We start from the raw sequence: 144179 nt of genomic DNA on the forward strand, positions 1-144179 counted from the left end.
AATGAGCATATGTACAAAATGATTTATTTATCCCTCTGGACTTTTAACATCAATTACTGCTTAAAGTTTTTGTATATAACAGGTTGACAGTGTATCCCCCAAAGGTGCAAAACTGAGGGGAAGAAAAAAAAACCCTTGGTGTCAGAACTTTGGGTCAAATAAAAAATGTGGGGGTCAAAAATATACTGACAAATTTTCATCCAACTCGTACTTTTTCAGCTTGAAAAAGGATACTGCAAATTGCACAACATACCATCTCTCTCTCTCTCTCTCTCTCTAAAAATACAAATAAACCAACATGCATAATTAACAAACAAATGCAATGTCCATTCAAAGAATAATTTTATTAGTTCATTTTTCTTTTAAAATCACTTTTAATAGTCTCCTTATAATCTTTCTGAAGCAATATTACAGACCAATATATTACATACAAGCTAATACAAAAAGCTCAATAAATCTTTTTAACTGAATGGTAGTCAATTTACTGCCTGTCATAAAATGTGTATTTATCATCGGTTTCACTGTACTTTGTCCAAGAATAAATTTATCCAAAAATCATGGAGGCTAATGATTCATCTTGTTTCTAATAAATTACACTTAACTTTTATTGCAGCAAAGTGAAAAACCAACAAAATCTGCAATGACCCCTAGTCCTACATGTAAGACATACCACATGTTGATTTTGTTTAGGTGCTATGTCTTACTATCCAAATAACGGCCTTGTATAGTGTGTTGCGATGTCGTTGACATCGGAATGAGTAATCAAAGTTTCAGGAACATCTCACACACTTAGCAGCCTTTATCGACATTTTCCCACTAATTTATGTACAATTAATATACTTACAGTGCTGTCTTTATCCTGGTGGAATGAAAATATGACACTAGCAAATGGATGCATTTTCACGTTCCGTTGACATACATTTGAATTTGTTGCAATGCGACGGTAGTCGAGGTATGCCGAAGTAAGGTTCAAGTAGGTTCATGTTGGGGATCTGTTTCTTGAATGAAATGAACTGTTGCTTACAGTTCCAATAGGCATAAGATATTTTTGATTCATTTCATTAAAAAATAGTATTTCAACTTAACCCGATTTCTGCATTCTTGGCTTTCATTGCTTTCCAGCCAATTGAAATGTAGGCCAAAGAAACTTGAAAACGGGTCCATTTCTTTTGTGAGAATTTGAATTTATTAGAAAAAGGCATCAGAGTAAGTAAAGTCTGACTAAAATATTATAACTTTACTTTGTAGAAAAGTGTTGTTATTTTAGTTGTCAGTTGTGTGAAATATTCCTGAAAATGTGACTTTCGTAACGATGTTAGTCGACATCAAAACACACTACACAGTGCCGTTAGTTAGGCTGTAAAACCCTGACGCCCAAAACATAAATACCAGCGTCAGGTCTTACATGTAGGACTGCAATGACCCCGAGTACTAATATTAGTATCCTTACTCCTACCTCGTGGACAGGGTACTAGCATGAGCATATACGTGTTAATAGAGCAAGCCTGGTATGATTCACACCCAGCGCTCTTTAAGCCTAATATCAACAATCTGAACATATTCCTTGCATATAATCCAATAAATTGAGTAGACCTCTTAGTTAATACCGGAAGTATCGAAAATCATTGTAGAAGTAGTTGTAAAATCTTGTTTCCCTTTTTCATCCAACATTTTCGTTTAGATCGCCTGCCATATTAGTTCAATTAATGATTACTTCCATTCTCAGCCTTGTTTGTTTGTGTGCCATATAAGGACATCGAGACCTTATTTGGAAATGTAAATAAAACATAGTAAAAATTTGGCATGGTTTGAGTGTGAAATTATGCGTATTGAAAGCAAATACAGTTTATCTGCAACTTTGAAATTCCACCAAGAAGCCATTATTTGCCACTTGTTTCATAATAACATAGCGTAGAAAATCCAAATATGGTCTGGCAAGAGTTACGTAGAAAAGGGGTCACGTCGAGAGTCTCACGTTATCTGTCATGGTGGACACGGTGAAGTTAGTGTAACCATGCCAGTTTATTTTATCGTGTAAGGGATTAATAAATTCAAAATAAGCCAAACATCTTTCACAACATGATTATACTTATCATTTTATGTAGTAGATTTCTACACTGTTTTTCTGACTTTAGTGATGATAGTTTTTGCTCCATTACATGATATGGGATCAGTTCGTAGCCTCAACCACAACAAATAAAGTTGAGGCTATGACATCATAGCTACAATGACCCCCTAGTCCTACATGTAAGACATAAGCACATTTTGATTTTGTTTAGGTGCTATGTCTTACTATCCAAATAAAGGCCTTGTATAGTGTGTTCCGATGTCTTTGACATCGGAATGAGTAATCAAAGTTTCAGGAACATCTCACACACTTAGCAGCCTATATTGACATTTTCCCACTAATTTATGTGTAATTAATATACTTACTGTGCTGTCTTTATCCTGGTGGAGTGAAAATATGACACTAGCAAATGGATGCATTTTCAAGTTCTGTTGACATACATTTGAATTTGTTGCAATGCGACAGTAGTCGAGGTATGCCTAAGTTCAAGTAGGTTCATATTGGGGATCTGTTTCTTGAATGAAACGAACCACTGCTTACAGTTCCAAGAGGCAAAATATATTTTTTATTCGTTCTGTTAAAAATGAATATTTCAACTTTATCAGATTTCGGCATTCTACGCTTTAATCGCTTTCCAACCAACTGAAATGTAGGCCAAAGAAACTTGAAAACGGGTCCATTTCTTTTGTGAGAATTTGAATTTATTCGAGAAAAGGCATCATAGTAAGTAAAGTCTGACTAAAACATTATAACTTTACTTTGCAGAAAAGCGTCGTTATTTTAGTTGTCAGTCGTGTGAAATATTCCTGAAAATGTGACTTTCGTGACGATGTTAGTCGACATCAAAACACACTACACAGAGCCGTTAATTAGGCTGTAAGACCGTGACGCCCAAAACAAATATCAGCGTCAGGTCTTAGAGGTAGGACTACAATGACCCCCTGACTGTGTAATCCAAATAAACGCATTTGTCTCGGCAAGTTTACTGATTTCTTTGTTATTAAAGAACGTATTCGGTTATAGTGTGTTCTCCAGATATCTTGTGGCGAACGAGGGCAGATTTGTTAAAATTCTTTAACCCTGTCACGAAAGGATTATTCACTTTTGCAGTCTTCGCAATCACGCTATCAGAATTCACACCGGTAATACTAATGGATGTGCTGTATTCCAGTCAAGGGAATTATTTTCTCCATTTTTCATTGAAGTTAGATCCACAGTTACTCTGTTGTGTTCTGCTTCTTTCACTTTCTTCGCTAGTGATTTTTAGTGCACGAGGTTTTATTCCGGAGATCACTTTCTACTGCAACAAGCATTGAGGTTAAACATCAAGATGACATATAGCTGAGCTCAATCGCGTGAGAGAGCTTGCGAGATTAGGGGAAGCTACTCCATCAGAACATTGCTAGTGTGGTTCCTTATTTCGTATGTTACCTGCATTCCACTCCCCTTACGAATAGAGGAGCCCGACACAGGAGTAAACAAAGCGGGGAACCAGTAAATACCTATGCTGAAGTATACACGCTGCCACCCTTCGTCCAACGCATTGCATATTAAATAAATCCTGATCGCATTATGCGAATCCTTTGCGTCAAAAAAACGCACGGCAACAAAATGTGTGCGTCAATTTTCTTCAGCGTGCGTCCCTGACGCACAAATGTGCGTAAAGGGAAACGCTCATATTGCATTTCAAAACACTTTGTACCAGCTGAGACTGTGAATGTTTTGCACAATAGAGCACTAAGTGCTTGGTTACTGAGCTTGGATCTGAATTCAGTTTTATTTGTATTAACAATACTGAACTATCTCTAAGTTATATTTATTCAAAGCATTATCAAGCAAATAAAAAATGTTTTCTCCAGTGGAATCTACTATTTATTCTGGTAATGAAAGATGAGCATTCTGACTTTGCCCTTTTCGTTGTCAAGTCTCTTACACAGACTCTAAAAAGAGCGTTGCTTTTTAGATCTTTGATACACATGTAGCAAAGTTACCCAGTGCTGTGCGCTATAAATAGAACACCTGTTACCTATTCGACTCCATACACAGGCCTGCTTGTTAACTGTTAAGCAGTGCAGTGTATGTTACGTTTAACCGTGATTATAACCATTTTACATTTTTGGTACACATCTATTATGCATGGACAAATTTAAGAGTAAAGCCCAATCGTTACAGCTGTGTAATTATTTTTCAAGGAAAATTTTGTATGTGCTTTAAAATCTGGAGAGAATTCGTTCACCGTCAAGTCAGTGAAGCTGCGTGACCAACCGTAACTGCCATTTCTCACACTCGAAAAGTTCTTTGCGTCTACATCACTAAGTCATCTGAATTTGATAATTTATATTTAGAAAAAGCCTAATTGCTGCCTACATAGATATCAGAGTCTTTACCTAAGTTATTGAAGCTTTCATAGTTGTGATTCTAATGTTGAAAACTCGAGTAAGTACTGAAAAAATCCGCGACCACCATTTTGGAGAATACAATCCAGTTTACTTTAAAAGCAGATTTTGACCAGAGCATAAACAGCGGCCACACGATCTGACGCAATGGTCATTCACAGCAATGAATGTAGTATCTAATAGGGGGTTTCCCCGAAAGGTGGCACTACAAAAACCCGTGGTTGATGTTTACAGCAGGCGTCAAAAGGCGCTTCCATGAGTATGCTGTAAAATTGTCCAAAGACGCTTGTATGATAAAACAAATTAATTATTTTGGGAGGGGGATATACCGAAAACGAGTAATCCGAATACAGACCCTGTAAGACGTAATTTAGTGAACAAAACGGAATGATTATGCCAAAAGCGCAATGGTTGGCATGTTGGTTGAATATTCCATGGTGAAGGAAAGTTTAAACAGTCTAAATTCTTTTCAGTAGGGTCTGTTCATAATTACTCACTTTTCTGCTGATTTTAAGTTCTGTAGGGAAGACTACACAGTGCAGTGTATTCTGAAGAGTGTAGATGCTACCTAAAATGTAAATATTCTTTAATTATGAATTAAAATTCTCAATAAACAAATTGAGTCAAGAAAAAAATAAAGCGGCTTCGTCCCATGCTTCTCTCAGCTCACGTTATCTTCCAGATTCCAGCCAGAACCATACATCCATTCACAAGTACTGGTCAAAATTCAGCATGTCTCGGACTGAATAAGTGAGTAAATGACATACTTTTGTGGATATTATAATTGTAAGAAATGCTAGATATACACTACCATAGAGTTCTATAGTACTTTAAATACCTTTACAATTTCAAATTTAGATTCAAATTTTGTGAGACAATAGTCATAATTTGTTGACAATAGATTAAAACCGTATTTGCCAAGCAATTTGCTAATTTAATTCCTTTTATTGCCCATCATCAGTTAGCAATCTCAAACCTTGACGTATCCAATAATATTCCTATGGTATTTTTTAAAGAGCTCATCCTTGAATGACCAACATGGAAAAACTAACCTAACTTGACTTTGTTTTTACATGAGGTATGAACAATCCACACTTACACTGTTGTTTATGTTTTTTTTTTTTTTTAATGCAGATTAAGCCCAAAAGAAGCTTTCCTTCTGACTTATGTGTATGAGTATATAAATTAAAAGAGTATTTAGCATGGTTTGTAGTTGCCACAATTGCTAAAAAGTATTTTGGACAGGAAAAAATGCCTTACTTATGTATCCCGCTGTAAATAGACAAAAAATCTATTTACAAGTTTTACTGAATATTGCATTTCTTGTACAATGACATGCTTAGTAACAGACCTGCCAACCATGACGAGTTCGTCTCAGTAAGGCAGTTGATTTGTATTTCGTAAAATTGACCAGTTTTCAGTAAGGTGTAACAAAATAACTGCTACTGTAAAACTGGAAAACGTAATTAAAAGTTTGTCGCATCGATGATAAAGATTATGTTCAACTGAAAAGTTTGTAAAGTATGCGTGGACTTTATTTACCACTAGTAGAGTGGCACAAACTCTAGTTCCAAACCCTGGTGCAGCTCAATGGCTTGTTGCTATCTCTCAGTTTGACATACCGCCATGTCGGCCTATTCTGCTCGTCGAGTAATTCTGCACAACGATACGTCATTTCTGCAAACATTTGATCACGCGCTATTTTGGGTCAAAAATCCATTTTATATCCAGAAAGAAGAATCATACATTAATTAAGAAAAGTTATATTCATAAAGTGTACAAAAACAACCCACATTTAGACTCGAAATGCACAAAAAAATGTGATTTCTAAATGTAAACGTGAAGACCCACTCCATGACCTTTTTGAACCTGTAACCCAGAAAATTCAATTTACTATGCATCTTTTAGAATCATACAAATCAATACATTATATAAAAGATGGAAATGCGTACCTTAAAACAAAACTGTATTTTAATCCATGTTTCCAATTTTGCAAGAAGTTGTCCCACACATACAAAATCGTCTGCTACCCAACATGTCTACTTGCCGCTATAACATAAATTCTCAACAAATTCCCCGGCGTATAGTCTGTATCTAAATTCTGTAGTAATTTTTCCCATCAACAAGACGTTGTAAACACATTCAGTGTTGTTTCTCTTCCACGTAATTGCTTGTTTTTCATAAAATGTTGAACTTCACTAACTTTTTTACAAGATCGGTTTAGTTTGCTTAATATTTCTTGCCATTTATTGGCATTTTACGTTTAATTTTGTAAAACTAGCTATAAACCTGACCTAATTACTCGGCTGTACTGCTGACAGAAACAGTCCAAAGTAATATATTTCATTTTTATAGCAAGATGGATAAACATTACATCTTTTGAAAGCTATGTGCAGAATAGTCCGACATATAATTAATATTATTTTGAACAGAATATTCTGGTGACAATTGCAACTTTTCAAATGGTAAGCATTGCTGTATTTTATTTTTGTCAAAGTGGGGCCCCGAGTGGCCGAGTGGTCTAACGCGTTCTCCGTTACGGATCACTGCCATCTCACCTCTGTCTGCGTGGGTACGAGTCTCAGATTGGGCCAATGTGGGTATGTGAAAAAGCTTACCAGTAGCTTCTCGTGGGTCGGTGGTTATTTCCGGGGTTTTACCCGGGTTCTTCCTCCATGGCCGCCATGTATAGCCTATCGTGTGCTGAAAAATGGCGCTAAACCCTACAACAACAACAATAACAATTTTTGTCAATCGCGCAGAAATGCCCGACAGCAGTGTAATTCTGGGAAATTGTGTTCCATTTCACGTGACGACAGCAATCATATATCCCGCCATGAGACAAACTCAAATAGGCACATTATGTCCAATAAACGTATTGTGTCCTTTCCAGCTTTTATTCACAAGAATTTGAATCCTCCTTTTTATTCTTCTATGTTGATTATTAACACTTTTTCTAGAAGCTTAATTTCCCGTTGGACTTAAAATGCATCACTTTTTTGGGGGGGGAGGGGGGTCTCTCTCCTTTTTTATCTTTCCAGACTAGTTAGGGAGGCCTCCTGCCCAGCATGTTTTGGATTGCTATTTTGTATGTTTTGCTATCGTTTTAATGTTTTTATGAATAATAGTTTTATTATTTAATTTTTTTTTTTAAATTTGTTTAATTTCATTCATATTTTTTTTCATTCTAAGTATTCATCTTTGTTAAACCAGCTTTCTACTTTCTGGACGCCATTTGTGAAAATTCTATAATCAAAAGTTTGATCATGCAGAGGCTTCGGATGAACAAACAGGTGCAGTTTAAAGCATCTGGTGGTGCTGCTGTAAAGTTAGTCTAATTTTACTAATTCTAAGATTAAAGCCGGATCCAAATAAAACACGGATGAACCAATTATCTGGATTTTTCGGCAATGATAATTTTTCTGTAGTTTTTGCTAGTATGCTGTAAATCCGTATTTTATGGGTAATTTTCGTAAGAACAACGGACATAGAACACAATTAATTTTACTATATGTTCTCTACATTTGTTTCTCAGTACTGACCTTTCCACTGTGTGACAATCATATGTCAATCTAAAATACCTTCAAAGATGACTTCATGGTGAAGTTCTTGTCAAAGGTCGACCTGCTCTTTTTTAAATGCTGGACTGTCAACATACACAGATTTCACTTCCGGATCATCACCAAGGCCTTATTATCACTGTGCACTGTTGCCAAAATACACACAGACAACAACACCCTGAACTCATAGCATCAAGAATAAACAGTTACCTTCAAACCCCTACCAAAAATGCGTAAATAAAACTATTCTATACCACCAAAATGAGAGAGGAAAAAATGTTCTAAAAATAGACTAGAACTACATTCGTGGGTATTGAACTGGAAGTATTAATTGTAACCCAATTCCTGACTGGCCCCATGTTTTATGCCAATTTTAGTCAAACTTTTATACTTGCATGCTATACCTATTTCAACCTTATAAATGAAGTCTTTTTGAATTTCCTTGCAAACAAAACATGTGACACCTGTCAGAAAGTATGCACTGCTGGTGTTCCACAGGGCGCAAATTCTGGTCCAAGTGCTCTTGAGAAATCCAAACTAAATTTGCTATATCTTCCTTAATTATAGGCATTTTTCAATGCAGTAAAAACCGAATTGTAAAACAAGATAAGCCCTGTCTGAAAATATGTTTGAATGTTACAAATATTGATAAATTCAATTTTAATGTCAAATTAAATAAACATTTAAATTTTAAAAACTAAATTTTATTGAAAACTTAAATTTTCATACAAGTTTCAAAACACAGTTTGACAAATTTTAGACAGAAAAGTTGACTAATGAATGGTATTTAAAACAAATGGTAGTTTGGGTCTGTGCAACTGATAACATTTTTCCCAGGGGTTGTGAAGCAACATAGCTCATAGTGATTTTTGCAGCAAACTGCAATATGCCTGTCCAGATGCATATAGGTTTGCACACTAAAGAAACGCTGACAGGTGCTATGTTCCACATTTATTGTGTCATGTACTTAGGCAGTTGTTTCCATAACTAATAGTACATTCAGATTTAAAGTTCTGATGGGACCACTACCATGTTTTATAGCAACAATGCATTCCATTTCAATGTCGATAACTACAAAAGGTGGCGATGGGATAGGAAAATAGTTTCTAGGGAGGCTCTACCTTACTGAACAATGGTGCTGATCTCTCTCATGAAGACCTAAGCCATGGCTTTGAGGTGCTATATATCAGTGTGGTAATATGAACTAATCTTGGTCACTTATGGCAGTACACTGCACATGCCCTTATGAAACCTTGCCATCACCACCTGACTACTGGAGAGCTTCCAAGCTGAATGATCCAACTCTAACACTTTGTTCCAGATACCAGGCTAGACCTGAAAGGATACAATATGTTTCACTTAATTCTAGAAAACAGTAAGATCTATGTAAATTAAGTTAAAATGTGTTAGATATGGTGATTTCAAAATAACATTAAGGTTGGTTCAAGCATGGAGGAAAATATTAAACTTGACAGATGACACTCAGAAATGTGAAGCAGTGGCCATGTATTAAAGTGATAAATTCATCCAAAAAATACATGAGGTTTCTAGAAGCATATTTGGCCATTTACAAGTTAAATAACTAATCAGGCAGATTATGCATCATAAAGTTTAAGGCAATGTTGGGGCGGTGCAGTTTGATCATTGGTGCAAACATTAGTACGTCAAGTGACAATGTACTAAATTAGAATGTATTACTATAAGCAATCTTATTCATGAGGGAAATAACAATTTTGGATATTGCAAGTGAATACAGCCAAATGTGGTCACACAGATCAGTTATAGGTACCAATAAATCCTATATCATCAACTAAATGTGATATTCTGATCTCGAAAACTTGTAAACAAGGATGGAAATTTGCATATGTTGGACATATACAATGTACTTGTTAAGATCAAACGTGCAAACATAATTAAAATGATCTGTTTGAACATTTATAGTGTATTTTTAAGAGTGTTGGTTACCAATTATTAAGCTCATTGATTCAATGGAATCAGATATCGGCTGATGCTTCAATACCGCACTCTGTCAAAGTACTAAATTGAAATATGTTACCATACGTAGGCATATTTATGATGAAAATAACATTTTGGGATATTTTCAGTGCACTAGGCCAGAAATGTGCCTTACAGATTCACTATAGGTACAATGTCAGCCTATATGATGTACTGAAAGTGAACTTTTGATCCCAAACATTCTAAAATGGATTGATATTTGTTCATGTGGGATATGTAACCATGTAAAGATCAGTTGTACAAAGTTAAATTCAAATAATCTGTTTGAATATTTCTTATGTAATCTTTAGAGTGTCAGTTAACAAATATTATTAGTAATTAATAATGCATAAAGCAAGATGGATCATTAGAATTCCCATAACATCATATAGGCCACAATGCTGCACTACACCAATCAATATCTTAACCAAACTGAACAATAAAACAGAATACATTTTGTGTTCAACTTACATTGTTTTGCTGTTTTCTTACATCCAAGGGTAAATATACCTGGGGAAAGCATATTTTAACCCTTTGACCTGTATTTTATTCTCAATGATTTAGTAGAGAAAGTGAATAGGTTCTAGTATAAAGGTATCATTTGTCCTCTCACTAAATATCTTATAACTATGTTTATAAACAATTACTGAAGGCTATACAAACAGATGTGTGTTACTCAGGAAGTGATCCCATCATAAACACATAAATGAATTGCTTGGACCCCTAATAAATAGTCTGGCCAAATACAAATTATAATTTTGTCTTCATGTATTTTAAATGAAGGTCTCATTTTGACTTACAAAGATATTTTCTGACAAAATGTGACAAATATCCAACATTGGAGCTTATATATGGTGTAGGAATATATACATGCTGGTAACATTAACTATCATTCCAAAAAATATTATATATGTGCATTTTAGGGGGAATTTGTTTTTAAAAATTTAAAAAAAATTAATAATTTTTTAAAAATAAAAATGAATTTTCATACTTTTAATTTCATTCGTATATTTTCAAAGTCAATATACATGACATATTCAAATTTCGTATGTCTATCATTAATAATAAAGATTTTATACCAATTTAAACTTTACTCCAATACTGCCCTGACAGGACATAGAACACAATTCATTTTACTATATGTTCTCTACATTTGTGTCTCAGTACTGACCTATCCACTGTGTGACAATCAATGCAAATCATATGTTAATCTAACATACCTTCAAAGATGACTTCACAGTGAAGTTCTCGTCAAAGGTTGACCTGCTCATTTTTGAGATGCTGAACTGTCAACATAGCAGCATGTGAACAGAACACAGATTTCACTTCCGGATCATCACCAAGGCCTTATTACTCACTGTGCACTGTTGCCGAAATACACACAGACAACAATACCCTGAGCTCATATTATCAAGAATAAACAGTTACCTTTAAATTCCTACCAAAAATGCATAAATAAAACTCTTCTATATCACCAAAATGAGAGAGGAAAAAAGTTCTAAAAATAGATGAGAATTACATTCGTGGGTTACTGAACTGGAAGTATTAATTGTGACCCGATTCCTGACAGGGTTAGACAATTTCACCTCCATGGACAAAACTTCCATCCATGATCAAATCAATGTCTCTTAAATACTGCAAAGTTTTAAGAAATTTCATCCATGAATACGATAGTTATAGGCTTTTAGCTGACACCACTGTAACACAAGCACAAGCCAATTCCAAATTTCCAAATTTAAAAAATGCACAAAACTTAAAGTTTAATTGTGATTTTGCTAATCAAGATAAACACTTCAAAATAAACTGTAATTAATTTTTAGTTCTAACACCAATCTGGAAATTGCTAGATATTAAACTTGACTGTTTAACGTTCTTAGAAAATTCAATTTAAACAAATGATACATATTTTGATATGAAAATTTAAATTTAACTTAAATTTTAATGAAAATTTAAAACCTGAAGTTGACAAATTTTGTTCTATAGCAAAGTCTCTCCATTCCTTTGTCATAAACATCAACTGTTTTCTTTATCAGGTGTGAAGCAATTAAACCAGAGCTTGTCAATTAAAGGTAACACCTGAAATCTGGTAGCATCTAAATACGCAAGCTAGGTCTAACCAAGTACATGACATCATTTCCACCCATGAAAGGGAGGAGTCTTCAGATGTTAGGCTTCCAGTAGTATTGAAGAATTGGTGAAGTTCTCTGAAACCAAGCTAGCATGCCTTCTCCTAGTTATACAAGTGAGAGAGAGAGAGAGAGAGGATAATTCTTGTATTTTACATGCAGTTATTGTAACTGAAACCATAAAAGGTACAAGAAGAGAAAGACACTTTTTTAAAACCTGGTTATATTCCACAAAACGAAGGAGTCACATATCTGACTGATGATACTCGACCAAGTTCCAGTGCTGCATCTGTTCAAGTGACCAGAAGAATTGATGCAGACAAGTTCTCTCTCATAGCAGTAACAACGCCTGGCATGGGGGTCTCAAGCCAGTTCAGGCACCAGGCTGTAATGGCAACCTCTGGGTCTGCAAAATTTTTACGACCATCATCCAAAGCAAAGCTGGACCTGAAAGAGACAAATTTGAATGAGCACGATGGGACACGTATGATCTGTATGAAATAAATGTTGAAATGTGGAATGATATCATTCGTCGCCATGGTAATCAAATCAACATATGTGGCAGACCAAAGTACCAAATTGCTTATGAAATAAAATGGGGACTTGCTTGGAAGCTTACTATGATGTGTAAAAACTGCAGCTTTAAGTCACCAGGGTATAAGTTGTATGATGAGATAAAAACAAATAAACCAGGGCCAAATCCTGCTGCTGTAAATATGACGTTTCAAGCTGGACTACAAGATAACCAATGGGCAACATCAGGGCTAGATACTTGCTTTCAGTCACTGGCATTTTCCCACCTAGCAGAACATCTATGCAAAGGGCCTCCAACCTTGTAGGCAAAGCAACTGTGGAGCTCAATGAAATGGACATAACAGAGAAGCTGAAACTAGCTAGACAAGTTAATGTTATGCGTGGTGTTCAGCATCCTGAGCAAATAAATGTTGCTTTTGATGCAAGATACAATGCCATTAGCTTTGGATATGAAAAGAAACCTGCTCAAAGTTCATCACAAGCTGTTGGAATTGCCTGCAAAACTGTTACAGAGAAGCAATACATTGTGGGGACTACAGTAGAAAACAAGCTGTGCTGGACTGGAGCATGGCTGAAGGGGAAAGGTATTGATGTGCAATGTCCAGGAGGCCATGTTGACTGCACAGCAAATCTGTCACTAGTTGCACTACATTCAGAGTATGAAATGGCAAGAGAAATGGGAAACAAGTTTGTGCTGCAAGAGATTCTCATTAGGCATGCAACAACAGATGGAGATGCACAGGCTGCTGTTGGCTTCCAAAATGCTTACACCATTCTGCATCCAATGTGGAAAGTAGAAAGACAGTTGGATCCCATTCATTTGGGTCATTTACAGTTCAAACGGCGTAATTCTGCAATATTTAGTGAAAACATATTTCCAGGAATAAGAACAAGAGAAGGGAAAATGCTCAAACAGTAAATTGTCAGCCAAGACATTAAAACACGTTGCGGTTTAATCTTCAAGAAAATTATGGAGGACAATAGTGGTGATGTTACAAAAATTAAATGTCAAATGTTCTTAAAATAAACTAGAACTACATTCATGGGTACTGAACTGGAAGTATTAATTGTGATCCGATTCCATACGGAATCAGGTAACAATAGTTCCGGTTCAGTACCCGAATGTACTTCAAGTCTATTTTTAAAACATTTTTTTTCTCATTTTGGTGGTAATAGAAGAGTTTTATTTATGCATTTTTTTTACGGATTTAAAGGTAACTCTTTATTCTTGATAACATGAGCTCAGGGTGTCGATGTCTGTGTGTATTTCGGCGACAGTGCACAGTGAGTAATAATCCACATGATCCGGAAGTGAAATCTGTGGTCTGTTTACATGCTGCTGTTAGCAGTCCAGCTCTCTCTCTCTCTCAAAAAAAAAAAAATAAAATAAAATAAAAAAAAAAAAAATAAAAAAAAAAAAAAAAAAAAAAAAAATAAGTCTGGTTCCCTGCTTACTATCTTGTGTCGTACTCCGCTATACCAAGTCAGGCGAACACCGACGTCATATTGACCCGTGATAAAAAAAACATGGCCTCACATGGAGAGATCTAGTTAATCTAACTGTGGCACATTTATTCCTTTAATATTCTCATTCTTAATGCCACAATATGAACTTTACTAATACTTTTTATTTGAATTATGGCAGTCATTATCTTGTGTTCAAGCTTAACCACCAATTCGTCATGTGATCATTTTCACAACTATTTTTACTAGTAGCCGCAGATGAAAGAAAAGGGTATACACAACGATATTTTGATAATATTGCACATTTTGCACTGAGTCATCTCAGAGATTCATTCTCCAATTGATTCATTGATAAAATTTACATCAAAATGGATGTGAGGTGATGTACAACAGCCTAAATATAGCCAAAGATTATGACGAATATATCACCCCTCTTTTACAAGTGGGGGAGGGTACTGATTGTTTTGCAAATATTCTACAGTTCACACCACGTCATCTACAATATTCTATTTGCAATAAATTCCTTGATCAATTTTATGTCGATATTGATATCTCATTGTATATGACACCTCAGACTTAGCCAAATATTAGGATCGAAATATCAACCCTATTCCGCGAGGGGGTGAATATGATGATCTTTGGTCCAATGTTGTACATTCCAACTGCATCACGTAATTTGTAAAAGATTCCATTTGCAATCAATCCCATGATACCTTTTGCATGAAGACTGATTTTAAGGTGACAGATGGCAGCTTTCATTTGCCAAAGATTAAGACCAAAATACTATCTGTTCTATGAAGGCGGGCGGTTGGGGGAAGAGGCCTGGAGTGGATTGTCTGGGCAAAACAATAAAGCAGGGAGCATACTAAGCAGGGAACCAGACTAAACAAATGCAGGTGAACCTTTGACAAGAACTTCACCGTGAAGTCATCTTTGAAGGTATTTTAGATTAACATATGATTTGGGTGGAGTAATGTTAGAATTTCTTGGCATGCCATTCCTTGAAATTTTTTACTTTTATACTGATATTTTGTTTTACATACATTATATTCATTGTGCATCATTAGGCAAGGCATATTACATGCCTCATCATGACTCAAAATTTAATGTGCTGCTGTAGTTTTTTTTTAAGATTCCCTAAAAGAACCAAACATATTATGGTTTAAAAACCTTCTGCATAATATATACAGGTCTATACTAGACATCTACCGTTCAGTCAGCATTAATGCAATCTCTCATAGTTTTATCAGGGCAAAAGAAACAGAATGATCAGTTAGATTTGACGTTTGTGTCAATTAGAAGCTGGGGCAATTAAATATTTTTTGAACAAGTTTTAAGGACTGTCCAGTAAAATGTAGTTACATGTCTCTTTCTTTCCCATGCAATGCATTCAGGTTTCATTGACATAATTCTTTTATTAAGATCTGTTCAACGATCACTTGCTGTATCACCATAACTGAAAGACAATGATATTATTTTTAATAATAAGCGCAGAACAATTTTTTTTCATGTTCTTATCTCTGATTTAATTTGCTTCCATAGTGAATGCTGTTTGCAATATCTGGTTCATAAAAATCCAGACCTTTGTATAAACTTAATATTTTTGTCAGTATCAGTATAATGTTGCAAGATTAATAAGGAAAAAAGTTGACAAGTTGAGAAAAATTGTACTTTCCATCATTACCAAAGTAGCTCATAGAATGGAACCCTATGTTGATTTCTTTCACTGTCACAATCATTCATCCAAGTATATGTCCTTAGTGTTTTCTTAATTTAACAAAATGTGTCGTTAAGTTTAAATACAATTACAAATAAAAAAAACAGTGAGAAGTAGATTAAAGCAATGACTGGACCTTATATAAATAAATGAATACAGACATCACTAGTTCTGAGTTTCTTTATTTAAGTGTTTATACACAAATATAACCCAAACTAACATGTGACTTGCTTACACTTGCCTTAAGGATATGCGAAATTATTTGTCTTTCAAGCATGAATCCAGTACTGGGATTTTATGTCTGCTTGTCTTTGCATTTTACATATATATGTGCTAGTCAAAGTGGCTTTAAATCCACGGATCATCAAGTAAGAAGCCATACATTGTATAAAATGTTCTATTTAGTATATTCCAAGTCAGGAGCCATGAACTATTTGGAGAATAAAGAAAATACGTTTTCACTTCAGAGTATTTTTAGAGATCGCTCAATCTGGGAATGGTGGCCTTTAAGCTTAACCTATTACATTTTAGAAAACAGTAACTTCTTAAGGAAATATTCGAGAAGGACATGAAAGGATATCTAACACTGGAGAGTGGTTGCAGAAATCAATGGTTGAATGATTATTGCAACAGTTCATATGTATGTATGTTGTATGTTGTGACCTTTGTCAGAATGATGCACCTAGAAAAATGCAATAGGTACAAAATTTGTAACAGGGCAAAATCAAATAGATACATCATGCACTTGAGTGAATATGTGAAAGCTGACGTATCTGGTAAAACTGCTTTTCACCTGACTGATGATTTAATTCAGCATGTAACAGAAGCATTTGATATCACACCTATCAACTCAGGTACATTGCTTATTCATTTAATGCTTTACTTGCCGTAAATAATATTACATTATTCAGATCAATCAAGTAAATGTCTCACCTGTCACCATGCTTGATACAAATCCATTTTAATTTTATACTGACTATGACCTTACCAACGAGGCAGAAAAAATCTGGAACCTGGCAAAACATGAACTTAATCCCCACTTGACCAAAATTTCACTTATGCGCATGTGAGGGAAATTAATATACAATTACTGTACAGTCTCCATTGATTAATAACTGTGCATGCACACTAGGGTAACTAGTACAAAATTTGTGACAGCAAAGTGGTTGGTCCATGATGTTTTTATCATCATATGATGACTATACATCACACATCAATAACTGCGATTAATGACGTACAGTTGTAATGGATTCTATTCAGCTTTAATTTAAAATTGGGGGGGGGGGGGATGCTACTGCTATGTATTTGCCCTCATCTAACATGCAGTTTTACTATGGCAGATACAAAAAAATCTCAAATGGGTAATGATTTCATGTTGAATTTATAAAACGGGTATATAATATCCAGCTTTTGTGAGTCTTAGCTGGATCTTACTCAACACGTATCATGATTTAATCTTGGATCATTATCCATCTGAGTTTCTGTTTATCACAGTTTTTATTTTCTTGGAAATAGTTAAGAGAGAAAGAAGAAAGAAAAACCTCTTTAATGCTGGCTCAGATGTTGCACCTTTTATTTGTTGCATGTAAAAATAGTCCCAGATACCAATTGAATGAATAATGTGCAGTTCTATAACCAGTAACATTTTAGAAGTAGACTTCTTGTTACAAATTAAAATTCAAAGAGCATCTGTACTTTTAAATCAATAGAACATTTGACACAGCATCAACAGACAGCGTGGAAATTCCGGTATGATGTGACGTAATTCGTTTAGGTTAGTCAAGCCATTTTCATCAATTTTGATCAGTTTGTTTAACAATGTTTCCACTGACGTGTGTCCATTTCACTACCAAGTATTCCAGTTGTTGGATATTCATGTGAGGGGATGATTACTGGATGCAGAAACTCCAGATTTATTGTAATGTATTTGTGACCAGTTATTTAGAACGGTACATTAAACATAAGCATATTTTATTTGAAGTCAGACTTGCATGAAATAATAAGAATCATTAGCTCCTTGGAGCTATTATACTATGTAAAATATCCTGTGTGGAGCGGTTCTACTGGTGGTACGGTATTATAAGGTTGTATCTTCTGACAAGGTGTCCGCTTTATTTGTTTGTCGTTATCTAGAGGGTGATTGCCCTTGGTATTGTTGCCCGAATCAAGTAAATTTTAAAATAAAATGTGAAATTATAGAATGACATGAGCCCCGTATATGGAAAACAAAAATATAATTAATTACAATAACAACTGGGATAATATATTACATTAGGAAGATACAATTCTTTTTTAAATAAATATTTCACTGAATTTCAAGCACAAATATATTGATATAAATAGCCGATCTGTTTTAAATGATAGAATTAGTTCATCATATAATCGAGTGAATGATCGAAGTCATTGCCTCATACAACTTCATAACCTGCTTATTCCAGTCCACTCCAACTTCACTATGGTGGTTCTTCTAGGTCTTTTTGCTTTTTCCCTTTTCCGATCTCCCTACTGTCCCACCTCTTTTCGGCCCTCAAACTTTGCATGGGTAGGTGGATATGTAAGTAGATACTTCAGCGGATACTTTCTTGGAGCTATATTCCCTTACAAAAAATCCAGAGACAACCTAAATATTATGTCAGTTGTCCTACTGGGAACAGATCATTACTCCCCTCTCGTTATATCAGATATTGCTCTATCGGAATTAGACAAAGGCTGTCTGGTCAAGCTAAACATGGCAGACCATAAACAAACCTATTTTCACAAGATTAATGTACTTCCTAATGGCTGTTTCATTACTGATTTCCATTAAGATTAAACGAGACATAACAGTTCCGTTTTTTCTTCCCAATTGCACAAATGAATGAAAGAAATTCATTATATGGATTAACTATGTTATTTTCAGAGAATACACACATTCAAATTTTTATCATACGTGAAATAATCTATGATCAGAAAATTCACAGGCATTCTCTTAACCTATGTCAACATAGGTAATTCTTGAAATTCTTCCTATAACAATCAAGACGACAAATTCAAACAATTTGTCAGATTTATATAAAGAAGATCATTGTACGAATTCTGATAGATGTGCTCAAACACAGTTACACTCATTTCAAGAGAATTGATCTACGGATTTAAACAAATGCATTTATGTAGATATGAACAATTAAATTCGAGCAAATTATTATATTGGCATCAACGAACTCCATGAAATTGATGCACATATCTTGTGCTTTCAAGCTTTGTTCGCTTCTACCGCCAAAATTGTGTCCGTTGACTTTCCAGACATCTGGTCGCTTGACCAATGTTTTACGAGAGAATTTCTTCCAAATTCGTTCTTGGAGTCCCTTATATTTTCACTCCTGCAGGAAAATCGGACTGTTTAGATTTTTTGATGGAGGCAATTTAAAACCCAGAAATTCGTGTGGGAAACACGTCCGTTATTTAGCATAGCCAATCAGGGTTAAATATAGTTACTGCCCTTTAAAAACTAGACACCAAAATTGTGGTCAGCATGACTTATAGAATTCCAAACAACAGATCTGGAAAATTTCAAATTTGACAGATTCTATTAAAATCGAATGTACTCTTCCCTTTTCAAGTTGTACTGTACACCACAACTATTCCTTTATTGGTTGTACAGCAAAATGACCTGTCAAACAAGCTGCAATTCTATGTTTCTTTACAGAGGAAAATGGACAAAGCAAGGAATTAAAATTTTCTATTTCGCTAAACAGCTACATGGATATACAAGACTGAGATTGGTTCTTAAGAAAAGTACCAAGAGAGGACACGAGAGTAATCGCATGTAACAAAGTTGTAACTGACGGTAATAATGCATCAAATGTGTGAAAAGGAAGGACTTTACTTTGTTTGTTGTATATAATATGTGTTGTATAGTTAATTTTGAGAGGTATTTGTGAACACAATTGTTTTTCTACCATGAATGTGTAAGGGGTGATTATTATTAGCCTTTTAATGTAAGTAATTAAATATTATGAATGTAACAATATTGGTTACCACTGATAAGTAAATTATTGTTTGTGATTATATATGTATACTAAGTTTTTCATTTCAGTTTTATTTCATTGCTGTGTTTCTAATGGAATATGCATACACTTACGAGGCCACGCAGGCAATATTTACGTATCCCTTCTGTAATTACATTTTTCATTTTATTTCTGTAAACCTTTCTCATATTTGGTAACGAATATAACACTTGTATTACCTGTTGCCAACAGTGTCATCATTTGATATGCAAACAAGTGTTTTGCGATGTATTTCAATGCAGGGATTCTATTACACGTTTGATACAGGACTTCAAAATAAATTGTAATTTAAACAATATTTTGTTCGTAGCTATGCTATAAACTAACATATAGGTACATTTAACCTAAAATGACGCAACAAATGAAGTCTATAAAATAAATGTAAATACAAAACTAATTAAAAGAAGCGAGAGAGAGAGAGAGAGAGAGAGAGAAAGAGAGAGAGAGAGAGAGAGCTCATTCATAGAAGAGGTGAACGATAACCGGTTCATTTGGGACTATTCGCGGCTCACCTTTAGTAGAGATAGATACCCCACGCCCCATAATATAGATTTATAAGGACACCTCTCACAACTTAGGACAAACATCTGAACTTAGACAACACAATAATATTATCTCAAAAAACCCTCCTCCATATAACATGACCAATAACCAATTACAAAACATCCCTGATTTAATCTCCACTGACCAAACAGTTTTAACCGATGCTAACCCACTATCAACTCATCTAAAACAACAAGAACACACACACACACACACACACACACACACACACACAAATAAAATTTTAAAAAAAATAAAAAAATAAAAAAATCTTACATTAGTATCAGGGAAATAATAAAATAAACGACCCAAATAAACTATCACTCTAGCAAACAGCTATAACATTTAGTGTGGTCTTAAGTTTAGACTATCAGAACCCGCTACACAAAGCGGCAAAAGACCCCAAAACCTCAATGATATAAGGTGGTCCAAGTCTATATCACAGCCCCGCCGCAAAAAATGGCAATATTAAATTGGTTAGAAAAGGAAATTACTGTAGGGTCCAATAATCAGACCCCAAAATAGCAAAATTATATGGTTAAAATCCCAAATCACCAGGTCCAACATCACAAGGCGATAACTTAATATAACACCACTAGATTTAATTAAGCAAGTGCCCCAGTTTATACAAATTACCAAGACTTCCATACAAATCGATGCCGTAAGGTGATTAAAAACCAAAACCATCAGGCCCAGCCACACAATATGACAATAACTGAATATGTTAGAGTGCCCCACCAGTTATATAGCGCATTTGTTTGGTTATCGTTATCTAGGAGGTGATCAACCACAGTGTTATTGCCCAGATCGAGCGAATATCAACATAATAAATGAAATTAATGGGTGCAATAACAGAAATGTGAGCAGAGATATAGAAGAGATCAACAGAGTGCCCCCTCCCCCGTGTAAAATATAACATTTTAATCAATTACATAAACATAATGAAATTTAATATGACATTTGAATGATACACTTTCTCTTAGAAATATAATTTCAGACAATATACGCAATGCAATTAGCTGGGCTTCTTTTTTTAAAACACCGATACGATAACGTTCATCATATAATTGAGTGAATGACCGAACTATTTGCTTAGAATGCCTGCATAACCAGGCTGCTTCCGGTTCTCTCAAACTCAATGTTCGTGACAGGTCAGAGTCACCGTAGTCCTTTTCTTCTTCTCCCTATCTCTTCAGCTTTTCCGAGCTATCAAATGTAACATGGTCGTCTAGTTTATTTTCCCACTGCGTTGTGCACGTATGGAGTTATTACCCCGGCATACATAAAAAACGCATTCAAAATATTTGTCAGGCTTTCTTTCTTCTTCCGTGATTGATCAATTATCCCTACACTTGTTACGTCAGATATTGTCATATCGTACTTAAACAGAAACAACGGCTAATATGGGTCAGTTAGCAACTGACTACTAATACACACGACCCTATTATCATAAGATTCAAGTCATTCCCTAGCGCTACGCGCATTCATAAATGGAATCATGACATGACTAGACAGCTTAGTAAATAGTACCATGCCCCTGTGGGCGTAAAGAACAAACTGAACTATGGTGGTTGGCATGCGCCGATTTCTCGATTTAAAGGACTCACAACTTAATTACACAAATTAATTAATAGCCTTCACGTCTTATCTTAACTACATTATTTGATAACTAGCAATTTGTTGACATTATAGTTCCAGACACTGAAAAATCAGTTCTTAGCATACGTGATACATATCATGTAAGACCGATACAGTCACATTTTCACACACTTTACATCAGAAGTAATACACGAATTTCTTAGAATGCATGATTCGTATTATTCATAAATGGAAACTCGAACAAATGCATTAAATATTGTATGACATTCTAAGAATACAAGACTCCTATAACATTCAAGACAAATTAATGCAACAATCAATTCCCGAACTCAAAGATAATAGAAGTTTGAATTTAAAGCTATAAAATGCAACAAATAATCACAAAATGGATCCAATGAATATATTGCAGGTGATTGAGACAAACCTTGTGCTTTCCAGGACTTGCTTTCGTTTATATGAAGCCGAAGCTATCTTTTCTGTGTCCCTGAACTTCCAGACACTCCTACCTTGGAAAATCTTTTGACCAGAAAAGATACTTGCTATATTTCCTCGGAGTCAGATTCCCATTCTACAGATAAACATGGACTGCCGACACTTTTGAGGAAGAATACTTAAACCATTCGTCTGAAAAGCACAACCCTTTATTTAGCTTAGAAAATCGGGATTAAATTTATCTAATATTCAAAATTTAAAAAGCCCATGGAAGTTATAATACTTATCTCTAGTCCGACTTTATTCATAATTATTCTGGAAAAAATGCCTCATTTTATGATACTTTCGCCAATGACCCAAAATTGTCTCAGGATTATTTCATATTTTGACAATTCCCGCTACTTAATCCCACATTTCTCTCCCTCTCTATCTCTCTGACCGTTATCCCAGCGGACTCCAATTGGATTCAATCATGTCCCCAAAACAGGAAGATTAACCATCTCAGGCTCGCGATTTATTGCGGGTATAGCCATACATCAATGATAATTATTACGTGTCACGCTTACCGCAAAACAATACTTCTCTCAGTTATGGCGCAATAATCATCTTCCGAAATTCATACCGTTACATAAATTACAATTCACATTAAAAAGTAAAATGTGCAACTGCAGACAATATAATTAAGGGGCAAGACCAGATACTAAATGTAAGATTGGTTCTCTTTCTAGTCCCATACTAAAAAAGCTGCCAAAAATACAAACCGTGTACATTAGAAACCAATGCAAGACAAAGCATTTCGAACAAACGATCGCTGCATTAATAGGGACCCGTCTACGGCGACGAGGCCATGCCTTTGACGATCCTTTTCCTATCCAACCTCTTCCAGACACGCAACAAAGAAGTATGCAGTGCATTCATTAAAGTGTTGGTGGGCGCTGGAAAGTCACCGACCGACGAGATTAAATAATGCGCCGTAAGTGCCTTAATCTTTTGCATATGGCCATATTGCCGCACGCAACTTTAATCGAAGACAAACAAATGTACAATTCTGCTGTCATGCTATTAATGAGTGTTCCATGTACAGCGTACAAAGACGCAAATTCCAAGAAATAAAAAAAATCTCAAAACATACACAGAATTCTTTCGAACAGGTAGGAGCTTAAAACATCGATTGGATACGTAATAATATCTTGGGTTACTTTGTGCAATAGGGAAAAGAGGCAAAATATAAATCTCTGCAGGATACCTACATTTAAAATTCCAAGAATATATATATATTAATAAGAATAGGCTATAATCTCAAAATTAAAATAAGCTAAACAAGCAACAAAAGGACCCTAATCTACCACCTTAACCAAGTCCCATAACTCATACAAATCGTACAATATCCACTACTAACCTCTAATAACCAAGCTCTGTCACACTTATTAACAATCACTGCATAATAGAAGAATTTCCTACTGATCTACGCGGGGTGAGAGGAGCTAATTCACTGGGGACTCAATTGGCAGCCATCGTATAAGCTCACCTCCTGTGGAGGTAGATACCCACACGTCCCATAAGATGTCCGATAAGAATGCGTCTCATAAGGAAAATCAAAGCTATTATACACATAGAACAAAAATCTCAAACTAAGCATCACTGAACTAAACTCCACTAACTAAACAGCTTTATTCTATACCAACAACATTATGTGATCCCCTCTCAAAGGGTATAAAGCTAGGGACGACTATAACCAATTACTCATTTCCCTAAAAATTCAACTAATATATAAGGTGGCTGCACGTCCAAAACATCAGGTCCAGCCACACAAGATGACATTGGATGATGTATACCAAATATCTTATATATAAGATTAGACAAACTGACCCATAAAGTAATTATGACTTTACGGTGGTCCAAAAACCCTAGACCACCAGGCCCTTGCCTCACAAAGCGGCAACGATTGATAATTATTACAGAAACTATATATAATATTTACTATCCTGACCCTCAAAACAATAGAAAAATATAAGGTGGTCCGAAACCAAAACCACCGTATAAAGCGGTAAATACCAATTCCAGCAACAATATATAAAAATACAAAAGAAATGTTGACTACCGTCAAAATTAGAAACACAAATTCCTGACCCAAATAACTTATAAGGTGGTCACAACCCAGAACCATCAGGCCCCAGCCACACAAGATGGGATTGATCGAAATTAAAACACAGCAACAGGATAAATGCTTCCTAGCTTTAAAATAATTTGCGCCAAACACCGTTTCGGAAAACAATTCCGTCTCCAACTCTACTCTCTAATAGGAAATGTCAACAGTACAGAGAACCTTCCATTCCTGCCCTTCTCTGTTTCCGTTTCTGGACATGCTAACTGAGATGTGCTGGACACACATTAAAGTGTGCGGTGCTGGCATTAACTAGTCGTACAAGGCATAAAGGCCAGACACGAATTAAATCAATGCTCAGTCTGTCAGTCAGTTTTGACATAAAAATCCTCTCGGAGAGAGACTGTAGTATGTGGGAAATACCGAATTTTATATTGACGGTTCTAAATACCCCGACACAGGTCGCATTAGAGCAGCAGTGGTGATTCCAGGCGATGGTATGATTCTATGGGCAAGACTATCCGATAACTGCTCCATTATACAGTCGAGTTCTTAAATGGATCCAAACACCCTGACAACGAAGGCAGTTCGAATTAGCTACTTCCTCAGCGTGCTACGCTCCCTGTAGTCCGGTAACTCTTCCAGTATAGACAATCTATTGCAAGAAGTAACCGTGTTACTTAATATCCTGGACGAGAATGCTAATTATATAGAATTTATATCGGTGCCATCCCATATAGACATACCTGGAAAAAATAGGACCGATGAAGAAGCCAGAAATAAGCTTAGGGAACCCAGTATCCAGAAACTCGACTACAGAATACAGGAAATTTACAGTATAAACATTGTGCAAAACCTTGATAACAAACGGCAAGTGAAATACGGTACCAGTCCAAATGGACGTATCAACTGCAAAAACAAGTACTCAAGAAATCTAAGCGCCATAACCCTTGTGAACCCACGTGACACTAAAGTCTTTACGAGATTAACAACTGGTAACCAAACAAAAGATCAGCGGGCATCAACTGCTTACTTTGCACCGTCCCAGAATCGCTCAAATATGTTGTCAGTGACTGTTCCAAATATAGTATAGAAAGACGCATATTCCAGTCAAGACAGAAAACTTTCAAAGCCCAGCCTACTTACCCAGAATTCATACAACCAGAAACTAAAAATATCGATTATATATATATATATATATATATATATATATATATATATATATATATATATATATATATATATATATATATATATAACCACTGCTACAACTCAACGCTACGAAAACAATAAAAGCATTAAATCCGCCTTAAGATAAAGGACACAGAATAAAATATGTAAAATGAGCAAATCTCACACGTCTATTCTGTGTGAGGAGGAGGTCCGCCCCGGGGGAGAAGACTGGGGATATTGTTCCCACTAGGTGGACGTCAAAGAGGAAGAATTCAACCTTCAGTGGCGGTAATGCCCCCCCCCCCCCCCAACTTAATTGACTTATATGGGTACGCCTCAACAGACTTTATACACGATGTCAGAACTAACCCCGCAACTAAATCAACATTAAACTGCACTGTAATCAACAGACTGGTACACTCCACAGACCAACAACAATACATCCACTCCATAATAATCTATATAACCCATGCTTTATTCCTCCGATAACTAAATATCTGTAGAAAACCAGCATTACCCTCGATAACCTTCGCTCTTTTTCTTCCACTAACAAAATAACTTTGATCTATACTAACAAAGCATGCAATCCCCTTCCTTCTCTACCTTCTTAAAACAATTTATTGGTGAAAGACCAGAGATTAATTCAAGCAGCAACTCAGATGTTAATGAAGACTTAATATAAGGTGGACCTAAGCCCAGACCATTTGTCACGTTGGCTACCCGCGATTACGTAAATCAAGAACAAAATGAGTTGGGTGTCAAAAATCACACGTGGACGTTGAAATCTTTGTTCAAGAACAAAGGACCCTTATTGGTGTCGTAAATCTCACCACGTTGACAGATGGCCGGAGCACTGTCTGCTAAGTTGAATAGAACAGGGTAGAATCGATATCCAGTCGGAATTGAGAGAGGGTGTGGTCAACGTTTTTTAACCCGAATTTAACGGAGTACTTTAGACTAGAAACCTCAGTCATTGTGAAACATTCACTCGTGAATTGGCGGGAAAATTCTAAGGAAAAACAAAGCTTCGTAAAGGACGCTTTTAGGGGACAGACTTCCGGTGTGGTTTAGTCCCGAGTCTCTAGGAGAGAGACGGATTAGAGACTAGTGGAGAAGTCGATTGTGAATCGAAGACTACTCGGACAGCAGAGTCAAAGAGGAGGAGGAAAAGGAGTCGATGAGGAAAAATAGGAGAAGGAGTAGTCAAGGGAAAGAAGTTAGGAGGGAAATCAGAAGGAGATGCGAAATTGGCGGTATAGGAGAGATACAGATGAGTAGAAAACAGGGACAGGTGGAAAAGCGATTTCACACTATAAATCACAGGATGCAATAGGCTATCACTTAGTCGAGATGAAAAAGAGTGATTGGTAAATTATTATCATTTGAATATTGAATTGTATTAAATTGTTATTCCTTAGAATTTCACCTTTAATTAACCGTCGGTATAACTGGCTGGGGGCTCAGAGCTTTACCTCTATCTATCACTAATTTCACTTCCTACAAAATCGAGCCTGGGTGTGAATTCTATAGTAATTTAAATACTCTATTGCGCAGCAATACATAAAAAAGGTGAGTTGATTCCTTCAGACTGAAAGTGAAACTTTACCTGCCAACAGATCTGGTGTAGTTAGATACATATTCGAGTTATTTATTGATAGAATATAACATATAAAGAAACAGACAAACAGTTTTATTTCCCGTTAAATATGTATAATTGATTAAACATACATGCGTCAATGAAGATTATCAATACTCAGATAATTTATAAATCTTCAGATATATCTGACAGACTGTAAACTGCGAATCTAAATGCTTCCGTTTCATAATTAATGTTGAATTATACCCCTTTGTGCACATTTTTAAAGATTGTAAATTATTTTAAAAATAAGAAAACAGATTTTAAAATTAGGAACATTGAATTCTTTGTCATTACTTTGATCAATTAGTTCTTAACCTCAGTTACAACTTTGTTGCATGCCTTTAGTCTTTTTTCCTCTCCTGGTATTTTTATAGCACCAATTTGCATCTTCTTTACTTGTAGTCTCAGAACTAAACAAGAGGACATAAACAGTCCGATACTGCTTTACTTTTCTATGATTTATGTTCCCTGCTGAGACAAATGCTTTGCGGGTCCGGTATCTTGTCTTACTAAGGAATTACCGGCAATGTTATGTTTACTGTTTGCTGACGATTTGAAACACATTGCTGAAAGTGAAAATAACCTTTACAATCAACTAAATGTTATAAAGGAACTTTGCAATAATGTCGGTATGAGTGAACAAAAAGAGAAAACAGAACTCATCGTTCTTTAAAGTGATGTACCTCATCAACAATACTTACAAAACACTTGCTACGATGTAAATATTAAATCGATTAAATTTTGTAAATGCCTGGTCTTCTAGTTATTAAAATATATAGCAAATGCAAGCTAAAATTGTAAAATGTAATGCTCCAGTCAGAAGCCAGAAAATCTTTAATCTTTAAATGCATTCCATAATTTTTGTATTAAAAAAACGGATTTTTTACAATACAGAACCCAGCATTAAGAGTACTTTGATTCTATGACAAATTTAGTCATCTGTTACGGGTCAGAAATATTAGCTTAGACTCGTATTGAAACATTGCACGCTGACATTTTAAATACTTCCTGGTGTTAACAGATCGGTCAGCGATAGTGTACTACTATCAGAACGTGGAAGACAGCCGCTTTGTGTTAAATATGTAATGTGTATGAAATATAAATGTAAACGATACCGAACAATTTTTCTCCAAAACAATGCTTTTTCCCTACTTCACTTGGCGAACATCGATACAGAACACAGTATCATATTTTTAAACACTGACTGCTTAAATATGCTTTGTTGATGCTTGCGTATTTCAAGAATTTATTGACTTCAAGATTATATTACTGTTGTTAACAAGGGTTATTTGCTAATATCAATGATTCTAGTAGATCTGAATACTAAATATGTTAAATCCTTCTTGAATATTGGAAGCTACTTCTTTGAGGGAAGTCACAAACTGTAGAAAAGAGACAGGCCGACATGAAGGGTTAGTTAGGGATGACCGAATTTGTTCTAATTGTTTTAATCACAAACAATTTCTTCCTATACGAAGACGAATAATACACATTAGTATTTCTCCAAAATATAAGAATACAAGGGAAGAATATTCTTATGCCTGGCATATTTCTCTGGAATCTGCAGTATATTTGTTCATGCTTATGGACAATGATTAACCAATAACCATCAAAGATCCCTAGGAACATCACAGATCCACGGGAAGCTACGGGTAAGCCTTTTCACATACCCACTTTGGTATAATTGAGCCTCATACCCACTCGGGCAGATGTATAATCCGGTATGAGAATTCCGTCTTCACAGATTGAAAGTGAATGAGTATGTTTGCTTAGAAAGACAACATGCACCCTAGTCAAATCAAATTACAAGGCAATAGACGACGACATTCCGTGACAAATGTTAACAGAAGTGCACGCTAGCGATTTTGCAGAAGATATGACTGATTCTGAGTCGGCACCATCTATGCCATTTTAAGAGTCATGATCAGCTGAGAACGAAGTCGGTGGTCATCTTATGAAGATTAATTTTACATCTGACCTACACGACAGGTGACTTAGATACAATTTTGGACGACGGCTTACACTTACACAGTAAACTTTATAGAATTCATGTCTCATGTTGCAGCAGAGAATGCAACTGACTTTTTGAGTTAATATTATATCATCTGAAACGACAATGTAAAGCCTAAGATATCAAGATCGTTTAAGATTATCCACCACTGACAACACTTTTAAAGACTTGTGTGGATCGAGTTTAGTACATCTGAAGAATTATCCCTCTAAATCTTAGATAAAATTCAACACATCCAAATACATAACGGCAAGTTTGATATGACCTATGAAATACAAATATTACCAATGTCGGGATACTTGGTAGATTCAAGTGGATTCTTTCAAAATCGTCGAAGATAAAGGAACATTAATTAAACACGTGGAGATCATACATGAGGATATGAATTTGGTAAAGGCATAAAGTCTGCATCACCAGACGAGCTTGGCAATGTCATCTTTGGTGCTTATGTGACAGCTTATGCCCATTTAAAATAAATTGTATTCTCTTTTGGATCATGTAGGACTTAAGTCCTATATGTTAACACTGATAGTTGCATGTACATCAATCGTCCCAAAAGCTATCACACACATCGAAGACGAATCGGTAAAAGCTTGGACTGATGAACTTCCTGAAGACATTATCCTTAGCTTTTGCCAGACGTTGATCTAAGCATTACGGCTAGCAGTAGCCAGGCTAACAAGGTCAGTTTCATAGCAAGTGTAAGGTAAGAGGACTGACACTGAATTATTGTTACAGTAAAGTAGTCGTCTTCAATGTCTTAAATGAAGCCTAAAGCCAGGTCAAGATAGAAACAGACTTTCATGTGAAAGATTGGGATCCTCACAAAAATGTACGTTTGTCAGATCACGAAATCGTCCGTCGACATTTGAAGAAAGTATATTTAATTGTCCGCTAGAAATGAATGTTACTTCCCGGTCTCAACACGTTACCTTTCGGACATGCCGATCTCCAGTATAAAAAGGGATAGGGTGTGAAGAAAGATGGATCATTGTGAGTACAAACGTGTATAAGAATGATACAGAAAGACTGTGATGTACCCACTACTGACTCCGATGAATCTAGTGCAATACGGTGCCTTGCGACCAGAGCGATGTTGTACCCTGCAACATTAGCAATGCATCACCACTTTGCCGTTCTACTACCGAAAGTGGTGCCATTAGTTTGCATATCTACTGATCTGGTCCCTGCTCTCAATAGTCACATCGTATATCATTAACTCATCATGATTTACAAATTGTAACTATTATGATGTTAAAGCCGATATAACACGTTCATGATTACATTAATGAAAACATTAGCTAGAACATGATTAATCCCCTTGAGGCGAGGTGATCATATCCAACGTTCATTTGTGGTGTGAATATCAACGAATGGGAATTTAAAGATTCAGCTTTCCTATAACACGCCGGATGGTCTACGTTCTGTTACTAGCTTCCCTTGGTGGGTCATGATCATTATTTTCATGGAAACGTTAGAAGAAAGAATTCGACGTTTACTGTTAGAGCAGTGAGAATGCATTTACAGAGATTTTGTGCAGATTCGAGTCAAACGCAAGGAGCGTTTGCATATTTTACAATATGGCCGTTCTGACTATTGATATCCACATGCTATAAGTGGGTTGATTACTTTGAAACTGTTAAATAATAGTCAGATATTAATCACTTACCACAGCTAAGAGTTTCGATGTCACGACTTCTGTTTACAAGACTGAAATGATACAAATAATTCAGAGGACAAAACGTACAGAGTTAACAAAAATTCAACAGTATGTAAAGTCCCAATAACACACTTCTTCAATACGTGCTATTTGATATAGCTGTAAAATTTGTTTGTCAAAAGTATGACTATATCCTCAAAAAATACATTCCTGTGAATGACAAATTTAGAAGAATACATTCAGATCTACCTGTAGAACTGCGTGAGCACACTTTACAGAGAGGTTGTCAATATTCACCTGAAACGCAAAGAACAATTGAATTGTGTCCGTAATGTCATAGAGACATTTTAATCATTAGTATCCGAATGCTGAAGACTGATACACTGATACATTACGAGCACATTATATGGCTTTATTATGCCACGACATATGTCATCTTTATTCCATTAAATTCTGTTGGATGGAGTCAGTGACCGTGTTCAAAACCTAATGGATTACCAACTACTTTTATAGAACTGATTCCACAAGAAGATATGATTAATTTGACATTTGGGGAGTGTGTCGTGTGTGTGTGTGAGTGCGCGTGTGTGTGTGTGTGTGTGTGTGTTTAAGTGGCAACATTTCTTGGACTTTGTTTAGCATCAGATTCTTGTGGCACATTTATGAATAATACACGCAAAGCCACGACAGCCAAAACTTTATATGTGCACGAAAATCTCATTGTGTTAAGCATGTGGAAAATAATGATGACTGAGACTTATGTACTCCAATGTGAAGAATATATTCGTCTTACTTTATAAACTTTTCTTACAGACTAAGACGTGTTGATACACCAACAGATTTATGACTGAAAGGATATATGTTACTGGAAACGTTTTGGAGTCTTTGAGTCAAGTGGTAGATGACTAAGCAAAGACTTCGTATGTGACTGATGAAAGAAAGACAAAGAAATCAAACCATGAATCTTCTGGGTTTTTAAAAATGTAAGTATTGTTCTTAATGTTGTTAGACCATGATATGTTAAATATATAACATTTATAAAATGTCTTGAGTTATTGCTGGAATTTCGGAATACCAAACACAGTTTGAAAGCTGCGGTTACATTCTCAGTTCTAAAAGTGATTGACAAAAAGTTAGATGGTCAAAGTTGAGAGACAGTGAATCTTAGTAATTCTTCTAACATGGTGATTGCTGGGTTTTGAGGTTCAATCAAAACTGATTTTTTTTTTAAAGCTTGAAATTGAACATAAATTAGAATTGTTAGGAACAACACTCCACATCGTATGGTATTGAAATGCGTTGCAATCGGCTTACAAGTTACCTCATGAAAATTTAAGAGAATCTTTGTTTGTAGAAAGAATTCCTCGGGAAGTCGATTGGATCGCGTCTTACTTTAATCGGTCTATGAAGAACACATTAATTTGGGCCAGAGAACAATACAGTAAATTTATGGGGACATGTGCTTGTTAAATCGCTAAACTGCAATGATTTCTAATGTATGTGTCGGGAGAGGAAGTGATTCTTAATTAAGCCTTTGTTTATTTAACCGTTAGACGACTTAAAAAGGGAAGGGTACCTTCTCTTTTATATCGGAACTGTCAGATATAAAATTTTCCAGATATGTTGTTTAGAGTTCTATAAGTCACGATGACCTCAATTTTGAGCCTAGTTATAAAAGACGGTAAAAGATATATAACTCTGACTGGTTACGCTAAACAAGGGGCGTGTTTCCCACACTAAATTCTTTGGGTTTTAAATATTGCCCCAATGGAACAATCTAATCAGTCCTCAATTTTCCTGAAAGGGTGAAAATATAAGGGACTCCGAGACTGAATTTGGAAGAAGGGACCGGATGTCTGGAAAGTCAACAGACACAATTTTGGCGGTAGAAGCGAAGAAAGCTTGAAAGCACAAGGTATATGCGTCAATTTCATGTAATTTGTTGATACCAATATAATGAGTTGCTTGAATTTAATTGTTTATATTTGGATAAATTTATTTGTTTAAATCCGTAGATTAATTCTCTTGAAATGATTGTAAAGGTGTTTGAGTTAATCTATCTGAATCCGTACAGTGATCTTCTTTTATATAAGTTGTCGAATTGTTTGAATTTGTCGTCTTGTTTGTATAGGAATTGGGTATTCCTAGATTTCATTGATTACTTTAGTTGATATGAGTTACAGTAATCCGTTGAAATCACCGAACATAGTTGATTTCACGTATGATAAAGACATGAATGTGTGTATTCGCTGAAAATAACGTAGCTAACGATTTAATGAATTTCACTCATTCATTTATTTAATTGAGACGAGAACGGAACGTTGTGTCTCGTGTAATGTTAATGGGAATCAGTAATGAAATAGCATTAATCTTGTGAACTAGGTTTGTTTATGGTCTGCCATGTTTAGATTGACCAGATAGCCTTTGGTCGGTTCGAGTTCTGATAGAACGTTTTCTGACATAACGAGAGGGGAGTAATGATCTGTTCCCAGCAGGACGGGTGACAGAAAATTTAGGTTACTTCTGTTTATTGTGAAAGGGGTAAATGTTCCACGGATGCATCCATGGAAGTATCCACTGAAGTATTTAAGTACTTACGTATCCATCTACCCACACAAAGTTTGAGGGCCGAAACGAGGCGAGACAGTAGGGAGGTCGGAAAAGGAAAAAGCGACAGGACCTGGAGAAACCACCATAGTGAAGTCGGAGCGGACCACAATAAGCAGGTTATGAAGTTGTACAAAACAATGACTTCGATCGTTCACTCGATTATATGATGAACTAATTCTATCATTTTAAAGAGATCGGCTATTTATATAAATATATTTGTGTCTGAAATTCGGTGAAAAATTTATTTTAAAAAGAAGAGTATATTCCTAATGTAATGTATTATCCCAGCTGTTTATGTAATTGATTAAGTTTTTGTTTTCCATACACGGGGGCTCGTGTCATTCTGTTCTATATATCTGCTTAGATTTCTATTTATTCCATCGATAAGTTTCACACTTTATTTTAAAATTTACTCTATCCGGGCAACAATACCGAGGGACATCACCCTCTAGATAACGATAGCCAAATAAAGCGGACACTTTGTAAGAAGATACAACCTCATAATACCACACCACCAGCAGCAACCGCTACATGTCTTGTCTTCCTCGACGACATGTTATGAGAAGACGCGGAAGATGTTTATAACCGTTTACACGACAATAATATCAGCGTAATGCACATGTTATTTACTTCGCTAGAAATTTATTCAGCACATTAAAGCTTGTCTTCATTTAAATGTCATCCTCCTACTAATTTGACTCGCGCCCTGTATACCACCAGTGGATCTTTATGTAATATGTTAGTGGGTATAGTGTGTATTAACGCTACATCCATTGTGTATAATAAATAGTTCGGTATAAGTGATAATAGGTTCATGTAAAAAAAAAGGATTGTTTGTTTTAGGTCCACGTGATTGCTTTTGACGTCCAGTTTCCTTAAGTACTGTAGGGATGTTTTCTTTCACGTCCATGTCTCTACCTTAGAAGCACGCTTTCATTCATGTCAGTGCTAAAATTTCACAAAGCGTTAAGTGCGCAATTCTTCACACCCTTTGGTAACTCGTCAACGTAGAGGAAAAATGAACTGCCTGAACACGAGTGGCAGGTTAAGTGAATCCTTAGTGCACTTTGAATTTATTCAGCATCTCCTAATCCAAGTGAAAGATATGTAATTATATCCCATTTTTGTTGTTGCCTTCATGGAGGAAAAAGTGGAGACAGAGAATAGAAAATTGGCAAAGGAGAAGATTCTGCAGGAAAGGTACAATTCGTTTCTTTAATGGCAAAGATAGCAACATCAGAAGAAGCATGAACCCCACTTCCACCAATAGAGGATTGGGAAAGTGAGGAAAACCATTCTTATAGTTTCATTCCCGTATCCATTACTTTTATAGGTGACATTGGAGTAGATGTACTGCTTGTGGAGCCCATCATAAGAGGTGTGGTTACTAATGAAAAGTGGTGGCAGCTAAAACATAAGTCTCCTTGCAGTATGAGTACTGGGGGTTCAAGTAGGGGTCTAGTATGAAATATATTTCATCCACCATCTTTCACATCTTACCCTTTTCGTTGGATAGTAGGTGTTGGGGTGTGGTCCCTTCTGCATATATTCGGAGGCCCTCTGGCTTATATTCGGAGACCCATTGGTTTCTGATACAGTATAATCGTATTGCTTAAGGCCTGGCACTATACAAAGTCTGGAACACAAAGATTCAATTCATATTTCATATTTACAACATATTAATGCGTTGAGCAAGATTTTATTTTCAGCAAAAATGTATGTAACCTCACTTTAGATAAAAGATTACATGGTTCTCGTAGAGACGTTGTTCATGTTAGTTGTAAGTGAGATCATATTAAGTAAATCATGTTAAGTTGCTTGTCATTACTCTCCCTTCCTCTCTTGGTAACTTTTTTTCTTCTTCTAAAGTACTAATCATATTATTATTTACTTGTAGTCTTGGAATGAAAGAAGGGGACATAAGCAGACCGATATTAATGTCCTTATTTATTTAAGATTTATGTACCATGCTCAGGAAAAACAAAACACGATGTGGGACGAGTATCCTTACTCACTATCGACTTACCGGCAATGCTATGTTATCTGTTTGTTGGCGATTTTGACAACTGTGCTGAAACTACAAATAAAAAAATTAAAATCAACTAAATGTTAGACAGTGCCGGCATGAAACTATGCAAGCAAAAAGACCCCCCCCCCCCAACAAATTAAATAAAAAAAAAATAAATAAAATAAATAAAGAAAACAAAAACTAACAAAAACGAAAACAAAACACACACACACAAAAAAAATAACTTGTTGTTCTTTGAACTGGTGGTCATCATCAAAATACGAACAAAGTACTTGATACAGTGTAATTATTAAAATGATTAAAACGTTTAAATACCCGGTCTTCTATTCACTGAAACGTGTAGCAAAAGAAAGCTAAACTTTTAAAGCTCAAGTCAGAAGCCAGAAAATCTATAAATGTAATCCAATATTTTAGTAGAAAAATAGATATTTTATAGAAAACGAAGCATACAAAAGTATTTGATTCTATGGTAAACTCCGTCATATGAAACAAGTCAGAAATCTGGGCTTACGAATTCTGTGTTCGTTTGTTCTTTGCGGATATTTTTGTGTGCCATAGAAGGACGTTATAATCTTATTTGGAAACGAACACAGAATTACTGTGAGAACCTCGTGTTATCGGGGCCCCAAGTGGCCTAGTGGTCTAAAGCGCTCTCCATTACGGATCACTGCCATTTCACCTCTGTCTGCGTGGGTTCGAGTCTCGGATTCAGCCAGTGTGGGTATGTGAGAAAGCTTGCCAGTAGCTTCTCGTGGGTCGGTGGTTCTTTCTGGGGTTTTCCCGGGTTCTTCCTCCACCATTAATACTGGCCGCCATGTAGAGCCTATCGTGTGCTGAAAAATGGCGTTAAACCCTACAACAACAACAGCAACAACCTCCTGTTATCTGTCATGGCAACAAAGTATTGTTAGTGTAAACATAGCAATATAATTAGATAATATAGGCGAAACAGCTTTATCATTAGCCAAACTTCTTTAAAATATAACTCTACTTAGCAGATATTAACTATAGTCATTTGATGTCTTTTATAATAGTTTTATTCGCTCCATTGTAAGTTATCTAATCAGGTCGTAGATTCAACTACGTTGAGGTTACGATATCGCAGGCGATTGAAACGTTGCATGATGACATCTGTAAATATTTCCTGGGCTTTAACAGATCGATCAGCAATAGTCCAGCATTAACAGAGAGTGGAAGACTGCCGCTTGGTGTTAATTTATGTAATTTATGTGAAATATGATTGTAAACGTTTGAATATACAAAATAATCCTTATCCAAAAACAACCATATTTCATTAAAACTAATCGTTATCCAAATCAATGCTATTTCACTTGATGAGTTTGGATGCAGAATATGTGCATCACATTTTTAAATATTTTATGTTTATGCTTGCGTATTTCAAGAATTTAATTGTATAAAGGTTTGTATTAACCAGTTTCGCGTGATAGTATCTTTAGTGATACCTAAGTATTGATGTGATTCTTTTAGGAAAATGACAAAGTGTAAAAAAGATACAAGATGACATGAGTGGGTAGATAGGGACGACGCGGTTTGTTATCTTTGCTTAACTCATTAACTCAGAAGATCTTTGCCATTTTCTCCTGAAGTAGGAGTAGGAAAGTCATTTAAGGGGTTTGCTTCTGCATACATACAAAAACATCTGCTTCCAAGAGAGTTTTGTTTACCCTAGTGGCTTTTAAGATATTGTTTGTGATTGGCTATTTCGCTCGCGTATGTGTAAAAGGGTAAAAGGGTTTAAAAAAATGGTGTTTTGATGTTTTTGTTTTGGTGTATAAAAAGGTCGGGTCTCTAAAAAATGTATCGCTGTATTTAGCAATGTAAGTAGAAAGTCCAGATCATTTGGTATCATTGTAGAACTATATCTATCTAATTTTTAGTACTTTGAATGACTCTGTAATTCTCAGAAGATGTGTGATCTGTTGTGACTCTTCCATCTTCACAGACTGAAAATAAATGAGTAGATTTACATTGAACACATTGTTCAAAATCAAATTTTGAATCACCATGAAACCATTATAGAGAGTTTTGTCATGACTAGGATGGAACGCAAACAACATCTGCATCCGAAATATCATAGACTTTTATCCATAGGTATCTGAATGCCATAATATGACTGAGCACTTTATGCCATAATAAGACTGAGTAATTTATGCCATAATAAGACCGAGTACTTTATGCCATAATAAGACAGAGCACTTTATGCCATAGTAAGACTGGGTAATTTGAAAATGTTGAAATAGTTAGACATTGATACATTATGAAGACATTATCACGCTTATCATGACACTACTTTTGTTATAATTGTTACATAAAATTCTGTGGGAAGAAGTCAGTGACCTTATTCAAAATGTAATGAATAAACAAATACATTTATAAAATTGACTCCACAAGAAGATACGATTCCTTTGAAATTTGGGCAACAATGTCCGGAGGGTGGGGTGTTAGTGGCTGCATGCAAGATGTAGCTGACTACGCCAAATTCGTTGTGACTGATGAAGGAACGACAGAAAATAAATACATGAACTATGTATTTTTTATATATAAAAAAATGTAAATACTGTTGTTGATGTTGTTACACCATAACATAATAAATACATAAAATTTATAAAATTTATAAAATATCTTGTGTCGTTCCTGGAATTTCAGAAAACTGCATCCCCAGTTCTCAATGTGATTGACGAAAGGTGATATCGTCAAAGTTGCGAGGCGCTGTATCTTAGTCATTCATTTAACATGTTGATTGCTGGTCCTTGAGGTTCAATCAAAACTGACTTTGTCAAGGGTGTGATTGAACATAAGTTGCAATTGTTCGACAATTCCTCCTCAATGTATCGTGTGGAGTTATAAAACTTGACATTCGGCTTACACGTTACTTCAAGAAAGTCAAGGAGAATATATCTGTTTGGTGAAGGAATTCCTCGCGATGTCGATGGGATTGTGTCGGAGTTCAGTCAAACACATCTTGTCATCTTCGATGACATATAAAGAAATTACGAGGAAGGACTTTAAATCCGTTTACATAATAATGACACCATCGTAATGCATGCATTATTTATATTATATAAAATTTATTTCAACAAAGTATAGCGCATAGCAGCAACAATCACAATTTATTCATCGATTTAAAACATACCACTCCAAATTATTTGAGACTTCGTACAAATTATTTTTTTTTACGACTGGTGTTGAGCAGGTCCAAACAATTGCATGCCATCTTCTTCTTTTTCGACTTTCTAAAATGATCAAACAATATTCACTACTTTTTTTCTTCTATCAATAACAAAGTAACGTCACGACTCCTGCACTGTACGCCATCAGTGGATATTTAGGACTTGTCATTATTTATCCCGTTTTAATATGTGATCCTAAGTCTTAAGCTAAAAAGCCAAACAACCTAAACGACATACCAAAATGAAGAGAGGTACAGAAAGTTCGCACTCTAGAAGAAGAAGAGGATGAATAAAAGAAGAAAACCCCAGGGGAAACATCTCCTTCAAGAAAGAAAAATGCACCTGCTTTGATACGCACATACCCAAGAATACGTGGTTTAGTGATCGTTTCTTCTTTTGCTTCATCTTCTCCATTATTGATGATGCCTCCAAGCCTGATATAAGACCAGCGTCTTCCAATCTGATGAGCAAATGGAAACACAATTTTTTAAAAAAATGTCTACTTCGTCGACATCTTATACTGGCGTCTCCTAAGAGAAAAGTAAAATACAGAACAGGTGTGTTACAAAGTTTACTAGAAATGTCCAAAAAAGAATTGACAAGAATTTTCAATTTGAGGACACCAGCATTTCCTGAAGGATAGTTGATGCGACATCCCCACGATCATTGAAGAGAATTTCACTATCATAGAGAAGAAGCGTTGGATAAGATTTATTTCAGAGTTCTATTTTCCTCCTGAGAAAAAGATGTCAAATAATTCAAACCATAGCCCAAAGAAACTTTCAAAATAAGGAAAAAAATTGACTCTCTCAACGTTAAGCTAAACATTATTGTGTCCAGTTAGTACTCATCTTTGTTCGCCAAGGTTCCGATATGATAACCCTATCTACACCTTGGCGAATCGAACCGAAATATAGGTGTTTTGACCTAGCGTCAGCTATTGGATTTTATGAGTTGCCTTCCTTAGTATGTAATGTCAACTATCCAACAATGTGGTGCATTGTACATCGGAAACAAATGTTGGGGGCAATTGACCTAAAAGGATACTTTGTAAGTTTAACATCGAAAGTGTGACTATGTACCAGACGGAAGCCGGTACAGGTGTATTTGAATGAAAGGTATTTGTGCATGCACAGACCGGCACTGGAAAATTGCTTATTTATCAGTCCATTCAAGGTGTGTGCTCCTCTTGTTTCAATCACGTAGGAACTCTGTTTAAATTTGAACAACTTAATTTTGGTTCGATGCGGTGGCTTGCCGCCGCATCCAATGATATTCACAGACCTGAAGCACATAAATATCAGCTCGACACGCTAAGTTGTAAATAAGGTTATCACATCAGAACCATGGCAGGTGAAGATGGTTAGCACTCATCAATGGATTGCCCCGATGCGTGAACAGAACATTCATTAAACAATTATCGATAATTTGTGTGAATTTTATTAGAATGTTTTGAAAGGATCGGTGCCTTTGACCAAGATACAGAAACAGCAGTTAGGACGACATCATGACGTTCTTCGCCAAATGGTAAATACGAGAGCGATCGTTAGTGTTGTGTGCTGAAGATGAATCAGAAATGAATCAGAAATGATAATTAATGATGCGAAAATACAAGGATAAGATTAAACTGTGTTGACAATATTGTGTGTATTTATTCATCAACTTTATCTTGGGTTTCCCATTAGAACACGCACTGACTTGTTTTGAACTAGAAACAATAACAAAATTGAATGGTGGTTTTGCGAATATTTTGACTATTTTAGTCATCGTAGGAAAGTAGTGTGCAAATGAATAGGAAGGGACAAGCTCTATTCCCCCCCATTTGTTTTCTTGATGCTTTAGTGTTATAGAGGTGATAGAGAAATGTTGATTTAAAAATGTGATGCTGACTTGATTTTAAACATGACAAAAATTTTTTAACATTTAGCACTTTAACATTCGATCTGTCAATATTTGAATAATAGGTTTGTTTGCTTTCATGTCTGCGTACCGAATCTGTGAGATGTTTAACAGTCATACCACCCATTGGTGGCTTGTCACTGCAGAAGAAAGTGATCAACCAGAACATGAGAGACAAGTTTAATGAAACCTTAGTGAACTTGGAGTATGTTCAGAAGCTCATAGATCGAATGGAAGATATATATCTACATCCCAATAGTTGAGTTATCAAGATGGGAATAAGCCATGTCAAAGCAGATGAAGGGTTAGTTGTCTCCTTGCTGGAGAAAGAAGTTGAGAAAGAGAAGATACGGCAGTAATATTACAATTTGTTTCTTTAATGTTAACAGCAACAACAGCAGGAGCAGGATCTCATTGTTCCACCAATGGAGGACTCGGGAAGTGTTTCCATCTCGTTTCACTTTTATTACTTATTTGGGTGGGAATTAGTGGAGCAGGATATGTGGTGTTTGTCAAGCTCGGCATAAGAGTCGCGTTTACAAATGGGGAGTGCTGGCTGAAAGCAAAACCACCGTTTCAAGACACCAGTTCAACAGAGAAGACAATCAATCATTGTTAATATGAATCTTATATGTGTATGTCTTTTATAGCTAAACCCTTAAGCCCACATGTCCATTATGGTTGTTTGGAGAGTGACGGAAGCGGGTACAGTGTGTGTATGTTTGAGCTGGATAGTAGTTTTGAGTGTTGGATAGTAATAAAAAAAGTTTGGTGTTGGATATTAATCAAAAGAGGGGTGTTGTACGGAAATCAAAACGTGGGTGTTAGGTAGGACTTTAAAGTTACTGAATAATGGGGTATAAAGTAAGCGTAGTTTTAACATTACCATTTCCATTTGGCTCCTATTGTTAAACCTATATTTACATACCAGGAACGTTATAGAGCTATGACCATTTTTTCAACAGTGGGGTTCCAGATTGAAACCTACGGCGTAATGTTAATTTCTGAAATGCTCTCAAGTACTGAGGTCAGCAGCTGATACCAATTTAAGAATGTATACTTTAATAACTTTATATCCTTAATGTTCAATTCCCGTACGGCTCTACAGCGCCCTCTATTATAAACCTAAAGCGTAATGTCAATAACCAGATAATACTACTCAAATAATAATAAAAATAATAATAATAATAATAATAATAATAATAATAATAATAATAATAATAATAATGTTAAGAAGAAGAAGAAGACGAAACATGTTTTGAAAATGCCATTATCCTGTTTGTAACAACTGGGACTTTATTTTTCAACGGCACTATCGTTATCATCCAATGATGGCGATTCCGTAGGTTTATCTCAAGCTGTTTGTTCCAGCGCGAAAGTATAACAAAATTTTTATAAGCAAATGATGAGATCAAACTTGAATGTATGCTCTTACATTCTTGGGAATAGAGCAACATGTCTCAAAAGTGTTACACATGTAATAGATTTTACCGTCTTAATCAGCATAAGAGGCGGTCAGAGTAAACTTCTGGAACTCGTTACCAACCGTCATATTTTGTTCTACTACGAAGTAGCGTTCACCTAAAACCGCTCCGGTGGCCTAATTGGTTAGAGCGTCCGCCTCGGATGCGGTAGATCCCAGGTTCGAACCCCGGCCGTGTCATATAAAAAAAGACTTATAAAAATGGTACTCACAGCTGACTCGCTTGGTGCTCAGCATTAAAGAGATTAGTGTTGGGATTGGTCGTCCTGGTGTCAAAATAATGTGACTAGGTGGAAAAATTGTCAAAGTTATCTTAAATATCCAAAACACACACACACACACACACACACACACACACACACACAAACACACACCTCTAAGCTTTCATTATGTACGCGTACATGTAAAATTCCCGTTAATATTTCTGCTACATTATGCGCATAATAGTTAATCCCTAACATTCTGAGTAACGAAAAAAACAAACAAACCATACCGGAGCAAGATTCTTGCTGAATGTTGTCTCTTTAGCTTTTTATTTCGTGAAACATAGCGGAACTGTCGGCAAGTATTTACGTGGTTTTAAATGGAGATTAAGTTATGGTTTGGGGATCAGACGAGGATATGCAAGGTTTTAAGATATCATTTTGTCTTAATAATAATATGTGAATGTATCTGCCAATGGAAATTTAGTTTGAGAGTTTAATCACACAGTAATAGTTGTTCACTTTCCAGTTTCTTTTATGACTTAACTGAGCTTATAATGAATTTTATACATAATTTCCAAGACTTGAAAGTACACACAGTTCTCAGCGAAATAATTATTAACTAGACACATTTTCCCAATCCATTGCTAGAGGAAATTAAACAAAACCCTGTCGTTTGCGCATTTTTAAATGAGTGAATTTTGCTAATGAGAGAGAGAGAGAGAGAGAGAGAGAGAGAGAGAGAGAGAGAGAGATATTGTTTGTACTGGTTTCTATAATGTTTTGTTTATATACAATTTTAGATATTCAAAATGCCTTTATTAAAATGTTTTCCATATTTCAGTTGCTTCAACTGATCAAGCCGCGTCGTTGCGCACGGTTAAGGTTGGATGGCTATAACTATGCCCTGGCAGGGCTTAAGAATGTAAAGCTTTGGGGCAGGTCAGTCCCCTCGCCTCGCCTTCTTATTTACGCTCCCGCAAATATTTGTTTTGGATCTAACCGTGAAAATCTGATCCTTTTATTATCTCCTTTAGTTATCAAACTGCACCCACCCCCACCTTGAAACGCGTGAAAATCCCTAAAACTAGCAATTTTAAAATAATTATGAATCTTTTCTTAGCAAAATACTTAACATTTGATGTATAATGCAGTGACAACTGTGTTCCAGATATTACTCAAATAAAGAAGAATATAGACTGACATGAACAGACACATTCACCAGCAACATCTCTCAATGTAAAAAGGTTGGTAATCTCATAGACAGAACTTGGAGAAAATAGACAGCTTTCATGCACATTTTAGGCTACAACTTTATATCTAACCCGGCGCGCTCAAAAATGTGTCTCTGTACAAGAATTGTTCCCGTGTGCATAAAACATGAAACGTCTTTCCAATAAAACTTTAACCTTATGGTCAGTCAGAATGCTAACCCGTAATAACACACCGCAATACTCTCGGTCTTTGAGAACGCGATATGGGATCAGATCACAATTATTAGTTCCGGTTCAGTACCCACGAATGTAGTTCCAGTCTATTTTTAAAGCAGTTTCTCCTGCTCCTTTTGGTGGTGATATCAGAGTTAGATTTTGGCATTCTTAATATGGATTTAAAAGTAATTATTTATTCTGTAGAATATGAGCTTATGGTGTGGTTGTCTGTGTGTGTGTTTCCGCGACAGTGCACAGTGAGTAAGAAGGCCTTGGTGAAATATGTGTTCCATTGCACGTTGCTTTGTTTACAGTCCAGTCTGTCAAAGAAATGTATATGAACCTAGGACAATAACTTCATTGTGAAGTCATTTCTGAAGGTATTTTAGATTAACACATGACCTGTATTGATTGTCACCCAGTGGAAAGTTCAGTACTGGTAAACAAATTTAGAGACTATATTGGAAAATTAATTGTGATCTCAGTCCACATTGCCACAGAACATAATTAATTTTACCATATCTTATCTATATTTGTTTCTCAGTACTGACCTTTCCACTGTGTGACAATCAATGCAAATCATATGTTAATATAAAATACCTTCAAAGATGACATCACGGTGAAGTTCTGTCAAAGGTTGACCTGCTCGTTTTTGAGATGATGGACTGTCAACAGAGCAGCATTTAAACAGAACACAGATTTCACTTCCGGATCATCACCAAGGCCGTATTACTCACTGTGCGCTGTCGCCGAAATACACACGGACAACCACACCATGAGCTCATATTTTCAAGAATAAACAATTACCTTTAAATCCCTACCAAACATGCATAAATAAAACTCTTCTATCACCACCAAAATGAGAGAGGAAAAAAAGTTCGTGGATACTGAACTGGAAGTCCTAATTGTGACCCGATTCCACATGCAACGTACAAAAACGACGTGTCTCTTCCTTGAGAAGAGTTTCCAAGGGAGGCAAATCGTGTTGTAGTACATTTGTAATGACTTTCTTTAAATTAAGAAATAAGGCGGTCGGGTGGCAGTGAGTAGTTTCATAAATAGGCCCAAGTACAAAATATTAATTTTGTTTGTGAATGTTTAATACTTAATTACATATGGTTGTGTATTAGATGGTTGGGACGTGTGCTGTTATTCAAAATTATATGCGCCACGTACAACCTACCACCCACTACCACCCTTTATTAATGAAAAGCATTCATACACTGTGATACCAAACTTAGGCTAGGAAGCAGAACTTGTCCCTGTAGCAAAAGACACGGCGAGTTCAAGGATGGCAACTATTTTAATAGTTCTGAGCAATTTGATTAAGCAAATTTTCAACTAAATTGTCAAATTTGCACTGTGTGTACCAATACTTTTTAAAATGTCCACTGACCAAGGAAAATGCATGTGCAAATTGGTGATTAGAGTGCATAGAGTCTTTAACAAGAAAACTACAAGAAGCCTATTCGGTCAAATTAGCTAAGCTGCCGTGTATTTCTGTCTCATTGCTCTATATAATTATTGCCACTCTGGATCAAATAGGGGTATTTTAAAAAACATCAAATTTTGACCCAAGCTTTGTAAAAAAGCATTTAGATTAGTTTAAATCACATGTTGTGACAAAGAAAACTTGTGTATTCATGCGCCTTTGGTGTGCTTTGGCAGTATTTGTAACTAATGGCCAAATCTATTCATGACATTAATTTATAGGAATTGAAGTTCATATTTACACAATTAATTTATAAAATCTGAAAAGCAATTTCATGCAAAACACGAACAACCTTCTCAAATACAATTCGTAAAAACTTTAAAACTTCAAGACTGAATGCAATGCCGTAAAATGTCAAGTTCATTTTTAAATAATTATGAATTCGACGGTGTTTTTCCTATCGTTTTCGGAAACAACCGAGCGTGTTCCGATTGACTAGACGTCTATTCGAGTTCAGCATTTTATTTTCTCGCAATTGCAAGATTTCTGATTCTTGCAACCAGTACACATATTAAAGTAAAACAAATTTATCATATTTCCATTCATGTATTATTCTTAAGAAAATCTTCCACATATAACGGCTTTGGAAATTCTTAGAATTTATTCTTTTCTTTTAATATTAACTGTAGTACACTAAATACACGCAAAGGAATATATAATGAACTATATACTCTGCACATTTGTTATAACAGTTAGAAGTCCGACTTTATGCCCGGGCACGAATTATTCAGTGTGTAAATAAGGATGCTTTAACGAGAAATAAATGTAATATTGTGTAACCTTTCGAAAGTGTGTAACCAATTAAAATTTATTCCATAATCGGACGGGTTCTAACTATATTTAACACAAACGATGTTTCTTTGACCCAAATATCTGAATTTCACGTGCTGATTGAACATGGGGCTTATTACTAGAAACACTTTTTTATTGTTGATATTTTTCATATGGCTTTTGCACCTTGTAATCGATTATGTAAAAAAAATACAGTGCACTAATTTCAGTATGCAAACATCTCTCCGAGTACTCCACAAAATTTGAACTCTCGGGCTCGAAATCAACCCTGGTGTCCTGGCAGATGTTTGTACACAGTAAACTATGCTGGATAACAAGTTTACTGTGATGAAAATAAACTTGCTTTCAGTACATTATTGGCTGGAATTCAAAATTAAAACAAGATGCGTAATTTTATTCAAGCTGTGCAATAATGCTTTGCAAACAACACTGTGAATCAGGCGCAGAAGTTATTGTCGCTGAAAACAAACTGCATGCGATAGGGGCGAATTAATTAGGATCATATTTGCTCTCTCTCTCTCTCTCTCTCTCTCTCTCTCTCGTACTTCCTTCTTTCCTTTTATTTCAGTACTATTTTATTTTGAACTATGACATCGATAACTGGACGCCACAGTTTGTCTTGTCGAAGCAATTAACTTTCAACTGCTGGCTTTTAGTGTATATCAGTTTGTTAAAATAAATTATGTGTAATGAAATGAAGTTTGGTTTAGATATCAGCGCGTAAAGGAGAGAAGAGGTTACGATTGAACAATATTTTAGTGCTTAGGGATTTTCATATCCGGTATCGAAGATCTGAAATGATAAAGTAAATTTCTAAAAATATAACATTGTGAAAACAATTGGCTTCTTTTGTTCGCAAATTAGCAGCCAGATAAGGTAATTTTTTAGAAAACGTATGCAGAACAAGACCAGCGGGCATGAACAGAAAAATGACCAGTCTAGATTGAGGTGTATGATTCCATAAATCATCCCTGTTGCGTCATGATTTAAAGTATTATATTGCGACAAGTGTTCTTCATCATAACATCAAATTAAAGCAAATATCTACTTGCATATCTTGATTTTAAATTCCGACCCTAGGCTGTTGGTGTAGGAGTTGAAGGAGCTCTACTTGGCGATTATAAAACTGTATTCATGTATACGTTCCTATATTGCCTCGTTATATCTCTGTCCATCCCGTGAAGTCCCTTCAAGTTATAATTTGTTATTTGTCTTGAAATTATGTTGTTGACCTTTTAGTTTACGTTTTTGACGCCATTACCTTTACTCTGGTAGATCATGCTTAAACATCTCTGTTAAAACACATAATCTAATGCATGTTTTATGTTTCACATATGCACTGAACAAAATAAAAAATAATCAGTTCAAGGTTTTAGACCTTCGTATTTAGAAACGTGTACTCAATTTTAGATCTGTAATAAATGTATCTAAATGTAAATGGAATTTCTCTCACTAAAATCTAAGCATGTTATTAAGACCATCAGTTATTACTATCTTGCCAAAAATATTTTAATTCTCGTAAATACTATAAGAGTTATTTGGTCTAAGACAGTCTCTGTTGAGCTAAACTAGCTTTCGTAAGTCTCCGTTCTGCAGACACTCGGAGGTCCTCTGGCTTATATTCGGAGACCCCTTGGTTTCTGATACAGTAGGATCGTATTTTTAAGGCCTGGCACTATACAAAGTCTGGAACACAAAAATTCAATTTATGCTTCATATTTACAACATATTAATGCGTTGAGCAAGATTTTATTGTCAGCAAGAGGTGTATGTAACCTCACTTTAGATAAAAGATTACGTGGTTCTCGTGTAGACGTTGTTTATATTAAATAAGTTGCAAGTGGGATCATATTAAGTAAATCTAAGAGAAAAAGACTAAAGTCAGCAAATTAATGGGTTTCACCATTGACACTATTATAACATGATCCTCCCAATGTGGCTTTGTATCGGCTTTAATTGACTCTTGCATTCGATAAAACTTTCTAGTAAGGTACAATTCATTTCTTATATCCAAATCTTTTAATGACTTTTTCTGGATCAAATAAGAGAATTTTGTTGTTTTTTTTTAGTGGGGGGGGGGGAGGGGGAAGCAAAGAATATTAAGGGTATCGTGCATATGATATACATTGTTTTGGTGAAGAGATGGTTTTGATGTAATGATAAATAATATTTATAAAGCTTACTGAGTTTACGGATATTTTCTTGTTCTTGTGGATAAAAGTTTGCCACACAATGATCCATTTCTGAAAGATATGGTTACTCACAAATTCTGACAAAGGGATGACGAATGAGAGGCTTTTATCATGCACATGTCGTTGGTCAGAATAGTTACTTAAAACATATTCTAGAAACAATAAAACCATAACTGACAATATCAAAACCATAATTGACAATATCAAATCTAATTAGGACTGCTAACATTATCTCTGATAAATCACAAAGATAATCACGTTTACTGGCAATGCACCTGTGGTTCTTAAGATTTACTAGATTCTGACAAATTAATTCCAAGAGCATAATATTTAGGTATTACACCGCCAACCGACAGTTATTAGACCCTGGAACTATCTTTTGGCCTCGAGCCGAGTTACATGAGAAATATATAAACAGCGGCAGTTTGGCATCTGTCACGGTGCGTTATAGCCACACATAAACTAGTACCACGAACCACAGACAATATTTTTTCTCTGTGCATTTAGTTGTTTAGATTATGTCTAATTATTACAGTGATGATTATATGACATTCTTATGAACCGAGAAATAAATGGAAGCTTTTATGGAATCGACGGATTGCTCTTTCCATAACTGATGATAGTCGATCATTACATACTATTGTCATACAAAGAGTTGTGAAAAAACCCACACACAGACAGATGTTATGAAGACATCTTGTGTTTTAATTGATCGAATTACTGTCTGGAAGTTATAAGGAATAAGAAACTAAATTTATCTTCATTTACATTCAAAGAGGATAGGGGAAATACATTATCTCAAATGTTAATCTGAGAAACATCTCGCCGTGGACAAGGAATTATTTAGCACTTTATTCGGTTAATGCTCTTTGATGTTCCCAATGTATCTTCATTGTTCACGATGAACTGGAACTGTATGTGCCGATGTTGACCATATTTTAGCAGCTATAAAGTTCACCTCTAGCAATGATGATTTGACATCAATCTCGTCGGAAACAAAGATAAAGCGTTCAGTATTCCGTTCCACCACAAAAGGAAAAAATAAAAGAAACATGTCTCAGCGGAAATTTACGAATGCCAAAATTGTCATCTTCGGTGGTCCTGGAGTTGGAAAAACAGGTCTGTATATTTCATTCGAAAAGAACGTTTGGAAAATTAAAATGTTGTTATATACTTCTGTAAATCATAAGGATTTCTTGCGTAAAGATGTTTTATAGGATGATAATTTATGCGATATAACAATATCGTTAGGTAAAAAAAGATCTTCTTTGATTAACCATATTCACTTTGAATAGTAGTCATAATCTTATACTTCTTGTCTGACTTGGAATAGTAGTCATAATCTTATACTTCTTGCCTGACCTGGAATAGTAGTCTTAACTTATGCTTCTTGTCTGACCTGGAATAGTAGTCTTAACCTTATGCTTCTTGCCTGACCTGGAATAATAGTCTTAACCTTACGCTTCTTGCCTGACCTGGAATAATAGTCTTAACCTTATGCTTCGTGCCTGACCTGGAATAGCAGTCTTAACCTTATGCTTCTTGCCTGACCTGGAATAGTAGTCTTAACTTATGCTTCTTGTCTGACCTGGAATAATAGTCTTAACCTTATGCTTCGCGCCTGACCTGGAATAGTAGTCTTAACCTTATGCTTCTTGACTGACTTGGAATAGTAGTCTTAACCTTATGCTTCGTGCCTGACCTGGAATAATAGTCTTAACCTTATGCTTCGTGCCTGACCTGGAATAGTAGTCTTAACCTTATGCTTCTTGCCTGACTTGGAATAGTAGTCTTAACCTTATGCTTCGTGCCTGACCTGGAATAATAGTCTTAACCTTATGCTTCGTGCCTGACCTGGAATAGTAGTCTTAACCTTATGCTTCTTGCCTGACTTGTAATAACAGTCTTAACCTTATGCTTCGTGCCTGACCTGGAATAATAGTCTTAACCTTATGCTTCGTGCCTGACATGGAATAGTAGTCTTAACCTTATGCTTCTTGCCTGACTTGTAATAATAGTCTTAACCTTATGCTTCTTGCCTGACTTGGAATAGTAGTCTTAACCTTATGCTTCCTTCGTGCCTGACTTGTAATAATAGTCTTAACCTTATGCTTCGTGCCTGACTTGGAATAGTAGTCTTAACTTATGCTTCTTGTCTGACTGCGATAACATATACTCTTAGAATCCACTCTGGTCTTTAATTTTCAAAAAGTCATTCTGAATATCGATGAGTATACGCCTTGTAAGACGTGGCTCGTTTTTTATAAATAAAATAACAGAAACTTCTAGTCTGACTTCTTAATTTTTTATGGATGGATGAAAACCAAATTTCAATGGTAATTATTATCCTTTATGTACTCTCGGAAATTTCTCTGAAATGGCAAATGACCGTCAACGAGTTTAGAACCAATTTGTTTGCAGTGTATTTGATTTTAGCTATAAAAAGACAATACCAACGCTGATGCATTTGCATATGTGCTCACTTCACCTTCTGTTATTATATGCGTCGGAACAGATGATTCGGTCCGTGTAAATATAGTGCAAAAGAATTGCATTATTTATTACACCAAAATGAAGATCTCACTTAAAAATTTGAACGATTTAATTAAACAAAATGTACAGTTCTAAATATATAAAATATTTTCTAGTGTATTGGACTTTACATATAAATTTCCCGTGAAAATTATCTTGTATATTGAAAACTACCATTTTAATGTACTATGGAATCATCAGCAAAGGTGTTGCAGAAGAAACTATTGCATACTATTTCTCGTACAAAGCCTGACCCCCACCCAAAAGAAAGAAGAAAAATAGTAATTAACCGCAGCACATCCAGAAATACATATGAAACATGAATTAATTATTCACTGCATAACTATATTATGCAATTATTACAGCTTACATTTAAGATGTGGTATATGATTCCATTCCTTCGTATAATTGTAATAATTTTTATTATTAACTGTACAATGTACAAATTATTTTATGTGTTATTTGGTATTTGATGTATTTATTTCAACACTGAAACGTATTTTAAGGTGGTACATATTCTACATTTTCTTTACATGTGACAATATCTTGGAATGTTCTTGTAATTTAAATCAATTAAAACAAATGCCGTACATACTGAATAATCCAGTAGCTAAATAATTTTTGAAAATATTTCAAGTATACTTTTTCATCTCTTTCGTATATGGACTTACAATAAATACAAGGAGATATCAAAAGAACCATCATTTTGCTAAACGTTGGGTAATGCACTTTTTGTCAGTCCAATAATTGGTCGATTCTTCCCTTTTATTGTTTTCTTCCTTCGTGTCTTCTTCCCCGGTCTCGAGTTTATCAGTATCATATTTGACGCTTGCTACTTTAGGTTTTAAGCTAATTACAGTTAGAAAGTATAGTCCTTCAATTATTTTGATAAATTCCGTGGGCGAATGTGTGAAAACTTTTAATAATATCCCATGCAATTAGCATTTCTACGAACTATGTAAATGCCTCTTATCTGGACAGTTATGTGGTGTCAAAATGACGTAGAGAAGTTTAGAAGAGAAAGATACCTACCGTCTTGATCCCAAACCAATTAATGTTGCCAATTCACGATAATAATGGATTAACACCTAACGTGTAAAATGCATTGCTATAGCAACAAATGTGTGAGAATATGTTGTTTTAACACTAGTCTTTGTTGCTAAAGTTTTACAAATTTGGCGTTATTCAAGAACAAATTCACTCATTTAAACATTTACATTTAGATATGTCCTCCTTTATGTACATATGTAAATAGACATATGTACGTGAGTATGTATTTCGTAAGTGATACTACGTACGTAAATAAATATAGTTACTATTCTAGAGAGTTGTATAGCCGTTTCCTGTTATATTCACAGTATCAGACAGATTTATGCTTCTATAAAATCAAGAAGAGGTGAGAGCGTGATACAAGATTAGATTTTGAGTGAGATATTGTTTTATTTCATTGCTCAACGTCATTATAGAATACCGAACGCTGACAGGCGCAAAAACATCAAAAAGAACAAATTTGATGTTGCGGCAATGCCTGTCCGAGTTAATGAGAAATGCATGATATTGTTCCCTCACGAACATTAAAATCATGACGCGTCAAAGTTTTATAGTCTTAAAAGTACGAAAGCTGAATCGACATCTACACCAACGGTTCAGTACGATTGCGATTTTCCATCTAAACAGCATTAAAATGAAAAGGTAAGCATCATCGTTAGGTTTCAGGTTGTGTTAGATAATTGTTTGTAAACCTGGTTCTGTATTCCTATATTAACCACAATTCTTTGATGAATGTTCTTTAAACAAGCGTCTACATTCAACATATGCTGTTGAGTTATAAACTTAAAGTAAAAGTCGATTACATTTGTACAACAACTGACCACGTAATATCAAAATTCATCTATCGTGCAGTTCCAGTTTCTATTATGTGACCTATCATGTTGTATTAGTCAAACACGAGCCATTTTGCACATTTTCCAGTCGTAGCTACAAAACTTGAGTGAAACATTTTTGGAAGTATGTTCATTCAAGAAGCGGATAGTTATATTACGATACCAATAATATAATTTCTTATATTTAAATACAGTCAAATATTAAGACGATTCTCATTGTACTTTTTTATGAAACAATGTTATGATATTTAAAAATGAATAAGAATGGCTTTCTACCCTACTTTTTCATAGTGACTCATTGGTTAGCGTGCCTCGCATACAGAAACGGTGCGGTTGCGAATCCTACAATCGAATCAGCTCGGATCGATTAACGTAGTTTTTCCTTGGGCAAGTAACTTCTCTCCAATTGTCCTAGTGCTAAATAATCAGTCTGTGCTCATGTGTCGTAACGCACTCAACTCTTACGTTACATTCAGCGCTAGAGTGAAACATGTATATGCTTAATGCTTACTTAGCATGGACGATGCTTGTATGCAAGTTCCATTTAACTACAAATATATAACGGATTTATTTATTTTCTTTTAATTAAAAAATGCTATTTTGGAAGAAACAAAAAGAATTGGTCCAGAACGAATTAAGCCGTTTCATAGATCTGTCAAACTGAAACAAAAATGTATTTATATTTAATGTGATAGAAACAACTAGTTAAATTTGTCTGCAACATTCATTCTCTTTCAAAAGGGTCAGTCGTATTTCTCAAAATTCAGGCGATATAGATACATGCATCAATGTAACTCAAAGTACATTAAACATGAATAATTGTATCTGTTCTTTGATAATTAGCGTTTGGGTTGTAGGAATGGATTATCTCATAAGTAGATTACTTTATAAGGTAAAAAAGGAGTGTTTCAGCAATGTAAATAACATTCATTGTCTAACGGACGAATATAAATGCGATTTATTGTATAAAGTTCATATACACTACTCCATACATAACCACAAACCTTTAGAAAAAGAAATAATACTATATTTACAACATAACAGACACGATCTCTGTTTTACATTGTCTCTGCGATTCGCCGGGACCATTGTTTGTGAAGGAAATCATTTAGCATGTCGAAGCCTACGACCAAATCAATAAAACCGACCGTTTTAATTTTCTTCAAAGGATTAGAGCCAAAGAGCATCATCTTTTCACGCACACTTAGACTTCATATCCATTTGATAAGTTCTCTCAGATTTATTCAAATTATCATTCTGCTTTTTTACAGCCTTTGCCGTGAGGTACATAACTAAACGGTTCATCTGTGACTATGACAGCGACAAAGGTAAGTTCTGAGTATTTCTTTCATGGTTCTCCAATATTGTAATGCAGTTTTTAACATTTAGGTCAATACAGTTCTGCATTTTCTACAAACTTTCACAGTGGCTGTCTTCACGGCCTCCAGCACATAAACGTTATGTTGCCTGGCGAAACCAATATCTTGCCTTGTCTTTTAAGTGTTAGCGAACGTTGTTATAATTGCAAAGAAATGTCTAATCTTCCTTAAAGCCTAACCTCGACATAACTAATGGTGTAAATGTTTACAATTGTGCAAAGACAGAATTGCTTTATTTGTCAAGCACTGGGGATGATGGTTATCTGAAATTGAATGAAACGCTTGATTCAGAAACATCACTAAAAGCCTCCATCAACTTCGTATAAAGTTGAACTCGTTTACTTTTGTCACTAAGTGTAGCGAACCCCTATCATTGAAACCACAAAATGTAGTCCACCATAGCATCTCTATAATGGATTGATCTTGTTCAACCAGACTCTCGCGTGGTTCCACGAAATCCCTACTAAGGATTTCATCGTTTCTCATAATTATGGATAAACCTGCTTAACCAGTAGTACGAATAAATATTTCTCATGTTTACCTTTCAAGTACTCTGAAGTAGCCAATCAAAACTGTTAATGATTCATTTTTCTTTATGTGAAGTCATGAAAAACAAGAAAATCTTAGCACAGATAGCTACGAGTGATAGAGGAGAGTTATTGGCGCATTATCACCCGTGTCTTGAGCAGACGTGAATGTGCAGGCTTTTATTGACGCTGAATGTACACAATAAACTGTCCAGTGTAACATGTATGCTCATATATAGTTTATTGAAAATGTCGTGAACCCGACCAAACCGTTTTAAGCATCTATCAGACATAAAATGTTTTAGTATAAAATAATGCACAATTGGGGCACATATTAAATGTAAGGCTGCAAAAGAAAAAAGAATTACACCAAAAAGAAAGCAATAGCAAAAATTGCAATAGTACTGATATATAGTAAAAATGACAACAACAAGATTGATACTCATCATAATTGCTTCATAATCACCACAACTCTAAACTACTATTAATACCACCGTAACGGTGTTTACTACAATTGCCTTCACAAATGACAAAACCACTACTTCTCTACTACTACCGCTCCGGTGGCCTAGCGATTAGAGCGTCCGCCTCGGATGCGGGAGGTCGTTGGTTCGATCCCCGACTGAGTCAAACCAAAGACTTACAAAAATGGTACTTACAGCATTAAGATGTTAGTGTTAGGACTGGTTGGCCTTGTGTCAGAATAATGGGACTGGGTGGGATATCATGCCACATGTCTGCGGCATGATGCCCCAGTGCTAGATGTCACTATAAACTGCCACACTGCAGACATCGTAGCAATATGACTGACAAATTGTTTAAGCTACGTTAAAAATACAAATCACATCACATTACACTTCTCCACTATTATCTGTCGTAGTAAAGTAGATAACATCACTGTCTATCTATAACGATATGTCTATCTATAACGCTATCTTTAATTCGGAAGGAGAGAGAGAGAGAGAGAGATTCTAAAATCAACCGTTTGTGAACAGAACTGTACGTCACTGGTCAGGTTCTCTGTGACCATGTGAATTTTCAAAACCACTACACACTACTTCTATTCTATAGTGTGTGAAATAAAAGGGTTTACGTGCTGTCCATCTTAGTTATGTATTATCCTGTTAACTACATCTCTTCCATACTTATTGTCTCATGATATCACTTTAATATTCATCTGGTAAATATGTCGTTCTATTGGCTAACATCTACTCGCATTGTTTCTTCTGAACAAATCCACATGCCTTTTATTTTGCTGTCTGTCCATCACTTTATTTCAATAATGAACAGCCATCATATGTGAATTCTATATTAATAAGCAAGTAGACAGATTTAACGTTGAATTTCTCACTTGCAAAAAACAAAACAAAATGGCCGCCAACGTTTCTGAGTGCTGTATGTAGTATTCATTGATCAAAAGTCGTTACGTTAGCTACTATTAAGACTGCCTTCTAATAGCCACTATTGCCACTGACCCATAAGGTGAACTTTACGGCCTTTTCTTTTGCTTTTCGTTGTCCTCAAGCGAGGAAACGAGCAGCCTTATTACTCTTTTACACCCATTCCTGTATCTTAACTTAGAAATTGTATAACATTGAAATTAATGCACAAAATTAGATACTAACAACATCCATGGTCACTTCCATAATCATCGTAACTGGGTGCTATATATATATATATATATATATATATATATATATATATATATATATATATATATATATATATATATATATATATTTGAAAAAACAGGACGAAATCTACACGCAAAAGTTAAAACACTAATAAAGAAAGAAGAACAATATATCGAATAATGGCTTTTAAACGGGTAAATTATGCATCTATTTTTGCTGCTATCAGCCGAACAAAGATGTAAAACCAATATTAATGTAAGGGTTATCGTTCCAATCGCACAGAAAAACGAGTGTTTTGATCCAATTCCAGGCTTGATAAAAAGGCTGGAAACCACGTGACATATGCAAAATTTGTAATAAAAATTATATTCCGGAAAGATTATGCACAGGGGTATTAAAGGAAACGTGTCACGAGAATGGTGTAAAGGGATAATCTACAAGACTACTACTACCACTACCATTTTCTTGGATAATATCATCGCAAATATTTCGTATGCGTACGTCTGACAAGCTTATGCCTGGATGCAGTTTTGATAAGATTGCACTGGGAAGGTTTAAATCATTTAAGCCGAACTCACCATGAGTTTTCAATTTTATTATCCAGTATCGTTCCTTACGTGTGTAAGATTGAACCGGTAGGATCTGGAGGGGCTCGACTAAATACCTAGCCAAGCTGCATTGATTGGAGAGCTTCGCATTATGTAATGTTTCTAATATAGTTTTTCACATCAGTCAATTTTATTGCGTCTTTGTAGTGTACAAAATACATTTTTTTAAAGTCCCGAGAATATCTTTGGAGTCTAGTAATAGCATCTGGGTTATCGTCTCCGCTCAGTGAGTCTGTATTACAAACACGTTTATATAGTAATTTTGAAATGCAAGATCACTTCAATATTTCCAGCCAGGGTCTTCTTATCTTCGAAACAGCGTATATAATCAGTTGGTAATCTTTTAACATTACAACATTATTCCATTATACAATCATAACGTATCTTTTTATCTCTTCCTCTTTTGCCATATGGCTATTAATGTTTCGAGTCTCAGCTTTATTTCAAAGTATTTGTGGCCTTTAAATGAAATATTTAATTCTAAATGAAGCAGGTATTTATATATAATTCGAATCTAAATAATATATTTTGACTGGACCTGTCCATTTCTTACCAGATGCCCCAAACCCATATCAACTTTCTTGTTCTCTCGTTAAAGTCAAGTGGCTGTGGATAACACTCAGACGGAGAACACAGTGAGAGTTGCTGTGTCTCGATTGGCGTTCAATTATTGTTGGTGGGGGGACTATTTAATATTAGCTGTTTGGGCCGATTGTACAAACAGCAACCAAACCTTGCACAAGCTTGTATCCATCCATATGCACACTAAGAGTTCTGTCAAGGAAAGTCAAAATTAATCCCTACCAGCATGCCAATCTGAGAAAACAGCTAACAGTTTGCCAACTTAGATATAAATCAATGCACAGGAGAAACAACGCACTAACAACATTTTATTATCAGTGGTTACAACGTTAGGTAATAGCCGATACAACATGAAATTGTGGATGATGTTTTTGGCTCTCTAAATTATTTTGTCAGAAATACTGCGGACGCATAGGAAACATAATCTATTAAAATCGTTAGAATTTTAAGCATTCCGAAGCCGGCATCAAACAACGTCTTTCATACTGGTTATTGTGCCTATAAAACAATATCGGTGTATCGTTTATAATGCTAAATGATATTTACATAAGCAAAGAATCTGTTTAAGTATATATTATGGATATTGGTATTTTGATAGCACACATATACAAAAATAGCCCAGATCAAATAACTTAACTAGTCCAAGATCAGTTCCATGCGCTTTGGGTCACACACACACACACACACACACACACACACACACACTTTGCAAATCATAAATAAAGTTCGGAAAAAGATGGCTTATACATGTACTGCACGCAGTCAAAAAGTATAATCTCAGCATGGTCCGATTTCTGATACTACCCGCTGAGCAGACCCCATGACATTTATGGAAATTTTTTGTGTTTTCTGATGCGCACACGAAGTCATTTTCAACACCCACTCCCAAAACAATGATGTAAGAATCAATTCTTAATTCTTTCCTTCCAAGAACGTCTGAATTATTTGTCTTAAATATTATTTTAACCTGTGTTTTGTTTTGAAACCCTAATATATATTCGCAAGCAACAGCTTTCATTGTTACATATATGAACATTTTAATTCTTAATGACTGATTTCAATCTGTTGGTTGATGTCTTAATGGATGGTCCCTCAATGGACCCGATGCACCCTCCTGCGTAAAATACGAGGACAGTAGCAGAGGTACCTTTAGTACGGTGCAATGCGTCATTTAATGATATTCTAGCTGTAGTTTTGCAAGTTTTGAAAGATTGCAAAACAAGGACTTTCTCATTCAAGGATTTAAACTTTCTATGCGCTATGGGAGTGCTTGCAACGTCTTTTGTTTTCATTTTATGTCTCAAGATGCGGAACTAATTCTAATGGATTTTGGCAAGGAGGTTGCATTTTCCATTTTTGCTACCTAGCTTGTGATGGTCACGATGTAGTCAGGATTGGTGAACTGGGCTGATGGGCCGTTAAACCTTTTCATACATACATACATACATACATACATACATACATACATACATACTTACACACACACACACACACACACACACACACACACACACACACATACATGCACATACATGAACATACATACATACATACATACGTCCGTACGTACGTCCGTACATCCGTCCTTCCGTGCGTGAGTGCGTGCGTACGTACGTACGTACATATACATACATACATACATACGTACATACATACATACATACATACATATTTACACACAATACATACACGCATGCATGCATATACATACGTACATACATACATACATATATACATGCAAGCATATACATATATACATACATACATACATGCATGCATGTATACATACATACATACATACATACATACATACATACATACATACAGGCAGGCAGGCAGGCAGACAGACAGACAGACAGACATATATATATACATACATACATACATACACATACATACATACATACAGGCAGGCAGGCAGGCAGACAGACAGACAGACAGACAGACATACATATATACATACATACATACATATTTACACGCAATACATACACGCATGCATGCATATATATATACATACATGCAAACATACATACATACATACAGACATACATACATACATACAGGCAGGCAGGCAGACATACATACATACATACATACATACATATTTACACGCAATACATACAGGCATGCATGCATAACATACATACATACATACATACATACATACATACATCCATGCAGGCAGGCAGGCATGCATGCATACATACATACATACATACATACATACATACATACAACCAATTCCAGTGCATATTGCTGACAGCATATTTAGACTTTGAGAGTTACCTCCCGCAGCCCAAACTGTGAGAGACTTACATTTGCAATACAAAGAGTTGATGGAGTTTTCATGTACTCGTTAATCTATTCTCTATTGTGAAAGATACTTATAATTTTCATAATTTTTTTAATTAAAAAGTTCTACTTTCTATTAGCATAAGTATAAAAGCCTTCCCTGACTCCTAGTTTTGATCAATCTGGAAACAAACTCATTTTAAAATTTGAAATATATTTTTGAACATCAACATGGAGACATTGGATGGTATTAGGGACCAACTGCTTAACATGTAACAATTATTCTTTTTGTTTTTACATTCTATTACAAGTATGTTTCAAAATGGCAAGTTAATGAAAATAAAGAATTCAGATACTATCGGAATGCTTGGCTCTTCCCTGCACAACCTTGCTTGCAAAGGATTAAATGATCGTTGAAAACTCAGTTTTTAATTTTACTACATTAATATAAACTACTTGCAGAAAATTAGCGCGAGTAAGGATTGTTCAAATGGCTTTTTTCAATGGTTTTTAAAAAATGCGAACTAGTACGGATTGTTCAGTAGGTCTTTTTCAAGCGCTAGCAGATTACGCGTACGAGTAAGCTTCGCACATTCGACAGTTTTGAAACATTTGTTTATTACGAAAGTAAAATGTTCAGTAAAACAAATATATTCATGCATGTTTATGTATTTTCACAGAAACAAATATAAGATCCGTGCATTTGTTGAAAGTCATACCTTGTCCAAACAGAACAAATGATCAACTTCCGATGCAATATGACGGCTTAATGGTAAAATTTAACAAGTAACACTAGATGTTTTAAGATTTTAAAGCTGCGATTATTTTGCATGCCCTAGATGTTATAGAAACACAACTTCCAGACATGTTGCAATTTCCAGTTACTTAAATCATTCTACCGAAGGTCCCCCACCCCCTCTACAAACATTTTGGCTACATTGCCGCTGGCAACCTCTTTTGCCAAGACAATATTAGATTGATTGCTTGGATGCAAACTAGTATCTCAGATTTCCATTTCTTATTGCCAATCAATCCTTTGGCAATACGACAAGATGGTTTCAGATAAATACACATTATTCTTGTGGAGTAGCATAATACCAGCCTTACTTCATGTATATTTTCTTGTTTTAATATTTAAGTTTTTAAAATCTATTTGTTCACATATTGTTTAAAAAGGCAAAACCGTTATAAGAATTCACAAATATAAAACTTCCCGTCCGTGGAGGGGTAAGGAAGGAACCCTTCTGTCCCACATTGTTTGGTCAGACATGTTTGCGATACAATTTACCGTAAGTACCTGTCCCAGCGGACACCTCGTTTATACGGCAGCTACTCTTAGAAAACATATTTTAGTAATAGATATGTATCATTTTATGTTTGTTTAATTTTGATTGAGCGGAAACATGTTTGTTAAGAAAAGGTTAAGTTAGTTCCGAAGGTGTCCGCTAATAATAAAGATTATTTTTATATGACATTTTGATTGACAGATACGTTCGCGTGTTATGTTGCTGGCGTGTGTAAATATGTATAGATTATGAACGTGCTATGACGGGTTTTACAGCCTTAAGTCCTCAAGACACTAAATCAATAATGTTTTTTTTTTTTTTAAATGACTTTGTATATGCTTGTAGGGGACCCAGGTGGCCCAGTGGTCTAAGGTGCTTACTTTTACGGATCATTAACTTCTCATCTCTGTATGCATGGGTTCAAGTCTCGACTCGGCCAACGCGGGTATGTTAGAAAGTTTGCCAGCAGCTTCTCGTTGGTCTGTTGTTCTTTCCGCGGTCTTTCTCAGAAAACCGAACAAATCCACTTGATATGCTTGTATTTAATGTGATTGTAAAGAGAAGTCCTGTGTTCCTTCATTCCAGATAGCACCAGATTATACACATTAAATGTTTTAAGGCAGTGAGCGGAGGTGAAAAAATAAAGTGTTCCCTTGGTACTAAAATATATGCCGTTTTCATAAATATATCGTTTCTTGTTCAGTGTTTCTGGGATACGCCAGGGACACCATTGCATATAGATTTAAGTCTTCTGCATTTAAATTAGGACTGAAATTCATCAAATACCCTAATTTTGATGATAGTTCTGCTAAAGAGGTCTATAATACAAAGAAATCTTTTTTTTTATGCGGAAGAAATAAAAAAAAACAACATATAATGCAATCGCTTTCTGATTCAGAGATGAAGGTAAAACAAAATTCTATCAAACGTTAAGAAATTGCTTTACATAATATTTAATACAAACGTAAACTGTAATCAGAGCAGTCAGGGTGATCAAACTGTTTTCGAGATAGGTGTACCAATAGTTTTCAAAACGTAATTCTACCCATACTGTTGCCAAGTAAATCACCAGACCACATTTCTTTCAACCTGCGTTTAATGTAGACGCCCTCAGATCAAGAATCATTGGGCAAAAAGGTATTTATAACCTGCTAGGTGGAAAATTGAGACATATTACGACCTCCTGTCCAAGCTAGAAATAGGCTGGAAATTAAAAAGAAAAGCCCTGTTCAGATAATAAACATGAAGCCATTTATTTCTTGATAAAATGGTTTGATGCTAAAATACAACTTTTTACCGCTAGGCTTCAGGCTAGCCATAGTAAGAACTCTCTATATTGTTTTAAAGCATGCGTCAAAACAAAATATGACCGAAAACATTTTGCTGTCTGCATGTTATACTTTATACAAAAACGTATTTAAATTGCATATATTCCACTGTTTTTAAGGCAAACAATTTCACTTGCAGCTAACTATAAGGAAAGAACTTTATTTTATAACATTTGGAATCTTTATAAATACAATAGATGAAGGAAATCTTCGAAACCATTGGAGAAAAAAAAGTTCGAGAAGCACGCACAAATCGAATATTATAAATAATTACAAATGAAAATATATATTTCTAACGTAAGATTCGTAATCTAATATCCTGTTTCTTCTTCAAGCCATTATAAATAGACCACTTGACAGTCGAACTTAAAATAGTGTTTTTTGTATACTGGACTGACAACTTGGATTAGTACTCATTATTCGACCGATTGTTTATTATTATTTTGGTATCACCCGACTATTAATCTAGTTGATGTTAAGCTAACCAAAATCTCATGATTTTAATATCACCCAGAACATATGGAACATATTAGATACGATGTGGGTTTGATATACATTAAATAAACGAACTGAGTACCATTTTCCTGAATATGATTTCTATGGACACCAAATTATGTTTAGGTTGTCTTCTGACTCACGGCACTAATGATATGTAAGACTGGGAACCATTCTAGAAATTGGTGAGTATAACATAGACCATATATTGCTCTGACTGTCCAGGACTGGTTATGAACGAAAGTAGCATATAGTGAATGAATCTTTTAAGAGTTTATCCTGAGTGTAACTGCAAATAAATGAAAATAACGTTTGTAGTGATTGAATTTCAGTCCTTTTACAGGCCTGAGTTTTGGAAAACTCATTTGTGAAATTCCCACCGAACTCTTTGGTGCAGAATTTAAATCACATGTTTCAAACACCTGCAGATTCAGATGATAGCGCGGCTCATATGATTTTCTCTTAACATAAGCTGTCATCAAGGATGTGTCTGTAACGGTAAATATAGGTTTGATTATGAGCATTTAAATTAATTAATTAAAGTAAATTTAAAGTACTGAATTTTTAATAACACGCTTTTTACATAGGTTTACTATGGGAGCTACATTAGTACAGTGAGTCATTCAGAAGCATGGTTTAGTCGACGAACATGACAAAAATAAATCATAATCTGCAACTATTAAATATCCGAATAAATTATTCAACGCAAAGGTTATACATAAACCACATCTGCAGCTGTTTATTGGCATTTATCTTTATTTCAAGATGTAATGACGCACACTTAATTCGTTCTTATATTTATAGGCACGCCTTGATTCTGTTCAGTCATGCGTATTATGTTTAATTGTAAGGAACCTATCATCTTTTGATTAATCTGATTATTGAAGGTCGAAATGTTCTTACTGTCAAATATGTGTGTAATTACCGGAAATTACTTGAGCTAAACACCGCACGACATCACAAGCTGTAATAGATAATTTACATCTATGTCTGTATTCTTAACTAAAATTTCACAAACCTTGGTCTTTGAAGGGTTATGATTATACGTATTTTGAACTATATAATATTATGTCTCCTGAGACGAAATAAAAATTTTATTAGCACGAACTGGATAGTTTCGAAGTTAGATGAGTCCCGACGATAAAAACCAGCTTTCAAGACTTGAGACATTTTAAAACCTTAAATATCAGCTGCCGCCTTAGTTCTGTCGAGACTGGGATGGAACCAGTTTTTCTTTATAAATAGAAGTTTGTATTTTGGCAAACTGCTTGGCAATAAAGCACATTAGTAGTAATAGGGGCCACTTTACGTACAGTTGGAATTAGCATTACAGACCCCCCCGGGCCACTTTACGTACAATGGAAATTTAACATGTCGCAAAAATCGTGGGCCACTTTACGTACAAGGGGAATTAACATGGGAATAAATCGTGGGTCACTTTTACCGACAAGGGGAATTTAACATGGAACTATAGTGTGGGTCTGTTTAGCGACAAGGGAAATTAACATGGGGAATAGAGTTTGGGCTTGTCTAGGGACAAGGGGAATTGAACATGGGATTTTTTTTTTTTTTTTAAAAATTTAAATTTAAATTTAAATTTAAATTTAAAAAAGGGGTAGGCAATTGAAAAGTCATTCTCTTTTCGAGAAATATGCGTGGCCCTGAAAAGGGCCTTTGGGTTTATGTTAATGTATCCATTAACATAAAGGGCACCGCATTGGTCTTCTTCTTGTCCTTAGGCTGCGTCTCACTGTTGGCCCGTAAAACAGCACTCTTTTGAGGCATCCTTGTCTTTCTACGTAGATCCTACGTATCCACAGACTGGTGTTTGTCCTGTGTACAACGGCCCACTTGGATCGGACATACATGAGCATGTCCGTCCTAAACATCATGGAAGACACAAGGGTGGATGATTCGACTGTGGTCCACATCTTGAAGCGACGAGAACAGGTGAATCAATGCAGTGAACTGCGCTTATTTATAGGTAGAGGAAGGACTGAAACGGACTGAGTTCATTCACCAATCCAAACACGCGTTACAAAATTCAGTCAGCTCGCATCCAATCCGAAGAGAGTAGTCTGTGACGTCAGTTGGTCTATATAGATTAGCTAGCGCCTGTGTGCAGTCAATCTATGCGACAGTGATTCAACATGACGGAAACTCAGAAAACGATTCATTGGGGTGCACCAGCAGTGGAGATCGCCCAAGGGAACCCGGACTTACTTTCAGAAGAGGTGAATTGGGATTTTGTGGATTTTATCTCCTCGCAAGAATTTGTTCCGGAACCTTCGTTACCTTCTTCATTACCGCAAGTGGAGAATTTTAGACAGAGACAGAAAGAAGAATTGGAGAAATTTATACAACGACAAAAGGAAGCGGAACAAGCTTTTCTCCTACAGCAACAGCAGCAAGAAGAAGAGGTAAGAAAAAAACAACAGCAACAACAGCAAGAAGAAGTAGCAGCAGCAGCAAAGAAACAAGAGGGTGAAAATCAAACGGTCACGGTACTGTTGGACATTTTAGCGGAGTTAAGAAGTCTGAAACAAATGTATCAGACTTCTTTATTACGACCGAAGAGAATACGACTTTCCCGAGCTAAACACGTCAACCCTGTGACTAAGCCTACCGTACCACCCTTAGTGATTTCAACCCAATCATCATCATCAACGTTACGCATTCCAGAAGTAGGCCTTGGCCGTGGCAAAGGCTTAAGGCAGTTAAAGTTGATTGCTTAAACTCACCCCTGCACCAAAATAAAAAGGCCCTTTTCAGGGCCACCCACGTCTCTCGAAAAGAGATAGCCTTTTAATTTGCCAATAACTCGAAAAAAAAACCAACCCATTTTACCCCCTATAGTACGTGTCTTTGTATGAGTGCGTGAGTGTAGCTTCTTATTTTAAAATCAAAACTCAAAGACACTTACCTTATATCATTAATTTATTCTTTTATCCATTTTTAACAATCCAATTCACAATTCACAACACATCACTTTAATAAAAAGTTCATTGACTTCTTCTTTCTCCTTGTTTAGTCTCTCTGTTTTTTGAATTTCTTCACTGTCACACTCTTTTCCTCTTCTTCCTCCTCGCTTTCTTCCCTTCTTCTTTTCTTCTCCTGTTTCTTTTTCTTCACCTGTCTGTTTTCTTCCTCTGAAGAATCCCTCTCTACTTCCGAAGAATCCCTCTCTTCTTCTGAAGAATTCCTCTTTTCTTCTGACTCTTCTTGTTTCTTTTTTGGGCAATCTGGAGACCAATGTCCTTTTTCTTGACAATAATAACAGGTATCTTGACTTTTGTCTTTTTTAGCCCCCTGTTTTTTTCTTTTTTGACGGTCTGGACACTCTGAAGACCAATGCCCTTTCTTCTGACAGATATAGCAAGTATCTTGACTTTTATCTCGAAAGGGAGGAGAGTAGTCCGTGGGCTGGTTAATTAGAGAATTTTCTAATGACCCCTCGCAAAGCTCTGATGAAACGTTCCATCTGGGTAGTCTCTTCCATCGTTGTGCTCGGTTTGAGAGTGAAATGAATATTGAAAGGACAAGACACACACCCTTTTTATATACGCTGGTTTGTCATGACTATAAATTAGTCTATGGTGTTTAAACTTGAGTCATTTGACGTTTTGCACTCAAGATGAAACGATCTTATTCATTCGAGAAAAAAGAAGAAGAAGAAAGTAAGAGGCAGAAACGTGATCTATCGCCTCGTACCAGAGCCGAAGTCTTGGCACAAATTCATGCCAGCGATTTTGAAGAGGACATGAGTGAACCAGAATCCGAACCCTCTAAACAAAGTTCACCACCCTTAGTTAACCCTGAAAAGTACTATTCCATTCGAGAGACGGAAAAGCGCTCCTCTAGAAAATTTAGAACCACGGCTTACGCCTACACAGTGAAGTTTAAAGATTTCAAGGCTGAAGTGCCGTTAGAGAAAGCAGAAGTGTTCATCACTGGGGTGTGGGATTCTTTGCTCACTGCACTCAAGCGACAATGTCAACCCAAAGAAGACGATCGCTTGAGACTTTCCATACAACACGACGGTTTGAAATCCCCTGTTTGGATCGAGTTTAGCACCCCTGCAGAATTGACTGCTTCCAAAGTCATGGACAAGATTCAACACGTACAACAATCTAATGATCAGTTTGACATCACCGATGGAAAAGCCACACCGGACATGACCCACATCTCTCCTCCTCAAGGGACTGGACGCAGAAAGATGTTATTGGTGGACGACCTTCGCAACACCATAAAGAGTCTCGTCCGAATTAACAACACTCATGACCAGATGTGTTTAGCCCGTGCCATCGTGGTGGGACGAACCTATGCCAACAAGAACGACACGGTAGAATGGAAAAGAACCTGGAACACTATTCAACGTTCCGATCGAGCCAAACAACGAAACGAAGCAGAACTCCTGTTGCAACAAGCTGGCCTGTCCAAAGACACACCCTGTGGCATTCCTGAAATGCAAAAATTGCAAGACGTCCTAGCTCCACGCTACACCTTGAAAGTGCACCCTCAAGAAATGCGCGGACCTCTGTTGTTTCGAGGCCAAGACTTTAAGAACGGAAAATACATTCATGTTTATTATCACGATGACCATTTCGATACCATTACCAGTATCACCGGATTCCTGGGATACAGATATTACTGTGAGAATATGTGACCATGGTTATAATAATCGAGAGCAACACAAACATTGTGGAATGAAATGCCCAGGATGTTTGGCCTCTCCACCCTGTCTGAGCGAAGAACCAGTGCCTTGTTCAACTTGTCTGCGCACGTTTGTCAGCCCTACCTGTTACCAACAACATCTGAAGACGCAAGGTTCACTGCAGAAATGTGCTTGTCAACTCCTGAGACTGTGGCCTACGTGTGGACAAGGTCTACGTACCAATAATACCAAGGCACACGTATGTTCAGGAAAGAAAAAATGTCACATTTGTCACCACATCGTGGACTTGGAACACCAATGCTACGTGCAAAAATACCAACCCTCACCAGAGAAAGAGGACGGTCACAAGAAGAAAGGCAATTTCATCTTTTTCGATTTCGAATGTATGCAAGAGACCGGCATTCACATTTCTAACTTCTGCGTGGCTCATCGAGCGTGCGAGAAGTGCATTCAAGAACCTATCTTCAGTCATTGCCCTCTCTGCAGCAAGATTCCCGGAGGGCGTGAAAAAATCTTTCGAGGACCGAACACGTTAGCCGATTTTGCCCAATGGGTCTTAGATCCCATCGACAAGACGTGGAGCCAAGAGGACATCGAACGTTACGGAGATTGTCATCGTCATGCCACGGTGATGGCTCACAATTTCTCCGGATACGATGGACAGTTTCTTTTGAGGTACTATACGGAACATGGCACCGAGCGTCCTAAAGTGACTTTGAACGGAGCCAAAATCGTTTTCATGCAAGTGGGACAAGTGCAGTTTAAAGATTCGATGAGCTATTTGGCCATGCCTTTGAGTCGAATGCCTAAAACGTTTGGAATGACAGAAATGGCTAAAGGGTACTTTCCACACTTTCTCAATACGGAAGCCAATCAACACGCCGTTCTACCCCATTTGCCTGAGGCTCACTATTACGACCCCGACAACATGCGTACCGAACAACGAGAAGCTTTCTACGCTTGGTACCAGGCTCACGCTTCGGACCCTTTCGACTTTCAGGAAGAAATGCTGAAGTATTGTCGTTCCGACGTGGATATTTTACGGCGTTGCTGTGGAAAATTTCGAGAACTGTTCATGGAACACGGAGGGGTCGATTCTTTGAAAGAAGCTTGCACCATTGGTAAAGCGTGTTCCTTAGTGTATCGACAACGATTCATGCCTGAAAACACCGTGGCTGTCATCAGCCCTCAAACGACCCACTTTGTCAAACGTCAATACTCGGTCAAAGCCCTACGTTGGTTACATTACTTGTGCGACAAGGAAGACAAGTGGATTCAGCATGCCCGCAACGGAGGGGGCGAAAAGACCATCGGAACGTATTCGGTCGATGGCTGGGACTTAGAAAACCCCAAGATCGTGTATGAGTTTAACGGTTGCTTATTTTACGGATGTCCTGTCTATTACCCTGACCGTAGCACTAAAACTCAGTTTTTACAACGAACCATGGAAGAATTGTACCAGGACACTTGTCAGTGACGCCTAAAGTTAGAACAGCAAGGATACCAAGTGGTGGAAATGTGGGAACACGAGTACGATCACCGTATGAAAACCGATCCCGAGTTTAAACGTCTCGTGGAAAGTTACCAGTTCATGGACCCGCTGAACCCGAGGGATAGTTTGTACGGAGGAAGGACCAATGCCACCTGTTTGCTGTACCAAGCCGACGAAGAGAAAGGAGAAGAAATCAAATACTTGGACGTGTGTTCGCTGTATCCCTACGTGTGCAAATATTGTCGCTTTCCTGTAGGGCACCCGCAATTGTTCACGGAACACATCGACCTGAAAAACATTCGACAATACGAAGGCTTGATCAAGTGTAAAGTTTTGCCTCCCACGAACCTATACCATCCCGTCTTACCTCACCATTGTCAAGGCAAACTGATGTTTCCCTTGTGCCGTACTTGTGCCGAAACGTGCAACCAAGATCAGCCTTGTCAGCATACCCAGGAAGAACGGGCCTTGACGGGAACCTGGGTCAGCGTAGAATTGTTCAAAGCTCTGGACATGGGATACCAACTGTTAGAAGTGTACGAAATTTGCCACTTTCCTAAGACACAACAATACCACAAGGGTGATCCCAGTCAGAAAGGCATTTTCGCCGACTACGTGGATGCCTTTTTGAAACTGAAACAAGAAGTCAGCGGCTATCCTTCCTGGTGTCACACTCCCGAAGACCAAATACAATTCAAAGAGAAATACTATGAACAAGAAGGCATCACTTTAGACCACATCGAGAAAAACGAAGGCAGGCGATCGTTTGCCAAAGTGATGTTAAATTGCTTGTGGGGTAAAATGGCACAACGACCGTGTTTACCCAAGACGGAATATTTGACAGAACCTTCCCGCTACTTCCAGATGATTCACGACAAAACCAAATACATGAAACACGTGGACGTCGTTCGAGAGAATTTGATCTTGGTCAATTACGAAGAAGATCTGGACTTTGTACAAGACGACCCTTTTGGAAATGTCATCATTGCGGCTTACGTGACAGCTCATGCTCGCTTAAAATTGTACGAAGCTTTAGAACTGTTAGGAGAACGCGTCCTGTACTTTGACACGGACAGTTGCATTTACATCCATCACCCGAGTCAACAGCACCCTGACATCGAAGGAGACCGTTTAGGAGCCTGGACAGACGAGCATCCCGACGACAAGATTCTAAGTTTCGTCAGTGGCGGTCCCAAAAATTACGGCTACGAATACCGTGACAAACAAGGAGAAGTGCACACGACGTGCAAAGTGAAAGGACTGACTCTGAATTATCGTACCAGTCGAGTGGTCAACTTTGGGGTATTGAAAGAAGCCTTGCAATCGGGAGAGGATGGAAACTTTAAAGTGACCACCTATCAACCGAACAAGATTGTACGTTTACCCACTCACCACATCATCAGTCGACCCTTGGAAAAAGTCTATCAAATCGTGTACCAGAAGCGAGTGCGACTTCCCAATCATTTCACCTTACCGTATGGACACGTTGGTATAAAACATTGGTTGTAAGAGGATAGTCACCTGCTAGAAGGATGACTTCGCCACAGCAAGAATCGAGTGAGAAACCCGATGAGAACTCCAAGTTCAAACCCTACCATTTTCCAGTCTTCTTACCTGACTATTGTGATTGTGCCCGTCGATTGGACACGTTTCAGAAATGGCCTACGGATAGGGAAGGATTACCTTCTTCGCATGTTTTAACTAGAACAGGATTTGTCTACTTGGGACCTGAGTCAGGATTGGGATACGAGGTACAGTGTTTCGCTTGCGGACTGAAGTTACGAATGGATCTATGTATCTATAAAGATTCAGCTATTCTGGAACATACTCGATGGTCTCCGCACTGCCCTTACCTTTCTATGACCTTTCCGCCCATCACACTACGGTACAATGTTGACGGTACCTTAGAGACGGTACCTTCCAGAACAAGACATAAAAAACGTAAAAAAGGAAAGATGTACAAGCTGGAGACTGCATTGCGACTAGTATAAAAAAGGGGGCTATGGTCAAGATCGATAGTTCATTGTGACTACCAAGACCGAGCGAACAAGATGAATACTTTCAGAGAAACACAGAACAAGTTGTTTAGAAAGGCACAATTCAAGTGTGAGGCTTCTGAAGTGGAATGCGATTGTGAGCCTTGCGATGGGTACGATGCTGTACGTTGTGACCTTAGCGATGCCGTAAAGCATCATGGGAACTTTGTTCTTACGACCCCTATCATGTAAAGTGATGCTGTGCGTGTCAAACCTGAGGGATGCGAAAGTGATGCCGCTCGTCCTCTTGGACATTTTAATGGGTTTCGTTTTAAAGGGGAATGTTCACCTTCACGTCTACCCCCCCTTACGGATGTCATCCAGCCCTGAGCAAACTCCTGCCCATGTCACTCAACCCTCATCGAAACGAACCTGTGAAAGACGAATATTCGTTCCCTGTGCGTTTGTCGGAATACTGCGACTTTGAAAATCGTCTTCAATCGTTCAAAGGAAAATGGCCTAAGTATCTGGGAGGACCGACCCCCGAAGAATTAGCCAGAGCCGGATTTTTCTACTTGGGCGAAGGAGATAAAGTCAAGTGCTTCAGTTGCGGTGTGTCACTTCACCACTGGGAACCGCAAGATTCGGCCTACGTAGAACATGCTCGATGGTCACCGAATTGTCATTACTTACCCTTAGTGGGACCGAGACATTGAAGTAACTTACCATAATCTGTTCATGGATACTTTACAAGAGAACATTCGTGCTTTGCCTGTGGAGTTGAGAGAACGCATTTACCAAGAACTGATCAAAATACAAGTGAAACGCAAACGCAAAGTTATTCAACCGTTTTTAAATTATGCTCTGTTCCAAAGTACAAGAAGACTGATTATGAGTGGATATTACATTAGGCACAAAGTTAAACGAGGCTATTGGCCACCACCCAACGATTCCAAAAACAGTGTGTATACTTATGGATACTTTACAAGAGAACATTTTGGGCTTGCCTGAGGAGTTGAGAGAAGGGATTTACCGAGAGCTGGTGAAAATACAAGTCAAACGTAAAGAACAATTGCATCCGTTACGTCACCAGATCTTTAACCACTGGTACCTGAATGGTATAAGAAAACTGATTCGTCAAAAATTGTTTCAGTGGTCAGACATTGTTCAAAACTTTGAGGTCGCCAATGATGTACATGTTCATAATTTTGGTTACTTCGACATTCACTTACTGCAACGTATTGAGGAAGACGGGTTAAAGGATTACCAACATTTGTTACGTGGAATCTGCTTAGCGGAAGACGAAACTTCTAAACGAACTCTGACGTTTCGGTTACAGTACGTAACATTTAAATTCCCTACTGGAGAACGAAGATCTCTGGCTAGAAAGTACGTGTATTGCATCCGATAAAAAGAGAATATAAAAACAGGCTGCCATGCCACGACTTATGTCACATGTCATTGAACAGATTCCGTGGAAGGAACTCAATGACCATATTCAAAATGTGGATCATTACCATCGATTATTACAAGAACTGTATCCATTCAATTTGGGTCGACAAGTGGTGTGTGTCTTAGTGACTTGTTTTCTGGGATTTCGTTTATCAGCCGATTCTTTGTGGACTCTTTACGATCAGTAGTTACCACCTCAATGGCCTTAAATAGTCACGAAAAACTCCTTTTGCTCAAAGCCTTGCGCTTTCATCTGGATACTTCTCGACCTCTACGGGAAAAAAAGATTCGTCAACTTTTAGCTACCCAAGACGTGTATGACGATGTGTGTGTAGCTTGTGACTTACATCCCCATTGGACAGATGTTCGTGCCTGGAAAGAATGGGATTTTGAGGCTTGGACCCAAGAAGTGGCCCAGTATGCACGAGAGTTGTTCAAGGAAAAAAGTTACTTTTCAACCCGTGTTAGTGACGGTGCCAGAAGAACCCGTCACCCAGGACGGGACTGTCGTGGACAGGCCTGAAAGACCCTTTCGGGAGGACACTTGTGTGACTTTACCCCCTACTATAGAACTGGTTAGAACATTACCCAAAACATGTTGTTGTACAGACACTTGTATTTATTCCACGTTAATGGTTATCATGTGCCTTTTATTCTTGTACTTAAGCCTTTGGCTTTTATGTATTTTTGTCTTTCGTATTCATGTTTGAAACATTCAATAAACGTGTTCTGAAAAAAAGTATATAAACTCTTGTCTTGTTTGTTTTCGTGTCACAAGTGACATTTCTCACACAATGGCTACCTCAGCTGTCTCTGCTCCCTCTTCCTCTACTGTCAAAGTCATCGACGAACACTTAGATCGTGCCAGTTGGGAGGCTTTGTATCTTCGCCATCCCTTTAACATGCTCATTGCTGGACCTAGCGGTTCTGGTAAAACCGAATTCGTCAAACGTTTGATCGAACATAAACATCATTTGATCGATCGGCCCCCTCAGCGGATCATGTGGTGTTACAAAGAGTGGCAATCGGCGTACAACCTCTTGCGAGAAAGTCAAGGCGATTCCATCACGTTTGTGGAAGGCATTCCTAAAGAAGACGACGGGATCGTCTCTGACTCCCGTCAAACCCATTTGGTCATTTTCGACGACATGTTAGGAGAAGACGAAGAAGAAATTAAACTGTGGTTCACGCGCAAAGGGCATCACCGTAATGCCAGTGTCGTTTACATCACCCAAAATTTGTTTCAACAAAGTAAAGCCCATCGCACCATCAGTCTCAATGCGCATTACGTGGTCTTGTTTAAAAGCCCTCGAGATAAATCGCAAGTGCAAGTCTTAGCCAAACAGTTAGGAACGCCTTGGCTGACTCAGGCGTACGACGATGCCACTCAAACTCCACACGCCTATTTACTCGTCGATTTGAAACCTACGACCCCCGAGGATTTGCGATTTCGTACCCACTTGTTTCACCACTGGTGCCAAGACGGAGGGCCTGTCCTGTACACGTCTTCGCCCTCGACTTAATTTCACTCCACATAAAAAATCTATAAAAACCTCAGACCCTTTTCGTCTGTCTCACACAACGTCAACATGACGTCCCTTCAGTCGCATCTTCCCGTCAAATTGATTCGTGCCTTGTATGGCATCAGTCGAGAAAAAATCCACAAATACGAGCTCGTGTCTTAGAAGCTAGTCTCAAAGAAGTCTTACGATGGTTCACGGTGACGGCACGTCAAATACTCCAAGGAATCATTCAGATTCCTCATCAAACCAAACGCTTTTTCGATCGAAACAAAGTCGCTTTGGTCCAGCTGGCCGATCCCCGCATCGACACTCAAACCAAAAAACAAATCATTTTGAAACCTGGAGGGAGCGGTACTCTAGGAGGGGTCATCATTCGCTCACTCTTAAGATGGGATCCTAATGCCCCCAAAGTTATACCCAAGAAAAACGTCCAACGAAGCCCCAAGAACAAAAAGAAAAAGACCAGGTCCCCAAGGAGAACTTCTCCAGTGGCGGGACCCTCCTCTGACCAGACACCACCCGGGAAAAAGAAAAGAAGCCCCCAGAAAAAGAAGCAGAGAAAAAGTCCATAGAAAAAGAAAAGCCCACAGAAGAAAACTAGTCGCAAGAGAGGCACTTCGGCCAGGACGCAACCTTACATTCGCAAACCACGACCGGCCACGGCGGTGACTGCGTCTCCGGCAGCCTCACGTTCATCCACTTCTCCGTTGATGACACCAAGAACTGAAGAGTACTTGGAGACGTTGATTACACCAAGAACTTCTCCGGTGTTGACCCCAAAAAGAACTTCCCCAGTGGCAGGACCCTCCAATTTAGTGGCAGTGGCTGCTGCTCACAAAGTACCTTCTCCCAAAATCAAAGTCCAAGAAAGATCGGGCATGTTACAAAGTTTACTGGATTTGTCCAAGCAAGAACTGGCTCGATTTCGTCCGTTACGTACCCCTGCACGACGTGTCATGCCTGTCCTCAAACTGATACGACGTAAAGACAATCAGTGGCGACGCGTTCCAGTATAAAAAAGGTATGTGGCCAAGTAGGGTATCAGTGTTTTTGGTGCTCCTGAAGACTCAAAGATGTCACCCTCCAGAAAACCCCAAGGAAAGAAAAGGAAAGGACTGCCACCACGTTTAGTCAAACATGGGGACATGTTATCTGTCCTGTCCAAAGCTTCTCCACCTCTACGAAGAAAACTCATTCAATCGGCCTGCAAAGAGGTCATCGATACCGTGTGCGAATGTTGTTTGAACGTCTTGAAAGGCACGATCCCTTTGTCCAATCACCAGAAACAATGCTTAGGCAAACATCGTCACGTTCTTCGCCAAATGGTTCAAAAGAAAATTCCCATTCGTCAAAAAAAGAAGATGTTGGTTCAACGTGGAGGTATTTTACCCCTCTTGTTAGGTCCCATACTGAAAGGCGTCTTGGGAACCATGTTGGGAGGACTGGTGGGAGCAAGATAAAAAGGCCCTCGGAAGTCACAAGATCTCAGAATCGACCCCTGACAACCCCATGGAAGGACGAAAACTAGCTTTAGTGCCTTACAAACGATGGATGGAATACCATCGGTGGGAAGAACAACGTACCCCGCATTTACCTCCCAATCCCAATTTGAGCGAGATGTCCCAGTTACAACACGAATTGCAGTCCTTGATGGATCGCCAAGATTTGTCCGAAACAAAAAAATCGCAAAAGTACGGTCAACTCTTGCAACGACTGCAACTCTTTCACCAGAAAGCTTTAGACGAAACAGCTCTACCCACTCTGAAAGATTTTAAGACCTTGATGAAAAGTCCAGCACCATCACCAGTACCAGTACCAGTACCAGTGACCAAGACAGAAAAAGGAAAAGAAGAAGAAGAAGGGTTTCAAACTCCACCAGAAAAAGTACGCAAGTTAACAACACCACCTACCTCCAGAATTGGATGGATTAAAAAGATGATGGCCACCCCTTCTTCATCACAAGAGAAAAAGAAAGTGAAGACAGAAGTGAAGACAGAAGTGAAACAAGAACCGATATCCCCCGCTCAAACATCCCCCTCTTCAACACCTATTGCCGGTCGCACACGCAAAGCATTGCAATCCAAGAAAATACCCCAAGATGAAAAGAGTAGCATCCTCCAAGAGTGGGTGCCTTATTAACATACGAACACAAAAAAAAATGGAAAAAGTCTTAGCCAGCATTTACTACGATCCCTCCCATCCTGCAGGTTACGCAGGAGTTCAAAAATTGTATCGTGCTGCCAAAACGCGACTGAAAAGTCTCCGTTTACCTAAAGTGCAACGATGGTTACAAGAACAAGCTACCTACACTTTACACAAACCCATTAGACGCAAGTTTGCCAGAAGTCGCACCCGAGTGGAAGGCATCGATCATCAATGGCAAGCCGATTTAGCCGATGTCTCTCATTTGGCCAGCTATAATCGTGGCTACAAATATTTGTTTTGTGTCATCGACGTCTTTTCCAAATTTGCCTGGGTCGTACCCTTGACTTCCAAATCCAGCAGCGAGTTAGTGCGAGCCCTGCAACGGGTGTTGAAACAAAGCGGTCGTCACCCTCTTCGATGGCAAACGGACAAAGGCACCGAATTTCTGAACCAAGCTTTCCAAAAAGAATTAAAGAAACGTGACATTCATTTTTTTACCACCGAGAATCCCGAAACCAAAGCCAGCATCGTGGAACGTTTTCAACGCACTTTGAAAGAACGCTTGTGGAAATATTTTACGCATCACCACACTCTGAAGTACATCGACATCTTACCGCACCTGGTGCAAGCGTACAACCAATCTTACCATCGAAGCATCGGACGTGCCCTGCAAGACGTGACTCCCGAGAACGAAGTGCTGGTGTTTGAGCGCCTATTTGGTACGTCCCCGACGAGAGCTGTCTCCAAGAAAAGTGGAATGTTGACCGTAGGAGATTGGGTACGCATTGGCAAAACCAAACGCACTTTCGACAAAGGTTACTTACCTAACTGGACGACCAAATTGTTTCGCGTCACTGGACGAGTGCATGGCCGTCATCCTGCCGTCTATAAATTGGAAGACATGAACGGAGAAGTGCTCAAAGGAACGTTTTATTTGCCCGAGTTACAACGTGTCACCAAAAAAGAAGACGACTTGTACGACATCGAAAGCATTCTCGAACGCAGAACCCGTAAAGTGGGCAAACGACGTGTCAAAGAAGTCAAAGTACGTTGGAAAGGATATCCACCCAGTTTTGATTCTTGGATCGACGCTTCGCAAGTCATCGACTATAAAAAGAAGTGACCATCATGCCCATTCACACAGACGCAGCTACGTCGACCACTCCTCCTTCACCTAGTTCTTCTGTGCAAGATTTACAAAAACAACCCTTGTGGGTGTGGTTTGGAGAACGTGTGCCTAAAACGGAAATCGTCTTTTTCTGCCAAATCTTCGTGGTGTATTGTGTCATCGGGGCAGCCATCGCCAATTTGAGTTTGCAACAAGGAGACAAACAATTGTGGACCATTTTATTGAGCAGTTGCATCGGTTACCTGCTTCCCAATCCCTCCCTGAAATTCTCTTCCAACGGGAACCTTGTGTCCAGTGCCAGTGCCAGTCACCACTCCAACAACAACAACCAAAACCCCATTTTGGGCGGAGACACGCCTCTAACGTCCAGTAACCCCTCGGACAGCCACAGAACTCTGGAATTATGAGTCACCAAAACCAATTTTACTTAACCTTACCCAGTGACAGTTCCATGGAGGTGTTTCCCCACAACACGTTGTGCTGTTACACGGCCAAATTACCTCAGGCCATCCCCTTAGATCACGAAGCCCATTGGGAAGTGGCTTTAGTAGAAATGATTCACCCGACCCAAGTCCTCAATGTCCTTCCCAATCAAAATTTTTTTGATGTGGAAGTTCATGACGAGCAATTGCAACAGGGGTTGGATAAGAATGTCAAATATGACAAGAAAACCCGTACACAAAATTACACCACCTATCACTTGTTCATTCCCCCAGGCTATTATTTTAGTGGTCAACATTTGGTCAGCACCATAGCCACCAGGTTTAATGGTGTGTTTCTTAGAGCTTTGGAGCATGTCAACAAAAGTGTCACCATGGAGTGCCATAAAGCATCTCGTCGCTTCTCGATGAAATTTGAACGGAGTAAAATCATGTCCATTTTATTTTGTCCTGAATTGTTTGACATGTTGGGCGGAGACATGAACATGAGAATGGCCATGATGAAGAAAAACGAATTACCCATCGTTTACGACAACGAGTCTTTTAGCAAGTTATTTCGTACCCCAGTAGAACTGAATCAAGGACTGAATTTGATGTTCGTGTAGTCCGATGCGGTGGAGTACAACGTGGTGGGACACACCTCCGTGCCGTTACTGCGTGTCATTCCTTTCAAAGTGGATTCTGCCACGAACACTGACGAGGATGGTGGAAGCACTTACCACGTCCACCGCGAATTTGTCCATCCTCACTATTTGCCCGTCAGCAAGTCGTATTTGGACACGGTCAACATTACTATAAAAGGAGATTTGGGACAAAATATTCCATTCACCAAAGGAAAAGTCACGGTGAAACTCCATTTTCGAAAACGGTTTTCTCACGACTCTTAAGTCATGTATCCAGTGTACCAAGGGGTTGCTCGACAGCGAGGACACGGTTTAGGAGATATGTTAAAATCTGCCTTTCGTTCGGTGGCCCCGGTATTGAAACCGATGGTGACACGCGGATTGCACGCCTTGAAAGATGCGGCACTGACGCAAGGCAAAGAATTTCTCCAAAATGTCATCATCGACAAACAAAACCCTAAAGAAGCCTTCATGAGGGCTGGCAAAAATGTCTTGCTGCAAACGGGTAAAGACATTTTAGGCCGACGAGACACACCTATAAATGCCCTGCACGCTACCGAATCAGGCATTCAGCAAGGACAAGGCAGAAAGAGACGACGAAGAAAACACCCTTTCACCAGACTTCAAGCTAGAAAGGCCAAGAAAAGAAGAACCGTTCGAGACTTAGACGTTTTCGATTATTGAGACACAGAAAAAAATGATGCACCGAGAGTCATGTGCTTGTTCCAAGTCGGAACTGGATATGTTTGCCATGCCCCCCACCATGATGACGATGCAAGAATCCCAGTGGGTGGAATTTCACCCCGTCTCCTCATTGACCGATTCCGCTCCCATCGAGTTTGAAATCAAAGGACAGCCCGAAGATTACATCGATCTGAATAGCAGTTACCTATACTTGAAAGTGAAAGTGATCGAGCCACCCAACGCTAACATAGACGCTGATGAAGCAGTAGCTCCCGTCAATAATTTCATGCATTCCTTGTTCAGCGAAGTGGACTTGTACTTGAATAACAAACTGGTCAGCAGCAGCATGGATACTTACCCTTATCGAGCCTACCTGGAAAATCTCTTGACGTACGGAAAAGAAGCCAAGAACACTCATCTGGATGCTTGCGTGGTTTGGAAACCTGACCAAGCGAATAAGTTCAACGGCATTACACTTGCTGGGGATGCTTCAAATCCAACGGGATTTGTAGAACGACAAAAGAAAATTGCTGGAAGTCGTAGTTTAGAACTAACGGATCGCTTGCATTTGGACATGTGGTTACAAGAAAAGTATTTGCCGAACGGGGTGGATATCCGCCTGAGACTGAATCGGAGCAGTGCCGCTTTCCATTTGATGGCTGCTGCTGATGCCACTTACAAAACCAAAATCGAAGAAGCCAGACTCTACGTGCGACGTGTGGAAGTGTTGCTTAAAGTAGGTAACGACATCAGTCAGACGTTGAGCAGAACGACTGCCAAGTATCCGATACTTCGCGTGGAAGTGAAAACCTTCACCATTCCTGCTGGACAGCGATCCATGATCGAAGATCATCTGTTCCAAGGACAGTTACCCAAGCGTTTGATTGTTGGTATCGTCAAGAATTCAGCTTTCAATGGAGCCTACAATGAAAATCCTTTCTACTTTAATCATTACAATGTGTCCAAGATCGAAGTCAGTCGCGATGGCAAGACCTTGTGTACCCGACCCTTTGAGCCTAACTTTGGTGCCGCGAAGAATTATTTGAGATCGTACTTGTCCCTGTACGAAGCTACCGGACAGTTAGGAACCAACACCAGTCACGGCATTACGTACGACGATTATGCAGGAGGCTCCGCTTTGTGGGCTTTCGATTTCACTCCAGACCAAGGCAGCGACGAGGGACATTTCCACCCTATAAAATCCGGCCAAATTCGTGTGGAAATTCAGTTTGCGAGTCCACTGGATGCAGGGAACACAGTGAACGTCCTCCTGTATGCAGAATTCGATAATACCATAGAAATCAACAGTTTGAGAGAAGTCATTCTAGACTATTAGAAGCCATGGAAGACTGTTATCCCTCTTTACCTAGTGGAGAAACTTTGGAGATAGAATGTGAGGAAACTGTGGAAAAAGAAGAAGTGATCATGATGAAGTCAAGATGGCAAGAACAAGAAGCCCATTTAGTCTCCTGTTTTGCCAAACACTTAGTCGAAAAAATGACGGAATTCATCAAGAAAAATTGCTATGGATGTCAAAACGATCATCCCAGTCAAATTCAACACGATAAATGTCTGATGCTGAGTCAAGAAGAAAAATTGGACGAGTATCTGGACGAGGCTTGGAGTCTCATCTCGGACGAAGACGTGTTGCATCAGTGGTATAAAGACTTGCGTGAACATTCTTGTCCACCATTAACCACTCAAGAGATCCATCGTATCGAAGCTCTCCTGAATCAGAGTGAGGAGACGAAACGAAGAAACGGTTATTTGTCAGACATTTTCAAGCAAAAAGTCAGGATTGAATTGACGACTTATTATTACCTGTGAAGAAGAAAAAAACATGGATACCTGGGAACTTTATTACCTTTTGAACCACAGATCGTATACGGCTTCTTGGAATCCTGTCGTTTGTGCTAGAGATGAACTCCCTCATCGCAAACCTAAAGACCATCTAGCTTACGTGATCAACACGGACGACGGTCATCTCCCAGGAACCCACTGGGTAGCCGTCTACTTTCCTCAAGAAGGATGTGTGGAATATTTCGATTCGTACGGATTGCCCCCTTTGGAAGACGATATCATCGACTTTATGAGAAGAAATGCTCAAACCACCCGATTCAATAATGCGAAATTACAAGGCACAGATTCCTTGGTGTGTGGACAGTACTGTGTGTATTTTCTGCATCATCGCAGCCTGGGATATTCCTTAGAACATTTAGTGACTCATTTTGATCCTCTTTCTTCTACTAGAAACGACGTGAAAGTAGATAGATGGTTTTGTGACCATTATGCTTATCTTTTGTCTCAAGCTAGGAAACGTAGTGTCCATCAATGGCCTAATGATTTCAAACAGTGGAAATCACAATTTCATTCACAACGTTGTCAGCCCTGTTTAAAGTAGACTGTCAATTGAGAAAAAAATATTTGTCAATTTGAAAAAAATGTTAAATGTTATCATGTTGGATTATTGTTAAAAAATGTTAGAGTTGTTGTTTAGTGTTAAGTGATTTTTGAATAAAAAATGTTGTGTTTTGAAAAAAATGCCTTTGTCTTTTGTTTGGCTATAAGAATGTTTGATTGATGCTCTTTGACTTCTCTCTATCCCTCTCATGACACTCATTGAACGTTGCGACTCGAAAACCGTGTGGGGATGTTTTCCTTCACGTCCCCGCTTTGACTTTAAGAACCGGGGCAGTTTCCAGTCTAACCATCCATTGTCGACTCATCCTCCTACGAAGATGTGCTCCAAACTAGCTAAACTAAACGAAGCCTACGTGAATTTGCATAGGGTCAGACACAGTCTGATACCGAAGCCAGAAGAAATAGAGAATGTGAGAATGTTAAAAGTCACTGAAGACCTGATAGAAGAGCTCTTCAGAGAAGAAGTGAACAGGGAGAAAGAAGAATGGACAGAGAAGTACAGACTTCAGAGACAGCAGCAACAGCAGCAACAACAACAGCAGCAGCAGCAACCTGAAGCTGACAGAGGCTTTGTCGATTGTCGTATCGACACCAAAGAGTTCTTCTTCTCTTTCCGAAGAAGCAGACCTATCGCCAGAAAGTCTATCCTCAGAGGACATCGCATTCTTAGAAACTAAAAAAGATTGCCATAGCAAACAAAAAAAAACAGCCCTTTTCAGGGCTACCCCAATACTCTAGAAAAGAAATAACCATCAATTTGCCAATGTGTGTAGGTAGAGTAGTGTGAAAATAAACACTAACCCTTATTTAAAAAAATGTGAGGGTATGTGTTTGTGTATAGGATTGTGTGTTTGTAAGTGCTCAGGTATGTTGGTGATGATAGTAGATTAAAATAATGTTTTTATTTGGTGTTTGAGGTGTAGATTTGGGGTTAGATTGGATTGCTTTGTGTATGTAAATAGTCTATTGAAGTGATTTATAAAAAAAAGTTTTTAGAATAGGAATGGGTAGCATAAAAGTGAGTGAATGTTTCTTTTAGGACGCGCGTTGTTTTTTCTTTGGTCATGATCTAGGTAAGATCAATTTTATGGTTTTAGGGGGATGTTTTCCTTCACATCCGCGCTTTCACTATAAATTGAAACTCGCTGGGCAGTCTAGCTACCCTTGTTGATTGATCAACACAAGAATGAATACCAGAATAAGCAAACTTCTTGAACTCCAGATACATCTGGAATATGTCAGGCGCCTGTTAAATGAACTGGCTGCGGAGGCTATAGTAGAAGAGGAAAGAATAAAGAAGGAAGAGGAGGAGAGAAGACAGAGGGAGGAGGAGGAGGAAAAGAAAATAGGAGAGAGGATGGCTTACAAGATACCAGAGACAGAGGATTGGGGTGATGAAGCTAATCATCCTCCCTCTGCGCTCCCAACCAAACGAGTCAACTGGAAAGACTGGAGTAGAAGATGCGTGTGTGGCGCCAGGCCAGGAAGGTGCCATCATTAGATAGGTGCATCTGGAGTTCAAAAAAAGCCAACAGCCCTTTTCAGGGCTACCCAATACTCTAGAAAAGAAATAACTATTAATTTGCCAATGTGTGTAGGTAGAGTAGTGTGAATATAAACACTAACTCTTCTTTTCATAGTGTGAGTGTATGTGTGTTTGTGTTTGTGTTTGTGTTTGTAACTGCTCACGTAAGTTTGTGTGAATAGTAGATTATGGGTTTGTTTATTGTTTCTTAGCGTATGTGAAGAGTATAGTTTGGGTTTTATTATAAGAAATGAGAAAGTAGGGGGATGTTTTCCTTCACGTCCGCGCGTTGTTTGGTGATGATCTAGGTAAGATCAATTTTATGTTTTAGGGGGGATGTTTTCCTTCACGTACGCGCTTTTCGTATAAGAACCCACAGTATTCGTCGTTCAAACCATTCTACAAAGAAGATGGCTTCGAACCACCTCGATAAATTTCAAACATTGCAAGACGTCCTTGACAATTTGGGCATGATAGAACAAATGCTAGTACGACTCAATGAAGACCACTATTCTTATAGTCCGCATAGAGTAAAAATTGAGATTAACAACTTAAGAAAAGCAAAGGACATGATAAGTGGTGTGATGAAGGAAATAAAGGAGGAGAAGGAGGATGATGAGGAAAGGATAAGAATAAAAAATGGAATGAAAAAATTAAAAAAGAAGAAGAAAATGAGAAGAGGAAGAAAGAAGAGGAGGAGGAAGAGAAGAAAGAAGAGGAGGAGAAAAAAAAGAAGAGAAAGAGTGTAGGTGAGAAAATAAGAAGTTGGTGGAGAAAAAGAAGAAATTAGAAGCAGAAGAAGAAGAAAAACAAAAGGCCCTTTTCAGGGCCACGCATATTTCTCGAAAAGAGAATGACTTTTCAATTGCCTACCCCTTTTCTAAATTTAAATTTAAATTTAAATTTAAATTTAAAAAAATTTAAAAAAAAAAAAATCCCATGTTCAATTCCCCTTGTCTCTAGACAAGCCCAAACTCTATTCCCCATGTTAATTTCCCTTGTCGCTAAACAGACCCACACTATAGTTCCATGTTAAATTCCCCTTGTCGGTAAAAGTGACCCACTATTTATTCCCATGTTAATTCCCCTTGTACGTAAAGTGGCCCACGATTTTTCGCCGTGTTAAATTTCCATTGTACGTAAAGTGGCCCGGGGGGGGGGGGTCTGTAATGCTAATTCCCATTGTACGTAAAGTGGCCCCTATTACTACTCACATTATATATTATATTCATTTTTGTTTGTTTCAATCTTTAATTTAAAAAAAAAACACATTTGTAAACAATGGTTAAGCCATGGAATTTTTTTTCTTGAGAATTTATTGCATAATAAACAAGAATATCCTTTTTATGTTGCTTTCAATTTGCTAAATTTAAATTAAGAATTGTTCTGATTAAATTTCATTACGAGCCTGATTATCAAGATCGTGGAAATACCAGACTGACTGTTTTACAACTGTGGAATGAGAAAAATAACCCGGAGAAAATAACGTCTCCAAAACAACCCGATATAAATCCACGGTTTTTAGGGTAGCCAATGCATTTTGAAGGTATTATGAAATATCTTTAGCTACAATTGTGCCATCATGGCAACTGTAAAGGTGTCATTCATAAATAATAAAACAAATTTCAGAAGATCTAAGAAACATAGGTTTCAGGGTTGTAAGAAATATTGTGCTGTACTATGTATTCTAGAAAATCACCCGAAAACTTGCTCTTATTTTCCGGCTTAATTTGATTAGATGTAGATGCATTAGGCAAAGTGATTTTGGTAACCTTTACACAAACATCAGAGAAAAAATCAAGCAAACTCTAAGAAATATTAGTCTGGCAAAATGGGCATAATATGTACAAAGTGACGCCTGTTTGGTTCACGCGCAAATAATGCAAGTAGGTTATTAAGACCTAGGGTTTATTTAGTTTATGAATGTTTTCTGGTCGGCAGAAAAGTACAAACAAGTCAGGAATGTTGACAGGAAAGTGTACCAATCGTTCCTTAACATTTGTGTTGCTCGCATGGCATGCTGAATCCAACAACGCGGTCAAAATTGTTTATGCGACACTATCACCATGAACACTACTAAAGTCGATTCTGATAGAAATGGAATGGATAGTTTCAAAGATCATTTTTCTCCAATTTAGAAGATCTTGAAACAGAATATTTAAATAGAACCTTTAAGTGACATTTAAAAGAGGGTTTCAATTGGCACACAAACTTAACCGTTTACATTATTTAAACAACTATACAACAAATAGGTGAATTAAATTTTTGTAATGAGATATTTATCATTCCTATCAATAATATCGAATGTTCATGGTGCGTTTTATGTTCGAAGCAAACTCCGTACGCTGGCACTCTAATTGGTGCGGAAGCCGCTATAAAATTAACGTTCCAGTAAAAACTTTTATACCGTTTTCGCATTGCCAGACTGATAACCTTGTTTCTAATATTTATTATGACTGAATCTGTACTACTAATTGTATATTAGTGGGATTAACGTATTGTTGTTCGTCGGGATCTGATGAAGCGCAGCAATGCATAAGAATCTAAAACATATGGAATATAATTATACCAGATGAGACACTGATCCAAAACTGTTCAAGCATTAAATAGTTTTTGTATTTTCTGGTCGCTATGGAAGATAAATTATCATTGAAAACTTTTGGAAAGCCTGGTTGCTACCGTTCAAATCACAATAATGAAGCATAAACATAATTTCTTAATTGTTGGAATGGAAGACAAAGGGAAGTAAATTAGGAGATTATAATGATCCTGTTTTTATTTGTTTTCGTGTTTTTTGTGGTATAAGCTGTCAGTTGCTGAATTACACAGCAAATAACACCTGAAGAACTTAATGGCTGATGTGTGATTCAGCGACTGTGATTTTAAATGACAATCAACACAGGAAAAACAGCATTTTTCTGTTATTATTGCAGCTGGTATTAATTTTATTCCATTTTAAATTTTTCGTTTTGCCTTAACTTTAATATTTATATAATCTTCCTCGTTCAGTGTATGAATGATAGTTTAACGTTTCTTTTGGTAGTTAGTTCTATGAAAGTAGTTCTCCACATAGTTTGTATATAAAAAAGGCAGAGCGATCATAGTGTTAAGTTCTAACTAGCAGAATCCTGGTTACATTTACCAAATAGTGATATATTTGTCATTAGCTTTACCTCCATATCTGGATGAAGTTTACATAGTGTAGCCATTCAGTATTACTACTACAAGCAACTTGCCTGTGTTATGGCCTTTGCATGTGCTGTCAGGGCAAGTGATTTCCCTCAAAAAGGCCCTCTATGAAAGCCTTTCAATATTTTTTTTTCATTACATTTATCCAATTTAGAACGATGCTGTTGACTACCTACCTATAAATTTCAAATCTGGGACCGACATCTTGAAAAGCGGCTTCTAGTCTTAAACATATAAATGTTAATAGTATTTTGTCTGGTGCTGCAATATTGAATGGTGATGTCTTAAAACAGAACATTATATATTCACATGAATGAGAAACATGGTAAATTACAAATCAGATGTGATGTAGCCCACCGAAAATTCGTAGGTGGAATACTTTGTGCCAATACAACTATATGAAGGACCTATAAATACAAAGTACTGTTCCTTGGTGACAATGTGCTCATTTTGTTTGGTCTAGTCTTTATAAATCATTTTCCTTCCACAAAACATTCTGCATTCGAATAATAAATGATCTTCTCTTTTGGCGTGAATGACGAACTAATTTCTTTCTGCAATGTACCAAACATGAGACACGTTATTGCTAAGTGTGACGTATTACTTCAGCTCTCTGTCTCTCTTTATGCAACCTCTTTACTCAGCTGTCTTCTTTAAGACCTTCTCCACATATACGATTTCCTCCTACTATTTGAAATTGAAGAATACACTTCACCCTCCACCGCAGTCGTGAGGCACAATACAGTACATGAGAGAGAGAGAGAGAGAGAGAGAGAGAGAGAGAGAGAGAGTCAATTGTTCCGGTCCATGCACATCTATAAGCTTGTGTAGAGTATGTTACAAAAATTTACTATGCTTGGAATAAAGTAATGGTTCCCACTGTTCCCAAATTTTCATGAAACTTTTTATTTTCTATCAGCTTTGAATGCATTGTATTTTCCCAATACATAATATTCTGCCAAAAGCTTTTATGATAATTTAATATGCCCTTTTTCATCTTGTATGTGTATCTGTAGTAGTTGGTAAGTAGGAATATCAGGGCCGACCTTAGGCAACGTGGGGCCCGATTTGGATTATATTGGCGGGGCCCCCCTGGATTTACATGCGGGGCCTCCTCTGAGCACGGCATTTGGAAATAAACTTTTAAACACGTTTTATATGATATTGAACTTAAAATTGTCTTCTATCGCATTAAAATTACTCTCTCTCTCTCTCTCTCTCTCTCTAGCCACGTGTAAAAAAAGTCTAATTAATTAATGAAGATCTTTGCAAATGATATACTACATCACTGGAAGATTGCAGATATTCGAAAGAACCAAGGTAGTATCATCTACACACTGCGAGAGTAAATATTATTTTCCTTATTTTAATACCTTTGTTATTCTTATTATTTGAAGAGTATCTATACAATTTCAGTAAATATTAAAAAAGATATGGAAATAATGGGTCACCCTGTCGCATACCCTGAAAGTTTTGATATAAAGACATTCTGATTCTCTCCTGAAGAGATATTACAAAAACAAGTTTTTTACCCGCTGTTTTATCATCGGCCTAAAATTGTAAAAAATGCTGGGACATTATGAAGTAATTTTCATGATATGGAATCAAAAGCTTTTTCAAAATATATCAGCAATAAGATGCTTGACGGATGTAATATTCTTCGGTGATATACATTATATCATAACCAAAATGTAATTTCACTAATATATCTTCCTTAAATAAAATCTGTTTGGTCCTCAGATAAGATAATGTACTGACTTTATTCTGTTGGCAATATTTCCTATGCAAATTTGTAGACGACATTTAGTAATGATATTAGGCGTCAGGTTTGCACGTATTGTTTAGGTTTAACGTTGTCAAAATTTTAACTTGCTGAAAACTTCTGAAATTTTACTAATTATCTGTTAAGGGAAAAGAGACTGAAGTGACCAAGTGTTTGCAAAATCAAACATTTGATACATTTGATGATTTCATTGTTGATTACTTTCCTCTTATGAAATTTTAAACTTCAATTTATATGGTTACTTTCTTTTCTTTTGTTTTTAAATCAAAAAAGCCCTGAATACAATATTTTTGAGAGAAAAACATAATTGAACTCTCAGCTTATTTGTACGATTTTGCAAAATAAACAGTTTGTGGAAAGAAGTAACGTTATTATTTCATAATGTTTTTGGTCAGCAAATAATAACCTTTATAATTACTAATTGAATATATTAATTCAATAAGGATATGAGAGAAAGTATCATACGATTTACCGAAGTCTTTGATAGTCAATTTATTTTACAATTTACCGATTGGCATAAATTCCCTAAAAACATGTCCTAATGATAAATCACTATTCTATCTAAATACTTCTATAAAGGATACCGTGAAATGTATTGTTCCAAAATTATGCAAAAGCTATTGGATGTTGATTTGGAATGAAATATGTCATTAAAATTATTTAAAAAAATGAAAAGTTTATAAACTATTTTAAATTTCTATTTAATCCCTGTTTGTGTTATTTGCTTGATGAACAATAAAAATCAATATTTCGACACAAAGAGAAAAATTTGTTACGAGAAATTTAGTTACATGAACATGTATAGCGATGCAACTGCCAAGAAATCACAAGGGAGGCAACTTCACATGACCATGGATAGCCGATGGGGAAACTGGATCACTTGTTAATAGCAACAAAGCCTTCTACATTCATGGAGTCATCGAATTATTTCATATAAACGTATTGAATGGGATGTTCTGCTGTATATTGATTCGAATGTGTTGAAATAGTTTGTGTCCGAAACAAATTAGGTACCTATAGCTATATTTAAAACCTCTGACATACAATTTCATCGAGTTACAGACGCTCATTCCATGTGCGATGTTGTATGGAACGAATTATATGAATGTTGTGGACGTGGAAGAGTAAGAAATAAAATTATGTGATAGCAGCATTTTTAAATATAGTAGTGGCATTTCTTGTGCCAGTAATTGTGACCAAAATTATTCATAATTTTTTTTTTGTTCTTGCTTCAACTTGAGCCTTTTCTCTAAGTTCATAGAAATTTTTTCGAACTTTATACGTTTCCTGGTCCGTTAAGTGTAGCATAACAGATGTTGCCTGATCGCTGCTTTGTGACGTGATGCATTATCGTTGGGTAGCATTACCGCTGCGTACGATTCCGAGTTTACGACGATGAATGTTCAGTGCGAACTTGAAATAGTTACAACTATCGTATGCGTTACAACCATTGGGGAACATTGCAGAATAACCATTGCAAAGTGTTTCACAATTTCGCCGAGTTACAAACATAGTTGTGTGTACAAATGTTTTATTGAAGGTTGAGATATGTAAATAAAACCTCTTTTTTCTTTTTTTTTATCAAAAAGTCATGTTTTTTCATGATATATGGCTTCCGTTTATAGCTCTACGAGGAAATGTATCTTTATTTGATTTTTAGACATAACTATAAACTACCACACTGCAGGCATCGTAGCGATATGACTGAACAATTGTTAAAGCTAGGTTAAAAATCTAAACCACACACACACACACACTCACATTTCATTTTTGGAATAAATTTCAGTGTATGATGCACAGAAGCACCTTTCAGAATACATCAATTAAACTATACATAATTTTCGCGGAAATTAACATTCTCTAGCAATTCTTCATCTTCATATGCCAAGTTTTCGATATGTTAACCCTAACTACACCTTGGCGGATCGAGCAGATATTTATTGCTTCGGATCTGTCAATGCCACCGTATTAAAGGAAATTAAGTTGTTCAAATTTGAACACTGTTCCAACATGACCGAGACAAGGGAAACACAACTTGAATTAAATGATAAATAAGCAATTTTCCACTACATGTTCGCGTTTCTAAAAATACCTTTCCCTCAGATACAACTGAAATGACTTCTTTCTGGTACGTAGTCGCACTTTCAATGTTAAACTTAGAAAATATTATTACAAAGTCAAATGCCTCCCCCATTTTCAGCCAAGATACCTGGCAATGCTGTTTCACGCTATTGGCTAATTGGCATTACATACCAAGGGAGCCATTTCATGAAATCCAATAGGTATCGCTAAGACAAAGCACTAAAATATCTGCTCCATCCGCCAGGTGTAGATAAGGTTAGCATATCGAGACTTTGGCAGCGAAGATGGTAATTCTTATGTGTTTACTTTCTCTGTAAGGCAGAAACAAGTATCGTTTGGATAGAATCAAATAAAGGCAGACAAACAGACATACATAAAAAGTGACTTTTTTTTCATCAAAGGGGCACTTGTGCTAATTAAACCCCGTGGCTAAAAGTAGATGATGACGTAATTGTTCATCCCCGCATACATTTTACGGCACATTGTTTTTCAGGCCAAGGCTTAAGAGAAGCGTAGATTAATGGCGCAATATGGTTTATGAGAGTATCATTAGACTATAATGACACTATGGAGATAAAGAGAGTAACAGTTGACTCTAATGGCGTTTTAGGGATAAAGGGAGTATCATTAGACTTTAATGATACTGTAAGGTTATAGAGAGTATCATTATACTCTAATGACACTGTAATGTTAAACAGAGTATCATTATACTCGTATGACACAGTAGGGTTAAAAAGAGTAGATTTTAATTTTGAGATAAACCAATAACGTTACAAGCGCAACAGTTAGTTCAAAGGATAGCTACAATATAAATGAAGCCACTGGTTGGAAATAAATTGATTTTAAAATGAAAAAAGACTATTGCGTATTTTACTTTCAGGTTGCACAAGAAATTTTCTACGCTTCAATTTCAACAAAATTAATAGTTAAATTTGGAACAATCGTATTATATATTGCCACTGTTTCAACTACATGAAATAAAGATTTGTAATTTATAAAAGTATAAAATGACTTCGGAATCCCTTGAGAATATATATAAAATGAATTTCGAATCTCCTCAGAATAGGGTAAAAAATGACTTTTCAATCCCGTGAGAATATGTATAAACATCTTTTACAAATTCCGCGAGAATAGGGTAAAAAATTACTGTTCAAATCTCGGGAGAAAAGACTAATAAAAATCTTTATAATCACTCAATCAGTTCATTGATATTATTTTGAAAATTTATAAAATTTACGTGTACGTTTCAAGAAAGACGATATGCAGAATTTGTTTTAATAATAATAATAATAATAATAATATTAATAATAATAATAATAATAATAATAATAATAATAATAATAATAATAATAATATAGCTTCTTTTTCATTTCAGCAATTTCTGAGTTTTGAATTTAAATTATTGCAGCATTAATTTTCTTAGGTCTTTAGTGTTTTAATGCAATTAAATGTTGTCGTGGTTTCAGCACATGTTATTCAATGCATCGCGGCCAGTATATCTGGTGGAGGAAGAAACCGGAAAAACCACAGAGGAACTACCGACTCAGGGACAAGCTTTCGAACACACCAACGTTGGCTGAGCCCAAGACTCGAACCCACACGGACAGACGTGTCATGGCAGTGATCTGTAAAGGCGAGCGCCTTAGAACACTCGGCCATCTAAGGCCCCATATTAAATGCTGGTACTTGAGTACTTGACCCAGTATGTATGTATGTATGTATGTGTGCATGCATGCATGCATGCATGTATGTATGTTGTTGTTGTAGGGTTTAACACCATTTTTCAGCACACAGCTATACATGGCAGCCAGTATTAATATTGGAGGAAGAACCCGGGAAAACCCCGGAAAGAACCACCGACCCACGAGAAGCTACTGGCAAGCTTTCTCACATACCCACATTGGCCGAATCCGAGACTCGAACCCACGCAGACAGAGGTGAGATGGCAGTGATCCGTGAGAGACAGAGAGAGAGAGAGAGAGAGAGAGAGAGAGAGAGAGAGAGAGAGAGTTTTAACGTAACTTATACAATTAAATGTGTCGATTAGTTAAATGTCTAACGATCCAGTCACCATCAGGTCCATTGTCTTTAATTATTGATCCATAGCCTCCCCCTCCTTCTTATCAGCATCATCTCCATCATCATCATCTCCATTGTCATTATTATCATCATCCTCATCATCATCCTCATCCTCATCCTCATCCTCATCCTCATCATCATCTTCTTCTTCTTCTTCTGCTATGAGTAAGTACCAAACATTCCGGGCATAAATTTCCTTACAAAACTATAAATTCGTGAGGTGAAATGTTTGAGATTTTTCTACCATCTGCCGACTCTTATTGACCATCTGTGTTCATGGGATAACGTTTTGATTCCTTATCTTCACAGTCGGTCATTTTTATCGTCCCCTATCGCTACAAAAATAATCTAAATGTCTTAAAGACACTTTATAAATAGTTACCGTAAAGCTTATCTAAAAATTCTGCCCACGTTTCTTTATAAAAAAAAATTAACACTATTTAAAAGATCTTCGATTGACAGCTTCAAGGAACACTGGGGGAATGTTAGACGACTAATAAAATCTTAACATAAAATAAAATAACGAATTCAGTTTAAAATAAAATAACGAATTCAGTTTAAGAAAAACAGCGAAAAGAAACTCCACCCCCAGAAGAGCATCAAATCAAATAGACATTTAAAACATCTGATGTATTGAGTCGTTGTTGTTGTTGAGTTTAATTATAGTAGCGTTCGCATGTGCCACTTTTTTCTGACTGCACCGCATCCTGCTAGTTGTTCCTGGGGAAGGGGATGGTGCCACCTCCCCCAGGCTTTTATGGATTCACTATCATCTGCAAATTGTGACAAGTTTATTTTTTTGGAGGCTACGTTGAGGTCAAGGTCGTTTACCATTAGGTTAAATAGTAACGGACTTATTACACTGCCTTGCGGTGTTCCATTTTCAAGTGAAAATTCTTCCGAATGGGTGTTGCCTATTCTTGTGGTAATTTTCCGGCCTGTGAGGAAATCGCCAATCCAGTTGAACAAGCGTCCAGTTATTCCAAATTGGTTTAATTTGGCCATTAGTCCATTGGTCCATACTAGGTCGAACGATTTTTCTAGGTCTAAAAAACCGCTGTGAGGTTGCGATCGGTTTTCCTATGTGCGTTAAAAGCGAGTTTGATGTCTGTTTCCAATCTGAGAAGTTGGTCAGTGGTGGACCGTTTGTTCCGAAAGCCACATTGATTTATGGAGAGTAGGTTATTGGTTTCTAGATGGTGTTTTAACCTATTTGCGATTATTGTCTCCATTATTTTGCAAATATTGTTTGCAAGGGAGATGGGTCGGTACGAATTTATGTTGTTGGGATCTTTACCTAGCTTGGGGATTGGTATTACTATGGCCTGTTTCCATTTGGTGGGTAGTTGGCCTTTATCCCATATCCTATTAAAGAATTTGATTATGGCTAATGTTATATTGATAGGTAGTTTTTTGTAGATAATGTAACCTAACTGATCCTTACCAGGGGATGTTTAGTTTTTGGATCGTAGGGCTATCTTCCATTCATGTACTGTGATGTCGCTATTTAGGTGAGATTCTTTTGTTCCTTGGTCTTGAAACATTTGAGGTTGGGTTCCCTCCATTAGTTTTTGTGTTCTTGAAAGTTTTTGGTGTGATTATTGTTGCTACTCATGTTCGAGAAATGCTTCGCTAGGAGGTCTGCCTTATCTTTATTTGCTATGGCATTTTTAAGTTTTGGGGCTGAGGTAGTTGCTTTCCCTTTTATGGCTTTTATCTTGCCCCATATTTGTTCTGAGTTTGATTTTAGGCTCAGTTTAGAGCAAAAGGTTTGCCATAGATTAATTTTAGCAGTTTTTATAGTTTGTTTTAGTGCTTTTTCTTTATCTTTATATTGCTGGAAGTAGATAGAATTTTTGGTGCGTTTATATTTATTTAAGGCCCTTTTTTGTCTTTATGTGCTATAGTGCACTGTTTAGTCCACCATGGTACAGGGTTTTTATTTTGGATATTAGTTGTCTTTGGTATGCATCGGTTAGCTACTTCTATAATTGTGTCTGTTATGTTATCATAATACATGTCAATACTTGGGCTTTCTAAGTTATCTGGATTTAATCTAGCTAGTAATAATTGAAATTGATCCCAGTCTGCCTGTTGGTACCTCCATTTAGGTGGGGTTTCGTTAGGAATGTGTTGAGTTTTCGTTTGAATATTGATTGTGATAGGAAAATGGTCACTTCCTAACGTATCTTCCTGATCCACCCACCAATTTGTGATTTGAGCCAATTTTGGGGTAGTGATGGTTAGGTCTATGGCTGAGAGAGTGCCATCCTCAGGGTTTAATCTAGTGTTCGACCCGTCATTTAAGATGACCAGATTGTTCTCAATTATCCATTTTTCAACCATTTTTCCTCTTTGATCTTTCTTTTTACCTCCCCATAATTCACTGTGTGCGTTGAAGTCGCCACAGATCATTAGATTGTTGTTGTTGTTATTAGTGATTGCCTTTAGTGAGATTAGGTTGGTAGGGCAGAAAGTACCCCCTGGGTCGTATGCATTTATTATTTGAATGTTTGTGGTTCCTATATTTATCATTACTGATATTATTTCGATGCTATTATTGATGTGTAGGTTAGGGGGTACTTCTATTACTTCATAGTAGATTAGTGTATCTATTAAAAAAAATTGCTAGTCCACCCCCTTTCTGCCCCATGGGTCTGTTTTTAAAGATTACCTGGGTATAGCCTTGTAGTTTGGGCAGGCGTTTGTGTTCTTGTGTTATGAGGGTTTCCTGAAAGCAGATTACGTCTGGTTTTATGGCCGTATTATTCAGTTTGTTCTGCAGTTCTGATAGGTTTTTAAAGATTCCTCTGCAGTTCCATTGCCAGAAGGTGATTTTATTATTTTTTGTACTATTAATTTTTGACGTTGTCTTTATTTGTTAGTCTTGTGGTCCAATCAGCTAGCATGGTGAAAATGGTTTTGAGGGTTCTGATTATGCTACTGAGATCTTGCATTATGGTTCGTGTTGTTAGGTTCATTACTTCCTGTATTAATTCTGTGTTGGGGTGTGTGTTAGATTTGGGGATGTTTGGGGTGACAGTTTTGTTTGTATCTGGAGTGTTATCAGGGTGGTCATGGTTTGTTACAATGTGGGTTGATGTTTTTGGTTCTTTTGTTTCCTGATTCGAGGGTATGTTTTGTGGTGCAATGTTTTCCCTTCTGATTCTGCGTGGAGAGTTTTGGTGCTCATTGATTGTTTCAGAGGTAGATTTCGGTGTGTTGGGGTTGTTTTTACAAATAATGTTTTTGGCAGAATGGTAGGTGAGGTGTTTTTCGTTCATTAAGTCCACTATTTGTTTCTCTTTTATTGCATTGTCTGCATTCTGCCGATCTAGGATAATGTTTTTTTTTTTTACAGTTAGCACATTTTTGTTTAATTGTGTGGCATTCTCCTTTGTGTTGACCTCCGCAGTACTTACATCTTGGTTTGAATCTACATCTGAGGGCATAGTGTCCCCAGTACAGGCATTTGGTGCAAAATCTTGGCCTATTTATGTAGTTTTCCAGCTTATGGTACACTCCTGACTGTCCTAGTTTTATTATTGAGGGTATTGGCTCTGTAGCCTCTATAACTGCTTTGTTTGTTCCTTGTCCCTTGTGATTTTTAAGACGATATACTTTAGTGGTCTGTGTTCCATTTGCTGTGAGTTTATGAAGTAGGAGTTCATTGCTTATGTCCTTGTTGTATCCGTTTAGTGCTATTACTTTTTTAAAGATAGTGGTTTTAGTGGGTTCAGCCAGATTAGTTGTGGTTTCACTGTGTTTGGAGTTCGAAGTGACTCGTGGTTTCCTCTGAGTGCTATGGTGTCTCTCTACTTTGATCTTTATTGGGCCTATAGTTTCAATTTGGATGAATTTTTCCACCTGTTGAATTGTGCTGCATTGAACAATGAGGTAGTTTCGCCTTGGTCTTATCAGTTTGAATTGTCCAGTGTGAATTTTGGCCAGTGCTGTCATAATATTATTGGTACTTAGACTAGGAATTCCGTTGCACCTGCTGCTTATGTATATGGTGTGTTCGATGGAATGATAACTGTACATTTTGTTTTGGGGGTTATGTTGTTGTTTTATTTCCTGTTTTGAGTTAACCTTACTTGTGGGTTTTTTTTGGGTTGTTTGGGGGTTTTAGCGGGCCCTTGCCATTACCTAGGTATGTGTTTTGGGTTGTTTGGGGTCTTTGGGTTGCCATATTAGTGATGCTGCTGGGTCGTTTTGTAGTGTCTAATTCATTGGATTTGTTCCCATAGCTTGGTGGTTCCCTTGCTGTTATTATCCCAGATGGTCCAGGAGTTTGGCTTGAGTGTCTAGTTTCTTTCCTAATGTTTTGATTTATTGTTATTTGCTTGATTTCCTGTTGTTGGTTTGTTTGCATGCTTCTAGAATTGGTTATTTCATTTTTGGTGAATTTTGGGGTGCTGGTTATGGTTATGTGGTCTAATTGTGGGGAGTTTAAGGTATGTAGGTTACTGTCAAATTCATTTGTTAGGTTTGGAATAGTGGTGTCTATATCTTCATTTGTGTTTGGTTTTTCCGCTTCCTTGAAGAGGATTGGCGATAGTATTGGCATTGTATTTATATTGCTCCCTGGAGTGTAGTTTTGTATTTCTAGTAGTTTCTGTTGGTGGGGTGGGGGTGTGTTAATTATGTCTGCTGGTTTGTGGTTTGTTTGGTCTGTGTTTGAGACCAGAATTTGGGGTCCCAGTGTGATGTTGGTTGAATTCGTGTTTGCTGTGGTTGGTACTACTTGCGTTAATCTTGCTTGTTTTACATGCTTTATTGGTGCTGTTTGGAGTTGTGATACATCCAATATTTTTACTGATTTATTGATAGGGTTGTTTGGTGGTTTGTGTGTTTGCGTGTTTGGATTGAATAGAGCCATTTGTTTGGACCTAGTTTGCATTCTTCTACTTAAATTGCGTATAGCATTGAATGATGACTTATCTTTTGTTTCTGTCTTAACCCATTCTGCTCCTCCGCTAGAAGTCTCTCCTTTGTTTTCTGTTACGTGTTCCTATCGTTCCTTTGTTTGATAGTTCCTTTGTTCTGTTCAATTCCTTTGTTCACGGCTTGGCGGTTTGCTAATCGTTTCCTCTTCTTGGTATTATTTCTTTGCTCTTGTTTTCCTGTTCCTTTATTCTATTTTAATTGGTGATGGTGGTGGCCGCACTCAGTAGAACTTTTAAAATTATACACCAAGCCGGTTTTGCACAGTAAAGAAGTCAAGCAAATTGAGAGATAGTTTTCAAACTTGACGTTATGAGTCTATAGCGCTGAAACAACTGTATAATTGTATAATGCAATGCGGATGCGAGAGAGAGAGAGAGAGAGAGAGAGAGAGAGAGAGAGAGAGAGACTGCTAAAGAAAAATATCTATTTGACTTAAGATTAATAGTTTCCACTTTTCTCTCTTTTTATCATATTGATGATTAATTAGTCCAATATAAACATTATATCTTTATTTTTATCTGTATTAGTACCTTACACCTTTATGTCATTGATAATTAAAAAAGTGATATACTGATTACAAAAAGGTTTTATTTTTTTTACCAATTTTATTATTATTATTATTATTATTAGTAGTAGTAGTAGTAGTAGTAGCAGCACTTCTTATACAAATTCGCAGTTGGAGCAGCACCAACAACAGTAGCAGTAAAATGACGATTACCGTTATTATTTGCACTTGTGGAACACAACAGATGGTAAATAACTACAACAACAACAATAATTGCTATTACTACTGCTACTGATCATTTAATTCAAAAGAACGTTATTCAAATGTTCGAGTCTCGGATTCAGCCAATGTGGGTATGTGAGAAAGCTTGCCAGTAGCTTCTCGTGCGTCGGTGGTTCTTTCTGGGGTTTTCCCGGGTTCTTCCTCCACCATTAATACTGGCCGCCATGTATAGCCTATCGTGTGCTGAAAAATGGCGTTAAACCCTACAACAACAACAACAACAACAACATTATTAAAATCCTTATAAGTCTGGGTAAGATGTCTGAGTTTTTTTAGGATGCAGAGCGAGTGCATTATCAACAGATACACCTGTCTTCAGGAAAACCAATTATTTATTAGGAATGGAACAGATTACCTATAAGGATTCTGCACCAATATTTCATTACTATAATGACTGCTTAAGTAATCAATCGAAGTGCTGTCAATTAACGAACACTATTGCTTTCCAATTAGCATGGTTGCCTAAAGTGTGTTTATCGTCGTGATCATAATTATACTTTCTGTTCCTTCAGTACTTTCCCATTTAGTGCCAAATTAGCCTGGTTTCAACATTCGGAACATCGTTCAACGGATTCTATTTCACGTTTTGTTGCTGAATTCTATTTCTATTTATGTTTTGTTTTTGTTTGCAAATAGCATATTATGATTTTGAGAATTCTTTTCTTGACTTAACAACCACGCGACGTAATTTTTGTATAACTAATTGATGTAGTTTCTTTCTTTTCGCTAATGTATTACCTTCTGTTGAAAGTCCTAGCGATACGTGTCATTTTTAAGATAGCAGAAATATACATTGATGCAAGGTGTGCATAAGTGAGCATCAGCATTAAAATATGCACGCATTCAACAGTCATTATGTTCATACTAGAGACAAAGCCTTAATCAGGGATTAATCCAGGAGCGCAAGGATGTTTGCCGTTCTGGTGGTGGTCCAGGAGCTGAAGTCCCTGGAAGCTCCTGCACTCAACGGCAAAATTGTAACCATATAACTGGAAAGAAAGCTTTCTCTAGGAAAAATTCGCTTTTTCGCACTCTTTTTAAAGCCGGGAGAAGGGGGGAGGGGAGGGGCTCCCAATCTCACACCTCAATATGCACCCGCCATGGATGTACAACCAATCCCGTTAAGTTTAAATCGGCTTAATCCAAAAAATAAAAAATTCACCGTACAAATTTGATTTTTATGTTCATTGTCATGCAGTAGTTTTCGAACATAGCCATCAAACATACACATTTGCTATGGGTGACACCATGTCTCTCTTCAAACCGCACACAAGAATGAACCTGAACGGTTCGCTTTCAAAGCTACATTGCAGTATAAAAAAATAACAACAACAACAAAACCCTCACTGACCAACCACATTATGAATACGTTTTCTTTTCAATAAAGATAGGCTTAAATTGGGTTGTTTGGATACGAAATTATTATCGGATTTCCTTTCCTTATGCCCCTCCCACCCACCCCACCCCCGAAATGCTAGGGTATTCGGCCAGAGTAACCAGTTATAAAGAAGTTTATATGTGATTAACAGCTGTATGACTGTATCGATATAAAGAGGCGTCTAAATTTTAATATGATTTCAGATCATTGGCAAGTTACAAATTTGGCTCTTACATTTAATGATTACACTTTATGTCCTTTGTCAAATGAATATTTTCTTAAGTAAATGATGAGATTTTATATGGTAACTTATTTCTTACGCGGATTGATACAGTTAGCATTACACTGTGGTCGTATCTGACTGACTTAAACAAAATATTTTAATGGTTGTACATTTACTAATAACAGTTTTGGTTCTTTATTTTGCTTGTTTCTGCACTCAGATGTAAATTCTGTGCCTTTGGCAAGCTTACAGTCTAGTTCCGTAACACTAATATCGATTGTCACTTAATTGCAGTTTGCGATCAACACTCATCTGTCCCAATTTCTCTATCCTTATCAAACATTATCATGGTTGTGATGAGAGTCAAAATCGCCACTTATACAACCGTATTACTATATTTAATCAGGAATTTTTCTTCCTAAAACTTGTATCATTTGTCATAAAGTGTAATAGGTTTAGTATGGCCGACACTGAATATGAATTCAAAACAGGTAAAGTAAGTTGAGTCACTAAAAATCTGCACGATTCATACGAAAACTAATTAAAAAAGTTAGACTAATGCTCGAAGCATATCAATTTTTGTTTGATTTTAGTTTTAGGCATTTTATTAATGGCACCTCGTCATTGATTACAGACATGTATACAACGTCCTTGACAGTCACATATCCATTGAGCAAGTTAGATAGCATTCATAAGGGCAAATACTTTTCATAAATGGAAAGGAAAGTAGTTTCATAAGTGGTCTGGACATTTAGCAATAACAATTTCATCATAAGGAAATATTCAGTACCTGATTCCGAAATATATAATAAATATCATCTAAACGCAAAGGAAATGAAAATATGAATCTGAATGAAGCACATACATACAACACGTAAGAACACTACATTCTGGGTCAGGCACGGAAAAATAAATATCACTCAGATTTCAAGAATGGGATTTCTTAGGTCGACATCAAGGTAGTCGTTTTAAATTATTCAATTATGTTCGAATAAATTTGTAAAATGGATTTCAGTTTCCACCGTCCGCATGCAGTATTATGAATGCAGCCAAATTAATGTAGACTGGAACTTTCGGAAATGACAACTGATTTTTTCGTACAATTTGGAACCATACAATGGAACCAATTGCAATGAGGGTTCCACTGGCTCAAAGAACTGAACGTCGCGATACAAGACATTGGCTAGCACAAAATTGGAAGTCTGACACTCCCACAACCTGAAGCAATCAAAGGTAACGTTTCAATACAAACCATAAATACATGTACATGTGTTTCGTTTTACCGTCCTGAACCTTTAGTGTCAGATACATTCTCCATTTGGATCTTCATTACCCTAGGTCTTTCTAAAGTGTTTCCTAAGGCTAGGCCAAGTTTTATAATCGCAATTTAATTCAATACATATTCACTATATTGATATGGTGCATACTTTGTATAATGTTATTATAATAACAGGTGTAATTTGTCTAATGGTGTGTGCCGAAGAAGTCAAATTATTATTGGCATAACTTCAAAAGCCATTGCTGCATACAAAAGTACACAATGAATCACAATTTAAGTGCTACGGCTGTTTTACTGGAAGAACGAGAGCAATAATTATGCATACACTGCCAGTAGCAGTTGTTTTATGGCGCATATAACTGCTCAAAAGTTGTAATGACGCATCATCCATCTTTCTCATATTCGAGGATATTTTTCATTATGTCTGAGTATGATGGCATGTTGCAATAAACCTGTCATGTTACGACTGATTTCAAATCTGTGCGTTGAGTCTGAAATGTTTTAGACTAAATCGCCATTCTCAAATCAGAACAAACTATTTAAAATTTATATCAACGTCTGCAACACCTAACTGAAGTTTCACAAACCTTTGCATTTTGAAAATATAATACTTTTGAAAATTCATAAAACTGATTTTACTTTTTATATCAAGTGATTGAAAAGTGTTGAATATTTTCAAACGTCTTCTATTAGGGACTCGACATCTTATAATGGGACCTCAACGTCTTCTAGTAGAGACTCGTATGGATTCATCGTCATCTCAACGTCATTTAATAGGAACGGAAAAAGTTAAATCTGTAATACAACTGTGTGTATTTTTTAAACGAAGCATTGCTTCTAAAGTGTTATTTATTTGAAGGTCTCAAAAACGTTTAGCCGTAATGTATCTAACTAATCTCTAATAACGAGGCCATTCCTGAACATCCGTAAATGGTTCAAATCCAGCTTAGTTGTGCCCTTAATAGTTGAGCATGGTACGTTTTCTTCTGGTTACTATAATACAGAATGTGCAAATGTAAAACATAGCGCAGATCATTTGTTTGGTGCGATTTAAATTTATTCGATGAAATATTTAGAATAAAATTTCACACAATAAGTAATTGAAAATCATTTCATGAAACATTAATAAAACAGTCAGTGGTATTTTTCATGTGCCCAGCTGTTGGAAAAAGCAATTAAAAATAAAATGGATAGAAATATATATTTTTTATTTATTTGTTAAGCATGACGCACGGTATAAATTTAATTTGTATGCAGGACCGACTGTTAATAGAGATTTTACAATTCACTCTTTGTGAGCCACATTGATTGCAAAATCAATAAAGCAAGAAAATATATGTAATACAAAATTTCTATAAAATGGGTGTAGTACTCGTTATTTCTCTAGAGCTTCTGTCAAGTAATTAAGAGGCAATTAAGAAAAGCATATCCTATACCGACTATAGAAAGCAGAACAAAATATAATCTAAATGAAATTTTGTGGTGTACGTTAATTTTATTAATACTATTGCACTCCCACCATTGGAACTATCATTTAGTGACGGGAACCCACTACTTTCAAACGCTGTTGCTATGCATATTTTCAGAGAAGTATGAGGAATGAGAGTGTAGGCAATATAACTCACTTTATTTCCAAGTATCTGTCTATAAAATCAATTAAAAATATTTTTAAACAATCAACTCTGGAACAAAATGCGTTGCTCCTTGCATAGATGTGGAAAATAAGAAAAAGGTTAAGAAAATATTTAAACCAAACCAAACACAGATATGACCCATTTATTTGTCTTTGGAAAGCAATTGTATGTTTTAGAACGTTATGCATGCGTATGAATATTATTTAATGATATATTGTTTCGAGTATTGTTGAAATATACTTTAATTTTTCCTTTTACATATTTTATTTGTGCACCATACGTTATAAATCATAGGTAAGTTCGGAGCCGCGGCGGCTCGGTGGTTAGAGTTCCGGTGCGGATTCGAATCGGACTAATCTGGGTTGGCTACCGTGGCGTGTCCTTGGACAAGAGACTCGTTCCAATTGCTCTGCAAGCTTGAAAGCATGTAATCTGATGCCACATATCTAAAGCTTAGGACACGTGTAATAAAAAATTAAAGCATGCATATTCTCACATATAAGATATTAACATATTCATTTTTGCCATTGCAGAGATGATGTACACATATAAATTGTCTGCGGCGAAAGACGACATTACGATTGAAATACTAGATACAACATCGAAGGTCAGTCCATAGGTTTGTCTTAATGAATGTAGTCGGTATGTCTGTCTATCTGTATGCCTGCATGTTAGTACAGTTTTAATCATGAATGTTGTGCACCTGTTATATTGTTAATTCATATATACTTCTTCTTAATCAACTCTCTCACCATTATTAAACAAAATACAACTGGTTTAATAACCACCAAACCCAAGACCAGCCCCCTGTCGTCTGCATCGATCTGTTCTTGGACAAGGCATTAGGCTGCCATTTTCTAAGTATGCTATGGACAATGATTGTGTTGAAAGTGCCGTTAAAAACCACGCAACCAATCTACGTATCCCATAAATATAACAAATAACATTTTTACTGTCATCATAATCAACTGTATACAAAACGTTTATTTAATTAGAACTCATATCAACTATATGAAGGAAAGAAACATGTGCATGATCAGTTATTGTAATGGTAAGGTACCAAATAAGTACTTATGTGTGCAATTATACGCATGTAAAATTGCAGTCAAGGTTGTTTATTAGAATATTGGTTAAAACTTTTCCTCTGTAAGAATATATATATATATATATATATATATATATATATATATATATATATATATATATATATATATAGAGAGAGAGAGAGAGAGAGAGAGAGAGAGAGAGAGAGATAACACGACGCCTGGCCTTCTTTAATGTATCAATGGGATCCTCATTTTTTCTAAATGAAGTGCCATTCAGGCTTTTAGAAAAAAAAAATCAAATTTGCTGTACGACAAAAACGGTGTAATTTTTAAGGCGAGCTATTGCACATGCCCTTTTTAGTTGAAAATTAACAAATTTTGTTCAAAAAATAAAACAATAAGTATCATTCGTTCTATCAATGCTATACAGAAACCAGACATAACCAGTATACCGGATACCGAAACTATTCCAACAGACGTTACAACCGGATTAACGATTCGTGGCTGAGTAATGGGATTAAGGCTAATATGTATAAATAACAAGTTAATAAGGTATATTGTTGTTATGTGGAGAACTTCTGCCAGATATTTTTGACATGTTATAAGTAATAAAAGGAGCAGCTGTGATCCATGGTGGCTTTGATTAAAAATCTCTATTCCTTTAGCACAAGAAGATATAAGAGAATGACCAATCAAAATATGATTTCAGCAGAAACACCTGAGTAAGTATTCATAGATTAAAAGAAAATGTATGACTATCGACAATTACTTTCCATCCAAATACATAAAGGACCAATTTTCTAGTAATTAAGTTATTGAACAAAGATATTTTTCGCAAATAAATTGATTTTTATGATTTACGGTTTGTTACATGTATATGTATGTTGATACTTTCAGTTTAACATTGACTGCCTTACCATGTTATTATTTCGTATAACATATATTTATATAAATTAATTTTATTTAAAAATTATATTACCAATTACATACGACTTTGACTGTAATCATATCAGTATAAATTGATTACTACATGTATGTTCGACGTCATCCATATGGACAACTATATAAGCATTTTGTAAAAAAAAGAAATTTGAATGTAACGTTTCTCGGTTATAACGTTCCAAAAATAAACAATACCTTTGAAACGTTATAAACAATCTTTACTGGAAATTTCTCTTCTCATTTAGCATTGTACAATACGCAGATGAACTATTGATTATTGATCTTTAATAAAAGGGTTTCATTACACAAGCATAACTAATAACGAATATTTGGCTTTTCTTCTGTTTTTACTTTTGCTTTGTTTTTGCAAAATGAGATACTTTTGAACAATAAGTGCCATTTTATGAAACAAAAATTAGTGATTAGCGTAATGCTTCAGTGTTTTTGAATGATAGCGACATTGGTAACAATCCAGAATACGGTTTTTATTTCGAATTTTCGGTTGTAGTATGGTGATAAGGATGGAACCAAAACAAAAGCATGGCACTCCATTTTGGGAAATACACCATTATTTTTTAGGACTTAGATATATTATTACGAAATAGTTAACATTTAATACGTTGATATACAAATATTTTATTGCATCTTATTCGCCTTCATTATACGTTTTTAAAAATGTTACGTATCTTTTCTCTTTGATTGCAGTATTTCCTATGCATTCGTCATGTTTTCTTAACTTGTACTTTTAATATTAAACCACTGATGTCCGAGCTGGTGACCTGACTAGTTATGCCCATATAATTTTATGATGCATTTTGATTTCCAACTACTGTATGTAGAACGAAATAATGAGATATACACGTACACCTTTAAGAAGCGTAATACAAGCACTGCAGGACTCCGATACTAATTAAGTTCCCTTAGTAAACCTATGCAAACAACAAGTTATAAAAATTCAAGAACTTTAAATTTGAGAATGCACATGATCGAACCTATACTTATCGGAATAGATGTATCCTTGATGACATTATTAGTGTAGAAAAAAAAAACCCATGAGCTAAGTCATTTTCTGGAGCAACATGCGTTTTTAATTAAAATAGGTGCTAATTTTCAGTAATGAGTTTTGCAAACTTACGTCTGTGACAGCGCTGAAATTCCATAAATAAAACATTGACTCTTTTTTTTTTCTCAGTTTCACCTAGGATAAGATCTCAAATTATTCTTTTCACCAAAAGCTTACTTTCGTTATCAGCCAATCTTGGCTAGCAAAAAGCATGTATACTCCGTTTTATGTTCACCCATTTCTTGACTGGTTCACATTCTTTGATAGTATTAGTACCGTGAGTCATGTAATAAATCCGGCCAAGCACGTTTTCTCTGCTGTATCATTCTTAGGCCCTGCCAGATTCAGTTTATTTGTTTCGTCATAAAACTAAAGAACAAGGTAACTACCTGAATGAGCATACATAGAAATGCCATCTCGACTATGGCCTTAATAGGCATGGAATTCTGATATCCTTGCATCAGTTTGCTTACTTACAACTGCCCATACTAGGATAGGGACTCATAAGGCACATGCGTGTTTCCATAGATGGATTCACGCTACCAATTATACGGCAAAATGGGAACCAGTCTATAAATGGATGAAGATGAAAGAACGTTTAGATGGGTTTGTAGGGTCGTGATTGGCTGGTAATGATCAAATCAAATTTTAGTGAAAAGAACCATTGAGAGTTTATCCTCTTCGTAACCGAAAAAAAAAAACAGTGTTCTATTGATGCATTTTCAGTCTTTTTAAAGACTGCTCAAAACTGAAGGTAGCTCCTGACTCGTTAGGAACGGAATTAAAACGCTTATAGACAACAAAAATGCAGCGACTCGTGTATTACTCCTTGCAGAAACTCGCTTCACGTTTATGATTCTGTGAAGAGGGAACTTAAAAATATAGCCTTGATCATTAAAAAATGTGAATGTATTGAAGTTTTAATACGATGGTGTTTCCATAGCTTTATTGTTGGAGCTGGATTAATATCACAAGGCCAGAGACACACGTATAAACATAATACTATAAACATAATACACACACGTATACAGGCATGTGTCTGATGGTCTTATATCAATTAAAACTGACTTTGCAAGGAAGACGGAGAAATGTTGTTGGACCTTCACAGAAGCACTCCACAGCAGAGTAATATTTTCTTCTGAGAATAAATAAGAACTTTAAAAAATTAGAAAACATAAAGGATGATTATCGAATTGTTAACCTGAATAATTAGTGCTGGCATGAATTTTTCCAAACCGTTTTTAGTGCACCTACTTTAGGTTGTCGATGACGAGACTTGCCAGTTCTTATGGCCAATAAAGTTGACTCTGTTTTGTGTGTTTTGAATTGAATGCGTTGGGGTTGTCATGCTTTTAATGAATGAATAAAAATAATCGCACAGGAAAATTAAGGTTGTAAGATAAATAAATGATTCAGTTGAATTCAGTATCCTACACTGCAGACATAATTTCCTTGTTTTTCAATGTCTGAGATATAAAAGAGGAGAAAATATTTTACAACACCCAAAACACTTTCATAGGTTTTGAATTTACTTCAATGAAACTATAAGACCACTTTTTATATTGTTAATTGGTAGTTCTTTCCTCGGTTTCTACTGCATCATTCATGCGATTTGTGCCGTTGAAGAATCGTCAATACAGAATGAGGTAAGATACAATATATACCCTCGTTCTGTAAACTATGCAGGTTAAGTTATTCCTTGTCAGTTAAGCTCTCCATTAAGAAAACATTTACCATTTTAATCATTTATTCATCGTTAGTGAAGCTCAACATATAGAGAGAATTCCTCCTTAACAATTATTTATTGTGGGTTGCGATCACCATATAGAGGGCATTTACCACTGTAATCATTATTTATTGTGAGTTACGATCACCATACACAGAACATTTACCTCTCTAATCATTATTTATTGTGAGTTACGCTCACCATATAGAGAACATTTACCTCGTTAGTCATTATTAATTGTGAATTACGATCACCATATAGAGGACATTTACCTCTGTAATCATTAATTATTGTGAGTTACCATATAAAGAACTGTACTCCCTAATCAATATTTAGAGTTACGATCACCATATAGAGAACATGCATCAGTTCTTTTATTGTTTAAATCTGTATCTAGGAAGTGATTACAATCAGGATTCTAGTCACGTACTGACTACAAACGATTAGCATCTAGACGGAACGTCCATTCGTCTTTGTATCGCTTGCAGTTTTACTATTCCATTTTGTATCAGTTACGCTTGTGCCATTCCTAATTTTTACATTACTTGCATTTGTATCATTACTGTTTGTATCCCTTGCACGTGAACCACTCCAACTTGCATTGCTTGCACGTTTATCATTCCTATTTGTATCACTTGCATTTGTATCATTCCTATTTGTATCACTGTCACGTGTACCGTTCCTATTTGCATCACTTGAACTTGTGTCATTCGTATTTATATCACTTGCATTTGTGTCATTCCTATTTGCATCACATGAACGTGTACCATTTATATTTGTATCACTTACATTTGTACCGTTCCTGTTTGTATAATTTGAATTTGATTTGTATCATTCCTATTTGTATCACTTTTACTTTTACCATTCCTGTTTGCATCATTTGAACTTGTACCACTCATGGGATAGATGTTCTTGCTTACTCCAATATATCATTTGTAGTAGGAGTATAGAAGCATGAGACCGTAATAGAATCGTAATTAAGGTATATAGTTTGAGGAATCTCTCACTCAGAGAAACCAGTAAAACAACACATAAAAAATCATTTTTTGCAAGAAAGAGTTTTATGACATCCTTCGCTATCAGATAGAACATTGTTTGCTGGCGTCATAGCTTCCTTCTGCCGACATAAAAATTGCAACTGATTAAACAGCGTTTAAAGTAGCGTCTTGTGCATTTTTCCTGCCGTGCTAAAGTGTTTTTCGTGCATTAAGTAATCCATTTCTCTTGAACGCCATTAATATATTTACATAATGCAGCCATAATCTAAGTCGACACATTACTGGGGTTTCGGAATAATTGTCAAACTGTATATGAAACTGTCAAATTATACCTGTTACGAAAGAGTCGGTTTCTTTAGCACTGATTAATGATACAATTTTGGCATATTATTTTATACAGATATTCATTTAAATAGCCAATTATCCTAATGGCAGATAGCAATTACCCTAATGGCAGATAGCAATTACCCTAATGGCAGATAGCAATTACCCTCGTAGCATAACATGTTTCATTTGATAAAGTTTGTTTCCCTGTAGATAGTCATTTCCTTTTAAATGGATGTCAATCATAATTATGTAATGAAATTCCTTAAAACTAGATAAATGAAATTTACAATTACACGTCTGAGTAACATGTCCTAACATTCCCACAGTGTTTCAGTGCAAAAATGCGATTATTCAAAGACACCTAAAATGTAGTATATCTTTTCAGCGGTCGAATGATATCAACGACTGATATTAACTGCATCACAACTGACGATATGTCAGTTCGCATTTTATTTTCATATCGAAAAACAGACTTAGCGCCATCTACTTTTGATCCAACTCTCGGTCACAAGCAATTATGAAGCGATTACTCGAAATAAATGTCTGACACTAAATCAATTCTTTTTTGTTTGAAAGTGAACTTTATAAATCTTGAATATTTAGCCCGAAATAATAAAAAATGATTTACTTGTAATGCAGTTATTTTTAAACGATGTTATTGGAAACGGAATAAATATTTTGGCACATATATAAGAGTAATCTACTATTTAAAAACAAAATCAGAGATAGCAACAACGATTCCAATCGCAAGTAAGAAGAAAACAAAAGGGATATGCGGAACAAATTGGCAAGGTTGGTAATTTAAAGACGGTTTCCCTCCGTCTCCAGGATAACACATCCGATACATATTTTATTAGTAGTCGTTTTGAAATCGTAAGTACACGTACATACACAGAATACATTTTCTTGTAGTTTATTCTAATAATTAATGACTAACTACATTTAACGTCCAATATTTTCTGATAGGTATTGCATACTTTCGCAGGTGTCCTCTTTTAAATTCCTAAGTGGATCAATATTCATAAATTTGTATTAATTTTCACAAAGGTTTTGTCTCCTTTCAGCCTAGTGATGACGTAATGGAGAAACACATCAAATGGGGGGAGGGGTTTATACTCATTTACTCGGTGATTGACAGGTCAAGTCTTGAAGAAATTATGAAAGCACAAGAAAGAATAGCCAAAGTTAAAGGTACCGAGGTCCCCGCTGTGCTTGTGGCCAACAAATGTGACCTTTTACCGTCTCGAGATGTCATACATGAAGATGCGCAAGATACAGCTGGAACGTTGGATTGTCCTAAATTTCATATTTCTGTAGCAGAGAGTTCTGGAGGTGTGCTAGAAGTCATGGAGGAGTTATTGTGTCAGTTGAAAAGAGAATTTGTGAAGAACGTCAGTGCCAGCACGCCAGTGTTGGAGAAACCCAAATCGAAATTATACAGCATGAAGAGAGCATTCAAGAAAAGGATCAATCGAAGTCATAGTGATACGTTTTAATGTTTTTTTTTTTTACTTCTTCGATAATATTATTGGTTAATATTACTTTTCAATAGAACTTTAATCATATTATACTATTGTATTTGTCAGCTATTTCTTTAGAATGGTAATATCTTTTATTCACGATTAGTGACGCCTAACTGCGTGACCTAAAAATCATAATCATTACCATATTCATCATCACTTTTATTATCATTATTATTATTATTATTATTATTATTATAGGTAAATCATTTGCTACCAAGCATCCCTTAGATGAAAATACTCAGCCATGTTTTTATAGAACCTATTCCTGTACAAAGGCGATTGGATAATGAAAACAAATGCTATGACATAGATTGTGATCACATGCTACCTATGCGCTGCAATTCTTACCTCATCTCGTAATTTTAGATGTTCATCTCATGTGAAGGGAAATATTACAATTATTCAACTGTTAAAAAGTAATTTCAAATAATTTGTCTTTTAGTTTTCATTTCAATCCCAGCACCTACTTTGCTTAAATTTTGAAGGTCTCAAGAACTGCTGTCTTTTCAGCTGACCATTTCGTGTATTACTCATTTTTCAAGGACATTGCAAAACACGGACGTACAAAGTCTTACTATTTTGCATTTAATACATTGCAAATGTTGCGAAATTAAATCACATGATTAAAATAAAACATGACATCAGAAGAACCTTATAAACTTACTGATGAAATGGACACAAAGCTCACAACGGTCGCGTATTTTCTCAAATAGAAATTTTGAAAATACAAGAACAGTATCAAAATGTTACATACAAAAGCTCAATATTATCAAGACGTACAGAGCGAGATTACTTAAAATAACGTAGGTCGTTGGGTAGTAAGAAGAAATGAGTATCGTCTATTCCGAAATACTGACAAAATGACTAAAATTGTACTCATATGTAATTAGAATGTCAGTGGACACAAAAACAAGCAATATCAGAATTATTATGATTATTCGTGACAGAAAATTCATAAGATGTTTTCCTGGGACCTATTTTCTGACTCCCTCCAGAAAGGACAGCTGCGATTACATTCTCTTTTTCATACAGGATGTCTCTGCCTTGTAGACTCCACAGCTGCCACATTAGAATCACAATGGTCTTCTTGGTATGTTTTTGTTTCCTCTGCAGCACAGTTTAGTGCGTAAGCATTGCATAACCAGTCTGACTACAAAGGATATTTTAAACTGTGTCAACTTGGCAGTCACTCTGCTACTTCGTTGTATCTTTATCACCGTACCTTGATCTTACTCCAGAACAGATAAACAAACGTTTACGTTACATCAAAAACAGCGATGCTACTACGTAATCTTTTGTCTCTGACAGACACGGTGGAAATGCTTTTAATCGTTGGAATCAAATTAGTAGAAAATTTACCCTTTATGAGCATAATTTCCGTAACATTGTCAACAAAAGTTTTCATTACTTATCATTTTCATCTTTTACAGAGAAAGGATTTGAAAATGAGTTCACTGTGGAGACATAAACGTTATTATCTAAATTAGTGTTTATGTATATGTTATCCTATTTATCCTCATTGATCTATGTTTTGTTAACATAACATGCCCGTGAAGGAATCAAAATTAACAGACTGAGGCTGCTGATCTATTTAAAAAATGAGCCAAACACAAATGTTCCCACAAGAACACCACACCACCAGAGATTGTATCACTTTTGGTAGGAGAATTAGGAGCATGACGTTACTGGATCGTCATAAACTCGGGCACAACCAAATCAATTCTGGAAATAACACTCAAACAAGACCTACTACAGATCGAGTCCTCTAACCTGTGATACTAACAGGATAGGTGCTTACGACCTAAGGCAACAAAAGAAAAGGCCGACGTTTTCGATTGGCATTTCTTCAGTTTTGAGGATGCTATAGCTGTCTTTACTGGAATGCACAAGACAGTATCTGTCTTTACTGGATTTTAAAGTGCAATAGCTGTCGTTACTGGAATGTACCATATAATAGCTGTCTTAATGCTTTAATGGAACGTACCATGCAATAGCTGTCCTTACTGGAACGTACCATGTAATAGCAGTCTTTACTGGAACGTACAATGTAATAGCTGTCTTTGCTGGAAGGTACCATGTAATAGCCGTCTTAACTGGATCGTACCATGTAATAGCCGTCTTTACTGGAAAGTACCATGTAATAGATGTCTTTACTGGAAGGTACCATGCTTCCTTCACAAAGTTTAGTCAAAGCCTCATTAATGACGACCAGCAGGACCAAAAGGAAGCATCTTCAACCGTATTATTAAACAAGGTACCAAACTGTCCATATGAAGCATTAACTTAAGCCTATATGCAAGTAGCCTATCGCCAAGGAGTATCTGACAAATTGTATCAACGAAGAGACGAGGCCTGTCTGACAAATTATATCAATGAATAGACGAGATCTGACAAATTGTTTCAATGAATAGACGAGAACTATCTGACAAATTGTATCAATGAATAGAGGAGAACCAGTACGATAATATGGCTACAAAGAAATAATACCTGAACATTCAGGTCTGCTGTTCGACATGTACATTATAAGCATTACATTGCATAAATAAATCAAAATCGTCAGAAAATGTATGCCTTTTTCATAAAGAGATTAGTATTTTGTTTTGAAAGTTCGTATAGATTCTTATGGCGGTTATTGTTTAAAGAGGAGATTTTAAACTAATTTAAATCCGTATGCTTAATGGTGGGGGAAGGGGACTTTCTTCCCTCTCCCATTATGTTAATGATATTGCTCATAGATCGGTCATCGTTAATGAGATGACAACTTATAGTACTTTAAGAATAATCGATGATATTATATTCAATAAAAAATATACACATCGAAAGATGAAATAAATTAAATTAGACATTCAAACAATGTATGACTAACAACACTTTGTGTAATTATTTTAAAATATAAATGTTTAAAAGAAACGTATTGTGTGAATGTAAATTTAAGTAGTAGGAAGATTATTTATACACACATATTTTTACGTATGTATGTATGTATGTATGTATGTATGTATGTATGTATGTATGTGTTGGAATACCTTTGTCAACAAGAGCCTGGATTGTATGTATGTATGTATGTATGTATGTATGTATATATGTATGTGTGTATGTGTGTGTATGTATGTATGTATGTATGTATGTATGTATGTATGTGTATGCATGTATGTGTGTATGTATGTATGTATGTATGTATGTATGTATGTATGTATATATGTATGTGTGTGTGTATGTATGTATGTATGTATGTATGTATGTATGTGTTGGAATACCTTTGTCAACAAGAGCCTGGATTGTATGTATGTATGTATGTGTGTATGTGTATGTATGTATGTATGTATATGTGTATGTGTGTATGTGTGTGTATGTATGTATGTATGTCTGTATGTGTGTATGTATGTATGCATGTGTTGGAATACCTTTGTCAACAAGAGCCTGGATTGTATTTATGTATGTATGTATGGATGGATGGATGGATGGATGTGTTGGAATACCTTTGTCAACAAGAGCATGGATTTCTGGTCAAGAAACGTGACCAGCCTGGACAAGGAAACTTGCTATAAGTATTAAAAGTACCAGGAAAACAGAAATTGTAGAGTATCTTCCCCAATGAAGCATTACTTGCATGCTTTAAATGCTGTGTGAAGTTTTTAAAAATCCCTTTAAGTTGCATGCAGTGCGATTTATCGAGTACATGTACTTGTTAATGTACGTAACATATTAATGAGATGGCAAGAATTTATTATAACAAAAGGTACATACAATTTTCAAATTAAATATTTGAAGGATTGCTGAGTTTGAAATGAACTTTGGTAATATATAAAGCGGCGTAGAAAGAAATTCTGCACCCCCCTTCGAAGCAAAACGAAGTATGTGCTGCCCTCCCAATTAAACAAGTAGTTTTAATGGGATCATGGGTCCCCACTGGGACATACCCCACTCCTACAGTTGCGCGGGTGGCGGCTGCTCACTATATATATATATATATATATATATATATATATATATATATATATATATATATATATATATAGTGGAGCAGCCGCCAGCGCAACCCGCGCAACTGTAGGAGTGGGGGTGGGGGGTGGGGGGGGGTGTGCACAGAATGTTTTGTTGTTGTCATAAATAAATATTTATGGATCTACTCTCAGTTGAAGTACTTCGACGATTTATAATGCTCTTTGTTGCATTAACCTTCCAGATGCCTCGCGCTTCTTATTCTATTCCGACTGGAGTTGGCTGCAGAGTCACATGATAGACATGTGTAAGCCTGAACACAATTTGTACAGGTAGACGCACTAACTCAAAGTACCTAATTTATGACGTTGATAAAAAGTTAGATAGCGCCTGTTACAGATGGGTTCCGGCTTGAATTTTCTTGCTAATTGGAGTATCTTGTCAGAGTCATGACAGATGTCAAATAACCATTGCCGCGAACACCGGAAAACGTTCCTAACCCAGCGCATCCTTCTAAGAGACTTTAATGTCATTCAAGTGGCGCACAGATCAAGATCAACATAGGATCTTATTGCATATGTTGCAGACTGCAATTAAATACCGTATCATCGAGATGGTTGCAAATGGTAGTACTTTTGGTGAAACCAATTAGATGCAAGTTCATCACAATTCTTTAAAAGTAGGTAAAGTCTTCATCTTGATTGCTTGTAAAATTTTGGACTCGCCCGTGCAGGACCACTAGACTTCTGACTGAAATTATAGTTTTGGATACAGTACATATATATTATAAGGCAGAGACTACTGATGCCTTAACTTCATTGATTGGAACAGACTTAAGCCTTGTAACGGTTAATTAGTGGCTACCAACAGAGAGGGATATTCCGTTGTTAACTCTCATCTATGCTCGAAATATGCTTGACATAAGAATCTTAACTACTTGGATTAATTGGTTCCTTCGAAACCTACCCTTTTGTCGTGCATTCTTACATGCAGTGTAAAATATACGTGTACACATTTGTATTGTCTATATGTTTTGAAACAATCCGTATTTTCTGCTGTCGCTCAATTTATTTCTATGATTTATACATAATTTATCAGTGACGGTTAATTGTAGAAACCACAACAAGACTAAATTTGTTCTATGAAATATCTACTTTACGTGATATGATTGCTGTCAAAGGAAAACATTTTCCAGAATGTTATGTTTTATTTTTAATGATTTGACATCAAAACGTACGCCAAGTCTGATCAGAGCCATTGGACCGCTTCGTAGCAGACAACTTCTCCTGCCAAGAAAATGGTTAGATCCAGATTTGTTCGATAGAAACTTGTAATTCCTAATTACTTGGCAAAATGATGAAACGAGTTAGTTTGGAGTACAGAATATTTTCCTATCAAAGACACAAACATACGCAACAAAGTCTTCTTTCTTTTTTCCTCTTCTATTTTAGTTTGTTTCAGAGATATGAAACAATGTAAAATACATTTTATATCGTTCAGTTTGAAAATAAGTTAAATGTGCACTATTTTGCGACAGGCATATAGTGTTGATTTTTGAATTATAACAAAGATCTTTTTAGAATAATTTAACTTACGATAAGTCTAGAATTAAAATATACAATAGTCAGAAAATCCACGTACAGGTAACACTATACAAATAAGGAAAAAATATGTTAAATTTACAGAGTATGACATCATTATGCTTTGAATAACAATATATGTTCAAGAACAAAAGATTCTAATACGAATGTCAAAAAGGCATTCGAAATATGTAGTCAAAGTTTAGAATTTTCTTGAAAACTTTCCAGCTCATTTATTGATGAATTTATTTTCTTTCTGTCATCCCTCTTATGCCACACGCAATAGAAGACTCTTAAGTATCCGTAACTTTTTCCTAGCATCGTAAACTAACACCTCGGTTTCGGACTGTTTTTCCGCTTGTACTAGGCTTACAGCACCTTATGAGAACGATTAATGAGTGATATCACGAATTGCAAGCAAACATCGTTACTTTTCACACCAAAAAATACAGAAATGAAACAAACCATGACCACTTTCACAGTCATTAAGATCAGTACCTGTCATTTATTCATTAAAGATATCACAAAGCCGAGTCCCAAAGAGATTCATGCTTTGCACCATTTTTATGTGGAGCTATAATCATTAACATTTGGGAAGAAGATGGTAGATATGAAAATACGCGATGAGGTTACTTTGATCACGTTTGAAAAAGATATTTATAGTTATCTCTGATTTCTACCTCTTTAACTCAAAGATATTTATAGTTACCTCTGATCTGTACCACATTCACTCAAAGATATTTATAGTTACCTCTGATGTGTACCACATTCACTCAAAGATATTTATAGTTACCTGTGATGTGTACCACATTCACTCAAAGATATTTATAGGTACCTCCGATGTGTACCACATTCACTCAAAGATATTTATTGTTATCTCTGATGTGTACCACATTCACTCATAAATATTTACAGTTACCTCTGATGTGTACCACATTCACTCAAAGATATTTATAGTTACCTGTGATGTGTACCACATTCACTCAAAGATGTTTATAGTTACCTGTGATGTGTACCACATTCACTCAAAGATATTTATTGTTACCTCTGATGTGTACCACATTCACTCAAAGATATTTATTGTTACCTCTGATGTGTGCCACATTCACTCAAAGATGTTTATAGTTACCTGTGATGTGTACCACATTCACTCAAAGATGTTTATAATTACCTGTGATGTGTACCACATTCACTCAAAGATATTTATAGTTACCTCTGATGTGTACCACATTCACTCAAAGATATTTATAGGTACCTCCGATGTGTACCACATTCACTCAAAGATATTTATTGTTATCTCTGATGTGTACCACATTCACTCATAAATATTTACAGTTACCTCTGATGTGTACCACATTCACTCAAAGATATTTATAGTTACCTGTGATGTGTACCACATTCACTCAAAGATGTTTATAGTTACCTGTGATGTGTACCACATTCACTCAAAGATATTTATTGTTACCTCTGATGTGTACCACATTCACTCAAAGATATTTATTGTTACCTCTGATGTGTGCCACATTCACTCAAAGATGTTTATAGTTACCTGTGATGTGTACCACATTCACTCAAAGATGTTTATAATTACCTGTGATGTGTACCACATTCACTCAAAGATATTTATAGTTACCTGTGATGTGTACCACATTCACTCAAAGATATTTATAGTTACCTGTGATGTGTACCACATTCACTCAAAGATATTTATAGTTACCTGTGATGTGTACCACATTCACTCAAAGATATTTATTGTTACCTCTGATGTGTACCACATTCACTCAAAGATATTTATAGTTACCTCTGATGTGTACCACATTCACTCAAAGATATTTATAGTTACCTGTGATGTGTACCACATTCACTCAAAGATATTTATAGGTACCTCCGATGTGTACCACATTCACTCAAAGATATTTATTGTTACCTCTGATGTGTACCACATTCACTCAAAGATATTTATAGTTACCTGTGATGTGTACCACATTCACTCAAAGATATTTATTGTTACCTCTGATGTGTACCACTTTCACTCAAAAATGTTGACAGTTACCTCTGATCCGTGCCTTTTTCACTCAAAGACATTTACGGTTACATCTGATATGTATCTTTTTCACTCAGATATATTTACGGTTACCTCTGACATGTACCTCGATCCTTCTGCCAGGTTAAGTACCATCGTCTTTAAATTCATGTTCATCCAAATTCTGATATTGTAGGACCCAGTGAGAATAATGATTAGTTGCGTTCGTTTTATTTTCTGGAAACTTAAAATAAATGTCTGCAAGCTTTAGAAAATAGAGTAATAATAATTCCAACCAGTCCAGACAGTAAAATAATAAGCCTAATACTTTCACGTAAACGATATCATTACAGAAACGAGAATGCTTTTCCCGCTAATTACATCAGACAGACCATAAGCAATTTCATGACGGTGTAAAAAAAGATTTCAAAACGTAATGCTTTTCATATGTGTGGGATGGTGAATTGATCACCTAACTGGTATTCTGCTTTGATCTTCGCTTTCTAGGATATAATTGACAACAGTGTTATTGCCCGGATAGAGCGAAATATGAATTAAAATAAAATATGAAATTAATGGATGTATTAACAAAGATCTGAGCAAAGACATACAATAGAAAAAAGAACGACCCCCTATGTAACCCCCCGCCCTACTTTAATCAACTACATGAACAAAATGAAACTGAACAAGACATTAGAATGAATCATTATCTCTGAGAAAGAGAATTATCAAATTTTATGTGAAATGCATTTAGTTGATCTGTTATATCGATAAAACAAATGTCATCACATAATAGAATGAATGATCGAGTTCAAATTGCATAACTTGGTCGATACCGATCCTTTCCAAAGCACTGTTAGCGAAAGTTCAGATTCTCCCAATAGTTTTCCTGCTCTCTCTTATCGTAATTCAACATAACTAAGCTAATGTGGTCAGTTTATAAAATGATACACACACGCACACATCATATTATCATAAAATTAATCTCTCTCTCTCTCTCTCTCTCTCTCTCCGTGGTTCTGTGTCTCTCAAACTCTTCCAGACCCAGATCATTTCCTTTTATGCCTTCCGCTACTTGACCTAATGTTACCATTTGCTCTTTTATCTCTCTGGCAGCTGTCCAAACGGACTCTAATTAAATTCAATCATGCACCCAAACAAGAGAGGTTAAGCCTAGCCCATACGTCAAGCTTAATGGTTACGTGTCAGGCTGACCACGACAAAATGTGATACGACAAAGCATTTATAATTTTTTTGGCACCAATACAGTATACAGTGATGTTGTGAGCTGAAACCACACACACACACACACACACACACACACACACAACTCGGCATTTACTCGATACAAGGGGAATACCTAAACGTAGTTCAGAAGAAATCATACCGTTGCTATTTCATTGGTCGTTAATATGTCATGACATAAGAGAACGAGTAATACTTTGTGTCTCCGATTAAGTCCTTAGAACAAGTGTGTTTTTAATTTCCTGAAACATTCAATAATATTTTCACAAAAATGGAAACAGACATATTATCTGTAAGATGACAAATTAACCTAATCGTGTTCTAACATGACCGCTTGATATTATAGGATGAAGAGCTTGCTTTAATGAACCATCGTTATTGGGGGGCCCCGAGTGGCAGAGTGGTCTAAAGCGCTCTCCGTTACGGATCACTGCCATCTCACCTCTGTCTGCGTGGGTTCGAGTCTCGGATTCGGCCAATGTGGGTATGTGATAAAACTTGCCAGTAGCTTCTCGTGGGTCGGTGGTTCTTTCCGGGGATTTCCCGGGTTCTTCCTCCACCATTAATACTGGCCGCCATGTATGGCCGATCGTGTGCTGAAAAATGGCATTAAACCCTACAACAACAACAACAACAACAACAACAAACAAGTAACAAATAAATTCAATCAAAAATAACTCGAGATACATTCACAGCGTGAGGTTGAATGACATTCATTCATTGAAAATTAACATTGAGATACATTCACAGCAAGAGGTTCGGTCATGTTCAGATCCTGAATAATAAATCGAGGTGCATTCAAGGTTTGAGATTGTATGGAACTCAGGCATTCCGAGATAATTGACGATACATTCACAGCATGAGGCTGAATGCCATTAAGGCATTCAACAATAAGTCGATATAAATTGGCAGTGAGAAGTCGAATTACATTCAGGTATTGAAAACTAACTCGATGTGCTTCAAGGTGTGAGGTTGTATGGAATCCAGGCATTTAAAATAGATTGAAGATACATTCACAGTTTGAGTTCGAATGATATTTAGATATTGGATATACTTTTTCTGAAAAACAAGTACTCTATTTAGCACAACAAACAAATGTAATATTTGCATTTCAATTGAGATGCCATTAAGAAAGAATAAGCATAAACTCTTTTGATCCCTCGGGATATAGAAACACTTGATAAAATAACTGCATGCTATCACCCAGACACTTTTGATTGATGATGTAATAGCATTATTTGATGTGTTAGAATTTACAGATCTATTCTGAAGTCTCTCAGACTTTTACACCGTATTGCAACGATACCCAATTACTTTGACTTCTTCCAGAAGCACTTCACAATCAGCTACTTCAACAACTACGAAACATAAAATATGGCACATTATCCTTGCGTTGAAAAGTACATCATTGCTGAAATCAAAATGCTATGACACTGATTATTTTGGAGGCACGAATCATCAATCCTTCGTCTGGTAGCGCTCAGTGGGGAGATTTCCGATCACTGCATGATATTTTCTAAAGAGAGATTAAACACCTAAAAAAGAATGGAATAAAATAGAACTAAAGCGAAACGAATCAATCTTTTAGATTCAAGACGAAACAAAGAGTCTAAAAACTAAAATGGAAGCACCATTTATTGGAGGGATGGTGGAGAGGGGGACTGGGACTTTGATTGAAAACCTGGATATTTTTCTTTTCTTTTACCGCAAATTAATATACTTCTTAAAACTAAAATGATGGATATAATATGTATTTTCCCTAATAATTGACAAGCTATATTCGTTTGAAGAGGATGAATTGCAAGATATTCTGAACTCTAACTTAACGAACCAGATCAAAAGCTTCTAAATCTCATGGCTTTCATCAAGATAAATTCATATTTTTGTATTCAGCAAGTGCTGGCAAGAAGCCCTTCAATAAAATAACCAGGTACCTATGGTACTCTCTGCTGGTGCATCTTTCAAGCCACCACTTCTAATAAATCAAGTACAAAATTATCTCATTTGAACTAAAGACAGTTGTTTTGCAAACATAATGTTGTTATTTCTACCAATACACTTTTTAGATCCAACTTGCAGGTTAAATTGAAGAATGCAGAATTATTGAATGTCTGTCGTTGGCTTCGAGCAAATGCAAAGAGAATGGAGCTGCAAGAATTTGTTTGGTTCTGAACAGTTTGAAGAGTGTAGCCATTTTGTTCCATTTTCATTTTGGCTAGATGCTTAACAACAGAGATAATTTTGATTTAAATGAAACAAGCCCCTAATATGTAATGTTGTGATGAAGATAATTTTAGCCAGCAGCATAAATAAAATTCAATAAATTGCCTGACATTTAATGTTCTATACGACCATGTAATACTTAAACACTTACATGTTTAATAATGGCATAATAGGTTGGCTATTTATCTGACATCTAAACCTTTGTAAAACAACTTTGACTGAGTATCGCTTCACGTTCTGGGCAACTATGGTTGCCCATTTGGTAGAGCGTCGGACCTATAATGCAATAGTGGCGGATTCTGTCTCGCCCATGCCAGCCATGGTCACCTACTTCGGTGCGTCCTTGGGAAAGGCACTTAACTCCATTTTCCTCTTCAAGATATTGCCAATAATGTGTTAAAAGTGCATTTAAAAGCAACCAATAAATTCATAGAATGATAATGGAGTGTTCTGTGCGGATAAACGTGGCGTAAAAGGTGACATAAATCATTTCTGAAAATGAAAACTATACGTTCGAACAAGTAATACATGACACAGTTTCTGAAAAAGTGTAGTATTTAGTAAGGGAAAGAATGTCATCTTTCCAGAACGTTTATGGAGTCATTGTGAGAAAAAGAAGATAGGTAAATAATTTCGAGATACTTGTATATCATAACATGCTATTGTTGATCAAAGATGTATTAGCTTTCTCTAATCTTTCGATTTCCTGCCAGAATGTTCAGTCACATTTTCTTATATACATTGGTAAATAAACATGAGACCCCTTTGCAGTTCGTATTTGACATGTTGCATCTGCGATGATATGAACCATAGAGTCAAATGAATTCCATACTCCATGATCATCTGCTATTCAATTAATGTTAATGATTCCTTAACATTGCAACGTGAAGTTTGTGTAACGTGTTTTACCGGATCTGGCATACAATCTGATTATATTAAAAAATGTGAGATATGTGAAGAATCTATGCTGTAATTGCGAGCCATGAACGTTTTTTTTACACTGCATTCATGGAATACTAATAGACCAGACCAGAACAAAACAGAACACACATTTAATGTAGTATTAAATTGCAATAACAGTTTATAGCTACAGGTGCGGATGCAAATGTATCACACTACTAACATACTAAGGAGGATAAGTATCACAGTTATTTTGACTAACTAATATAATCTTGATTTCATTTAGAGAAATTAAGTGCCATTAAATATGCATCAAATGTACAGACCGCGTTATAATTAATTATATTAGTATTTTAATGCAATATACGCATAATGACATATACACTAGTAATCGTCTAAACCTTCTATTGCGGAATGAATGTAAATTACGACAATCTAATTAACATTCTATTAAACCATGGCTTTAAATGTGTTATATTCGGCTACGAACAATAATGTCGTGGTAAATATGTTCTTTCAATTTATTATCAAATGGATAAAGATGCAAAACATAAATATTTAATTTATTATCAAATGGATAAAGATGCAAAACATAATATTCAATTTATTATTATTAAATGGATAAAGATGCAAAACATAATATTCAATTTATTATCAAATGGATAAAGATGCAAAACATAATATTCAATTTATTATTATTAAATGGATAAAGATGCAAAACATAATATTCAATTTATTATTATTAAATGGATAAAGATGCAAAACATAATATTCAATTTCAACAGCTCTTATATTAAACCTATTAAATAGTCGTTCATTCCTTGATACACCCTCATAATGACCCATTTCTATATTCATGTCATGCTATATTGCTCTAAATCTGCTTATTACAATTTTAAAACGAGTGTTTTATTTATCATATCCAAGTACTCTTCAAATGAATTTCATTTTGATCACATTAAAATGCTCTTTACATGAGCTTTATTTTTGTCACATCCAAATACCCTTCAAATGAGCTTCATTTTTATCACATCCAAATAATCTGCAAATGAGCTTCATTTTTATCACATCCAAATACTCTTCAAATGAGCTTCATTTTTATCACATCCAAATACCCTTCAACTGAGCTTCATTTTTATCGCATCCAAATAATCTGCAAATGAGCTTCATTTTTATCACATCTAAATACCCTTTAAATGAGCTTCATTTTTATTACATCCAAATACCCTTCAAATGAGCTTCATTTTTATCACATCCAAATAATCTGCAAATGAGCTTCATTTTTATGACATCCAAGAACTCTTCAAATGGGGTTTCATTTTTATTACATCCAAATACCCTTCACATGAGCTTCTATTTATGATATCCAAATACTCTGCAAATGAGCTTCATTTTATCACATCCAAATAGCCTTCAAATGAGCGTCATTTTTATAACATCCAAAGACCCTTCAAATGAGCTTCAATTTTATCACATCCAAATACTCTGCAAATGAGCTTCATTTTTATCACATCCAAATACCCTTGAAATGAGCCTCATTTTTATCACATCCAAATGCAAATGAGCTTCATTTTTATCACTTCTAAGTATTCTTCAAATGATCTTCATTTTTATCAAATCCAAGTACTCTTCAAATGGGTTTCATTTTTATCATATTTAAATACTCTTTAAACGGTTCTCACGTTTATCACATCCAAGCTACTCATTAAACAAGTTTCACTTTTATCACATCCAAGTACTCTTAAAATGATAAATATCCTTGTACAAGGAATACTAGTCCAGGAGGTTTGATGACCTCGCAGAGGAGATACATTTTTGCTTCTACTGAACAACTGTCTCTTATTCACTGACAATAATCTAATATCTGATTAATTGTTCCATACGTAAGAAAAACAAGGATCATCCAACATATTTTACTTGAAAGTCAATGTTTTCCTGTTATAAGAGTTAACATTATCAACATCGCTATTTAAAATAGTGCATGTTCAAAGTTTCAAGCTATCTCTATGTACTAATATTCAAGATCAAAATTTGGAAAGACATATTTTTTTCTGATTTTCGACAATGAATGTCTCCCGAATATGCAATGCAAAGTTTTGTATGAATTTGTTCAGCATCCATTTCTGAGTGGAAACCCCTTACAACTGATCCATACATTAGGCAAAGATACAACGAGAATATAACAAGTTTACATTGTGTCCTTACAGGCAGAGCTGTATATTCACAGAATTTGCATGAATTAAAAAGAGCTAAATTCCCCTGAACACTTAAATATTTTTGCGTACGTTGCCATAAACAATTTTGAATAAATGCGAACCGTACTTAAATAATTCTACATTTTATATTAATTCACCAATGTAATATATTGATGAGTTTGTCATTTTGCTTATTTCAAACACATTAATCGCTGTTTTGCTAGTGTTAACATTAGGGTACCAAGAACGGGTATACAATTCCAAATCAATCAGTATGGTTTGTAATGACTCGTTAGTTTTGTGCAAACAAATATTACATTGTCTGCATATAAAATCCAAAATATAGAAAATCATCTCCTGATCAAACATCATCTATGTTAGTAGCAATATCGTTTACAAGAACGCAAACAATATTGGTTAAAGCGACTCTCCTTGTTTCAAGCATCTTGTGAGTAAAAACAATTTGAAAAACCAGTATTGCATCTTACACATGATGTTACTTAGTGCTTTTACTCCAAGTAAACTAACCGCGTTTGTGGTTAATTTATGCCACATGTTGGGGCCGATTTTATCGAACGCTTTTTTTTATAATAGAAGAATACACAATATACTTTTAGCAAACGCTCAAGGACTTGAAAATAACAGTGTTGAGGCTATTCATGCCATCGCCATTAAACTCTTTCAGGAAACCATATCGGTTTTCAATTATTGTCTTATATCATCGTTTGCACGCTTTCATTCAGTATATTGCATAAATGTGTGTGTTTATGTGTGTGATTCGGATTTTGTATCATGTAAATTTAGGTGATTTGAAGCACGGAGTTGAGTGTATTTCAGCGAGGTCATGTTGCAACACTGTGTGTGTGTGTGTGTGATTTGGATTTTTAACAATTTTCCAGTCATATCGCTACGATGTCTGCAGTACGGCAGTTTATAGCACTGGGGCATCATGCAGAGACATGTAGCATCACGTCCCACCCAGTCACAATATCCTGACAGCAGGTCAACCAGTCCTAACACTAACTCTTAATGCTGAGCGCCTAGCGATGCAAATGTTAGTACCGTATTTATATGGCTTTAGTATGACTCGGCCGGGGTTCGAAACCGCGAGCGCCCGCATCGGAGGCGAACGCTCTAGCCACGTAGGCCACCGGAGTGGTAATATTACAATAAATAGTTGCACATTTAATAATAAGTCACTATAGTTACTAACTTGATCAAAAACTACCTTTCTTATGAATCGGCGCTATAATACCTTTGCTTACTAAATATGTGGAATGCCCACTTCGGAGAATAGCATTAGAAAGCTCCATAAGGGAGTTAGCATTCATTTCGGATAGTATGTTGTCGAGTCCTGTTGATTTATTTCTTTTCATCGATTTAAGAGCATTTTTATTTCATCTGGCGATAAACCTATATTTAGGCGTCCATCGATTATTTCATTATCTATCGATACTGGCACATCAACGTGTGAACTGTCAATTAGTAGTCCATGGAAACTGGCAGAGCTTATGAAATGCTTAAAATGTGATTTACGCACATATATTTATAATATTTATTAATGTCTCTACAAAAGACACAAGGATAAGATTTAACTATATTGAATAATTTTATAATTTCATTAACCTTATGCTTTGTCTTTGTAATGCTCCTAGATTTATGACAGCTTGATCTAGCATTAAAATATTCATTACAATATTTTAAAAACTTGAATCTATGACTTTATTTTTGAAAATGAATCAACTTGGAAAGGCATTTTCTAATCTACAAGATCAATATTAAACAACGATATATTCTGGTTGCTAAACTGCTCGTTCATTTTGCACATTGGATACATGTCGTAAAATTACATCTTTCGAGATTAGTGAAACATTGAATAAAAAACGTGTACCGAGTATTACGTAGAGAAACCGACTTAAAGTTTAATCAAGAGGCCCAAGTGGGTATAGGATGGTTCATCTAACTAAGAACAGTCGGGTAAGAAATTTCAGTGGGAAGGTTGCTTTGTTTTGAAATGTCTCCAATGCTGTTAATTCCATGTCTTATTACAAGAACTGTTTCAAGTTTTCTTTTGTTAGTGTATCTTCATCCACCTTTAACTGCACATAAGCATCATTTGTGCAATATTGAAACACCTTTTCGCCAGCAAACTTTATTTCAATGCAGATTAAATACTGTTGAGTATTTTCTACAGATAAAGGTATAACAATATTTTTGTGCTCTAATAATGGTATAAAATTGAATGGCCGAACGTCTTTATAAGTTTGAAAGACGTTCAAGCTAGGATACTTTCTGTCAAATTAGCTCAAAGTCTGTCAGAAGTTTTTCAGAAGAATTTTTTTGAGTTTTCTGTGTTTAATTACAGCAGCCACTGACGTCATCATTTGTGAAAAAATTTGAAGCTCCTTCATGCTCAAATGCCTATAAAATGTTATCCAGTTCTGTGTAGTGATTTTTGAGAAGAAGTGTTGTAAGGAAGTCTAATTTTTAAAATGGCGGCCACATATAATGGCAAGTCACCATAATCTTTGTAAATTTGAAAGCCTTTCAGACCAGATTACTTTCTATTACATTTTATCGGATTTGTTTTCCTAGGGAATTAGACGTTTAAATTTTGTAATATGTTTTAGTAACGTCTGTCAGATTTTATAGTGGATCGGCATCATTTGTTTGAATCTAAAAGGCTTTCGGCTGTTTAGGAGGAGAAGCTTTTTAACGTGTTTTTATATTTACATGTGAAGGCGGATCAACATACCTTGTGTAAATGCAAAAGGACCTTATCAGAATGCTATCTGTCAGATTAGACCAAATATTTTGAAGGGTCTGTGAGAAGCAGTCGTTTAAAAGGTTTTCTGTTTTTTTTGTAATGGAGGCTATTTCTGAAAACAGTTTTGCCAGAATGATCAGTGTCTTATCTGGTTGAAAAGAGAATTACCGATTTTGAGAAGTTTTAAGTAGAAATTATTGAAGAAAGACAATCATATTATTCTAGTTTTGGTTATAGCGGACATATTTGATTGCAGATCGACATGATCTCTACAACTCCAAAATGTTGTTATAACAATGTTTTCTGTAAAATTTCATAAATTTTGTTTAGTAGTTCTCAAAAACTCGTTGGGCGGTGTTTTGTTTTAAGTAATGTCGGCCGTATTTGTTGGTTGACATTAGGAATTTGTGAAGGACGCCAGATGGACGACAGACTTCTGATGTGCTAGATGATATTGGTCTTACGGCCTGGTGCTGTTACTGACTTCCTATAACTGGTCGTATATGTGAGAATACTATTTTACTTCATGTTTATATATTTAATGCATAATACCTCTGATATGACCCTTTGATAAATAAAATGTGTGTTATATCATGTCGTGCTTGTTCAATATCGACTGAAACACAGTCTAGCAGTCATAATATCGATTGGAACACAGTCCACCTTGATGGTGAGTACTGATTACACAAAGTTTCCATTCCTGCTACATCTCAGCTGTTTCGAGAAGGCCAAGATATTAAATTTAAACGGTACATCCTTGAAATCTTATCATCTTTATAAGCAGACAGCTGCAAATACTTGCCAATATTTGATGATACATCTCCTTTAAATCTTCAAAGAACCAAACTCATCTAATTAATCAAAGCGTGCATCTCATTATTTAGTCTGCTGGAGTAGTTAACGGTCCTGCTGTCAAGTTTGTATAAGCTGTTGCTTCCAATAAAGATGGCTGTCAAACGGTTTCTATGGTTCTTCAGTAAACTATTTATTTTACTCCAAAGAATATAACTTGAGCATTCGAAACAATGCAAGGTAAATTCAAAAAGATCCTTACAGAAAGTGTAGATTACATAGAAGATTTTCTTTCATCCTCACTCTAACTCTGTGCTGTCTTTGAATATTTTACGTCGCCTAGTTAATGAGTCTCTGTGGATTCAAATTTAAAAAACGGAACGAAATCTGAGAAACACGAATGCAGTTTTGTTTGGGTTGATTGATCAGACGTAAAATACCAAAAAGGGTTTGGAAATCTGTACCGACTGGGTCTATTGAAAATCTGTACTGACCGGGTCTATTGGATATCTGTACCGAATGGGTCAATATAAAATCTGTACCTACTGGGTCAATAGAAAATCTGTACCTACAGGGTCTGTTGGACATACCAGTATACACACACCAAATACTAATAAGGTGGTGCCCCATTAGATGGTATAAGGTCTGAAGTAGGCCACCAGAATCCAACTATTAAAATAATATTCCAGAAAGTTCAACATATGAAAGCGACACGCAGTTACTACAATAGAATAATAAAAACAAAAGAAATTCATCAGATTTATAGGTCCTTGATTTTGTGAAAGTCAAATAGTTTATCAGGAAAAAAGGCCTCATGATGTTAGACCGAAAATAACTGAATCATGAAAAGAATCCCATAATCTTTGTTTTTAAAGTGTCGAACGTATGAAATAAACAAACGGTATGTGCAGCTGTTAAGGGCGACTTCAATGTTACATCGTCCTTAGTTCTATCTTGGGAAGCAATGATCCATTCTATATGGCTATTTTTCAAATAGCCATGTAATTCGCCTCTTATTTTAAATGGGGTAAATGGATACGTTCAAAGGGCTAAATGAGCAGGTTTAAAGTATGAAATATAACACTTAACCATTTATATGTATCTTATTAAGTTACCAATATAACAACTGGTTGGTCGTTTTTAGGTTCAGTTTGGAATCGTATTGTTATGCTTTTATAAATCATTACTTTCTTGTGGTCATGTTCTGAGATCAAAATTACGACTCTAATAAAGCTGAAAATGATGTTGTAAATGTCACAATGAAAGGACAATTAATCAATGGTACAATAGCGAATTAGAAGTTATGTGCAATGTGGCGCATTAAATGTACATGTATATGTGACGTGCAAAACAAGTTTCAATAGTAGTTATCTGCAAAGAGGTACATCTCGTCCGTTAGACTGATTGTATCCTGGATATCACTCAGTCTGCAGGGAGGTACATTTCATCCATTAGAGTGAATGTATCATGGATATAACGCAGTCTGCTTGGAGGTACATCTCATCCGTTAGACTGAATACATCCTAAATACCACTCAGTCTGCAAGAAGGTACAACTGGTCCGTTAGACTGAATGCATCATGGATATCACTCAGTCTGCAATTAGGTATATTTCGTCCTTTAAACTGAATACATTCTAGATATCACACAGTTTGCAAGGAAGTACATTTCGTCCTTCAGACTAAATACAGCCTGGATATCAGTCAGTCCGTAAAGAGACACATTTCGTCCATTAAGCTGAATGCATCGATTATATCACAAAATCTGCAACGAGCTACATGCCATTTAAGATGTACGCAATATGTAAATCACATTGTCTGTAAAGAGGCACGTTTCGTCGGTTAAACTGAACGTAGCCTAGATATCATTTAGCTGCAATAATTACACATCTATGTAAGATCTTAGCTGTACACTTTTTCAGGAATTCTAAATCAAAACGATTCCTTTTATTTCATGGGTTTTATTGTCGTAGAGCTCAAAAATATATCCTGACGCATGACATTTACGACATTTAATATTATCTGAAGCATTAAGCTAGCTAATTCTAGTTCAACAGAAGTATCCAACTAAATGCGATATTCACAAAGTATGTCAAAACGAATTTATCGAACAATTTTCAGGTAAGAGTGGAATGGAAACTTATCATGAACCTCTGCCATACTGTTTTTAAACATGAAAGAGGATTCTGAGATAATTATCCAGATATAAGCATTAACAGTTTGCCTTGTAAAAAAAAAAAAAAACACCGATTTTCTAATGATGCAGATATTCCAGATTCTTAGACTTATTGGGAAAATCTGTTCATTGACAGTTATAAATCTATAAATTTCAAACTAGCCTCTCTAATGATTACATGTGCTATGCTTATCTGTGTTTTAAATACTTGGTAAAGCGAATTTATAACTTAATGTTTATCCTCCGTGTACATAACTCCAAGGCGCGAGTCAACCCTTACTTTACTCATACCATTGCTTTCAGCTCAGAATTATGCACTGAGGTATACTCATTACTCATGTGAAACATTTACACACTTGGACTTGAATTTATTAGCGAGATTCAAGAAAAAAAAAAAAGCATCTTTTTCATGCAGTTATTACAGAGATGTGTTACTTACAGGATCAATTCTTCTTTGCAGTGAATTTAAAAGAATAGGTTACACATGATGAAGGGATGGTAAGGTTATATTATATAAAAAAAATATTATGCTATTATATTTTGGCAGAATAATACCAGCAATTAAAGGTGAACCGTTACATCAATCCGGTAACAAATCGAGAGTACCTTCAACTCACGTAAAACTCCATAATATCTTGTCACTTAACTGCGTAATCTATCTGCAAAGAAAGAGCTTTGATTGTGCTTAATTCTTCAGCTACTGTCTAGATTTTCATTCCGACTGCTGGCAAAAACAAAAACACTTGTTATCGTTGTTAGCACGGTTCTTCATATAAAGTTTCCATACGGCTCGAAAAAAACAGAAAACAAGCTGTTCTTATGTTACGTGTTTAGGCCTGAATGAACAGTAACACAAGAAAGAGTGAAAACAACAAGCTTTGAAAAATATAATAAATAATTTACCTGGAAAAGTTATGTAAAAATGAGAGAATTTTCTTTTAATCAAGTCCAAAAATAATCCACAAATAAAATTTTAGAAGTCCTAATAATAAAATGTACTAATGATTTTAAGATCGAGTCCTGACGAAGAATCCAAGATGGAAGACGTTGACGTATGCTGTAACCCGTAGTGTTGAAGTCTACAGTTCCTTGTAGAAACAAGAAATATCACTCCGAATTTGGAAATCAAAATAAATTTTTATAAAAGCTGTCTTTGTTCAGGAATTTCATATGAGCACACGTATTTTCCAGGAAAAAAGATTTAATCCTTTTGAATCCAAGTAATTTAAAATAAATCCAAACGAGACAACACATTCCATTGTAAAGGAAAAAGCCCAAATGTGTTTACTTCTCTAATATGATGGTATAAAACATGAATTTTACGCTCCTGATATGGGGTCACGTGGTCATATTTACATATAAAAAATGGCGTGTCCCTGTATGTCTTTGTTAAGACCCAATCATTTTACTCCGAGAATAAAAGTTGTTTACCTCACTAAAAACTATTTACAACTCCCACAATAAAATAAATAAATAAAGAATTCGTTGATGTGGCTGTTACTTAATTTTGAATCAAGGTTAAGATCTAGGTCAACACCTGGTGTTTACTAAAACGAACAGTCAAGGTCAAGTGAATATATTTACATAACACTAGCATGTAATGAAAATTAAAAAATATTAAAACTGACAAACAAACAATTAATTTGAAATAAATATATATTAAATCAGATATAATTAAATAAAATATACATAACACTTTTAAATAATGACCTCTTATGCGTGGGATCCAATAAGTAAGAATACATTGTATATATTTTAATCGCTTAAGATGCCGGGCACAGGTTTTGTTTAAATGAAATCGAAACTCCTCAACTCACTAGACCCTGTGATGTATTATAGGCTAAGTGAAGACAGCCGAAGTGATTCCGCCGGGTGTTCTACATCCTGAGAGTTGAGCTTCGCCGTTCAATTTACAGGATGTTTGACGGATACAGTATTCAGTCATTGCAACACACCATTTTTTGCAACGCTGAGAAAGACAGTCCAATAAGGAAGTACTCTTCTACCTAAAAAAAAGTCAGTCACAAAAGACCATAATGCCAAAAACAAATCTTTTAAAGAGGACGTTACAGTGTCATCTAACAGCGATTTCCTGTCTGAGGCTTATATTTAGGAGATTCTCTTAAAAACTAAATTACAACTGAAAATTAAATTGATCACTGCCAGCTTATGATCTATTTTCCGTTGAGAGTCTATGTTCAATGCTCTTAGTACGTAATTGACTGTCCCTATCAGCTTGCCCAAAAGAGGGTTCACAGAAACATTCTTGTTTATCTTCCAATCATTCAGTAAGAAGAGTTCAGTGACGATTACGTACATAATTTGAACAAATCGTGTTTGTTTATTAGGATTTATTTGTAACACAACTGTACGAAGGCGATGAATCAATTCGTATTAATCCAGTTATCCCTGATAGCGACACATTTGTCTCAAAATAGGCATGCCTTGCATTTTTTTATGAGATAGTTTCAAAACACAATAGTCACATATGGCATATACTCTTTTTCGATGTAGCTTTACAACTTGTTAGATGAGAATTGTGACAAATTTATCGTAAAACTCGACAGAGAACATTTGCCGGTTACTTAGACAAAATGTTTAGGATACAATCTTCGATTGTCATTTTTATAATTGTTTATTAGAACAACTTATCCATGATGGAAGATACTTGAAAAATTATTTTAGAAAAGGAAACTTATCGTATATTATATTGTAGTAATTAGTTATAAGAGATCTTTTTCTTATACATGATGTTCAATACTAATTCATTCAAGAAACCATAGGTAAACGATGTTTAATTTACTTGCATAGTAAAAAAAAAATATCTCTAAAGATATTAGCAGTGCAAAGTCGAATGGCATTCTAATATTTAAAACAAGTATTTCGCGCTCCATGGCGCCTAATAAAAACGGCAAGCCGCTTGGAAAGGGAAGCAGATGTAATATTTGTCATTTCCTCGGAACGTCGGAGGTGCCATTAAGAGGCAATCAATTATCGTGTATCTTATCATGGTCTGCAGAAAAAAAGATAATAAAATCCAGGTATTACATAACTCAGATACTGTTGATGGATGATTTAATGGCGTTCCCGGATGTGTTTTGATTTGCTGAGCGACTTTCCAGTATTTCTGAATTACTTAAAGACGTAATATAGCAACAATTGATACCAGGTTAAAACTAAAATTGCACTCGTCGAATAGTATAACGTGTAAAGAGCAAAAATCACACTTGCCCCAAGTCCCAGATTTATCTATAAGTCAATTCAAATTAAAATCATATATTAACACTCAGGTATGAAGGGTGTGTACTATGTTGTACCTGCGTATTCGCGTATTTAAATAAATTAGTAGGGCTGAAATTAATGGCAAAGTTTTGTAATCGAATATTCGTTGAAAGTATCCGGATAGGATTATTAAAATTTGTGTCGACTTTCATAGGACAGAAACGTGACATTATCCCAGCACAGCAAAGAAGGCATCGATCCTGCTAGTACCACCAAGTCTGACTAATTGCGACAGTCCCAATGAAGGTTGGTAAGACAACTATCAACGCCCTTGTATTCACTTGAATTCAGTAATTCAAAGTACCTTTTCGCTTACCAAGACTAAATGGGGTCCTGGCGCCGAACGCATCTGCTACAACACGGATGTCAAAGATCTCAAAACTGCATAGGCTGAGTACAGTCGCAAGCGTAGCTATTACCTACGCTACGACGAGCATGCCGAACAGACTTAGGAAGATGTCAGCACTGCCGCATGCGAGTACTGCATGGTGACTAGCTGAGAAACAAATGTCCCACAAGTGTTAGTTGAATTAAAAAACACTGATAGACTGCTAAACTTGTTAAAACAGCAGAAAGCGATAGATAATAATCTTCTTGTGTGATACACGTACAAGTATGCGCTGACCGTTGTAAACGTCGCAGCCGTTAGAGGTGAGCATCTTCGGCCATGTTAAAGTTAGGAACGTCGTTTTCGATGCTCATCAGCAGATGGTAAGTGAATGTGTACGGGAGGTGCGCCTGCTTACATTATCTCACAAAATATACTTACTAGAAAAAAAGGACCACGTGTCGCGTATGGGGCGCGGATAGCTTTAGGTTGGCTTTGGTTTAATGTACATCTACACGGATGACACCAAGGAGCTTTCATGAATGGAAATCGGTGTTGGCACTCAGACATCTCAAGTTGTTTTCCTCGCCTCTAGGCCTCAAATTTTCCACACGAATTCGCATTCTTATTTTTCCGCTGTCATCCTGATGACCCTCCTGTTGGCCAGCTTAAACAAGTCTTTCTAAAAGCTTTGTAGATCCGTATTTAGTTGTATATATGGTGCTATTCAAGCTCTTAGGCTTGAGCTGCATCACTTGATAAAGCTTGCTGATTGACATTATAGGATAGAGGTGAAGGTTTCTGTCATGGACTATAGCGTCCTCTTTTTGTGGAGAACTAGCTTCATGCAGTCTGCTTAGACAAGCCTCTAGAACGCTCGTTGCCACATTGGCTAAAGAATAGTGACCGCGCAGGTCAGGATGATCTTAAGGATAATCAAGGTCTGCTAAATGAATGGTGCCTTGAGTGCAGTAGCGACCACTGTCGTTTGAACTTCTTGCTCTCAGGATGTAGCTAGTGAGGATCTGTTGCCCCAAGTAAACTCAAATTCTAATTTAACCGATTATAATATTAAACAGATTTTAAACATGGATAAGACAGTTTTGTAAAATGTTTCACGTTTAGAAGGAACATATGGCTTAGAGACTGTACAAAAAAATTTGCATGAATGTACTGATTGAAATTACAGGACACTGTGCTTAAAGATGTACGTAAAGTAGTTGAACAAAACTTGTTCAACGTATAGAACACCATTCTCAAAGATGTGCGTAAAGAGAAGTTTGAATGTAAGATATAAATACCATATAGATATAAATACTCATATAATTTTTAAATTGTATCAAAATTTCTTTGACAATATGACAGTCAACTAATTTCAAAATTAAATTAGTGTGTATTTTCTAAATATTAGATTAGGTAGTGACAGTTTTCGTTTCTAAACGAGACAGATGTCTATTAGACAAGTTCACTTTTGACGATTGTTAAAAATAGATGTCATCTAATAACTTTCGTTAAAATACATTGCATATTTAAAAGGAATAAAATGAAAGCATTAATTTTTAAATGTTTTGCTGTGTTTGTTTTTATTGACTTCCAAAAACTGCACTTTAATCGTTTATTTGTTTGTAAGGCCTACTTCAGCTTTGTGTCTGTCTGTCTGTCTCTATGTATGTATGTATGTATGTATGTATGTATGTATGTATGTAGGTAGGTAGGTAGGTAGGTAGGGAGGTAGGAAGGTAAGTAATTCATAAGCCTTTACAATGATGGTTCATAAAGTTACTACAAGAGGCAAGAGCGAACCTGACAGAATCGAATTTCGCAAAAGCCATTAACAGTTTCGAAAGACGTGACTTTTAAGCTTAAATCGTACTAACTATAGCATAAAGGTTGATTGTCAAAGTGAAAACACACACCAAAATTTGATTTATGTAATTGAAGGATACAAAGGCAGTTTATCAAAGACTTGATGCAATACAAACAAAATCTTCAGCATTGAGAACTGGAAACGGATGTATAATTCATGTCACAAAGTCAACAGTTTGTTGAGGAGTTAAGTCGAAAAGGTTAATAGATCTTGTTATATTAGTGAAACAATCCTTTATTACGTCAGACGTAAAAGACTCAATTAACATTTTTAGTCTCGTACTAGCAAACATTCACAAACCTGGAATTAAAAGAAAATATCATAATTAAAGTCTTTGAAAAGTTAAAACTCATTTCAAATGTCTTGTATTGTCATAAAGAAGAGCGTTACAAAACAAAATTATCGGTAATTTAAACCAGAAATTACAGGCGGGAGATATGTTGAGGCCTTTTCATTAAACATATACTTTAAAAAGATAGCCCTAATTTTATGTTGTAGTGAGCTTCCGAAACATACGTCGACTGGAGGTATACACAATTTTGTTCGTAATGGAAGAGGTTTATGTATTATATGTAAACAAGTTACATGTTCTTTTCTGCTACGTGTAATTTCTGAACGTCAGTTTTAAATAGCCGTTGAGATATACTGAAAGTTGCTCTCGTGATCTCTATCGCAGTCTTTCCATTGGCATGCTTATGCATTTGTAACTTTCAAAGAACTCTTGATAAGAAAAAGATTTCTCGGTATTCCCTAAAACTATCTCAGTTTTCTCAAGTGTTTATAATGATTCACAGTAATATGAAGAAGATATTATATTACCATGTGTATAGTATCTTATATGTCTGTCGTATCTTACATGTCTGTATTACCTTATATATCTGTAGTATCTTACATGTCTGTATTATCTAACTTTTCGTTAGTATCTTACATGTCTGTAGTATCTTATATGTCTGTCGTATCTTACATGTCTGTAGTATCTTATGTCTGTAGTATCTTACATGTCTGTAGTATCTTATATGTCTGTAGTATCTAACATGTCCGTAGTATCTTACATGTCTGTATTATCTTATATGTCTGTAGTATCTTACATGTCTGTAGTATCTAACATTTCGTTAGTATCTTACATGTCTGTATTATCTTATATGTATGTAGTATCTTACATGTCTGTAGTATCTTATATGTATGTAGTATCTTACATGTTTGTAGTATCTAACATGTCTGTAGTATCTTACATGTCTGTAGTATCTAACATGTCCGTTGTATCTTACATGTCTGTATTATCTTATATGTCTGTAGTATCTTACATGTCTGTAGTATCTAACATTTCGTTAGTATCTTACATGTCTGTATTATCTTATATGTATGTAGTATCTTACATGTCTGTAGTATCTTATATGTATGTAGTATCTTACATGTTTGTAGTATCTAACATGTCTGTAGTATCTTACATGTCTGTAGTATCTTACATGTTCGTAGTATCTTACATGTCTGTAGTATCTTTTATGTTTGTAGTATCTTACATGTCTGTAGTATCTAACATGTCTGTAGTATCGTATATGTTTGTAGTATCTTACATGTCTGTAGTATCTTATATGTGTGCAATTAAAATAGTACACCAAATGACTTCATGTGCCGTGAAAACATGTCATTGTACTCAATATCGATACTGGAATCGTAAGACGATTAAATTCTCTCTCTCTCTCTCTCTCTCTCTCTCGTAATGGCAACACCAATAGCATTGGATGTATAATTTGCAGCGATAATATCATCATCATCATCATCATCATCATCAGTAGTAGTAGTAGTAGTATTCGTAATAAAGTAATGATAACAAGAGAAACAGATCTTGTTCAGACCAAAAGCATATTTCATCAGATTAACCAAAAGTAACTTCATTAATTTTGTTCAACGATGTTCCAGTTGTGTCCGACTGTTTGCTCTCTCTGGATACATCCTTAATACTAACCATTCGAATGCGGTTGAGTTGTAGTAGTTAGTGTTAGACGTACTGCTAAGTACTGCTAACACTATCAGCGGCCGGAGAGATAAGCAGTCTGTAGAATGTCTGGTAATAAAGACAACATACATTTATTCTTGCTTCAACATATGCTTGCAATTTGAGCATTGTTTATAAGCAGACAGCAATATGTTTTCGCCAAAATTAAAAGATAAATCCAGCTAATTGGAGCATTTGTCTCATTATTTTGGTCTGCTTGAATGATCAGACAGCAATCTATTAAACGTGTATAGGCCATTGTATCCAATTAGGCTGGTTGAAAAACTGTTATCAATCGTCTTTACTGACAATGACTCGCGAAATTTCTTTAGACCCATTCCGTTACGCTCAGTAGAATACAGTAGAAACAACAGAAACAGTTCATGGTCCTTCCAAGTTAAACTTCAGAATTATCACCTCTGAACGCTCGCTTTGAGTAGGCCAGTTACATTACTATATTACTATAGTTTATTGTTTATATCAGCTGATCTGAATAACAAAATCATGTCTTACCTTCAATTATGAAAAAGCCGCGTTTGTTCCAGTGTTGAATTGTACTTTTATGCATAATAGCTAATTTCTTCCATTCATTTTAATGCTGCATCAGATATCAATAGACGCAATAATCTTCATCACGTCCACGCCCAGTCTTTGCCGGAAAGGCTTTCGAGAACCCCAGCTCAAACATTTCCTAGAATTGCTTGGTTCTATAAACCTTCTTGTTTATAATTCAAATCAATAGTTTATTTGTAATGATAAAAAATAAACACTTACGGACAAATAAAGCTACACTAGTAAAGAAATTGTCAAAAAACTTCATAATTTTGCTGAATGATATTAATTTCTAAGAAAGGAAAGGAATTAAAAGCAAAATCTGTCGTCGTAAATTATCATTGTGTAAACAGACAGAAGACTCGGAAAAAATGAAATTACAATAACACATGTTTTCTACGTTCCCAGTGAAATAGAAAATGAAAAAAAGAAAAGAAACTTAGACATGTTTTACTTCGACTTTTCAGCACCGAGAAGTTCTTTCGTTCAGGACAAGGAATAAAATAGAAAATAAAGCTAATTATACTTGAAGTACATAGGCTGTTGTTGATCGCATCCTAATTGCCCTTTAGATTGAAACGGTGAGAAATGTACAAGAAAAATCAAACACATTTGTTGAAATTTTTAAAACCCAAAGACTGTTATCACGATTTGGCACATATCTAACATCACTGGTTGTCAGTACAGAGAGAATAGCCAATAAAACAGGAATCTCTCTGTTTAATAACAGCAATCATGTGTTCCCTGCGGTACAGTCCCATACACATTATGACCAGCTAACCTCAAGCGGCAGCCAATCACGTGTTATTAATGTGCTCTTTCATCTATTGAGGAACACATCTGATAATTCATCCAATGTTCTTGCTTATGAATCATGAAATGTAGGGGCAATTATTTTTTATAAATAAAAACACCTTCAGAATTCTTGAAAATTATATAGCAGTAAGTCCAACACCTTTTTAAAAAAAATCTGGTTGGGTCATACGTGCTTGAATATATAGCCGCAGGTTCTTGGCCAAGACGTGCAAGATGTCTGTTAAATGTCTTCTGTTATAATTTATTCTATAAGGCTTCATTAAGCAAGCCATAAACATATAAATCTTGACTGACCTATCGCATTTTGAAGCATTATACTATATTTTACGCTGATAATAAAGGGAAGGCAAACTTTTTTGCAAATTGGGTCCTAAAACAGTATCGGTTGTTTTAACGTGACGTAGAGGAAAATGTGCATGCATAGATCCGCCATTTTGAGTCTCAAGCTACTGACAACGAACAGCAGAGGGGGCGAACAGACCGACTTTGGAAGCGTCCAAAAACCGAAATAAGGCTTCTAACTAAAATATTTCGAGCTGAACATTTGCTTGAGAACTTCGGTTAATTATAAAACTCGCGAGATTACAAAAAAAAAATAAAAAAAAATGAACCAACTTGAGGTCATCGCTCCCTCTGCTGCTATAATTAAATCATTATGTTATAATAAAATGGTACATCCGGAATCTCATACTGCAAGGATAGGTCGAGAACGATTAGAAGCAATCAAAAATTTTCTTCCTGTTAGAGATTCATTCAGAAAAAAACTACAAGAACGTCAAAAAGCACAAGTTGAGTACGAAGAAGACATTGAAAAACTATTTAAACCCGTCACTGCAGCTACTGAAAAAGCTTCAGCGGCTGTTGAAAAAACTATATGGGGAGATATTGAGGATGATGAGAAGAGAAAAAAAGGGTATTTTTCCAGTATTAGAACAAACTGTAGCGCAGACTGAAAAAATAGCAGCTAGAACTAAAAAAACTAAAAGGATTTTACGAGACCTTCCAACTGACATAGCTGCAGCTCAACCTCCACCTCTCGATGAAGATACTGGAAAACTTCGTACTGATGTCGCCGACGTGAGAAAAGAACTTGCATCTAAACCCAAACCAGTAGAAGGAAACGTAGAATTGATTGCAAGATTTAACGAAGGAGTTGTTGAAGATATTAGAAATACTGAAAGAGAAAAATTACCCAAAGCAATATTATCTGGTATATTTAATAAATCTGGTATTTTAAAACCCCGTCATGAAAAAGTAAATGATGATAATTTTATTAGATGGATATATCGCGTATATTACAACAAAAAACAAGCTAGAGGTCCAGAATACGAAAGTCTTAGTAGAGAAGTAAAAAGACTTTATAGAGAGAGACTGGAACAACTAGAACAAGAACAACTCTCTCAGGAGGAACCTTCATATCAACTTCCTCAACCTCTGCAACAAATAGAACAACTACAATCTTCTTCACCGCAGAAAGAGATGATGTTGAAATCACCTATAGAGAAAATAAAACAAGTATGCCAGCAAACGTCAGTAAAATAATAAATCAAGCCGCAAATCAAAAACTAGCGGAATTATCTGAAGAAGCAGAAAGAAATATAACAGCAAATTAAATAGCAGGAAGCGGTCTTCGTCGACGATGATCACCATTTGGAAAAATGATAATTACAATAAAATGTTTAAACGTATATCCGACCCAGCATTCGACATGGATGCACCGGTCCTCAAAGATGAATCGATACGTGATTATCAATTTTATTCCTATGACGCAAGACAACCAAATCAGCGGGGGAGAATCGAATTACAGGTTCATGATACAAGTAGATATTTTTTACCAGCTGAGGCGTTTATTGAAGTAGAAGGTAGACTTGTAACGAATGTTGTAGCTAATACGCTATATGATGCCAATTTGCGTGTTGGTTTTGTCAACAACGGGATTATGGCACTGTTTGATAGGGCCACATACATGATTGATGGAAAAAATATTGAATCAATTCAGAAAGATGTTGATGTTGCTACAACAATAATTGGTCTAGCGAGATATTCTGATGATTACACAAGATCAGCCGGTCCAACAATGATGTTTGCTAAGGATATTATTAACAGCGCTGATCTTGTTCAGTATATTAAGGTACGGACACCAGTAGCTGTTTCATCTGATCCACAGCCAGATGATTTTGAACATGAAGCTAGACCAGGTGCTGCTTTTGATATCATAAAAAGTGTTAATGCGAATTACAACCTAGGATTTGCAACACCCCGAGCAGCGTTGTCAGGAGATAATAGAAATTTTTTCATGTGCAATTCCATTGTCTCACGTCTTTGGATTTTGCAGAAATGTTAGAAAGGTCATCTTTGGAGCTAAACATACAGTTGTGCTCGTAAGAAAAGGTGATGATAATGATGCAGTCTGGCGAGGTGCTGGTGTTGCTGATGGTAAAGTAAATATATCAAAACTTTCATTGTGGATGCCAGTAATGATTCCATCTATTGTTGAAGAACAAAAGTTATTATCTTTTATGGATCAAGGCGGTAAATCATTGCTATCATGGTTAACAGTAACCACAGATGCTGCTCAAAGTAATGTTAATGGTTTATTCACATGGAATATAGCATCACAACAGGGTGTTTCTGCGCCACGACATATTTTTATTGTGCTGCAAAATAATGCTCGGACGAATAATCAGGAAAATTCACATATGATATTTGACAATCTTGGAGGTAATGAAGTTTCCTTGCGGATAAATGGACATCAAGAACCAGCTGAGGATATATTGTTAAATTTTGATCAAAATCACGTAGCGCGTGCATATCATCGTTTGATGTCATTCATGGGACGTGATCAAAATGTGGATACTGGGCTGCAAATATCACAGTTAGATTTTACAAAACTGTATCAGATTTATTACTTTTTGTTGGAACATCTTGATTTATCCAAGCAATCTGTCGTTGATATACACTTTCGAGCTCGTGTTACTAACCCTCCTCCTGATATAGCTGGTCCACGACTTATTCGCGGCACCTACAGAGCAATCGCGGTTATGCTCAGCGATAAAGCCATGTTACTTGAAGGTGGTAGTAGTCGAATGAGGGTCGTTGATGCACCAGTGGAAAATCTTTAATCACCATTTGGAGCGTGGCAAGTATTTATCATAAAATGCCATATCATCACGTTAGTGTCAGTCTGACTCCTGGTCAGATTAAAAACCTTCAATCAACTTCAGCAAAAAACTGCGGCATGAAAATATCACTAAAGCGAGATCAGATCACGGGTGGTCAAAATAAACTATCATTATCAGAACGCCAGCTTACACATTTCAGTGGCGCTAAACAATCAAAAACAGGCGTCAAACTCAATCTCTCTGCGGGTGCGGTTAAAGACTCAATTAAAACAGGTGGTATTTTTCCACTTCTCGCGGATATTCCAGCGTTAATAGCTGCTGCCGCTCCAGCCGTAGCAAAAGCAGCCGCGCTAGGTGCTGTTGGAACAGCTGCTGCAATGGCTCTAAAGAAAGCAACAGGAAAGGGATACAAAAAAAAGGGACGCGGATTAAGATTGCCAGGATCTTGTTGGGGGGAGAGGTCTAAGGCTTCCACGTTAGACGCTCCAGCATCAAATTTTGATTTATTTGATGCTGCTAAACGATTTAAAAACATTTCAGAGGTTTTTTCATGCGAGATCAATTACCAAAACAACCAAACAAACTCGAAACAGGTATTATTAATCTAGACTCGAATTCAGGACCTGGTACTCATTGGGTATCATACGCGGTTGATCCACGTGGAATCGTTTATTTTGATTCATACGGGTTAGCTCCACCAGTTGAATTTATCAAGTATGTTGCACCACTTCACGCAAGAACCTCTGGTTAAAGAGTTTGGTATTCAACGCTACCCACACAAACAATGACTGATCCGCCAATATGCGGCCGTGAAGTAATTAATGTACTTAATGCTATATCAAAATCATCCAAACCGCTACATAAAGTCGTGCATGATTATACAAGCAACCACTTCGTTACGCGTAAAGCGCTTTAAACAGATCTTTAGATCTTATATAATGGTTGATATTTACGGAAGATCTTCTTCACGCGTTAAGAAAAAGTCGGCGACGTTGATCTGTCGCAGTACGCGACTAAGGATGACCTCGCTGATATTGTGAATCTGGCTGGAGATGACCCAGATGAGGTTGTTATTTTTCAGGATCGACATGGTAAACTAAAAACGAGCAATATCAAATGGAATGATATAGTTCGACGAGTACTTGGTGCAGTTACAGATAATATACCCGTGTTTACTGACAGCGGCAAAATCAGGGATTCAAGTATATCGTTTACAACCATCAGAAATCATATTACAGCAAGTGTTGCTAATCGCGTGAAAAATACCGGTGACATAATGACAGGTGAACTCAGCATGAACGGAAATAAGATAGTAGTTTTAAGAGATCCAACATCCGACGAAGACGCCGCAACAAAAAAATACGTCGACGTCAACTACAACACCGTAGATGGTAAATTATCCACGTTGCGGGCCGAGTATGACGTTCACACAAACGCGTTTACAAATCTCCGTAGAAATTTTAGAAAAATTAATGAAACCGCAGAGGAAGTCTTCGGCACTCCGTTGGTCGTTGACATCAAACTCGTTGATATCAAGACGAACATCGACACGATCACAGCAAAACATCGTAGCGGGAATTCCTGAGATCGTTAATAAAACCAGTCTGATTAAAATCCCAGCCGGAATAACTCCCGGGCATATTACCAACATCGTATACACGGTATCATCGGGATTTGCAACATGGTCGCAGCAAAATAAAACCATTAGATATACCGCAACAGTCACTGGCGTGTAAAGCCTGTCTGTGTTTAGTGCTGCAAAATTTGAAATATTTACAACGTATCCATGGCGTCATTCAACTGATAAGTTTTCCGGGGTTGTATCTGTTATATTAAATAACGGAACCGAGGAAATATTTAGTCTGGAAGCAGCTGATAAGAAATTAAACGCAACATCTTTCTGGTGGTGTTTGGAATTTGTAGCTGAAACACCTCAATTGGTTAATACATAAAATATAACGAGTACCTCAATCGACGTTGCATACAGGTACAATCAAGCGCGTGAATGGCAGGCAGCGTTGAAAGATCGAGTTAAACAATATGGAAATAAAAATAAAAAAGTATCAACGACGATTAGTTATCATCGACGTTGTTGTTTATTCGGTATCCGCTGTTGTTGCTGGAGCTGGAATAATATTATCCGCGGTAACAATGAAGGCACCAGTAGCTGTGACTATTTGTATTTCAGCAGCAACAACGATTACAGGTGTGCTTAATGTCATTGCAAAAAAAATATGTACTTGCAGGAATGAAAAATTATCCGATTACAAGATAAAATTACACGCATACACGAGGTTATCCTCGTTGTTATCAGCGAGTCTCAGTGATGGAATTATATCCGATT

The 144179-nt window shown here is 36.3% G+C and overlaps 1 protein-coding gene across 2 annotated transcripts; it reads left to right on the forward strand.

Moving 5' to 3' along the window:
• The first annotated feature begins 48816 nt into the window (after positions 1–48816).
• LOC149786762 (ras-related and estrogen-regulated growth inhibitor-like) lies at positions 48817–110461 on the forward strand. Of its 2 annotated transcripts, XM_089977279.1 has the most exons (5): positions 54075–54131; positions 102940–103013; positions 104118–104174; positions 107034–107103; positions 109573–110461. In XM_089977279.1, the coding sequence occupies exons 3-5, from the start codon at positions 104137–104139 to the stop codon at positions 110002–110004; spliced, it is 540 nt and encodes a 179-aa protein (XP_089833405.1). In that variant the 5' UTR covers positions 54075–54131; positions 102940–103013; positions 104118–104136; the 3' UTR covers positions 110005–110461. The 2 variants fall into 2 exon arrangements, with proteins under 2 accessions (XP_089833404.1, XP_089833405.1); XM_089977278.1 differs by lacking the exons at positions 104118–104174; positions 107034–107103 and adding an exon at positions 48817–49507.
• Positions 110462–144179: the final 33718 nt, after the last annotated feature.

Source organism: Sinohyriopsis cumingii, chromosome 12 (assembly GCF_028554795.1).
Source record: "Sinohyriopsis cumingii isolate HCF-2022 chromosome 12, ASM2855479v2, whole genome shotgun sequence".
Classification (NCBI taxonomy): domain Eukaryota; kingdom Metazoa; phylum Mollusca; class Bivalvia; order Unionida; family Unionidae; genus Sinohyriopsis; species Sinohyriopsis cumingii.

Excerpts from the sequence above, each read along its gene's own strand:
- LOC149786762 (XM_089977278.1), top strand. The coding sequence starts at position 49,441 with ATGTCTCAGCGGAAATTTACGAATGCCAAAATTGTCATCTTCGGTGGT. Across the intron at positions 49,508-54,074 it reads TCCTGGAGTTGGAAAAACAG|CCTTTGCCGTGAGGTACATA; the intron begins GTCTGTATATTT and ends GCTTTTTTACAG. Across the intron at positions 103,014-109,572 it reads TACTAGATACAACATCGAAG|CCTAGTGATGACGTAATGGA; the intron begins GTCAGTCCATAG and ends GTCTCCTTTCAG.